At 46.0% G+C, this 144,179-nt stretch overlaps 1 protein-coding gene across 1 annotated transcript; it reads left to right on the top strand.

The window, feature by feature from the left end:
* The first annotated feature begins 34,134 nt into the window (after window positions 1-34,134).
* Window positions 34,135-141,761, top strand: LOC146857262 (uncharacterized). The gene is made up of 4 exons (XM_085647773.1): window positions 34,135-34,186; window positions 74,923-75,013; window positions 100,608-101,369; window positions 137,642-141,761. The coding sequence occupies exons 2-4, from the start codon at window positions 74,953-74,955 to the stop codon at window positions 139,237-139,239; spliced, it is 2,421 nt and encodes an 806-aa protein (XP_085503899.1). The 5' UTR covers window positions 34,135-34,186; window positions 74,923-74,952; the 3' UTR covers window positions 139,240-141,761.
* Window positions 141,762-144,179: the final 2,418 nt, after the last annotated feature.

Raw genomic sequence — 144,179 nt, 5'->3', positions numbered from 1 at the left:
AATTGTGATTTAGGTTTGAGACCCGAGTGATTAGTGCGTTCGAGAGTATCCCTATTTTCAAAGAATCTCCTCAATCTCACTTTCCTAAAAAAGGCACGCAGATCTTTTTCTAGCTGAAACTTGTCAATTGATGCTGATGGGACAAAGCTAAAACCCTTACTCAAAATACTAATTTCTATTTCATTAAGGGACTTATTGGATAGATTGATTACTGGTGCTCTGTCTGTCGCCAATACCTCTGGCTCCTGGTGCGCATGTATTCCTGTTGTTGAGGAGGACCCCTGTTCATCTGGCCTCTCCCCGGATTCCCATTGTAACGTGACCCTCTCCTCGGGCGCGAGTCTAAAAAAGGCACGTAATCCCTAGTGTTACCCCTATTCATAGGTTCATCTCTTGACATGCTGTCATCTTCACTACTCGAGCCGGAGGTTTCAGAAAAGGTGACCTGTTTTCTGCCCCCTCTATTATATACTTGTCTATTTGGTGGTTTTTCCCAAGCCATGTCATTCCTCTGTTGGAAATAGTTCTCCCTGAGGTATGGGTAAACCCTTTCCTGAGAGAACCGATCCATGTCCTTTCTCAGTTTATTAGTTTTTTTGTTCAACAGATAATCTCTGTATCCTTCCACGTCTCTATTAATATCTTCTAACTTTTTCTTAGCTTCTTCTAATGCAGAACAGTTGTTTAACTCTAGCTCCAGTTTATCAATGGCCTCTTTTTCAATTATGATGAATTCCTGGGCCGTCTCAATGATCAGAAGCATCCAATCACGGCTGCATCTATTTGATATCATAGCCCATGTCTCCAAAAATTTTTTATTTTCTATAAACAGGCCCGGTTCGTTACGAACCTGTAACCCAATAGGTATTGTACCCGATTTCACATATTCAATTAAAAATTCGGCATGGGCCTCAGTGCGTATTAATTTCTTTTTCAAATTCAGCAGCTTACCCCAGTTTTCACCTTTCCCCGATATAACGGTAATTTTATTCCCGTTTTTTGTGTTAATAATTTTATTTAGTTGGTCATCACTAAAACCAAATGTTCTGAATTGGTCCATATGTGGGCAGAAAGCTCTCACTTGGACTCGTAGAATAAAGAAGAGTATATCAACGCAGACTCTCCAGCACCAGGGGCTGTCCTATATGTTTCAAAAGAGGAGAGAGGGACCCCAAAGACAAAGGAGAGGGGTACCAAATGTGACCTTAGTCAAAAAACAGAACCTCCTTGTCATCCATGACAAGGAGGTTCTGTTTTTTGACTAAGGTCACATTTGGTACCCCTCTCCTTTGTCTTTGGGGTCATAATCTCACGTTAGCCAGTTAGCGCTAGCCGGCGATAATTATCCGAGCGCCAAGTGCGCTCAGCGATAATTATCGCCGGTTGTTGTTGATATGCCCCTTAATCTCTAAAAGTCCAGCATTTAACTCTCTTTTTCCGGAGGCTCAGCCAGGACAGTGGCATACATATCATTAGAAGTTGGAGTTGGTACTCTGGTAGCATTTCTACTTGTACGTGGAAAATATACTCTCATGTGAGGCACTCGCCGATGCATACATTACTGCAAGCACTGCCAATCCCTGTGCTTGCACACATGTACCCTCCCCTGCTGCTCTCATTTCAGGTATAGACGAGACCTGCACCTGTCTCTTTAAACCATCAGTATATGGAGGAGGTTTAGAATTAAAAAACATAATTTTAAGAAGCTATCAACCTCATCTGAATCCCGTTCTTGGCTCTGCTTTTCTTTGCCACTCTCACCAGTTTTTGTTGTCTGCTGTTTCTTTAACTATCACAGTGAAAACTCTCACTTCCTCTACGATATACTCTAGCCAGAACTTTCTCTGAATGTCCCACTTGCTTTCCAACTACGGTCTAAATAAACTCAACCTGTTTTTTTCATCCTCTTTCTTTCTTTTTCTGTATCCATCTGATCCTATTTATTTACTGACTCAAATGGTGTATGTCTAGGTAGTGGATTTCCCTCTCATTTATTGTCTGCCTCAGGAAGTCTAGCTTTCTAATTTTAAAGGTTCCCTCTAAAGCAATGATCTCCCAACCTTATAACACCAGGCCTCTTTGGGCAAACTATTTTCACATCTGATGTTGATGTGCATGAGGTGATTCAATTTTTGGGAGCCCAGAAATTGTAAAAGGTGTTGAGTATCGGCTTTTTCTACTATACTGCACAGTGTGGAGTGTACTGGGGCATGAGGGGTAAAGTAGTCGGCCTTTTCTCTTTCCACCTCAGTCCAGATTTCTGCAGCTCTTTTTCACTGCTGACTCCTGCATTGTTCCTTGCATGCCCACACAGTCACCTGCCTTCTCCCTTCCCACTAACTCCTGCAAGTTTTCCTCCCATTTTATTGCCACCATGCTAGCCCTCTGGACTCTTGCAGCATAACCTCCCTCCAAGATATACTGTTCAACTCAAGTTCATCTTGAGAGTGTTACCTTGCAAGAGTTCCTTTTCACTATTCAAATGAGCAAAATCGCCCCCTAACATGAATAGGGATCACTCACCCTGAAAAGTGTCATTGAATTGTAAAAATATGTTCTTGTCATTAATTGAAATTGGATCACCCTTCAAAACTTCCCCATGTTGCCGGACTTGCAATTTCAAGACTGAGAATCATGCAGCACTTTATGAGGTCTCCTGCAGCTTTCTTAGCCCCAGGCTCCCCACTCTTCCTCTGTGCTCACTCAGTTCAGGTTCATGCAGAACCCACTTCCTTCAAGGATTTAGGAGCCCTCCCTGGCTCCAGACTGATGCATTTCTAATCTGGTAGATTTTATTATTACCCTATCTGCTGTGGCTCTTGAAGAACATCACTTCTTTAGGTTTCCAGCAGTGTACCATCACTTGAGGCTCCTGCAGTTCACCCTTCACACCCTGTCAGCGCCATCTGAGTTCCATTCATCCCCTTCTCTGCTGCAGCAGCAATGCTTCTTTACTCTAGAACAGTGATTTTTAATCTGTGGCCGTGAACCCCTGGGGGTCACTGATTCCTACTCATGGAGTCTGCTACTATCTACATTAGAAAAGTAAATAATGTTAATAGATTGATACATGCTGTGTGACCAGTGCTGCTGCACTGGGCCCAACCTCAGGGGTGCTTCACTTCAAAATATCATCTGGGTTGAAGGCACATGCTGCAGAGTTCTTTGTGTGACCGCTGAAACCCCCGCTCCCACGACCACCACCCGCACCAACCACCTGCTCGTCTGGACCAACATCACAGATGACGACACCATCAAGATCATTAACACCATCCACTCCGGATCCTCGGAAGACACCTGCCCACACCACATCTTCAACAAAGCAAGCAGCACCATCGCACCCCATCTCCGGAAAACCATCAACATCTCCTTCGAGACAGCAACCTTCCCGGAGAGCTGGAAGCATGCAGAGATCAACGCCTTACTCAAGAAACCCAAGGCGGACCCCAAGTACCTCAAGAACTTCCGACCCATCTCCCTGCTCCCGTTCCCGGCAAAGGTCATCGAAAAAGCCGTCAACAAACAACTGACCAGCTTCCTCGAGGAGAACAGCATCCTGGACCCGTCCCAGTCTGGGTTCCGCAGCAACCGCAGCACCGAAACTGCCCTCATCGCTGCCACCGATGACATCAGGACCCAGCTCGACAATGGAGAAACCGCAGCCCTCATCCTCGTGGACTTGTCAGCCGCCTTCGACACGGTCTGCCACCGCACACTATGAACACTCTTCTATGACGCCGGAATCCAACAGAAGGCCCTGGACTGGACCACCTCCTTCCTCTCCGGCAGAACACAGAGCGTCCCACTTTCTCCCTTCCCCTCCGAAACCACCGAGATCATCTGCGGCGTACCCCAGGGCACATCCCTCAGCCCAACGCTGTTCAACATCTACATGGCACCAGTCATCCACGTCGCACGACACCACGACCTCAACATCATCTCCTACGCCGATGACACCCAGCTGATCCTCTCCCTCACCAAAGACCCCCACACTGCCAAAACCAACCTCCACGAAGGAATGAAGGCCGTTGCCGACTGGATGAGAAACAGCCGACTGAAGCTGAACTCGGACAAGACGGAGGTCCTCATCCTCGGATCCACCCCCTCGGCCTGGGACGACTCCTGGTGGCTGACGGCACTAGAAGCACCCCCCACACCCACCGACCACACACGCAACCTAGGGTTCATCCTCCACTCCACCCTTTCCATGACGAAGCAGGTCAACGCCGTCTCCTCCTCCGGCATCAACTCCCTCTGCATGCTTTGCAGGATCTTCAAGTGGATCCCCACCGAAACTAGAAGGACGGTCACCCAGGCCCTCGTCAGCAGTAGACTGGACTACGGAAACGCACTCTATGCAGTAGCCCTGGCCAAACTCCTGAAACGACTCCAACCACATCCGCAGCCACATCACACCCCACCTGTGACACCTGCACTGGCTCCCCATCAACAAGAGGATAACCTTCAAACTCCTCACCCATGCACACAAGGCTCTCCACAACACCGGACCAGCGTACCTCAACAGCCGATTCAGCCTCTACACCCTCACCCGCCAGCTCCGCTCCGCAGAACGCGCCCTAGCCACCGTCCCCCGCATCCGAAGAGTAACCGGCGTCGGCAGATCATTCTCCCACCTCGCCGCCAAGACATGGAACACCCTCCCCATCCGCCTGCGGCAGACCGAAGACCTCCTAACCTTCAGGAGACTCCTCAAGACCTGGCTCTTCGAACAATAGCAGCTCCCACCCCCCCTAGCGCCTTGAGACCCTCACGGGTATGTAGTGTGCTTTATAAATGCCGTGATTGATTGATTGACCTACAATTTTAAGGCGATGATTCAAATGTCAGGTTAACTGTGGTGATTGATATACTTCCTGAAGAGGTCTGAACTTTATTTATTGAAAATTTTGAATCATCCCAAGCAAAAAGGGTAAATGTGCCTACTGCACAACACAATGTTTACCATGCAGATCACATATTTGTATTGATAATTTTATTATAGACATCCTTTTATTACTTGTCTAAATTGCAATCTATCTAATATAGCACAGTAACCAGCATCAAACAGCTGCCTATCTAATATAGCACAGTAACCAGCATCAAACAGCTGCACGCAAAAGTCAAGCCATTGGTTCAGAAAATAATTTTTTTATCCCTCAGCCTTTTGTAATTCTGAGAATGCTAAAAGGGTAACATCACAAATTAAAATGATGGACAGAGTGTTGAAACTTTTCAAATACTCACCCCCAGTTCCATATCTGTGTTTAATCCATATTCAAATTATTCTTGACCCAACTCCCCACAGGAACTGTCCAGCCTGAGACTGGGTTTAGGATATCACCCCTCATCAGCCAGTCTAGCTTGAATCCACTGGTGCAGCGAGCAAGGGACCCACATCTTGGCATACCCATAGCCACTTAAGGCGCACATAGCAACATCACAAAATAAAATGATGGACAGCATGTTGAAAATTTTCAAACACTCACCCCCAGTCACAGATCTGGGTTTAATCTATCATTATTTTGCTCCCCACATCACCCCAGTTTGGATTTAGCCATACGCAAACCAGTCTTGGCCCTGCTCCCCATGGAAATAGTCCAGCCCGAACTCCCAAGCGAGGTCTTCCCTGGTTTGGAAACAAGCATCCTGGGACCGATTTTGGGGTATCACTAAAATGGGTGCCTTTGTGTAGCAATAATGTTTTATTAGGGCAGCCAACCCCAACCACTGCGTTACATTTAAAATTCAAACTCTGTGTTACTCCATGCTAAGCACTCTTAGTATTCAATGCCTACCAGTATGATCGTAAGAAACTCATACACCCTATACCCCTCATTGCCTAAAGACTGATTCACACACTTGTATAAATCATTGTCTTTGTAAATGTGTGTGTGTGTGGGTGGGTGTGTGATGTAAACTGTATATTGTAGGAGTAGCGCTATAAAAAATTCAATAAATATGAAAGAGGGGCTATGATGAGATGAATGGCACCTTTAGAGGGTGTTAGTGAGGAAACCCATGGAAAAAAATGTCACTGTATAGGTGTCCACAAACATTGCAGAACTGGGTACTGTCAAGTGCTAAAGCTGGCACTGGAGTTATAAAATATGTACACATAACAAAGCTAAATTGAACATTTTAAAATGCTCTGTAAAATATCAAGGAATTTGAAACTAGAGGCTGAAAATGAAGTTGATGTCCTTTAGCTTGATCCGCTGGAGCAACACAAGTATGTCAAACAGTAGCATGGATGCTTAGTTGTCTCAATCGAAGCACTAACAAGCTCTGACAAAAATCAGGAATACATTAAAGGCAAAAAATACAAAGTGGTAGAGTGAAGCATTGCACTTAGATTTGTCTTTTAGAAATAAACCTAATTTCAAAAAAGCTGAAACCTTCCAATTAAAATCATATTTTTATTTTTGTTTGTGAATTGAAGAAAATATTTCATAATTTGTGTATTTGACGGATACATGTTTCTGTAGTTTTGTGTAATTTTTTTTAGGTTCATATCCAAGAAATTGTTTATGCTGGGGTCCCTGGCTTCCACTAGTGAATCAGTGGGGGTCCACAGAAGTGAAAAGGTTAAGAACTGCTTCTCTAAAGTAGGGGTGGGTGGAGTTTGCAGAGTACTATTATGCAGGAATCTGCAGAGGCGCAAAAAAAACTCAGCCACGCTACGCAGAGTTCCGCGTTTGGGCAGAGTTTGCCGGCATTCTCATTCGTGTTGTGTTAGGAACACTGAGTGCATCCGTGCGCACCAAAAATCACACGGGAACATCACCAGGCCGTCCTGAAGTGTGCTCACATTCTAAATTGTGTGCGAACAGCACCGAGTGGTCCGCATGAGCGTGGCCATCTTGTTTTTCTTCTCCCTGTTATGATGCTTTGCCTAAATTTTAATCTCTTCTTAATATTTGTGATCCTCCTCCTTTATTAATTTTCCAAACCTCATTTTTTACTTTTTACCATAGTGTGCGTGTTTGTGTATTTTATGTTTTTGTGTACATTTTTTGTGTTTTTGTTACTTTTTTTACTTTATTTATTTCCCCTTCTTTCCTTATTTCATTTTTCTTTGCTTTCCCTTCCTTTCCCTTCTAAGTTTATTATTTGCCCACCCAGTGCCATGGCAGAGGGGCGGCTTCCATGCGGGCACGGCCACCGCCTAGGACCTGCTCGACTTGCTAGGCGTCGAGATCCAGTGGCTCGGTGAGTATTAATTATTTGTTGTGTTTGTGTTCTACAAATAGCATGCTCCTTATATTCAGAGGTAAATTATGTTTAGTAATATTTACACTCGTATATTATTGTGTGATCAAGTTTCTAGTTTCTGTGAGGCAGGTGCCACTACCAAATCACATTCATCAGGCGCTCACTTTGGCTGATGAATTAAGAAGCTATTGCAGACTCTTTCTTCTGTCACTATAGTGAATCACTGAGTAGCGTGTTTTCTCTGTGACTTTGTTCATGTAGCTCGTACAGTTCCAGGTTATTCAATTGAATTGACGGTAATGATGATGATGAAGTATGCATCTATGCATTGCAAAAAAGGGAGACTGAGTTGGGCCACCAAGGATGTTGAGAAATGGGAATATAATTAAATCAAAGATCATTCACTGCAATACATTAGTTCCAAATGTAGTTTTTGTGAAGTAGATTTGGAATATGGATTTAATAACAGTCGATAGACTTGAGTCTAAAGAAACTAGTTGTACGAAAGGTGATCTGTTTTAGCGACTGCGTTTGCTTTTCATTAAACATTTTGTGGAGATTACTAACAGAATCACTAATCTATTTTTATTTATCTTCTTATTTCTTTCATCAGCACCCAAGGGCAAGAAGAGGGACAATTCGGAGGGTCTGGGGCAAGTTGGTCAGCCGACTCCGACCATCAGCGTCGCAGCAGAGGGCTCTGCTGATCCCAGTAAGTCCTTTTATGCTTGTTGTGGACTTCTTAGGGTAGAACTGTAGAACTTGGGGTATTTATTGGTCTATTGGAATGTTGAAGCTATCTATCATGATTCGTGAAGATTCAGATAGCAGGAACAAGTAAGCTAATATTTGAAATAAAAATAACCAGGTATGTTGTTCAGAAGGGTTTCCTTTCCCTGCTTATGAATACCTTTAACACAGTTTAGTTGACGAGACAGTAGCTATGGTCATCATTTACCCCCCCCCATATAGTGTGCTGCAGACCAGTTCACTTATAGTTACAGTACACCAGCAGTTTCCAAAGACAGTGCAGCAAGGCTGGAAAAAAGTATGAGGTCCCACTCCCATTGTAGTTGCCACCCAACGTCATATGTTTTGCATTGACCATTATTCTACACCTGGCTTGTCTAACTTTATGAACCAACCAATCTAATGCCCAGAGTGATATTTGGAAGATACTGATGTGCTAACTGTGCTGTAGTGCCACATTGCTCTTGTATTTGGGGTTGCATATCTGGGATCTAAATTATGTGGAATGTTTTCTGCGGATCCCCTTGAATCCATTTGACCGGGTCTATGATTTCATTTAGCTTAGTGTTTATCTTTGTCCCGAGAGAGGAACTACTCCAGTCTATCTGTTAATGTTTTATTCTAACCACACAAAACATCTGTGATGCCGGCTCCAGTGCCACCGCAGGAGGAGACGGCGACCGGTCAGTAGCAGGGGGAGAAGTGGCAGCAGGGACGGACACTGGTAAGTCACAAATTTCTAGCAATTACTATGTTCACTAGCTATTGCCATGGAGTGGCTCATCGTCATCAAAAAGCTTTCCCAGCCATAGCAGTGGTTGAGTTATTATTATGAACTCTTCTATCTGCAGTGCAGCACAATCGCACAAAATGAGCTTTGATGACTTGAGGGAGACATGAAAGAATGGAAGGTCATTTTAAAGAAAAGGAAATGGTTTATAAGTGAAAGGGTGGGTGGGCCATACTTGGCTTGTGCCACAATGAATCATGCGATACCCATGTGAAGTGATTCCAGAACATATAAATAATGGTTTCTCATAACAGAATAATTTACACTTGTTCAGATTGTTCCCTTTTGGATTGAACCGTGACTGAATAAGCCAAAAATGATTAATCGACAATCAGTGTAGTGGTCCTTCTATTATATATTTAAAAAAAACTCTACCCAACCTATCTAATCCCTCTACCATACACCCTGCAGTAGAGAAAATCAAGTTTACTTTCCTTGGTTACTGCTTAGCAAATTAATTTGTTGGAAATGGGTTGTGGCAGTCGAGGCCACAGAGGAAAGTGGGAGTAAGTACATGATTTAATATCAAGTTTGGCATATGGGATACACAGTTAAGAATGTGCCAAATACAATCTATGCAATATGTTACCTGTAGTTCTGTTCATTATATTCATTTTCCTCAACATCTACTAACGGCAGATAGGATAATATAGTAATAGCCGCATTTCATTCATGACGTGTGTGACTGATGTAGTATCGTATTTATTATTCATCATCCTATTTGGAGACAGGGCGGAAAGAGAAATACATTTGGTAAAAAGCAGGGCCAGTGGTATTAAAAATAGATGATTGTCAACTACAGCTGCAGACAGTAGCAAACTAGCAGAGGTGCTGGCTAGCAATGGGCATGGCTTAATTAATTCAGCACCACACACAACTTGTACTCCATAATAATGCATAATCCCATACTCATCAACAAGAATTCATTTATTTTTCAACTCTGTTTATAGTTGCTTTAAAAGCCTTTAGAAAAAAATCCAATCATTCTTTTTTTTAATCCTGTGATGTTATTCTCTGCCTGCTATTTTTCTGTCACACAGTCAGTGCTTTTTTATGTTTGGCAACATGTGTGGGTAAAAGAAAACATAAACATGGCCTTCTGATTCTCCTAATCATAATCACATCAAATAAATTCTAATGGCCCTTGGGGACCAGCAATGTACTGCTGCTGAACGATCCAGTTATTAAAAACAATTCTTTGCACAGAGCATTATTTACAATTTGTATTTTTTGTTTTTCTCAAAATAGCTTCTCCTGAAGGTCCCACCGGACCACCCGACAGGCAGGCGAGAGTGACCCTTTGCCAGGGCAGAGGCTTGAGCATATCCATCAGGAAAACCGGCTACTGGTGGTCCTGGAAGCGGAGGAAGAAATAAACGCACAGCTGCCGGGCCCCAGTGCAGCTGGTCCCCCTCACTCTCCCGGCCATCCCATCGCTGGCGCCACCGCCAGTCAACTACTGCCACCCTCCACCAGAATAGCAACATATCATTGCTGTGCCGCATCCTCAAGCGGCTAGATACTATTGAGGGCCAGCTCACCTCGATGGATCAGAGCATAGACCAGCTCTGGGCTGATCTCCATAAGCCCCTCTGTTAGCCTTTTTTTTTAAATGTGTTTTGGTGGGAAGGATTTGTTGTTTGTTGGGGCTGATGGAAATGGAGGGAAGGTAGTTGGGCGTGAGACTGGAGAGACTTTCTTGAACATTTTGAGTTTTGGGCCTTAGGTCAGTTTTGATTAGGAGAGGGGTGGGAATGTTGTTTGGATGGAGAGGATGGGTTGCTTTGTAAATAAATAAAGATGGAAACTATTTTTTATAATCTAAATTTATGGCTGAAGTAGTTTATTTTACTTTTACTTTGCACTGCTGCCTTTAAGTAGTTATACGCAGCCTGTTTACGTGCTTGTAACTTAAGAGATAGCGTAGCACTTAGTTATAGAGTCTAGTCGTATACTTCTCTAACTACCTTGACCATTATGGGGAATGCTGCCATGATGAGATGGCCTAAATTGTGTTAAAGTTCTGAACCATCTAGATAAAAAACAGTAGCAGTTCATTTATTACTTACTAAGTTAAATTACATCTATACTAGTTGTCTTACCTGAATATAGATGCAGCAATAACAGGGTAGGTATCACAAAAACTTCACAAGCGAGGTCCCACTTCCAGTTCCACCCAGCTAATCTTCAACTGTAGGACTGATCTGAAGGATTGATTGATTGATTGATTGATTGATTATACACCGTAGGCAACTAAATGGAAGTAGAAAGACTAAGTAAGTGGGTCATATATTTATCAAAGATTTCCAAAGATTTGACACCACCTAGGTAGTACTACGTGATGACACAATAAGAATATCTGATTATGCTAAAATAGAAAAAGTAGCAACACCGGAAAGTTTTGGCTAATGTGGAGCTAGCAGTAATTTTTGTGAAAACCTAAAGTTATCAAAAATGGACTCAAAGTCTGGAGACAACAAGTTTAGGTTAGGCATTTATGGTTAGGCAGCACAAGACCTGAATGATGATGATGCTGACGACTGATGATCTTCATTCTACATCTAAAAACATTTATCATTTTTTTGCGTGAGTTGGTCATGGGCGGGTGTGGGCTACTGCTTAGAAGATTCTACAGTTAGTTGGTGTTGCTTTCACCACATCCGCCCCACCAAGTGGGTGGTCCATTGGCAGTGCAATTTAAGCCACACCTCAATAAATCACACAGCTCGGGGGAAGTGAGTTAGGGGTTCAATGAATGGGTGGATAATGGGATTTGGGGAAAGGTTTGGCAAAGTAACACTATAACACAAGGTCAACATTCATTTGGGCAATAAGCAGCAGCACATCGTTCACAATTAATCTGTTGTTAGAAGGAAACAAAGGAATGAGTATGACAGAGTACAGATACATGCATTGCAAACCGTCCTTCTGCCCCGTTACCCAATTTACCATGTATCTAAATGTCCTATCTTCTAGGTTAGGGAGTGAACCCACCCACCCACTTCGATTAGTTAATATGTTAAAAGAAAAATGATACTGTATTGCAAAAATTGGGTGGTGAGTCTGCATTCTCCTCTGGAATGTCCACTCTTTAGGGCCTGTCTGCACTAGTTCGGTAGGTAAGCAGGAGTGTTGTTGAGCTCAGCTAGATTTCACCTTTTGTTTGTGAAGGAGACTAGAAGAAGGCCTGTGGATTGTAAAAGAGAAACTGTATTTAGAATCTAGGAGGAGGGCAGAAGGAAGTTAATCTTCATGAGGAGTGTATAAAGAAGACTCAGAGGCAGTGCCAAATAAACAAAGGGGGGACTCAGATTATCACTTTTGCAACAAGTCCAACACACACACAGAGAGTAGCATTTTACAAACGCACCACTCTCTATTCCACACAGCTGGGTACTAGGCCTCAGACTCTTGGTTTACCTTTGAACTCAAGTTGATACTATAATCAATCACTTCTTGCTTCTAGCTATTGATGATGTAGCCCTGCAGCTTGCAGTCACGCCCTGAGTTATTCCATGATACTTCTTCTGACTCCTCCTGACTCCTAGTAATGCCGTCTTAGACCAGTCATCATCATCATCATTAATCACGATGACCCTAGCAAGACAGACGTGGAGTGCAGTGCACTGCTGTTGAACAAGTAGAGAATGAAACAGAATTGCATTATTTTTTGCATAGGTTTCTGTTTGATAACTAAAGTGACTATTCTGGTGTCTGAAGAACCAGAAAAAAGGAGAACCAGCCCTGCAATTAATTATATCTGCCTGCGTGTGAAAGAGCTGATCATCACCTACAGGGAAATAAAGTAGTGCCCATCACTCAAGCCCTAAACAATGCAAATAAAAAATAATCTCAAGAAATTTCCCATTTTACAATTCAACGCACATACTCCCTAAGTGTCTGTCACTGTCACCACATGAATCATCAATCCACTTAAATCATCCCTCACGCAATCAGTCACTCACCATTGCAATAGCTGGAATAACCACATCCAATTCCAGCACGGGTAGTTCAGATAGGTATTCAATAATCTTTGATGCAGGCAACACATTGGAATTTGGTTTTGGCAGGCAGTCTTGTAGAATAATAAATAATTTTATGGGGCAGCACTTCTAGTGCTAAGTAATGCAAACAGAAATGCATGAGGCAATAGGCATGTGAGGGAGGCAGGCACTGTCTCCATTGTCATGAAGGAATAGTGGAGGCTTCTTCAATGCACACTGGCCCAACTGTAATCCGGCAATATATATGTGACTAATAAAAAAGGTGGGGCAGCATAAATCTGACACAAAAATAATAATGTTCCTCTAGATAATAGTTTTGCAAAGAAAGAACTAAGTTTGACGAGAAGACTTTAAAGGTTCTAGGGGGGCACTGGCATACTTAGTCTGGGAAGTAGAGTTCATCCACAAACTCAGGTGGTTCACCCAGGATTTGTTCAGCTAACACATTTGATTCAATTTCAGACCAATCACCCTCTTCCTCCTCCTGTGCTGCTGTTTCAGGAACAGTGTAATTGTGTGGTATAAAATGTTGCTTCATTTTGATCATAGTGAATCTCTCAACATTTTGAGGTGAGAGAACGGCTCTTCTCAATGTGACGAAAGCACCAGCTGCAATAAACACATGGTGAGCAGACACACTGGTGACAGGACAAGCCAGATACTTTATTGCCAGCCTGCTAAGCTCTTCCCATACCCATACATCAATGGATTTTGATCCACATAGACCTCTTTTGGATCACCAAGATACTCCTGAAAAATCCTGTAGATGGTCATTGGTGCTGCCACTTGCTCTACCTGTTTTGCGATCGCCTCTGCACTGGACTTGAGTCCTGCCAATGAAACAATACAATGCAGAGGTTGGGCTTGGTCCTTCTTTTGCTGTTGTTGCCGGTGTTCTGATTGATCGTGCTGCTGGCTTCTATGAGCCAAGACTGACCTATCTGGAAGTTGAAGGCAGCACCCTTGAATTGTGGGGTGGGTCTCAAAGTTCCAGCCATTCTTCTTCCAAGTGTCTGGCTTGCTCTACAACCCACCTCTTGTATTTTAACACACCCCCTTCAGAAAAAGTGATGAAAGTGGGCAGACTTTTTTTGTACCCTGGATCAAGTAGTGTGGCACATATTCTTTGGACTTGATGATGTCATGTTGCAGCCTTTTATTAGAAGCCAAGCCCAGGACTCGGCACTCAACCAAGGCATGTACTTCTGTGTTTTCATTCACACCTGCAGGGGCGAACCATTCAAACACCTTCTTTACCTGGTCTTGTAGGAGATGCTACAACAGTATACCTTGGCCCATCGTACTGTCCCCCTTGCTAATTTCCTATGTGAAAACCTCCCAATGAGAGTAGCATCTGTGTCAGGCATTTAACTAGGGCCCATTTGTCCGCATCCATGGTCATCACTTTCCCAACTGCATACCTTCCATGTTGAATGACATAGTCATTGATCTGTTTGTACTGCTCAAACAGATGTTGCAGCATGTAAAAGGTCGAGTTGACACCTCTTGAATCAGGGTTTTAAGTGGTGCTCTATTATTACAGTGAATAATCTGCAGCCGCCTCCGGGCTGTAAAAGAATGGCTGAAATGAGTGCAGATTGTTTTGCAGGTGGTCAGTATGTTGCTGACTATGTCTTTCTTTTTGAGGAAGTCTTGCACCACCAGGTTGATGCAATGGGTCAAACACAGGAACCTGAAATAGCCTCTGTCTGACATGGCCTTGACTATGTTACTGCCATTGTCCGTGGCAACAAATCCAATTCTAAGACCTCTGAGTCGCAGCCATTCATACACCTTGCTGTTGAATTCCTCCAAGATGTTTACAACTGTATGTGATTTCTCCATCACATGCCGCCGAATGCTCTTAGAACTTATAACTTAAAACTTTCTTCACGGCCAACACCTGAAAATATCTTTTGCATTACCCCTGCAAAAGAGATCCAGTGTGCAGTGATGCACATGTAATCAGTTACCTGACAAATTGTCCACATGTCTGTTGTCAGGTGAACAACGCTTTGCTGCAAAGCTTGTCCAGCCAACTGTGGCACATCGTGATGCAGCACTGGAGCAGCCACTCTGTTGAAATAGGTCCTACTTGGTACCTTAACATTTTGGGCAGATGGCTTCCAAAAATTCAAAAAATCCCTCTCCTTCCACAAAAGAAAAGGGGAGGAGGTCCAGTGCTAACATTTGTGCCAGCTTCCCATTGTACAAAAGTGTGGTTGGTTGGTTTTGCTTGTAGGGCCGCTCCTGCCTAAACATGCCTGTAATAGTAGCCTGGATTTTCTTCTTTTCTTGGGGCACTGATACAGGCGTCTTTTGAGAAGTAGATGCTAGTGGTAGACTCAATGTGCATTGTGGTGGTGGGGCAGTCACTGCATGCTGCGGTGTCTTCATCATCTCACTCGGAGTCCTCTTGTGCCATTGTGAAGTCACTGAGGTGCGTGAATCTGCTGACACACTGCAGGGGACAGAGCTTCTGTGCATAAAGAAGATGTCACCCTCTTCTTCTTCGTCATCATCATCACCTTTCCCCGTGATTGAACTTGTAACTGATGTTCCCTGGCTCTCCCCACCACCATGACCACTTTCAGCAATTTTTTAAGGTGCTCCTCCCACTTGATTGTGTGATGTTTTCTCATATGGGTCGGCTGGCCTTCATTACCAGGCTTACCTTGACAAGCATTTGTGTGGCAAATGGTGCATACTACAATGTTCTCCCCCTCTTTGATCACTGTAAAAAAGTCCCAAACTCGGGAGGAGTACTTTTTTACCCGGCCTCTGCCAATTCCTGAAGGCACACTGGAGGTAGGTGGGCATGTCGTTGATTGCCTCTCTGCTTCTCCTGAGGCAGGGGTTGGTGCAGGTCTCAGCTAGGGCTTTGGAAATATGGGAGCTGGTGGCGTTGCAACCTGTGCCACATCCCTCAGAGCTGGTTGAATACCAATGGCAGATTCCTCTGTGTCACCTTCCACCATGACTACCTCGCCGTCGTCCTCCTCTTCAGCCCCTTCCTTAGGTCTAAGTCTTTCTGGAACTTTTCTTTTCCCTTGACTCATCTGTTGTCTCCTGGTCTCTGTCAGGATACACTCCATGTCCCTATCATCATCTTCAGAAGTTGTGCTTGGAGAAAATGGTGCTGTAGTACAATTTCTTTTCCTTTCTGGAGATGTGGAAGACAATTATTCTAAAAGAGGAGGCTCAACTTCTTGCTCTGAAGGAAGCTCAACCTCCTGTTCTGCTCCAACATCAGACACATCCATTGCAGGTTGTGGCTGCTGTCTGCTTTGCTGTGTTTCCTATAACAATTGTGTACTACTTTGTGAAAGGAACAAATCCAATTGAACATCACTACTCGTCTGCCTCGACATGATTGCACTGGCTGACTCACTGAAAGACATGGTCCTGGGCTTAGGTTGGGGAGGTGGTGCTGTTAATGCAGGAGTGCTGCTCTCAGCTTGCTTGCCGGAGGTTGGTGAGGCAGGCAAAATTTTCTGAAAAAGGTTTTAATCGGCACGCCAGTGGTGGAAATCTGCTTCTTCTGCTCCATACTAGCCACCTTCTTGGCAGCACCTTTCTTTGGGGTCGTTTTGAAACTATATGCAAAACAAGATATCCATGGGTCTATTAATGCACAAAAATATTTTTGGTGCATTTGAAGAACACTAGACCTCTAGAAACTGTAACACTAAACCTTTTTACAGACACAAACTATCTTTTAAGAAGGACAGATTCCCATCACTCACCAATGGTGACATGCTTCATCATCTGGGTCTCCTCCTAGTGGCACACTAGTGTCACTAAGGGCTGCAACCCTTACAAAGGGAAAAGGGAGCTCGAGGATGTTTTTGTAGTTTAATTAAAGCACTATAACGCTCTATAGTAGATCCTACAGATGTTAAGAGAGGGTTTATGTAGGAGTGATGGGTGCAGTTCATATGAGTGAAAAATAGTGAGTGAAAATTGAGCGGTTGAGAGAAAAAATATTTTTAATTAGTATCCCTCCCTGCTCAAATTAATTCTTCAGGACCACAACAATTATTGCTATTGCATAAGTGAACAAAGTGACATAAATTAAGATATAGTAGAGAACGGTTGGAACAAATACAACATAGTCACCTGTTTTTAGGGATATACAAATCCTCTGCAAATTACGAAAAATGCTGATGGCATCCGTATTGCACGAGGAAAAGACCTTGCCTCACCTGGCAACGGCTCAGGAAAAGGAGGCACCGCTCTATCCGTCGGTACCTCTGATGGTCTTGGAGCTGTATGGGGAGGTGAAGCTGTCATTTGGCAGTGGCACTTCACTTCACAACAAGCTTAGAGATGCCCGTGTTGCGTAGTCAGTCACGCGTCACATAGTTCACAGGCCTTCTGTATGGCAGTACTGTGGGTGATGTCTCTTCTATTGTGAACCTAAAAGCAAACAAGCGAGAAAAACATCCATGAGACATGGCATTGTTGCATTTCAAGTAGTAGTACAAACAAACAATATAATTTAGTGTGGTTGCTTAAGTTATTATAAATAATCAACAATAGTATACAGTGTTCATTAGTAAAATGGAAAAATACACCAACAGACTTTCATGGTGTACACTCAGGAAGAGCAACAACAACAATAAAACAATACAGCTGTAAATGTTTGCTTTATGTGCAAAGCATCACGTGGAATGTGGCACACAGGGGGGTGCAGCTGACAAATGAAAACAGAACAATCCTTACACATTGATTGCTGTTATGCACCTATAGCAGACATGGGGTTGATTCATTGATGCCAGATGTTATGAAAATGGTTTAAAAAAACCCATTCTAAAAATAAAATAAATACATGTAAAAAACATAATTGAAAAAATAATAATAACAAAAATGATAACTACAATTGACAAAAACATTGTTTATGATTAAGTGCCATTATCCTCAATCATATAATTCATTTTAATTTATTAAACTACTATGTCATTGCTCAACCATCCATGCAAGCATATGGCAACAGGCCACATTGGCTGGACACACAAAATGGCTGCCTGCCATTGCCATTGCCATTGGTCATGACCAACAACAACACAGAGAAAAGAGGCATTGGTAACAAAGAGAAGACATGCAGGCCTATGGCAAAAGCACACTGGCTACCTACGTAAAATGGCCACCACCCACATGGTCAAATAGCAAGCAAGGAAACATAGGGAGCAAAGAGAAAATGTGCAGGGCTATGGCAAAAGCACACTGGCTGGCTACACACTGGCTGCCAGCCACATGATCAGAAGAAAAACAACAACCAGCAAGGAGACATGGCCACAAACTGAGAAGATATGTAAGCCTATGGGGAAAGCAATCTGGCAAGCTACAAAAAATGTCTGTCAGCCAAATATTCAGACAACAAGAACAACTAGCAATGAGGCATGGTCACAAACAAAGAAGACATGCAGGCCTATGGCAAAAGCACACTGGATGTCTACGCAAAAATGCCACCAGCCACATGGCCAAACAGCAAGCAAGGAGGCATGGGGAACAAAGAGACTATTTGCAGGCCTATGGCAAAAGCAACTGGCTGGCCACACAAAATGGCTGCCAGCCACTTGTCAGAACAGCAACAATCTGCAAGGAGGCATTGTCACAAACGGAGAAGACATGCAGGCCTATGGGGAAAGCACACTGGCTGGCTGCACAAAATGGCCGCCAGCTACATGGTCAGACAACAACAACAAGCAAGGAGGCATGGTCACAAACAGAGAAGACATGCAGGCCTATAGCAAAATCAAACTGGATACCTACACAAAATGATCACCAGCCATACGGTCAAACAGCAAGCAAAGAGGCATGGTGAACAAAGAAAAGATATGCAGACCTATGGCAAAAGCACACTGGCTGGCTACACAAAATGGTTGGCAGCCACATGGTCAGAATAACAACAACCAGCAAGAAGGCATGGTCACAAACAGAGAGAACATGCAGGCCTCTGGGAAAAGTACACTATCTGTCTACACAAAATGACCACCAGCCACATGGTCAGACATCAACAACAACCAGCAAGGAGGCATGCTCACAAACAGAGAAGATATGCAGGCCTATAGCGAAAGCACACTGGCCGGCTACACAAAATGGCCGCCAGCCACACGGTCACAACAAAAACAACCAGCAAGAAAGCATGGCCACAAACAGAGAAGAAATGCAGGCCTGTGGGGAAAGCATACTTGCTGGCTACATAAAATGGTTGCCAGCCACATTGTCAGTACAACAACAAGCAGCATGCCAGGAAAGCAGAGAACACATTCAGGCCTAGGGTGGACACTGACTATATAAAATGGCCCTTGGCCACATGGCATAATGAACAACAAAGGCAAATGTCGGCATATGCCAAACACACATATACACACACAGTGGCCAGTCAAAAGAGGCATGGTAACACAGAGAACACAGCATTAATCCAGCAATGCCAAGAACGAAAATTAACAGGGTTAAAATGTTCACAACAACAAACCTTCCTCCAAAGGCATTAGCCCACCTAAACACTGTTTGCAGGGGAAAAAACGTGAAATACCACAAAAACACTTTTTGTATTTTAATCCAATGCCATTCATTGCCTAAATGATGTTTCATTTCTATAGACACCACAGAAACAGTTGTTTCATGCACCCATGAATAGTACAGAGCCTACTGACTCGAAGGCCCATCGGGATACAAGGTCACATAATGAATTAAATCAATCAATATTGCAACCCTATTAAAAAACATGCAGAAGAAAATATACAGTTCATGCACAAAAGCCCCCTACTAAAACTGCAGGCCACCCACCACATTAAATGTTAAAAATCTAATAAAAGTACAAATAGATCAAGGGGCATGCCCCCAGTCAAACAAACAACACCCTTATACACCAGTTTTTCATCTTACTTGTGATATCTAAAAAACAAAGTCCTTAAATCCAATGGTATATATGCAGCAGACAAAGAGAGTAATCCTTTCAGCTCCTAATCCCAACAAAAAGTGACCAAGAGAGGAACAAAGCACTGGGAGGTTCCTGCTGGACAGGAACAGGAAGTTGGAGTCTCTGGGGCATTTGCTTCTGGTTGTGAAAAAAAACTGTTTTTGTTTAAACTTCTTCTAACACAAAAAAACAACTTCAACGGCAAGTTTGAGGAGAAAATCCACTCCAAACGCCTCTCGCCTGCTTTTTCAAGCAGAAAAGCTGCTCAATCGCTTTGTTTGCAATCACAATCAGCTCTAAGAATGTTAGATTGGTGCCATGACAGCTGGAAGCTGTGAGAGTGAGCATGAAGTCTTGCGGGGGCTCTCTAATGGTTTGCGAAGTTTTGCACACACTCTTAAGCAGCACAAGAGTCTTGGCACTCATGGTAGAGAGCCAAAAGAAAACTTGAGGTCACGAACGGAATAAAAAACTCTGCTTCACGCCCGAACGGAGGAATTCAGGAATTTCGCATTCCTTTGCGAAGCAAGGAATGCTCAAATTCCGCAAACTCCATGAGCAGAGCGGAGTTTACCGCCCGGGCTTACTCTAAAGCACTGCTCAAATGTTGCTATGTAGGTTTTCCCCTCTATAACCAAAAATGCCTATCAAAGGAAGCCCAAAATATTAACATCATAATGACACTGACATGACTACCAAAAGGATTGCATCTGTCAAGCTTCTGTTAGTCTTCTTTCTACAGGCAGTTGTGGTGGTTTTCAGGCCATGCTTGTTTTGCGACTAAGAGAGTTATTTATTTTTCACTTTTTTTGATATGGGACCGTGCCCTACAGTTTGAAGACCTCTGTTCTAAATGAATGTGCAAATCCTTGTAATCGGAATTGTATTCATGCCAACCAGGAATCCAGGAAAACTGGAAAAGCCCAAGATCTTTCACAGTCAAATCTTCTGAAGATCTTTGGTTCCTCAAAAGCAGGTATGCTATGGGTCTTTAGGCTTTTTCAACAGAGCACCCATTATTCTCATTCAAATGTATAAAAAACAAAATAGACAAACAGACAACAACCAATCACAGCTCACCTTTGACAGGAACCAAATAATAATAGCGTGTCACTGTGGTGACGTTTTACCAATTCCAGCGCTACCTTAATGTCAGTTAGACAATTGCATTATGGCTGTTTCCATTAATGGGGAAAAAGTATACAACATTTTCTTCACTGAACACACACAAATAAAGAAAATAAATCTTGCCTGCTCAACATGAATAGGAGGAAAGCAGCAGTTTAAACAAAAATAAATCTCACAATCTATAGAAATAAGACCAGTACCTCGGCTACACTTGTCAAACCCAATTGACATTAAAGCAGACTCCCGTCCATCGGCAATAGATTTCAAGCTAGTCTACTTTATTCATGTGCACAGAAGAAAAAAATAACGCCAAACTAAATTTAACGTGCAAATCTTCCAAACGGAAACATAAGAAATCCCGTTCTGTATGAATGCAGTGCTTCACAAAACATAATAACTTTTCCGCAGACAAGTTCATCAATAATATCTTGAGATCCTGGATTTTGACTAATCCAATTACCAAATCAACCATTAATAAATCAAAAAGTCTTTGACACAGATCAAAAATAATGTAATTACATCAAAATCACAGTGACTAAACCTAGAATGAACATTACAAAACCACATGCAACATAACAATCCATCACTCAATACATCAATAACACTCTCAACCTCAAGAATCATTCCACTCTATTCATATTTACAATCCTCTTTGCTCGGAAACAGCACTGCATGTCAGGAGCTCAACAAATAATCCACTAAGAAACTCCATAGTGGAAAATGGTAAGTAAGAAGTGGTGGATTTTCCACTGCAACAAAAACAAAAGACAGGGCAAAAAGAAATCCATACAGCAGATAGGAGGCTCTCTCATTTGCAACCACCCTCTGCTACTAAACCTTTTGTGGGTGCAGGAACCCCCAAATTCTTATATCTCAAAAGATACCTCAAGAGCATGTCCACCAGTGGTTGGGACTGGGTTAGAAACCTCAAATCATGAGGCAATGTGTACTGAGATAAGACACCACAAGGTATATCAAAAATACAGTCTATTAAGTAAGGAAAGACTCAAGAAGTGAGTCCTAGGACAGAATTAGAAAATTTGAAATGATTTATTACACACATTCAAGAGGTGTAGTACAACAATTGTAAATGCAAATGCAGAAGGCCATTGCTATGAAGGCTCTTGGAAATAAAGCAATGCAGTATAAAGAGCAAAATCAGAAAAATCTTAAGTCCCAAATCACTAGTAAAACCGATAAGACATTGGACATCATCCCAAGAAGCATCTAAAAAGCCTCATTAAGGTTCGGGCTCACCCCCAAAATCAAAGGTTTATTTAGTAATACTTCCCATAGTACATAACTAAAAATATAGCAAAATCATCATGATGTGAGCAAAAGAGTTATAATTTCAGTAGATCTGAGCACGGTTCTATTAAACGTCATATTGCCTTACCATCTAAGCACTTTACCAAACCTGAATATCGATTCAACCCATCTAAGCTAATGTCATATGGGGACAACAGTACAAACTAGTTACAAAACAACACTGAACTATTGTGAATGAATATATACACTCAGCTAGCAGAAGTGACTTTGAGTGATCGCATCATTACTGAGCCCTTGTTGGAAAGTTTTCTTTGAGAACTGCAAGAGCAATGCCATTGGAAATTAACTAACGTGACTACCTTTAATAGACAAAGAATGTGGAGGTAGACATATTCATCTTGAACAAGATGGGCTGTGGCCTAACTGAGGCCCAGTTAATACAAGCCAGGAAAAGCCACTTTAGCAAGTCACTGCAAATTATTTTCAAAGGATATATATCAAATAAGTTTACACATGTAACTTGAGCATTAAACCATATTTTGGACAATGTTAATAATGTACAAGTTAAGGAAAGCACCAAACACTCACACAGTTCTTTGTCCGAACAGGCTTAAGGTTTATGAAGTGTGTACCAAAGCCCTTGACATTTCGATTTACTACTCTACAATATTCTGCTAAATAGATATTGCCTCTCCTTCTTGCAGGCAGGTCTCCGTAAAATATGGAAATCCCTCACGACAGCCACAGAATGCTTTGTTGACAAGCAGATGTTAAAGAATAGGGAATTGAAAATGAATGACACAAATATGTATTTATGAGTTGTTCATGTTGTACTCCTAGCGCACCATTAAGGGGTAGTATGCACTACCCTTTTATTACCACCATAATTGAAACGTGTAATTCCAAAAATGCCTATATCTGACTTTTCTTATCCCCATTTGCCAAACTCTAGTCACTCTTAGGCTCCCATCAAATGTGGGGGAAAGGAAAGAAGTATTTGCAGGGCCTGGTAAATACTTACACTACAGAGTGAATTATAGGGTCACACTTCCGAACAACAGGGGCTTCTGATGAAACTTCGCAGGCTGTTATCACTTATTTACCTGCTCTGATAACTACCAACTACTCTGGGTTCAAACTCAAAAATGTGGGATACCATGTAGAAATCTTTGCATATCTCTCCAAAGATAATTACTGGACATTTTTCCTTGGTTGAATTTTAGTAGGTATGACCTCATAAAATTTCCCAAGAGAAAATTGTTGGGGTGAGGTGTTTAATGCACCTATTAATAATAAGTTGGGTGATAAACTCTACATTACTTGGAATTCTGATACCTGAAGAAACAAGGGTTTGTGCAGAAAATAAAATGTTTTGGCTCGTTTGTCATCATGCCTAATTGAGTGTGCCCATCACACAAAATAACAGAAAACCTGTGAGAAAGTGAAGACTTAGGGGCCCATATCACATTTGAAAAGGGAGCCCAATCACTCTTAGGGCTCGCTTAGGCAGCACATGCGTTGTCTCTCGTGACATGCTGTATCTTCCTTATGGATTTCAGCACGCTCATCTGTTTTCTTTTGTTCCTTTGTGTGCCATTTGAAATTCCTTTTTTTGCGGGTGAAGAGTTTCCATTTGTCACTCCTTTTGATGTTTTGGTCAAGTCCTGGAGAATAGTCCTGTTAAATTGATCAATTGACTATTGCCCATATATGGTAGTTTCGACACCCTACTTTTTCTTTTGCCTTGGCCTGTTTGGCTTTCCGAACATGCTCAGTCGAAGACTGCACATCATGTCCTTATCATGTTTACCACTGTCTTTGGTTTCCCAAGAACTTTTACAGCTAGAGGCTATGTTGTTTTTCATCCTATAACATTTTGGGTTTCATGAGGTCAAATGTCCAAACCTTAAATAATATACTTACTGTTGGACGTGGCCCTTCTGGCAGGTTCACCCCTGAACTTTTTGCTTTTTATTGTGACCTGGTGTTAGTCGTTTTAGGCCTCTAGGCGCTTTCACACTGTGTCCCAGTGGAAAGCGCGTGCGCTCTGAGTACATGTAGTGAGACTGACCTGCCCTCCCATAGGAATGAATGGGGAATGTGTGTGTCCCTGGTAGTTCCTGATGCGTGGGGAGTGCAGGTGCGAGTTTGGTATGTACGGACTCGTGTGATAAAATGCTGCGCGATGATGTGTGCGGCATGCATGTATCTAGTGTGGAAGTGCCACTTCTAGAAGTGGGCACTTCTGTGTGCAGTGTGAAATGAGTGCCTTGTCTGGCGATTGGCTGGCTGAGGTCATGTGACTGGCTAGGGAATCCCCAGAGTCAGGAGGAGTCACCCAGTGGTGAATAGGGAGATCAGCAGCTAGATGGGTGGGAGGAGTACACCTGGGTCCTGAATAGGGCTGGGCTTTCCCCACACAATGCTGGCTCCGCCCCCTGTGGTGCGACTGATGACCCTGGCCTGTCCTTTGAAGAGGGAGAGGGGCTGAGCAAAACAAAGTGCTCAAGAACCAGTTGCATCTGGTTCGCCCTTCCCCTGCACCTTTGGAAACAAAGGAACCTGTGTATAAAAAGGGGCTGTGTCCCCTTACAAAATGTTCTTGTGCTTAACTTGAAACAACCAGGGGCGTGCTGCTGCTGGGGCCCAGGGGAAGGCTTGCCTCCCTGGGCCCTGCCCAGCCCCTGGATGCCCTGGATACTGGAGGACCTTTTCTTTGCTGGGAGCTTTGCTGCTCCATTTCTTTGTGCCAGGATGTCTGGGACCTTTTTCTCCCCTTTGACTTTGCCAAAGGCTTGCTACAGCCTTCTGGCACCCTGGGAGCGCTGTGTCGCTTTGTTTTGCCCCGTAGGAGCGCTGGAGCTCCGCAGCGATGCGCTGCTGTCTGTGGGATTCCCCAGGGGATTCCCCCGAAATGCTGCCGGAGCGGGTGCCCACCCCGCTTCATCTTTGTTCTGGTTTGCGGGTGCCACCCCGCTTGTTATTTAAGGGAGCAGGTGCCCACCCTGCTTTGTGTCCCAATTCGGAGGGAGCCTACCCCTCATGGCGCCCGTTTGATTTGGTGGCCGTGATGCGTCCCTGGCGGGAGCTCACCCTGCTTACTTGTGCCATCGCGGGTGCCCACCCCGCATCTGAGCCGTGATGGAGTCACCGCCGCGGCCCGAGCCGTGCATTGGATTCCCTCCGGGCCGCTACCCAGCGTGACCCGGAAGGCAGGGACTCCGTGGGCGGGGCTTCCGGGTCGAGGGAAGCCCCGCGAGAGGAGAGTCCGCGCCGGCGTTAAGTAAGAAGACGGAGAGGACGGGAGCCTACCCCGCCTCCCCGAGTGCCCCTGCAGAGTCCCGGGTCCCAGGAGGGGGCCCGGGTAAAGTAGAAGACGCCGCAGAGGGGAGAAGCCGCCTCCCAGGCAACCGGTGAGTGCGGGCGTCCCCCTCCTCTGCTACATGCGGAGTTTTCTTTATTACAGAGCCGAGAAGGCTCCAGCAAAGGGCACATTATTGTTGAAGGGCTCAGAGGAGCCGTGTTTTCCCCAGTGTAGCTTGTAGAGTCCAGAGGGACTCCAACGGGACTGCCAAATGTGTTTTAGGGCCCGAGCGAGGCTCTAGCACCTTGGGGGCATGGTGGTTCTCAGAGCCTAGGTGGCTCCAACGTTTTGAACACAATTTCAAGGGCACAGATGTGCCAGGCCCCTGCTTCAGCGTGGTATTTCGCCCCAACGGGGGCATTATTATTTTAGAGCCGGAGAGCTCCAACGCTGGGGGTATACCTACTTTAAAAAGAGCCTAGAGGGCTCCAAGGATTGGCGCAGTTTGTTTTGAAGGGCTAATGAGAGCCCCTGCCGCTATTTGCCTACCACAGCTGCGCAGCACTTAGTGCCAGCTGCAGCGTTTAGGCCCTGCCTTGTCCCCAGCAAGTAGTGGGCAGCTGCTACGTTTAGGTTCTGGCGCAACCTGGACTCTAATGTGATTTTGGTGCTAGGAAATGTACAGTGTAGTATGTTTTGCGCACCCTGTGTTCATGCTTTTGGTGCTAGGAAATGTACTGTATATAGCATGTTTTGCGCACCCTGTGTCTTATACCTCTAAATGTGGTATTTTCTGCCTAGGAGGTTGTTTTACCTTTTTAGGTGATGGTAGGGAGAATGTACTTCCCTGTGCGATATACGCCCCTATATTAGCTATACTTAGGTGGTTAGGCCTAATGCTAGACGGATGAGAAATTGCATAAATGTCTTTATGCCCCTGTGATGGATGCAGGATAGGTATACCTGATGCTAGTGTGATGACGCTGAGGTCATTATTGCGCCAGTAGTTACTGGTTGTGCTCTACAGTATACTTTGTGTTTCCATTGGTATATGTCTACATTTACTATTGGTGATAAGTGCTATGTTCTAAAAGTGCTAATTCCTGACAGTGGTCTATGTGGCCCTGTCCCCTGTACATATAATCCCTTGTAAAATTCTGCCCCGTGCCAGTTGGCACAGTGTAAATTGTGTGAATATTATCTAATGTGTTTTGGTATAATACAAAGGCTATTTTCATATAATACCTTGTGTGGAGTTTCTTTTGTGGTGGGCCTTGGGTGTTGTTGCTGGGTGCGCGCGCAAACGCTTTACACATTGCCTCAGAGATAAGCCTGACTGCTCGTGCCAAGCTACCAAGGGGGTGAGCAGGGGTTATCTTTGGTGTGTACCTTCCTTGCCCTGACTAGAGTGGTGGTTTCTGCCTGAATTTGGCTCAAGCCTTAGCCAACCAGAAATCTCATTTCTAACACTTACTTAATACTAGTGTAGTTTAAGAAGATGACAAACAGTAGGATCAACCTATTTTCATTGTGCTTTTAACAGCATCATTACTTAGATATGATCAAAGAGGTAAACATGCTGTCAATGCTCCATTTTATGAAAATGGGAGCAGCTTTAGGTTGTGCACTCTCAACTTTTGATGTTTTTTTTTAGGTTTCAATCATTGATAAAATAAACCCAATATCAAGGGATACCTCCTTGTGCCCTCCAAACCCGGCATATAATGTGAGGTTACTTAACAATATATCCTGCTAGTAGACAGTGCAAACAACCTCCCACCTGAGCATGACCACAGCACCAGTTCAGTATCAGCCCAGCACCACTCCAGCACCAGTCAGCGTCACTCAACACCACTTCAGCAGCACCACTGCAGCAGCACCTGAGCGTCACTCAGAAGCACCTGAGCACCACCACAACACAAGCACAGCACCTCCTCACCATCACTCAGCCCAAGCACTGGACCACCACAGACCCAGTGCAGCACCACCTCAGCACCAGCACAGCACCACCTTAGCACCATCGCACCACCTCAGCACCAGCACAACACCACCTCTGCACCAGTACATCACTACCTTAGCATCAGTGCAGCACCACCACCTCAGCATAAGCACAGCACCAGCACAGCATCACTCAGAGCCACCAGAGCATCTCTCAGTACCACCCCAGCATCTCATCAGCATCACTCAACACCACAACCGCACCACCTCAGCATCAGCACAGCACCACATTCGCATCGGTGCACCACCACCACAGCATCAGTGCAGCCCCACTACAGCATCAGCGCAGCACCACCCCAGCACCACCCCAGCACCAGCACCTCACCACCTTATCTGCAAATCAGCACATACACAGCACCACTTCAGCATTAGCACAGCACCACCTCCTCATCTGTGCATCACCACCAGTGCAGTACCAACTTAGCATCAACACCACATCAGACACCAGTGCAGCACCCCCTCAGCATTAGCGCAGCACCACCTCAACATTGGCACAACACCATCTCAGCATTAGCACAGCACCACCTCTGCATCAGTGCACCACCACCAGGGCAGCCCCACCTAAGCAGCAACTCAGCACCACTTCAGCATCAGTGCAACACCACCTCAGTATCAGCACAGCACCACTTCAGCACAGCACCAACTCAGCATCACTTAGCACCACCTGAGTCCCAGCACAGCACCACCACCTCAGTATCAGCACAGTACCATCTGAGCAACACCACAGCTCCACCACAGCAGCAGCACAGCACCATCTCAGCATCAGCACAACCTCATCAGTGCACTACCACCAGTGCAGCACCAACTAAGCATCAGTGCAGTGCCACCTCAGAACCATCCTCATCAATGCACCACCACCAGTGCAGCACTAACTCAACATCACTCAGCACTATCAAAGTATGACTCAGCACCACCTCAGCATCACTCAGCACCACTTCAGTATGACTTTGCACAACCTCTGCACAAGCATCACCACCTCAGCAACACCTCAGTATCACTCAGCACCACCTCACCACCAGTGCTGCACCACCTCAGCACAGAAACACCGCAAAACCACCTCAGCATAAGCCCAGTACCGCCTCAGCACCAGCACAGCACCACCTCAGCAGCAACTCAGCACCATTTCAGCATTAGTGCAGCACCACCTCAGCACCAGTGCAGCATCAATCAGCACCATCAAAGCACAACTCAGCACCCTCCTCAGTATCACTCAGCACCACTTTAGTATCACTTAGCACCACCTGAGTACCACCTCTACACATGCAGCAACACCTCACCACCACCTCAGTATCGCTCAGCACCACCTCACCACCAGGGGAGCATCACCTCAGCAACGCAACAGCACAGCACCACCTCAGCATAAGCGCAGCACCACCTCAGCATCAGCACAGCACCACCTCCTCATCAGTGCACAATCACCAGTGCAGCACCAACTCAGTCCAAGCTCAGCCCTACCACAACATCAGCACAGCACCACCTCATCACCAGTGCAGCACTACCTCAGCAACAACTTAGCACCAATGCAGCACCACTTTAGCATTAGTGCAGCATCACCTCAGTACCAGCAGAACATCACCTCAGTGCCAGTGCAGCACCAACTCAGCATCACTGAGCACCACTTGAGCACCACAAAAGTATCACTCAGCACTACCTCAGAATCACTAAGCTCCACCTGAGCACCAGCACAGCCCCACCACCTCAGCATGATTCAGCATCAGCACCGTACCACCTGAGCACAACCATAGCACCACAATAGCATCAGCACAGCACCATTTCAGCATCAGCACAACCTCCTCATCAGTGTACCACCACCAGTGCAGCACCAACTCAGCCTCAGTGCAGCACCACCTCAGCACCACCCCAGCACCACCTTAACATCAGCTCAGAACCATTTCAGCATCAGCACCACCTCTGCATCAGTGCACCAGGACCACTGCAGCCCCACCTCAGCACCAATGCAGCCCTTCCTCAGCAGCAACTCAGCACCAATGCAGCACCACTTCAGCATCATTGCAGCACCACCTCAGCATCAGTGCAGCATCACCTGGGCACAGCACCACCTCAGCATCAATCAGCACCACCTGAGCACCAGCACAGAACCACCACCTCAGCCTGACTCAGCAACACCACGGCATTACTCAGGACCACCTCAGCATGACTCAGACCCACCACAGCATAACTCAGCACCACCTCAGCATCAGCACATCACCACTTGAGCACTACCACAGCATCACCTCTGCATCCGCACTGCACCATCTCAGCATCAACACAGCATCACCTTCTTATCAGTACACTACCTCCAGTGCAGCATCAACTCAGCATCAGCTAGCACCACCTCGGCACCAATGCAGCATCACCTCAGCACCAGTGCTGCACGACCACAACATCAGAACATCACCATCTAAGCATCAGTACAGCAGCACCTCTGCAACAGTGCACCGCCACCAGGCAGCCCTACCTCAACACCAGAGCACCCCCACCTCATCAATAACTCAGCACCAATGCAGCATCACTTCAGCATCAGCGTAGCACCACCTCAGAATCTGTGCAGCATCACCTCAGCACACCATCACCTTAGCATCACTCAACATCACCTGAGCACCAGCTTAGCAACACCTGAGCACCAGCTCAGCACCACCACCAACTCAGAATGACTCAGTACCACCACAGCATCACTCAGCACCTGCACAGCATCATTCAATAAAACAACAGCATCACTCAGCACCACCACAGCACCAGCACGGCATCTTCTCAGCATCACTCATCAGCACCACAGCACCACCTCTGCATCAGTGCACCATCACCATTGCAGCACCAACTCAGCACCAGTGCAGTCCCACCACAGCATCAGTGCAACACCACCTCAGCAGCAACTCAGCAGCAACTCAGCACCACTTAAGCATTATCGCAGCACCACCTCAGCACCAGTGCAGAATCACCTCAGCACCAGCACCAACTGAGCATCACTCGGCACCATCAAAGCATGACTCAGCACCACCTCAGCATCACTCAGCGCCACGTCAATATCACTTAGCACCACCTCTCCACAAGCACACCACTACCTCAGTATCACTCAGCTCCACCTCAGCACAGCATCAGTGCAGTACCACCTCAGCCTCGGCACAGCACCACCTCAGCATCAGCACAGCACTACCTGAGTAGCACCACCACATCATCAGCGCACCACCACCAGTGCAGCAGCAACTAGGCACCAACGGTGCCCTACCATAGCATCAGCACAGCACCACCTCGTCATCAGTGCAGCACTACTTCAGCAGCAACTCAGCACCAATGCAGCACCACTTCAACATTAGTGCAGCACCACCTCAGCAGAACATCACCTCAGTGCCAGCGCAGCAGCAACTCAGCATCACTCAGCACCACCTGAGCACCACAAAAGCATCACTCAGCACAACCTCAGCATCACACAGCACCACCTGAGCACCACCTCCACAAAACCTCACCACCACCACAGCACCACCTCAGCACCAGTGCTACCAGTGAAGCAGCAACTCAGCATCAGCACAGCACCACCTCAGCACCAGCACAGCACCTCCTCGACATGAGCACAGTGCCACCTCAGCATCAGCACAGAACCACTTCTATATCAGTACACCACCACCAGAGCAGCCCCACCTCAGCCCCTGCGCAACCCCACCTCAGCAGCAATTCAACACCAACACAGCACCAGTTTAGCATCAAAACAATACCACCTCAGCATCAGCGCAGCATCACTTCAGCACAGTACCAGTTCAGCATCACTCAGCACCACCTGAGCACCAGTGCAGCACCACCACCTTAGAATCACTCAGCCTCACCTGAGGACCATCACAGAACCACCTCAGCATCTGAACAGCAAAATCTCAGCATCATCATAGCACCATCTCCTCATCAGTGCACCACCACTAGCGCAGCACCACCTCAGTTACCAGAGCAGCATCACCCCACCACCAGTGCAGCACCACCTCAACATTAGTAAAGCACCGTCTTAGCATCAGCAACACCTCTGTAGTGCACCACCACCAGCACGGCCCCACCTCAGCACCAGTGCAACCCCACCTCAACACCAGGGTAGCCCCACCTCAGCAGCAATTTAGCACCAATACAGAACCAATTCTGCATCAGCGCAGCACCACCTCAACATCAGTACAGCATCCCCCCAGCCCAGCACCAACTCAGCACCAACTCAGCATCAGCTGAGCACCAGGTCAGCACCACCTGAGCACCAGTTCAGCACAACCTGAGCACCAGTGCAACACCACCACATCAGCATGGCTCAGCACCACAGGATCACTCAGCACCATCTCACCATCACACAGCACAACCTCAGTATCACTGAGTATCACCTCGCACCAATTTCACATCAGCATCACTCAGCACCACCTGAGTAAGATTCAGCATCACCTGAGTATCACCTCCGCACCAGCACACCACCACCTCAGCATCACTTGGCAGCACCTCAGTCTGCCCTCAGAATCTGGCATCTGTTGATTCTCCCCTAGTGTCCATCAGCTGCTTGTATTATAATTCATGCACTATTTCCTAACTCACTCTCCCCGTTGTTTATGCCCCCCATAACAAAGAAAAGCTATGACAAACAAGCAATAGAGTAGGCAGGAAGAAGTTGCTAGCTTTGCTAGGACAAAAAAAATGAAAGACATTTTTTATGTTAGTTTTTTTTAATAGGGTCATTTAGCTGTACACAGTGTCTTCTTGGTTATAATGAAGGTAACAAAAATGCTTATAACACTTTTTTTATCATAACTTTTCAGCATGCTGCACAGCTGCCACCATGCTCTACAACATAGATTAAAGACATTGGCAAAGCCAATACCTCTGGATAAACACTTATATCAATGCTTGTTACCTTCTGCCACTGCCTAAAAGGACTGCAAATCAAATCCTGTAGACTCCCTCGGGTGTCAGTGAAGAGTTTTGCACTACACAAGCTGTTTTACCGGCAACAACTACTTCAAACAATAGCCCCAAAACCAAAAGATTGATGAACAACGCTGCTGAAAGGATGGACCCTGGAATTGTAAAAAAGGCCATTCAAGTGCATGCTGAGAAGGGCCGGAAGTCATAGGGCACTAATACAAGGATGGAATTTGGCCCCCTGCCTGCTGTTTGACTTGCAAAATACATCAAAAATTAGTGTTCAGCAGGACTGTTCAGCGGGACTATGACGGCCTCTGGGCTCCGGTGCCACTGCACCTGCTGAACTACTGAAAACTACGTTGTTCTCTAGCAGTACTAGGGCATTACTGTGTTGTCTGGTAACAGGAATCACCCTCATGGAGCAACCACAGAGAAGTTCCATGGTACAAAAAGCTCGCCGCACTGCAAAACTAATTTTTAATCATCGTAATCTGTCACAAAATTACATCTCATCTGCACTAGAAACTGGTAATCAGTCATTACCAGAACAACACAGTCCTGTAAGTAAACGGGTTTAGTTGTGAGTCTAGGGGTCTTAATCTGGTAACACAAGATCAAAAACTAACGGTGTGTACAGTGGCAAAATTTTTCATCGAACGTTGGGGCATATTATCAAGCACTGCGTTAAAATTATCGCCGCTTTAAGCGGCGATAATGGGCTTGATAATATGCCGCAGAGAATTCCCATAGAAGCCCATGTTGACGACCAGAACATGGGTATGTTAACGCCGTTTGTTGATAATATGCCCCTTTACTTTTTTTTCAAAAAATCGGAAAATAAGCGAAACTCTTCATTTTGCATCTGAACTGGTCGTTCGCATGAAGACTGAAACTTTCACATTTTTACATATTTTTGGATAGAGGCGGTTGTCCCCAGGCCATTGCCCTGCCCTAGCCATGTGTCCTATTCTAGAGTTTCGGTCTGACCTATTTCTATACCCCTGCCCTGTGCCACGCACGTTAAGGCGTGTTAAGCAACTATTATGTCCTAGTCCCAGGCATCAACCACCTGTCCTCGCGGGCTGCCCGGCTCTAATCGCAAATACTGCCCTAGTGCAGCGCCTTTTCCTAACCCTTGCTTTGATAAGAGGCTGCTTTGCCGCTGCCCCGTTCCCTGTTCCAGATGCATTTACCGCTTCTTGAGGTACCCTGCCCCACTTGTATACCCATTACCTGCAATAGCCCCAGGCCCAGCCCTGATGTCTTCTTATAAAGCTTCATATTATGCCTCGGGAAGGCCACACGCTGCCATATCCGATTTCCCTTCTCTAGTCCTCATATGTATCCCGTGCTAGACCAGGACCCGGCCCTGGTTCCGGGTAATCGGCTGATCGCCCTCATCCCACTGTTGCCTTCTTCTTGTGATCTATGTTTAGGGCAGACATTTGTACGATTTAAACTTAACAGGGCCCGTGGGGGGAACCAAGGGGCCACAATCTCGACACTCTCCACTGCACCCCTCTACCTTGAACTACGACCGTAAACTCACTGGGATGTTTAGCATTGCGCCAAATATGCGCTCAATCTGGAGGTGGAGGGAGATGTTGCACTTTCTCCGACCCGTGTCCACCTCCGTAAATAAGAACCCATCCCACTGTGCACCCCAAGTCCCCCCGCCCCCTCCTCTCACCGCTGGGTGCAGCTGAAGCACGCATAATTTGCAACGTTAACATCTAAAACATGCGCAAAATATTCAGTCAGTGGCCTCAGGGCGCGAGAACCATACAATGTTCCAGAGATGTCTATTCGGGGCGAGGCAGGCTCTGACGCTGATTGGCTGCCTTGGTTTCTTCCTGCACATCACCTTTAATAGCCACATCCGACCTGTGCAGCCACAGAGAGGAGCCGGCGAAAGGCAGAGACAGGTAAGGGGAGGGACAGGGAGGGAGATCGGGAGGCATGGGGCTGAGGTGAGATGCACTAGAGAGAGAAGTGAGGTGAGGAGCCGAGGGTCCACCAGGAATGGTAGGTGTCTGAGGAAGGTTGTGAGGGTGAGACCCAGAGGCGAGAATGTTGAACGGCACAGAGAGATGTGTGGGGCACCCTCAGTGAGAACTAAGTAGGGACATTCAGAGAGGTATGTATGGGAATGGCGCAGAGAAACTCCTGTAAGACATGTGCTGAGGACACCAGACAGAAACCAAGACAGATATTCCAGAGGGAGAGCTCTGCGAAAGATGTGAGAAAAGGAATCTCTGAGAGACATGTTGGGCGACCCAATGAGATGTGCAAGGTGGATAACAAGTAAATATTTTAGTGGCAGACTGAGGGAAACATGAGAGAAAGATCTAGAGAGAGGTGTGAGACCCCAAGGAAAATGACCACAACATAACGAGGGTAAGTATATGTAGTTAAGTATAGAATTACTATGTGCGTTGACAATACACGTATCTTCATGGTACATAGATCTGCAGTTCAATAGTAACCCAATACTTACCTATAGTTACCTTTTGCAATATTGTGGTGGCCAGTATTTTGACCGCTCCATTTTTTTATCCTCTGTGTCGTGACATAGAACTCTCCAAACCGTGACTGCGATCAATGAGTCTTGGGTGTGTGGTTGTACTACCGTCATCTGTCTCTTAAACGGTGTTTGACTTAGAATTTGTTTACGTATGCTTTCACCATTAATTCCTTGGGCACATGAACTACAATATTAAATACACATACAGGAATTATTTCAAATATAGGGAAAAGAAGCAGGGAGAGAAAAAGAAAGAAGAAAAGCACAAAAAGCTGAATAAACAGAGAATCATCTGGAAGCTTATGAGTATATTTTCCATAGGGTTTATGAGTGCTGGTCGCAATTTTGTTCTCTCGTAGTCCAGCTTTAGATCACATGTTCACCTATATGTCTTATGAAGTCTCAGAAAAGTCACTGGAAATGTGATTGAGAGTTTGTGATAATCCCGGATTTGTAGCTCCAAGGAAGCATTTCAGGGCTGGACTTTATTCGTTAGAGTCTTTCCACTCTGGTCCAGCTTTTGATCAGAGCCTTGTGGTGGCCCCAGAAATGTCACCGAAAAGGCAAAAAATGCTCTCAGCTTCGGTCTCTAGCAGTTCTTTGATGAGGCTGTGCTTGGTTGTTTTCCCTCCTAATGTTTGGTAGTGTGGACAGGGCAGCAAGAAAGAAACAAGTCTTCTGTCTGACCACAAGTGCAGCCTGCCGAGGCTGAAAGGCGTCTTTTCATCAGCAATGGCATGGCTGGGAGGGCTCTAATTTCTATCGAAGGAGAGCAATCTCCTCTCCCATAGATTGGTCATGGTTGTCAGATGTGCCTTCGCATGCTGTGCTATGTTAAAGAGGCCAGCGGGCGGGACTTCTCCAGAGCTCTGTGCTTGGGTTATGGTTGAAGAAAAAAAATAGACTGTTGTTCTTCTTCTTTTAACCTCTGTGTGAAATTATTTAGTCATTTATTGATTTTGTAATCAGCTGGTATAGGATAGGTGAACATTTTGTTGTTCAGAGGAGTCTTTCAAGAAGGTAGTTCTTGTTTAAGCATAAACCCTTCAGGCCAATGAGAAAGTTCTTGACTTTGGAGGGCCTCGATCTGATGCCGAGTTCTTGGATCCAACCTTCGGGATGACTTTGTGTGCTCTGAGGGACCCTGTCCCTTTTAAGAGGGGATCGGTAGCACCAGTGCTTACTGAATAGGAGGAAGACACTTATCGAAGAGACCAGTCTTCAGATGATCTTTGTGAAATGGCAAGTGTGGTTGATTTCTCATGGCAGGGCATTGGGGCTGACAATGCCCGGATCATGCTGTCTCCTTCGGAATTGCAACTACATTTGTCTTGTGAGAGCAGGTTGGCCTTACTAGGTCTTAGGTTTCAATGGAGGTGTAGTTGAGGAACGGGAAGTGGCCATACTTTGGGCTGTGTTCTGCCTATGACTTGAAACAGGCGCTGGAAGTCTGAACTTTATTCCCTGTGCCACTGGGGACCAGTGCTAGTCTTTAAGAGCAGGGATGATGCGATCTGGTTTCTTTAGATTGTGACATCAGATAGCCTTTGCACTGTGGGTGCTGTCAATGGAGAGTGCAGACGAGACTTTTTAATGCATGGGTAAAGCGGGCAGTTATGAGTGGGAGGTTCAGAGAGAGACTCACTGAAACGGATGAGTGGGGGGTATTGAGATTTGTGTTGAGATACAGTGACATATATGGTGGGTAGGGAAGGTGATATTTGTGTGAGGCATAAACAAGGAGATATGCAACTGATTGTACCTGTTTGCATTGGCAGATGGGTACTTTATTGGTTTGAAGTTTACGCTCTGGGAGAAAGTACCTGAAACTTCCGTAACTGTTTAGAAGGTCTCCTCTCTCCTCCGGGTGGTTTCTTTCACTTGAAAGAAAACTCACCTTTGAGTATTAGTAGGACAGCATGATCCCCAGACTTCCGATTGCGCATTCACATTCGCAAAGTGTATGTTTTGCAGACCCCGTGTGTAAAATGGGCATGGTTTGCCAGCCAAATAGAGGTCTCTACAACATGTAGCCCAAGTGAATTCCCTCACTCCTTCCTGTGGTACCCCCAATAACTTGTTTCATAAGTGTTTGAATGTGTCATTCGTTCTTTCATATATGTCCTGTGATAACCATCACAGAGCTTTCTCGGTCTCCCCCGACTATCTCTCTTTGTCACCACTCATTTATCTGTCTCCATCTCTATCACCCTCAGCTTGTCAACATGTATTTGCTTGGGACAAGGAAGGCTATTCACCTGTCCAGGAAACGGTACGAAAGTACCAGAAACACGGAAACCATATAGGTGTATTATTTAAGCCCCATGGGGTGCGGAAGCTGGTTTGTCCCTGTAGTCAAACAGATTGCAAGGGTCCCGACACTGCCATATACCTATGTAGTACCGCACTCCCCGGCTCACAAGCAATTGCATGTGCATGCCATTCTTGTTTATGAAGTCATAGAATCGTACCAGGATAGTAACCTTTCTTTTTCTCCTGATTCATGCCCTGGACCAATTTTGGCAGTAAGAATAGGGCAGAAACATGTTGACAAGCTGAGGGTCATAGGACCATTGTACTCCTTGATTCATCCTCTCATATTTATCATAAGTACAATTATTTTTATAGTGTCCATCCACCCCCTCTAAAAAAGAGATACCTGGGCGTGGATGCGTAATTTTCAATATTAACCCCTGGTCACTATATAAATAGGAGCATACATACACAAAGAGGTCCCTGGAATAGGGTCGAGACATCCTGGCTTTTAGCAGGCAGGATGAACCCGATGATGAAGCATATCACTATCAGTGTGAGTGAGGGTTGTATACGGAAAGAAAAGCTTGTTCCTCCAACGAATCTCAAGACACCCAACAACATTATTTGGTTTCTTTGGGTTTCTTCTGCATTGGCAGACGGGTACATTTTTGGTTTGAAGACTCTTGCTGTCCCCCATCTCTGCCTTTGCAGCTCTTCGCAAGGATTTCCAGAAGAAATCCTGCCTCATAAACACTCAGGCAGAGTTTCTGCAAACCCTTTTGACCAGCACCTTTGCACTGCGCACAGTGCAAAAAAACACAGGCTCAGTTGCGTTGCAGGTGAAGCGCTGCAGTGCGACCGGGTACATAAACATCGAGTGGACACACAAACTATCCCTTCTAGATGAAAAAACAAAAATAAATATTGTTTTCTTGAAAATATTCAACATTTCGTATTGAGCATATCGCTGTTGAAAGCAAAGGATATGGTGAGTTAAAAAGTCAGTAGTTTAAAGTGGACCAAAACGCTGCCTTTTGACGAATCACAAATTGATGATAGGGCAGTGCTTTCACATAATTTAGGTATTTCTGGTTATTAGAGCACGCCTGAGAATGCAAGGGTGGGAAATATAACTAAAAAAGAATTTCCAGCACGAGAAAATATATATAGATATTTGTGCTGAGGAGCGCACAGCCTGATAATGTAAGGGTGAATACTGCATGCCACAGACTTATAGGGACAGGAGGTGTTGAGGAATGTATGGAGTGGATCAGGTACGGGGGTAGGAGGTAAGTGTCTGAGTCCTGGAGCGGTCAGTGGTTGCTGGGTGGTGTCTGGAGTTGGCACCTTCCTTTACCACTGGAAATATACAATGAACCTATAGAAGAACCACCATTTTGAGCATGCACTCGCTCTATCCTTCTCTCCGCAACATTCGCCCAGCACACAACTATGGTCCATGCAATACTGCAAGTTTTTTGCTGTTCGCATTGTGGTGCCTGTGTTTCCAGGCACCGCCATGGGAATAGCAAAGAACCACCAACTGGATTATGAGTTGAGCAATTCCAACTCGTAATATGGTCGGAGATTCTTGGGTGGTTTTGCACAGGTTTGTCATAGCAGAGGAGACGCTGTGCCAGCTCCCCTGCCCCAAACTCGTAATCAGGCCCTATGTAAAGATCAGGTTGCTGCAAGCTCTCTATAATCAAAGATAAACATACAAAGAGTGAAGACCTCCATCTAGAAACCATTAAGCTTCTCATGAAATCACCTTATTTTCATTTATTCAAATTGGATGAAAAATCTTCAGCTGTCTATTGTGGTATGTTTCATCAGGGGGTTCTACATCTATCACTGTACTGCACCATGGAGTACTATTGGTCACTTGTACAATCTGCTAGTACAGATGTACCTAATTTCTCTATGCACGCATACGTTTGATAGGTCTAATTTTGTGATTTACCTGTAGTTAGCAGAGTTTTTTCATTAACTGTGCTTACACAGTCACATTATTTTTATTGTGGTGCATTAATTGTGGCAGATTAGAGTTGCACTGCTTCACGCCTGCAATATGTTTCCACCAGGTCTTGAATTTTGATGATCAATTGCATCCTTTTTTGTCATCAGCAGATGGTAAAAAATCAAACTTCGTAAGCAAAAATGTTGGTAACTACAGATTCTTGGGCAAGGACAACATTTACATGGAACACACATAGTACTCATTGCTCTCGTGTAAACTATGTGTACTACCTGTAAATAAAACGACATGACTTCGCAGTGCACTATCTCTTAGTTATGTACGGGGTGATGCCCCTTATATTGACAATTTTGTCCCTCTTTTCGTTAAAATGGAACACCTATATTAAAATTAGGTTTGGGTGAGCTAAGATACTTTCACTGGTGTCTCCCTACTAAAGGATTAAAAATAGGAAATTCAACAAACCCTGAATCTCTTTATTGTTGACATGGATGCTTCGTATATATTGCCCCTATGGGGTCAAGGACCTTCTTCATGACTTCTATGTATCTCACATCAAATATTGTGAAATAGTCCCTGGTTCATATTATATGCAAGTGCATTCAATAAAGCCTCTTATTTTTCAATCGGGAAACAGCAGTGGATAAATCCCTTCTTCAGAACGGGGCCAAAACAGTACAAGCTTCCTTCCTTCAGAGAACAGGTACAGCTAAGACAATAGTAGTGCAAACATTTCCTATCTCAGCATATGAACAAATTAGGCAGCAGGACTACAAGCATGCAAGCTTTGTTTTCTCACAAAACTGGTACTGCATGGCAGTAGCAAAGCAGCTTTACCTCTCTGATAAAAGTCTGCAAGTGCAATCTTCCATTCCCTGAGGAACAGATTCAGTAGGGCAGACTGCTACAAGCTTCCATTGCTCACAGAACATGAACAGGTAAGACATGAGTGGCATTTAGGTTACAGTCTGATCTCTTGAGTGGATATGTAACTCACTGAGAAGACTGTATAGGTCGATAAGTGAGTGAATAAGCAAGTAGTGACAGGTGATCCTCCATGTCAGCAATCCTGCACGCCCTTCTGCTGTCACTCAGAAACCTGCTATTTGAGTTTGCAAAGTATATAGAAGTAGCCGTTACCAAGACAGGACAGTATTTTTGGGGGCATCCCAGTCACTGCCTAAGTAACTATGTTTTAAACAGGCATACAAGTGTCAACCTTTTGGAAAGGTTTTGAGTGCATTTACCAAGCACTGTGGAGAAACAGCATTTACAACGCTGTCATTACATTGCATGCTATTACAACACTGTCGTTACAACAAACGCATTGTTAGTACGCGATGTAATGACTTAGTAAGTCATTACAACAACTTCCAGTAGGGGGCACTCAGGTATTAGAAATTAATTTCAACAGCTTTCCTACTGTTGCGCAAACTGGTGTAGGAATAGTAAATAATACTATTCCTAAGTCTAGCGTGCCCTCTACAGTAAGTTGTTGTAAAGACTTGCGATGTAATACATCGCGTGCTAACAACGCGGTTGTTTTAACAACCGCGTTGTAATGGCACGCAATGTCTTACATCGCGTTGTAATGTGCCATTTTCGCACTGTGCAGTCTCAGTCTTGGTGCTGATCCTCTTCAAAATGTTGAGGACCGCCACTGTCCAGGGGTATCAAACAAGATCCAGTGCTCACAAGCATTGCCCCAATCTATAGCCTAGTTTGAGGGTACAGCAGCTACCCTCGACTATGGGTGGTGACAGACTTTGAGTGTCTATCAGCATCAAAAATATAGAAGAACCTTATGTCGGCACCAGAGTTAGTTCCACATGGGAGAACACTGTATGGTGCAGGTGAAGTCGAAGAGGGTCATGGGCCCAGCTTTTTTAGCCATGTGAGCATTTTCGTACCTAAAGCGCTTTGTGGACAAGGGCTGTTCCTTGCCCTGTCTGTCCAAGGCTCTAAGCTCCTCGCAATATCTGGAGACGTGCATAGAAGCACCAATTAATACTGTTTTCATGCTTCATTTCCATAACCATTGTGCATCATCCTATATAACAAGAGCAAGACCTCTGACCCTCGATCTGAGATTTGCTCTTCCACCGCAGCTCCACTGTGCTGTGCTCTGCCTCTGATCCCTCGCAGGCAAGGTTCAAGACCGCATCGTGCCTGGTGCCCGTTGCTACGCTTCCCTTTTGTTGTACTGGTAATATTTTTTCTCATCCCTTCTCCTCGCATTGTACTGATAATTGTTTCTCATATCTTTTCTCCTCGCTTTGCACCCGTTTTGTTGTACTGATAATTGTTTCACATATCTTATCTCCTCCCTTTGTGCCCATTTTGCTGCACTGGTAATTGTTTTCATTCCCCCGTCCCCGTGGACACTTCTGTCCCCATGACCCCTCCCCCTGACTGCTCCCACCTCCCAGCTGCACGTCTCTCCCCCCTCCCTTACTTAATGGCGGCCGAATCCTGGATCTCCGACCATCCACCGCTATGACACCACCACCCTCCTCGTACTCAACACCAGAAGACCCAACGGGCCTCGCCGAACACGACCCAAGGTCAGTTCTCCTGCCTCCACTGCCGCCAGCCCTTCACCACCAACCCGGCCTACAAAATCCTCGAAGCCAGAACCGGCGACACCCTAAGATGCTTCCTCCTCAATGTGTGCTCCGTACACAAACACGCCATGGAAATCTGGGACCTACTCGGCTCTCTCTCGCCTGACATCACCTTCTTCACGGAGACCTGGACCAACGTCTCCTCCTCCCCCAACATCAACAACGACATCCCAGACGGATACAAGATCCAGAGGAAGGACCGCCCAAACCACCTGGGAGGGAGCCTCGCCATCGCCCACAAGAGCACTCTCCGTCTCACCACCTCCAGCGAAACCTTCCTCGCCACCAAACACCTGCACTTCCAGATACAGACCAGCCCCAACGCCACACTTTGAGGGACCCTTGTCTACAGGCCCCCGGCCCCTGGACACCCTTCGCCACCACCATCACCGACTTCGTCGCACCCCACGCCATCACCTCAATGAACTACATACTCATTGGAGACCTGAACTTCCACCTCAACAACCCCAGCGACCGCCACTCTACCATCCTCCGGGACAACCTCGCTGACATCGGACTTAAACAACTCATCACCACACCAACCTACAGAGCAGTACACACCCTTGACCCCATCTTCGCGGCAGGAAACAGCACTCACTTTGGCCACACAAAGCAACAGCCAGGGACCGACAACCACTACGTACACTTCACAGTCAACAAAGCCAAGGCGCCCAAACCAGCCCCACGCCCACCACGAAGGAACTGGAGCAAGGTTACCAATGAGCAACTTAACTCCACCCTCACCCGAGACAACCACACCTGGACAACCAATGCAAACAACGCAGCCAGAGGACTCCACACTTGGATCTCCAACTGCACAGACAAGCTCGCCCTGCTACGCAACCCCGACAAGCAACGCCCTTGGAAAGCCGCCTCATTCACCACCGATCTCCAAGAAGCCAGGCGCACCTGCAGACGCATGGAGAAGAACTGGAGAAACACCAAGACAACAGAAAACTACTCCACCTACAAGGACGCCATGACAGACTACCACAACCACATCAGAACCACCAAGGGGAATTTTATCCACAACAAAATCCTCGCCAACTCCACCAACTCCAAGGAGTTTTTCAGCGTCATTCAGGAATTTACCATCCCACGCAGCGAAGCCACAGACATCACCCTATCCCAAGACCTCTGCAACAAACTTGGAACCTATTTCCACCCCAAGATCATAAATCTCTATGACAACTTAGCCAACCAGCCACCAGATGCCAGAGCTGAACCCCCGACTCCAGAGACACCAGCCAGCCCACCATCTCCAACTGGACACTGATCACGACTGAAGACACCATCTCAGCCATGAAAGGCATCCACCCAGGGGCCCCCACCAACCCCTGCCCCCCTCAAATCTACCACAGAGCCGCGTCCGCCATCGCACCTGAACTACAACACACCATCAACACCACCTTCAGAACAGGCACCTTCCCAGATGACTGGAAATGCGCAGACGTCAGGCCCCTGCTCAAAAAGCCCACAGCGGACCCAACCGACCTCAAGAACTACCGTCCCATCTCGCTGCAGAGGAAACAGTCATCAGGGAATTTAGATGATTCAGCGAAGAGAACACCGTAGTTGACCCGTCCCAATCTGGATTCCAAAGCAACTACAGCACCGAGACCGCCCTACTTTTTGCCACAGACGACATCCGCACCCTTCTGGACCAAGGCCACTCCGCAGCCCTCATTCTACTTGACCTATCGGCGGCCTTCGACACCGTCTTCCACTGCACACTAATCGCCAGACTACACAACACCGGCATATATGGAACAGCCCTGGACTGGATCCGATCATTCCTCAACGGAAGAAGCCAAAGGATCAGACTACCACCCTTCCTCTCTGTTCCCACGAAAATCACCTGCAGATTCCCACAAGGATCATCACTGAGCCCGACCCTCTTCAACATCTACATGGCGCCCCTCACAGCCATCGTCTGACAACATGGCCTCAACATAGTATCCTGCGCTGACGACACCCAGCTCATCCTCTCCCTCACCAAAGACCTCACCAATGCCAAACCCAACTTCCAGAAACTAATGTAAGACGTCACAGTCTGGATGACCAACAGCTGCCTGAACCTCAACACTGAGAAGACAGAAGTTCTCATCCTTGGAACCATCCCCTCGGCATGGGACAACTCCTGGTGGCTGACTGCCCTCGGTAGCCCACCTTCCTCCTCAGACCACGGCAAAAACCTCGGCATCGTACTCAACTCATCACTCACCATGAACCAACAGGTCAATGCCATCACCTCCAGCTGCTTCAACACACTGCGCATCCTCCACAAGACCTTCAAATGGATCCCCCCTGAGTCAAGGAAGACAGTCACTCATGCACTCATCACCAGCAGACTGGACTATGGAAACACACTCTACGCTGGCATCCACAGGTCCCTACTCCGTGAACTCCAGACAATACAGAACACCGCCGCCAGACTCGTCCTAGGTATCCCACGGCACGAACACATCAGCCAAAACCTACAATGACTTCACTGGCTCCCCGTAGAGAGAAGAGTCACCTTCAAAATCCTCACTCACGCCTACAAATGCTTACAAAACAATGGACCCAAATACCTCAACGACAGAATCAACTTTCATGTACCCAAAAGAAACCTCCGATCCACCAACCTCGCACTGGCCCAAACCCCATACATCCACAGAGCCAGAGTAGGCGGAAGATCCTTCTCTCACATTGCAGCGAAGACCTGGAACGAGCTACTGTCAGACATCAGATGCGCCCCCACCCTGAACACCTTCAGGAGGACCCTCAAGACCTGGCTCTTCAGCTAAACAGATCTGCGGATCCCCCCCCAGCGCCTTGAGACCCTCACTGGTGATTAGCACTCACAATCCCCTGATTGATTGATTATAACCACCCCCAAACTGCAGCAGGTCTCATGTCTCATGTCATGTCTCATGTCTCATGTGTGAGGCCTTGTGCAGCACCTCTGTTTTAAGGGTAAAAAGAGCTTAAATATATGCAAGTATATAAATAGACATGGTCAGATTCCACAGATCCTTGCACTATTTGTGCGCATGCTCTTGTTCCTCGCACCATTTGCGCATGTACCCTAGCCGAATACATCCTTTGTGGAAATTAAGCGAGTTTCGCCTAGGACTATTAAGGATATCAGGCATATGTATACTGTTATAAAAACATGTGCATTTTTTCTGGCTGGAAACAAGTTAACACTAACTCTGGGCAACTCCGCTAAGTGCAAAAAAACCTCCGCCGCACTACGCAGAGCTCCGCCATCGGCAGAGTATGATAGAAAAATGCGGTTCGCGGTGATTGCACAGTGCCGGATGCTTGTCCGCACTGTGCAATCATTGCAAACGGCCCCATGCACAGCGCAAGCTTTCCTTTTCTGCCGTTTGAGTCAATTTTTACTCGAGCAGCAGCTGTCTGAACGCGAACAGGCAGTTTCTCAACACGAGCGGTTGCAAGCATACGAGAACACTCGCAATGAGAAACCTGACCACCCGCGTTGAGAAATCTCACCGGGAGGTTGATTTTCCACGCTCGTGCTCACCAACTTGATGTTGACGATCGCGAACACGGAAAAATCTTGCAGAGCGGTTGATTTTCCTCGCTCACGCTCGCCAACTTGAAGTTGATGAACACGAACGAGGACAAATCTCGCCGGGAGGTTGATTTTCCTCTCTCTTGCTCGCCAACTTGATGTTGGCGAACGCGAGCGAGGAAACAAACTACGTTCCGCTACGCGGGCCAGAGTTTTTCAGATCTCGGCACTCTCCGCGTTACGCAGAGTGCAAACAACACCGCAAAGTCTGCGAGCTGAGCGGAGTTTACCACCAAGGCCTAGTTAACACCTTCACATCTGCAAGTTATCAACCACCAGGGGGAGTCTCAGGTTTATCCATCCCTACTCACCACTGACAACCAAAACATTGGGTGGCTGTCTCCATCAATCAGTGGCATGGCCCTCAAGGTTCACAGAGGAGGTTCACTTGTTGCAGAAGGGGAAGGGACCTGGTTGAGGAGATCTGAAGGAAAGTTAACTTAGGGAGACATATATAAAGGCTATTTTCCACAATGCGCACAGGTCAGAGAAGGGCTAAGATTGAACGAAATAAGAACTACCAAATCTGTGCTAGTCTGCTATTCTTGCCAAAAATAAGGAAGCCCTACCCGGGCTGTTTTCGCTATTTTCGGAATTCCTTCTCATGTTTAATGTTTGATATCTGTGTGTGGTGGATCCAGGTGAGACGTGCTGTTGGAAAGCATGAACTTAGACAACTAAGTATCACGTCTGTGCTGTGTGGGATGTATAAGGGGTGCTGTTGAATGATTGTGAGTGTTAGATTTTGAGAAAGGTGTTGTTAAGAGCTGTATCAATATCCTAAATTTGGGGAATCTGGGCAGTGCTGGGTGATTCAGAGTTGCCCTATCTAATGTTTTCTGTTGGATGATTGTATTTTTGTTAGTAGAATATACTGCTGGTAAGTGCTGTTTTGAGCCACATCTTAGCTAGGGGTGTGTACTATCTTTTGGCATGAGTGTGCTATTTATATAAACCAAATTACTGGGCCATGCACAGTTCACAGAATTTCTGTTGTCCTTTGCCTGATAGTGTAATTTTCACTCACTCGAGACCTGGTTCAAGTAGAAAATATCTCACAGAAGCAGTGAAATTGCAAGTGTGCTCTGGCTGCATGTGCTGCACTAGCAACATACATTGCATGAGTTTAGAAACTGCAGGTATAATATTCTGAACTGGTATACCACGTCTTTTGTACACGAGGGCATAACTTATGTACAAATGTAATTCAGGCAAACATGCATGCCTACTATAAATAGAGGCCACGATACTGGTGAAAATTGCACCTTTTATACATAACAAAAGTACATTTTGCACCTCCATAGCCAGCTGCATGAGGGGTGACATGGGGAGATGGGAGAGCTAGGAAGATATTTGAAAGGATTGCACTACTGAATATCGAACCCTCCATAATATTGTGGTGATAGAATTTCAAGCACCAAATTTCGAGGGACAAAGGGGCATATTTACAAGGGCATAGCGCCACTGGAAAATCACCTTTTCCAATGTTCCGATGGCGCAATGCCCTGCTCAATATTTGCGTGGCTTAACGCCGTTTTGTAAATATCTTCCCCTTTCACGCGGCTATCTCCGTGAAAGGGGCATGCAATCGGGGTTGCTGTGGGTATCCCGCCACAGCACCAATTGCTTTTTGACTCTGCCGCAGTGTTTTGCAGCAAGTCCATCATATCCTGAGGAGAGGTCAACTTAAATCTTTATTAAAGGAAGCAAATACTTATTTCTAGCTTCTCTCAGTGCTGGACACAGGTGTAAAACGTGAAAGATATTCTGATCTCCATGATGACAGAGTTTAGAAGCAGGGTATATTTGTGGATTCTTATTCCTACTTACCAAAACACTATTTAGAGGGATATTTCCTGTACGTAGACATATAATAAGACGTCTTATGCCTTGGGGGATTCAGAAGGAAAGGTAGGGCTTAGCCCACCCCTGGGAAAAGTCTGTACTCTATGTTTTATACATGTTTTAAGTAGCACAATAACCCTCATCAAGTGTATAACTTAATTGGGTAGACTGTTCTAAAGAAGAGCCATAGCTGTCTTTACTGCCAACCCTTCAACAATGCAGCATTACACTCAAAGTACTTCAAGGCGTTATTACATTTCTCCCAAAAACTGAATAAACTGAGGAGTCTTGCTTCCTTTCTACCCTCAGGAGGGATCTCAGAGATCTAGTAGCAGCATGCAGTAGTTTATATCCCCGCCTAATTATACTCACCAGAGACTGCACCTCATGAATATTGAGTCAGAATTTCCGCAAATCCCTGTGACTTGCTTCATTGCACTCTGCACAGCACAAAGAATTGGTCAGGCTGCATTACAGGTGCAGCACTACAATGCGACCTTGTCAATAAGGCACCTCGCTCTTTATTTCCATTAGATAATGTTTTTTTATTCAAATGAGGACACAAGCTTTTATTTCTTGATGCAAATAGAAACAAAACTGAAACATGTTTCTGTTGAAGACATTCATTTTGTCTTGATGAACATGTTCATGTAAAAACAAATGATAAAGTCTGTTAAAATGTAGGTAGCTGAAACTGGGCCAAATGCCCCATCGTGGGACAAAGAACAAAAAATGCATGACAGTGGAACAAAGCATTCTGACAAATCAAAGTACTGCTGATGGTTTCTTGAAAGAGACATGAGGATCGAAGGGCATGTCCTGCAGTTACAGAAGCATTTTTATGAAGAGGAAACAGGCAGAGATATTCATGCTGAGGAATGTGGAACATGATGAATTAAGGGTAAGGGTGAGGATACTGGGTGCAGCAGTTTCAGTGGGGCAGGTGGGGAATGTATGGGGTGGATCAACAGCTAGGGTGTAGCAGATAGTTGTCAGTATACCGGGTCTGGCAGTGGTTGCTTGGCAGAGTTTTTAACTGGTCATGTCCTTTACCGATATCACTCATTAGTTAGGAAACAAGCAAAACGTATTTACTTACACAGCGTTTTTGAACGGATACACTTATAGTGCATTTTAATTCTCCTTTATAAAAACAACCTTCATAATGAATGCTGTTTCATCTTCTGACAGCAATTAGTTTCTGACCTTAAAATAAGGCATTGTTTTCATTTATATTAATCATGAAATACTTAAAATCCATTTAAAACTTCCTTAATTATTCTAAAATAGAAGCATCATTTTCCAAAGTAATTAACATAACTTGTTTATTATTTGTATTTTCTTTTTTAAATTAAAAAAATGAAAATCATATTAGTAGAAAAGTATCTAAACCTGAGTGCATTAAAAGTAATCAATGTAATTTAGGAAAAAACATATAATTAAATTACTCTGCACACCTTGTCCCTATACGTTTAATAAACCACACTTAGGTGTCGATTCCGATCCGTTAAAACCCGGGTACGAACCGTCGGACGGAGCGTTTTCTCCGTCTGACTCGTACCCGGGAAAAACACCTTACAAACCCGCAAGTACGATTCGTCCTGAAATACAATTTCCGTACGATTCGTAAAACCACCGACCGACAAAAAAATACCTACAATTCCGATCCGGGCCACCGCGTACGTGACGTCCAGATGGAGTCAGGCAGCGTTTCACGAACCAGCAAGTACGATCCGTGCCTACGTCACTCCGCACGGATAATATTTTATGGCAGCCAAAAACTGCCGGGAAATCAGGACGACGTGCAGAAGGAGCACCTGTACGCGACGGACAGCCATGGACCCCATCCTACGTGTCATCCCGGCCCTCATAGCTCATGACCTGGTGCACAGGAACCGACACAGACGCCGCAGAAGGTCAGAAAACACCCAGGGGCAAAGGGGGTGGGGCAGGGGCAGGAAACATAACCCCCACCCAAGTTGAAAATTATACATGCCCTGTACATACCTGACCTCCAGGGCCTGGTCACTTCGGGGGGTGGGGGCGTGTCCACCAAGGCCTGCGTCCCACGGAAGTGGACGCGACCCGTCACAACAACAATTGTGGTATGCACCGTACCCACGCCTTAACAGCGTGGGTACGGGCCGTACCATGCCTACCCCTACGTCACCCCAACAATGGCGGTACAGCCCGTACCAACGTACTAAAGGCCTGGGTACGGCCTGTCCCACCATTGTTGGGGTGACGTACGGGTAGGCGTGGTGCGACCCATACCCACGCTCTGAAGGCCTGAGTACGGGCCGTACCCCTACGGCACCCCAACATTGGGGGTACGGCCCGTACCCAGGCCTTCAGAGCGTGGGTACGGGTTGCACCACGCCTACCCGTACGTCACCCCAACAATGGTGGGACGGCTCATACCCACGTTCTAAAGGCCTGGGTACGGGCCTTACCCCAATGTTGGGGTGCCGTAGGGGTACGGCCCGTACCCAGGCCCTCAGAGCGTGGGTACGGGTCGCACCACGCCTACCCGTACGTCACCCATACAATGGTGGGACAGCCCGTACCCAGGCCTCTAGAACATGGGAATGGGCCGTACCACCATTTGTTGGGGTGACGTACGGGTAGGCGTGGTGCGACCCGTACCCATGCTCTGAAGGCCTGGGTACGGGCCGTACCCCTACGGCACCCCAACATTGGGGGTACGGCCCGTACCCAGGCCTTCAGAGCGTGGGTACGGGTCGTACCACACCAGTGGACAGAGACATAGGGGTGTGTGCCTATCACTCCCAGCAGTGCCCAGACTTATGAGGGGTGGGTGCCTACCACTCCCAGCAGTGGACAGACATAGGAGGGGTGTGTGCCTATCACTCCCAGCAGTGCCCAGACATATGAGGGGTGGGTGCCTATCACTCCCAGCAGTGCCCAGACATGTGAGGGGTGGGTGCCCATCACTCCCAGCAGTGGACAGACATAGGAGGGGTGGGTGCCTATCACTCCCAGCAGTGCCCAGACATAGGAGGGGTGGGTGCAGAGGCCTCCCAGCAGTGCCCAGACATAGGAGGGGTGGGTGCAGAGGCCTCCCAGCAGTGCCCAGACATAGGAGGGGTGGGTGCCCATTACTCCCAGCAGTGGACAGAGACATGTGAGGGGTGGGTGCCTATCACTCCCAGCAGTGGACAGAGACATGTGAGGGGTGGTTGCCCATCACACCCAGCAGTGGACAGACATAGGAGGGGTGGGTGCCTATCACTCCCAGCAGTGCCCAGACATATGAGGGGTGTGTGCCTATCACTCCCAGCAGTGCCCAGACATATGAGGGGTGTGTGCCTATCACTCCCAGCAGTGCCCAGACATATGAGGGTGGGTGCCTATCACTCCCAGCAGTGGACAGAGACATGGGGGTGTGTGCCTATCACTCCCAGCAGTGTCCAGACATATGAGGGGTGGGTGCCTATCACTCCTAGCAGTGCCCAGACATAGGAGGGGTGGGTGCAGAGGCCTCCCAGCAGTGCCCAGACATATGAGGGGTGGGTGCAGAGGCCTCCCAGCAGTGGGCAGAGACATGGGGGTATGTACACCATCCTACAATGAGCAAAACTCAATGGGTGCATGAAGGCATCCACAATGTGCGACTATATTGAGAGTGCCATGACAACACATCACTGACAGCAGTGTCCCACTCCCATGAGGGTGGATGTCCATCCCCCACTGCATGACACACCACATGTGGGTGTGATGACAAATTACACATGCATTACCACCCCTGGCGCTGGCAGCACAATACACACACTGAGATCATGCAACAAGACTGTATACTCATGTTCCACCCTACTAAACTAAGAGATGCAAAGGGAACACACACTGTCACGCACATTCCAGGACTGATAGGAATGTACAGGTGCTGGGGCAGCCAACAAGTTGTTGCCTCCCATGGAAGGAAAAGGGTGGAGTACCCACAGATACAATGCCCACAATTGTCAGTCAGGTACCCAAAGACCCTGCAGAACACGTAACACATGTGTGCGAGGCTGGGAGTACACACATGCATAGTGCGTAAAAGGGAACATGTCCACATGAAGTCATGTCAATATACTCCATACACAAGTATAGTGACCACCAAGGATGCCACAAACGATGCAGGTGGAAACATTGCTGAGCATGCATGGCCAAAGTTGAAGGGATCCTTCACACACCAAGGAAATTTAGACACAGGTCAGCACAACAATTGGGAAACACCCTGCAGGAAAGATATCAGGTGCCACAGAGGAAGGAACACACCTTGGGACAATGTCACCATACAGTAAGAGCTTACATGACCAAAGATTATTTGCAGAGACCTTGTGATGGCACGCAGATACCAGGGTCCACCCCATGAGCAGCACACTACAACATTTCCCAGACACCTAACACATTATCACCACCCCAAATCATGGAGCAGCAGCACCAACAGCAATACCAGAAAAGCATTAGTGTGCAAATGAAAAACAAAATGCTTTATTCAGCAGAAAATAATATTGCCATAGAAATGTACACTATATACATGGCCCATAGGCCAGGCCATGTGCGAAGTCCTGGGGGGGGACACTTTGGGACGCGTCTCCCCTAGCTTGCCTGCACAGTTCACAGTTCCATTTCATCCACAGAAGGGGGGGCATCATGTAGGGGGGAAGGACCAGGCACCGCAGGGACAGGAGGGGCAAGGGTAGGTGTTGTGGGTGCAGGGACGGACGACTCCACCACAGGGGGTGGGGCAGCGCCAAAGGTGGTGGTTAGGATGGCGCTGCACACGGTCGCAAGGTCTTCCAGTGTCTCCCCTGCACCTGAAGGAACCACAGGCCCCAAGGGGGGGGGGTCGGAGGGATGGTTTGCAGTGCTACTGGGGGAGGGTGTGGACAGGGGGGGGGGACTCCACTACCCTGCCCGGTTTATCCCTCAAACGCTTGCGGGGTGCTGTCACACTGGGGCTGAGGGACAGACTGGCCATGAAGGACTCTTTGTCCGACTGTTGGGCTGGAGAGCTAAGGGGAGTTGTTTTGGAGGAAGTGGGTCATGAGGACTGCGGACTCCCACTGTGACTGCGTGGCTGCTGTTTGCCCCCGACCCAGTGGCTGTGCCTACTCCCCCCTGTGTGTGCGTGACAGGAGGTGTGCGCTTGGCCTTCCCTGGTGGTGTGCTGCCTGTGTCTGTTGGGGTGCGTGCATGGGGACGTCTGGGTGTGCTTGGGACAGGCATGGGAGTGGGAAGTGTGTGTGGTGCAGGGGTAGGGGGGATGGAGCGCTGCAGGAGACCCACTGCTGCCGTCAATGATGAGTCCATGGACCTCAGCAACATCCGTTGGTCAGACATCGCTGCTGACATGCCCTCCATGTACGACACCATCTGTGTCAGCAGTCTGGTGTGGCCATGGAGGACATTAAGCAGCGATGTCTGACCAACCTGCAACTGCCGCAGAATGTCCACAGACACGGCATTGACGGCAGCAGGGGAGACAGGGGCAGGGGGTGCGGTGCCTGGCATGAAGGAGACATGTTGTCGCCTATCACGGACAGAAGGGTCCCGAGCAAGTGGGAGGCCGGTGATGGGAATGGAGGGGGTGGCGAGAGATGGAGTGCTGCTTTCAGCTCTGGGAGCAGCCTCCGCCCCCTCTGGGAGCTCAGCCTCGGACCCGTCAGCGTCATAGTCGGTGGTGGGACTGGACAGGTCCTCCGCCTCACTCCCCTCACCCTCTGTGGCACTTGCTGCGCCAGACTCCCCAGCACTGGTGGCACCGGTGCTGGATCCCTCCTCCACGTCCGTGCCAGTGTCTCCCTCGGTTTCCCCCGACGATGCTGTGGGCAAGGTGAAGAGACAGGAAATAATCAGACACCTGTATACATATGACACATGAGTCGAAACTACATAGGTCACAGTGCATAGCATGAAAAGCAACATGAGTAACATCTACAATACTACGCACATATGTAGGCCCTGCACCACACAGTTGGTTGACCCACCATGCCACTGAGAAACAATGGAGAGCATGACACAACAGCAAATAACTTGATATCAAATTATACAGAGGAGCTAGTGTCTGGGGACAGTCGAGCACAGCATCTGGACCACACACCGTTGCCAAAAAAAGGATGAGCAGGAACCATGTCTTTTAACTTTTGGCACATGCTGCAAAGCAAAAACATTAAACCATGCACAACATGACTGGGACAATACTTGTTGAGTGTCTGTTCAGACAATCATCACACACAGGCCAGACCTGGCAAGGAGACATAAGGTTTGGACATGTAGGCCTTGCCCGCACAAACCCCCCCCTACCTGAGACAATGTGATTGAGACAGAGGAAGTACTTACACCTCTTACTCGGGGATTAAAAAAATGGCCTTCAAGAAATCCTGATTGTACACAAACTACCCCTTGTGCGCCTGACCACACATATTATTGACAAACAACCATCATCAGATAGTTTTACCGAGACACACAGGCACTGGCCACTGTGAGTATGCACAAGCAAAATTGGGTCATCCTGTAAAGTGGACACATGTAGCACACTTTACGTAAATACAAATGAGGCCAGGGTACAATGCCACAGAGCCCAACCTATGCTGAAGACACAGAGAATGTCCACATTGTTGGATGACACACATGATACCTAGGAAAAGTTGCCCCAGGGGACTGTAGTGGCCACACTCCTCCATGGTCCTGGATGGATATGACTGCAACAGGAGCGACCGTCCCTGCACTATGCATATCTCCCACTCATGAACATCATGTCTGAGGGCACAACATTGGTCATGCATGCTGTAAGGCAGTTCATGTTAAGAAACACTCCTATGTCGGGACTCAGCATCAGTGCCAACTATCATGGACCCCCCAATGACTGAACTGGACAGGGCACAGGCAAGGTCCCAACACATGTCACACACCACCCCCACACATGATGCTGCAAGCATTGGGCACTTGGATTAACTGCCAGCCTAGATAACTTTGTGCAAGAGTGACTACACACAGACCAGGGAACACATGTCAAGGAGGGGAAGGGAGGAAGAACAGCACCGGTTGACTTGGGGGAACAGGATATGCACTGCACATATAAACCCTGGCAGTGTATCCATGCGACTGAGCACTTCCAAAAGCTGGTGACACACATCAAACACACATGTACCTACCCCCTTCCTACTGCTGCTTCTCCTGTAAGCGCCTATCCATCTCTGGGAAGACCACCGCTAGGACGCTTCATTAGGTGGGTCAGTCGGCAACGCCTGCCGTGGGGGCGTGGTGGTGAGTACCCCAGCAGGACCCGGGCGATCCTCCTGGTCCAGCACCGGATATCCTGCCAGCGTTTCCTCACCTGGGCCAGGCACCGCTTGCGACCCTCCACCAACCTCACGGCCCTGATGGCCTGCTTCCAAATCTCCCACTTGGCATAGGCGCCTACCTGTGAGGATGACAAAGTGAGACAACATCAATACACCAGCTACATGTCACAGAGACACACATTCGAACAATTTGGCTGGTTTGAACAGGGCATAGTATGCAGCCAACTCATTGCACCTTTGTCATGGGAACATTATCCTCTGGGGAACGCCAAATGCACTACGTGACATTGAAAGTACACAGGTGGCATGAGGGGTGCGACACAATCAATGATCATGGCTCACACTGTGCATCACAAGCAACACTAGGATTATGTACAGCACCTCAAAGCAGTCACATGCCCAGGCCACTGACGCAACTCCAGCAGAGTACACAGACACACACAGGCACAGGACAATCACCTGCCATTGGCAACTGCGGGTACAAACCTCACTCTGCACATGTGCCACTTGACTGGGGGGTGTCACAGGTGTGGGGCTAGCTCAGCACATCAGACACACAGCACTGCTCCCTGCTCACATCAGATGGGTAGGGTATATGCATCCTCCATGCAGCTGTATTACAACACTCCACATAGACACTCACCCACATGACAGGGGACTTACACACACACCAATGTCCAGAGGACGAACACATCATTTGGACACTCTCACCACAGGTACCCTCAACTCACACACATCTGTGGGTACAGTCAGCTGTCACACTAGGGGGACCACAGAATCACATCAGGACTGTAAAAACAACATTCCCAAGAGGATTAGCCAGGCTGAATGTGGCATGCACCATGCAGTGATTGTCACAGTAAGCACTATGCAAGTGAGGAGTGCAGACATGAACTACATCATGCTCTGCATGGGAGACATGAGGCATTCCCCCCCCCCCGGGACCCACTCTAAACAACATTGCATGTCTGTCACACCTGGACACAATGCCAGAAGTGACAGTCACAAAAAAGGGGCACAGTCTAAGCTAGTGGAGTCAGGACTCACCTGCTCCCCTGGTCTCCCATACAGGCTGGGGTACTGTGGGAGGATTACATCCAGCAATTCCACATTCTCCTCCAGGGTAAATGGCTGGGCCCTCTCCACAGACCTGGACATGGTGTCAGAGGAATCACAAGAAGCAGCAGTGGTGTGGAATGAAAGGTTGTGCAGGCAAATGCTCTCTCATGGGTCCTGGCTGCCTTCTATCTGCCTTGCTGGGCTGTTTCATTTACAGGAGTACAGAGTGATTGGTCAATCTCATTTGCATCCTACGTTTCCTCCAATCCCTTTAAACCTACCCCAGTGAGGGCCTTTGCATGGTTCAAAATTTGAGCATGATGTCAAGTCAACAACCACTTTGCAACATAGTATATTGTCTCCAACCGACTTTTGCTGGCCACCTGATGAAAAATGTTGAAATGGAAACTCGGTCTCCATGACAACCAGCATGCATTTAGGCCCTTATACTTGTCCCTCATGTGTCCCCTATGTAATTTCACTATCCACACACAGGTACGGTGCGTTCCACACATACCCCTAGGGCACCACTACTCCAGTGATATGGTCCGTACACGCATGTGTAGGGTCCGTATCACTATGGTAGTGTTGCCGTAGGTGTACGCCACAGGGATACGGTCCGTACACGCGTGTTTAGGGTTCGTATCACTATGGTAGTGTTGCCGTAGGCGTACGCCATAGGGATACGGTCCATACACGCGTGTGTTGGGTCCGTTTCACTATGGTAGTGTTGCCGTAGGCGTTCGCCATAGGGATACGGTCCGTACACGCGTGTGTAGGGTCCGTATCACTATGCTACTGTTGCCGTAGGCGGATGCCATAGGGATACGGTCCATACACGCGTGTGTAGGGTCTGTATCACCATGGCTACAGCAACACTACCATAGTGATACGGACCCTACACACGCGTGTACGGACCGTATCCCTATGGCGTACGCCTACGGCAACACTAGCATAGTGATACGGACCCTACACATGTGTGTACGGACCGTATCCCTATGGCGTATGCCTACGGCAACACTACCATTGTGAAACGGACCCTACACACGCGTGTACGGACCGCATCCCTATGGCGTACGCCTACGGCAACACTACCATTGTGAAACGGACCCTACACACGCATGTACGGACCGCATCCCTATGGCGTACGCCTACGGCAACACTACCATAGTGATACGGACCCTACACACGCGTGTACGGACAGTATCACTGTGGCGTACGCCTACGGCAACACTACCATAGGGATACGGACCATACACACGCCCTCAGAGTGTGTGTACGGTGCGTTTCACACCTTACACTGGTGACAGGCGGCACACAGAAAGGAATGGAGCTGTCATACTTGCCCAAGGCTGGACATCAAGTCATTGTCAGTGCAGTCCTACATGTCTCGGGCCTAGGTGTGTCAGGCTGTTGTGGCACATATCTCCTCATGTTTGAACCCAACAGATGTGTGATGAGCTGTGTACACATGTCATGTGTGATGGTGCACTATGTGCCACACATCCCCTTCACACCTTTTACATGTGTGCATGTAGTACAGACTTGTCGAGCACTGCATCACTGGCATGGCACAGTCACCAACACCCGCAACTGTCCCCTGATGCCAGGTACATGGATAATTACACCAGACATGTAACTACCGGCGTGGCACGATGTGACTATGTCATGTGCGTGTCATGTGTTCCCATGAGCTTGCTGTTGGTGTTCCGTCAAATGCATCTGCAGTTGCTGCATCCAACATGTGTCTGTGTGTAGATGGACATGGCACACAATTACGCACACCATGCCACATGTGGAATCAGATGTAACGTGTGTATGTATGCATCGAACATGGACTTGCGAGACAAGGACATATCTGCGTAGTCTCAATGTATGTGTGATCAGTCTTGACATGTACCCCTTCATGGCAAGGTGTGTGGTCTGTCCTTTTTTCAAGGACATGTGACCTGTGCCTCTAGTGTTCCGCAACCTGTCTGTATGATAAACATCCTTCTTCTGCACATATGTGGATGTCTGTCACTCCTGTAATGCGTCTGCCTGTTCACTTACACTGGCCCACAGCTAGTTTCATGCCATGTCATGTTGACCTTGAGAATCCACGTTTGTAGCTGGCTCTTGGTAGGAGTGTCACCTGGCTGGCATACGTGTCCAGGATATATTGCACAGACCTGATTCTGTACGTAGCATATGTGTCTTGGCTGTTAAACATGTGCTCAGTACATTGACATTGTTGTTGTACTGTACTCACTCTTCGTTATCCCTTCAAAATTACTGCAGGGCTCCGCCTGTCCCCCGACCAATGCCAGACTTGGCTGCCCTGAGGGAACGTGACTGTATACGCCGCTACCGCTTCTCACAACCGTTGATTGAGAACTTGACCGTAAAGCTGGCACCACACCTCCAACTGCTACACAGGTATCCTACTGCACTGACACCCAAGATGAAGGTGATGGCAGCCCTACATTTTTTTGCCACCGGTACGCTTCAATTGACCATAGCTGATGTTGGTGGCATGCCCCAGACCATGTTCAGCCGTGTCCTGTATGATGTTTTAGAGGCCATGTTGGTTCACCTGGATGAATTCATACATTTTCCAACTCGTGAGCAGTTGACAGGTGTCAAGGGTGAGTTCTATGCCCTGGGAGGGACGCCCCATGGTCCATTGATGGGACACATGTGGCTTTGGTACCACCACAGGCACAGGAGTTAGCCTATAGGAACCGTAAACATTACCACTCCTTTAATGCCCTTGTGGTGTGTCTTGCTAACATGCTGATATCCCATGTCTGTGCTCGTTTTCCAGGATCAGCACACGATGCCTACATCATGAGGCGTAGCAGGGTGCCTGAAATGATGCTGCAGCTGCGCAACGAACGAGCATGTCTTGTTGGTGGGTAGACTCTGTTAGTCCTGTATTTAGCGGTATCTTTGTATCTTACAGCTTCTCTTGACCCACTTCTGTCCATGATGTTTCCAGGTAGGGGACTCTGGCTATCCCAACATGCCATGGCTGATAACGCCTCTCCGCAACCCCAGAACGGCTGCCGATCACCGGGACAACAACGCCCATGGCCAGACCAGGCGAGTGATTGAGAGGACTTTTGGCCTCCTGAAGAGCCGATTCCAGTGCCTCCACAAAACCGGCGGGTCCCTCCCATATGCACCGGTGAAGGTCTGCAAAATCTTCCTTGTGTGCTGCATGCTGCACAACATGGCAGTGGAGAAAGCTGTGCCACTCATCCTGGATCTGGATGAGCAGGAACATCCACCCGTGGAGGATGAAGGGCTTGGTCACGAGGCAAGTGATGTGGAGGAGGAGGAGGAGGAGGAGGAGGAGGAGGACATCCGGAGTCAGCTCATACGCAACTTCTTCTCATAATGGTGAGTTCCAGTGTCTGAGTGTGCACGCATTGAGCCTTGTGTGGCATGTGTTGCAATGTGTGGGTCCACCTGCATGTATGCTAAATGACTCAGAGGTGTGTTTGGATGTGCCACTCGAGTGATGATGTCATTAAACAAATTGTAGCTGAGACACTCTATTTTCACCTAGCATGTTGACAACCTTATACGTGTCGAGTACATACCCATGCATGCGGATGAGCATCTTTTGTCTGACTTCTATTGTGTCTCTCATACCCAGGTATTTGCGCATGCTGTCTGCTGGTGGCATCGTTGTGCTCCTGCTATTCCTCATGAGTACAGCAACGTGTGCTGAATCAGCGTTACATGCACGGACATGGTGAAGAGTCTCCTTTGGGTAAGGATTGCAGCACGGCTTTTTGGGTGTGGTAGCTGTTTACGATGTGTGTGCACTGCTCCTGTGCATGTTTTGTTACTATGCATACATGTCGACTCACCATGGGGCACTTAACATGTAGCAGGATTCACATGAATTGATAGTCACACTTGGTGACAGTCATCTGTAATGGGATTGTGGATTGTGATGAAGGCATCAATGTGTGTAACACTGCCCTCGGAAACATACGGGATGCACCGGGTTGACATAGTGTGGGACAGCCCCATAAGATGCTCAATGGTGAATAGCAGCCTCTCCGTGAGCAGCAGGGGGTGTTTGGCTCAACCCCGTCACTTGTGTGCCAGTTCAATGGATTTCCAGCATCTGTGGTGCAAAGGGGGGTGCCAGTGTAGGTCCCACATGTTCATCCACATGACCTGTGCGCATGTTCATATTGATGCTTTTGCCTTCGTGCAAGCCTGAATAATAAAGGTGTCCCTCAGCCTCCAAGGTGCCTCATCTTTGTCAATGCAGGTCTCTTGCCACTGTGCATGTGGCATCTCTGGCATAGTTATCAGAGATTGTGCATATGAGTTTATGTGTAGATTAGCAAGATACAGGCTGTTTGTCAGGGATTTGAATCTGTATTGTGCATGAAGTCCATGGCTGTGTATGTATTTTTGCATCTCTGTCCCCACAATGGGCACTCAACACCTGCTGAGGGTTTGTTTCCTGTGCGCAGCTCGCACTTCAGTTTCCTGATCCGGTGTCAGTCATCTTTGCTGATTGTGCATCCATTGTCTCTGTGTGTGCCATGTTGAACCAGACACTCCTTCCTTAACATACAACTTTTGCAGTAGTCCTTTCTGACATCCTTGTCTTTGTGTGCAACTTGTGGCATGGTTTTCAGGATATGCCACCTGCTGCTGCAGGCCCTGCAGCAAGGGCACACAAAGTTTCAAGATTTGGCCACACACACGCCTCTAAGATGCTCCTCCCTTCCTCCCTCCACCCATTGATTTGGGTGTCATCAGCTTGTGTGTGACACAGTTGCGGCCACGCGGTGGCAAAGGCTGGACCGTCTGCACATGCTACGTGCTCATTGCACGAGCCTCATGTCCTTGCATGAGCCACATCACGCTACAGTATGATGTTGCAGCCACCCTCCAAGCAATGTCCATCCAAAACATCTGTTGCCTGCACTCAGGCATGCACTAAGCGCCCACACAACACCTTTGCATAATGAGTGTGCAACTCCAACTGCCTACACAGCGCTGGCACGCCTTCCAGGCCCTGTCACACTAACCAGGTCATGTCCCTCCTACTCCCCACCGGCTATGTACCCCAACAAGGCCATGGGAGTGGGACTCCAGGCCTCTGCATGTAGTATGGTGTCATTGTCGGACACATGGCACAGGTATCATGTCTCAGCGTGTCAGTCTACAATGTGTCCAGGATCCCCCTCTACACCATCACATGCGCACAGCATCTCATCATCATCTCGTGTGCCATTGACAGCCAGGTGCTCCTCAGCCTCCCCAAAGACGCAGACCTTGCCAGTTCTCATATTCAATAATGCATGAGATCCATTGGCAGATAGCTGAACATCAGCCACCTGAGGCTGGACTTGTACAGGACTGAGGTGATCATCTGTGGATTGTCCCCTTACAGCTGGGTCAACTGCTTGTGTCCCACCCGTAAGAGCCCTGCACAAGCACCCAGTGGGCACGCACACAAGCTGGTGTGCATCATGGATTGCTTGCTCACATGTGCTATGCTGATCACCAGCATCTGTCCCTCAGGCTGCAGCACACTCTGCATTATGCACATGATCCCCAGATCGATCCACCTCAAGGCAAGACAGACCATCCCCCAGGTCCACTATGACATCCGTGTCGAATCCTACCCTGCCCTCTACGGAGCAAGTACATTACGACTCCCATGAAACTTGTCCACATCCAGGGTGCATCTGCACAGCTCTGCTTCAACATCTGGTGCCCCAGCCACATCACGGTCCAGCAGAGATAGCTGTAATGGATCACTGTCTGCTGCAGGATGACCTTCACAATCCACACCCACACTCAGGAGGCAGGCCACGACCACGACCCCAAAACAACCTTGTGGCACTGTCATCCAAGACCCCATTGTGCCATCTCTGTGCATCCAACCTTGGCCTGGCCACCATTCTCCACATCCACCTTACTCCAGCATGCAGGACATAGTTCTCCCACCTGGCTAAACATACCTGGGACTCCCTCCCCAGGAAACTCCACATGAGCCCTGACCTCTGCGCATTAATGATGCTCTTCAAAATAGGTCTATCCGCACAGTTGTGCAAGCCCCCCCTCAGCAGGTTGAGCCCATCACGGGTGAGTATAGTGCTCCATGTCTGTATTGAATGATACATTGTGACCCATGTGTGTCCTGTGCCAGACTCAGATCCCAGGGTATGGATGGTTGGAGTTACTTCAACACTCAGGCATAGTTTGACATTACAACACACATATGTTGTGGAATAACGCAAAATGACGGCAACATCTCATGATTTTGAGTATTTTTATTTGTGGTGGGGTACGTGTTTTGGTGGATGAAAAGAGGTGCTCGCCAGGTGTCTAGAATCCAAAGTTAACAGGGGGAGTTGGTATCCTTGGCATTGGAAGTCATCAGAGTCCATGCCACAGTCTTGGTCATCATTGGTCAGACTGTGACCAGCAAGTCCATGTGGCAGAGAATGTCATTGAATGAGGTGCTGCTGTTGCGCCAGAGGGCCAGGTGCCAGGCCAAGTGACCTGGGAGATGTTGATGGTCCGCTGACTCTCACGGTCTTTTCCGTGGACGACCCACCTTCCTCCGGGGACCCTCAGATGCAGGCCTTGACGATGTTTGTGATGCTCCGTCGGACGAATCCTCCTCCTCCTCATCCCTCCCTGTGGCTGGTGGTGATCTTCGCCTGGTGGCATAGGGAGGGTTGCCCATGTTGTCAGCAATCCGACGGAGTGAACGGCTCATGTCCGCCACGAGCTCAGCCAGTCTTGCCTCCATCCATCCTTGCTGTTGTCGTTGACTGGCATGTTGCTCAGCCTGCAGGTTCTTCATCTCCTCGAGGGTCCCCTTGATGTCTGTGAGGGTCGACACTACCTGGCTGATGCCCCTGGTGTCACGCCGGTATGTGTCCAGGATGTGGCGTACATGTGCCATACAGGTTCCCTCAGCTGGCTGGTCAGGTTCTCGCCTCCGCCGTCCTCCACTCCCACCACCCCTGCCCACACGAGCCGGGCCTGCCGTTGTGGGCACATCGGGTCTACGGGACCCCTGAGGGATGGCATTTGCGGGGTCGCCTGCCTCCTCCTGGGTGCCCGGAGAACCTTGTCCCTCCTGGTCAGACTGGCTGTGTTGTTCAGTGCGAGCAGGGCTCCTGGGTGTTTCCTGGGATGTGGCAGGAATGGGGTGGTGGTTGCCACAGTTGTACCTGATGCAGGTGCTGCAGGGGGCCAGGTTGGTCGGGGTCATCCACGGAGTGGTGAGAGTCGTCGCTGCCGGTGGGATCTTCCTGACGCCGAGCCTGGGCCTGTGATTCTTCCCCCCCAGTGTTGGGGGGAGATCCATGACATTGCCCTGTGTGTGAGAGAGAGACAATGTTAATGGTGTTTCATGCGACATCCATGTTTCATACATATTCAAGTTGGCACAGTTCCTCCAGGTAGTTGGATATGCCTGGCATTCCTCTCAATGTACACTTGTGGATGGGTATGTTGCGGGGGACAGTTTGATGTGTTCTCCTGAGTCTTTCGCCTGTGGCAGTAATTGTAGCCTGCTTATTTGGCAATGGATTGGTCTTGTTGTGTCACATGTCCATTGTGGGAGTGGCAAAATCCGTTGCCTGCCCCGGGGGTGTGTGCTTGTGTAAGGGGTGGGGGGGTGTGACCGGGCATGCTGTTGGGTGTGGTGTGATTTGTCATTCGGTCTACCAGGTGATGTGTCTATCCCCTCATGGTGCATGCTGGCATGACAGTGAATGGGAGTTCCTGTGCTAGGTAGGTGGCATGAGGAGTTGGTGTTTGAGTGTACAGTGGTCACAGGAGGGCCTTGTGCTGTCTACAGCAGGGCCAAGTGTCATCTACCTTGTCTGTACCTGCCAAGTCCCTGTGCATTGAACAGGGTGCATGGGTATGTCCCCAGGCCACAGCTTTCCACACTTTTCCTGTTGGTTACACACTTTTTGTAGATGCATAATTTTGGGACACAGTAAGGCACTGTAGCGAGCGAGCGTAGCGAGTGAGGCAGAACCGCCTGATGGTTTGAACTGGAAGTGGGCAAATGGTGGATTTTCAAGACAATTAGAGAAAGCAGGAAGGTTACTAAAGCATTTGTGAATCAGTTCTAACAAACACAGTGAGTGGCAAAACTGGGTGTAAGGTTAGGTTTGTGCCTGAAGCAAGGATCTACTCATGCACACATTGACACATGCCCCAGTGATTTACGACACAAAAAGGGCTGGTTCACGCACTGCCAAACCTTGAAACCATGCACTAAGTCCACCTGCTGACGAGCGAGCAAGCCCAAACCACCCAAGGGGGATTTGGTCTCCCTCTGTCTCCCTCTCTCTTTCTCCCTCGGTCTCCCTCTCAGTCTCTGTCTGTCTGTCTCAGTCTCTGTCTGTCCCTGTCTCTGCCTCTGTCTGTCACCCTCTGTCTCCCTCTCTGTCTCCCTCTGTCTCCAGCCCTCTGTCTCCCTCACTCCCTCCCTCCCTCTGTCACCCTCCTCCCTCTGTCTGTCTCCCTCTCTCTTTCTGTCTCCCTCTCTGTCTCCCTCCCTCTGTCTGTTACCCTCTGTCACCTCACCCCAGCTTCCTGGGCACACACACTTTGCAGGTCTTTCAAAGGCCATTTGCTTGTTCATGAGGCTTAGTTTTGAATCGCCCGGCCCCCATAGAGCAGAGTGTCTCTGAGTCTGCGCTGCTGCGGCGGTGTGCGCTGACACTCTTTCAAAGGAATGCCTTTTCATTAGCTGCTGTTATGTGCAAAATGGCCGTTCATACCGATGTCATCCTGCGACATGCCCACCATTTGCAGGCGACACAGTACTGTGTCGGGACACACTGTTTGGAAAGCTCTGCCCTAGGCCATATGGGATGAGGGCATTGGTGTCTGCTTCTGAGTTGCACAATGTGTTTTGTGAGGCCCACCCTCCCAGCATCACGGACATCCAGTCTTGTGTTGGTGTTTTGTGTAGCCTGTGACTTGGCATGGCCTTGCTTAGTGAGTGGGGCATGGACACGTTAGTGGCATGTGCATGTTTTTTGAGTGTGGTTGTGTCCGGTGAGGGCTTTGGGGTAGTTGCGTGCATTATTTGTAGTTGGGTTGTGGATGCGGTTCCCCCCATGTAACGTGAGTTGTTTGTGTACTCACCAGGCTCTGTGACTCCTTCAAGTCCATGTACTCCCACCGGCGGAAGCGTGGCCATCACCTTCTCCTCCCAGGGATGGTAATGTACTGGTCTGCGGGGGCGCCACCTCCGGTGATGTTGGTCTGGGCGTGCTCTTCATTCATTTTTCTCTTGACCGCCCTCCGCAGATCGTACCACCTGGCTTGGCATTCATGCCTGGTCCTTCTGATGGGCGCAACAGCATTGACCCGATCGACGATCCTCTGCCACATGGCTGATTTCTCCGCTATGCTGGTCTGTCTGACCAATGTTCCAAAGAGCTGTGGCTCGACTCTGATGACTTCGTTGACAAGGATCTCCAGCTCCTCCCTTGTGAACTTTGGATTCTTGTCTGTGGGCATGGTGTGGGATGTGGGTGTGGATGGTTGTGGGTGTGTGGGTGTGAATGTGACGGTGTGGGTGTGAATGTGATGAGGAGGTGTTTGTGAAGGTGGTTGTGTGAAGGTGTGCAAGTGTAAGGTGTAGTCAAGGTTCAAGTATGGTGCAGTGGTTTGTCTGTGGGGTCTGGCAGCAGTGGGTCTGTTGCAAAGGCTCATGGTTTGTGTGTGTGGGCCCTTTTTATTGGTCCATTTGTGGGTGTGGCTGTGTTTGAATTTTGGGTGGGTGTGTTATAAGAGGTGGTTGTGGTTTGGGCCTCTGTTTACCTGTTTGGATGTTGCAGATCAGTGTATTCGATGTATTTGGGCTTGTTGGATGTGTTTTGTGGTGTTGTGCGACTCAAATTGACTCTCCTTGTGGTGTTTTACAGTGTCCTGGTTCAGTACGAGTGCTTTTCGCGTCTGTAAGGTGCGTACATCTGCCATGTTGTTGTACAGTGCTCACATTTGCAATGGTGTAGTACGATTCGTACATGCGCGATGCTGGGTGAGGGTGCTGGTGGAGGGGCCTGGGGTAGGGTGAGTACAGGCACGGGGATGGGGTACGGTGTTGGGGTGCGGTGCGTACAGGCACGGGCATGGTGTAGGGGCCTGGGGGTACAAGGCGTACAAACGGGGGACCGGGGGTACGGCGCGTACATACGGGGGGCTGGGGGTACGGCGCGTACATAGGGGGCCTGGGGGTACGGCACACACAAAGGGGGCCTGGGGGTACAGCGCGTACATACGGGGGGCTGGGGGTACGGCGCGTACATATGGGGGACCTGGGGTACGGCATGTACATAGGGGGGCTGGGGGCACGGTGCATACATAGGGGGCTGGGGGTATGTCACGTACATACGGGGGGCTGGGTGTATGGCGGGTACATAGGGGGGCTGGGGGTACGGCGCATACATACGGGGGACCAGGGTACGGCGTGTACATAGGGGGGGCTGGGGGCACGGCGCGTACATACGTGGGCTGGGGGTATGTCACGTACATACGGGGTGGGGCTGGGGGTACGTCGCGTACATACGAGGGGGGGCTGGGGATACATCGCGTACATACGGGGGCTGGAGGTACGGCATGTACATATGGGGGCTGGGGGTACGTCGCGTACATAGGGGGGTGGCTGGAGATATGGCACGTACATACCGGGGGGGCTGGGGGTACGGCGCGTACATACGGGGGGTGTTCAGCGCGTATGCGGGCACATGTTTAGACGTGTACATGAGTGCTATAGAAGTTCGCTCCGTACGGTGTTTTTTCCATACGGTTGTACAGTCGGACGGACGGGGCAGATCGTACTTGCGCGCTCGGACTTCATTTTTACGAATTGTACGTAAAAGTGTACGGGGACGTGTCAGGGACTTTTTCCGATCCGAGGACGTGTCGGGGAATTTTCCCAATGCGATTCGTATGTAGTTTTTCAAATACGAATCGTACTTGCCAGTTTGTACGGGACTTGTACGATTCGTATGTAAAAAAATACGGATACGATTCGTACGGGGAATATTTTTAACGGATCGGAATCGGCCCCTAAGTTGTAAAAACATAATTCAATTATTATTCAGAAATAGATTTGATATTTAAAAAAAAGTATACAATAAAGTAATGTTACATTTTTAAAAAGTTATAAAGTTAATCTCTTTAAGCAAATTAATTAAGCAAAATTTATCAAAATGAAATTACTTTCAAACCTATCTCCTTATAACTTTAATAACACACTCCTAATTTTAAAATGTATATTCTCAAAACACAAATAAATATAAAACACAGTTTATTAATTATTCACAAATAGAACAAATATTTAAAAAAAGTATAGAATAAAGTCTAATTTTAAAAAATAACGTATTAAATCCATGCCATCTAAATGAACATGTAATGTTACAAAAATGCATGGTACATGATTGCTGTTGAAAATGATTCGGAGTAAAGGTAACATACCTTCATTTAACACTGAAAGGGCGGAGAAAACCTGATGTGCAACCACCATTTTGTACCTGTAATAAGTATGCCATTCATTCAACACAATTCTGAAATATTCCTCACACACAGCACACAACATACACGCCATTTGGCGAGCTGGAATCCAGTGGGAAACCGGTACCAAGATGAACAGGGTCAAGACATATTTGCATATCTCTGGGTCTGAACTGGGATGGCAAAGTGTGCTAAAGAACGATGATGGATTCAACCCAGATATGTGACTGGGGGTGAGTGTCTGAAAAGTTTTAGCGCTCCGACCATCATCTCCTAGTGTTTGCGCAGAGAATGACAATAGCCTGGTGTTTTTTTCTTGGCACACCTTTTTTTAGGAGAATTTAGCAAACTTGGGAAGGATTCTCATTTGTAATTAACCCCTCTACCCCCAAAAATACTCACTGCAGTGAAAAGAAAAGCTAAGCACAAGGGTCTTTGAATAAAGCTGCCCATCAAAGTTTCAAGCTTGAGCGTTGTAGTAATACAAACCATGCCAGCGTCCTAGTGCTACCAGTAAGCATTCGGCTTTTGGAAAGATCAAAGCATGTATTATTCTACGATGAAAGTATGAATGGGAGTGAAGGCTTCATACCATTGTTGTTGGATAAAGAAAGCGTGTGCCTTTGTATCGTTTGCCTGCAGCCCACCTTAGAACACACTAAGGATATGCTGTTGCGGATCCTAATTAAAATCAAGGATTTCCCACCATACTTCACACATGTTTTGGGATGTGAGGTTTTGTCTCGGCTTTGGTATTTGCACAGACTGCCCTTAAAATAACCAGTGAAAGACTGTGCGACTCCAGAACAATCCCTGACAGAAGAACCTTTTGTACGACACAGCGGGAATTTATGGTGAGGCTGAATTGCACTTCTGGGGCTACAGACCATGTTACTAGAATAAAAATATAAATGCATCTTTCTATTTAAGGTGCTTAATTAAACACTGAACATTGTATAGAAAACAGTAATTAAGTAGCTTCGTATGCATTATGTATGTAAGTTGCAGTATGCTGGAAAGCACATGGACTGCTAGGGAGAAATCAACGATGGAGCAGGAATAATGGGCGGAGAGTGGGTGGTTTAGGTGAGGGACTGCAAAGAGATAACCTCCAAGAATGCATGCAAAAAGATGCACTCCTATGGAGTGCGTGAGCACCCGGACAGCAGTGGAGAAAGCAATGATGGAGCAGAAACTGTGGGCAGAAGGTGAGATATCTAGGGGGGGGGACTGCAGAGAGATAAACTCAAAGAGTCAGTTCATGTAAAAAAAATGCACTCGTATGGAGCATGTGATAGGAGATGAAAAAAGAGTACCTTCAGAGTGGTAGCCAGTGGAAGGCCACTGACCAGTAGCCATTTGCCATTGACCAGAAGCAGTACTTGTGCCAACTAGACTGACGTTGGAATCAACGAATGTTAAGTTCAGGTAAGTACTAGGTGGGTTCCAAGGCCCTTTTAAGACTTTTTTAATACAAATGAATTTGCAAGGATAGCGCAAGTGCGGTGCAGGCGAAACCTAATTACGGAACAGCCTCCCACAGGATTGTGCTTGAAACTGAAAAGACACTCACTTCTACCGTGACTGATTGATAATGTGATGTGGTCTCCCTAATCTCTTATGCCACGTTTAGTGAGTCAAAAGAAATAAACGATAGAGCAGAAGAGACCTGACTCAGACATTTTCTCAGTCTCTGACAAAGGTGGAAGTTTAACTTCTATATTGAGCTGGGAGAGATGTTATCATCTTGCCACCTCCTGTCCTACACTGATTTTAATTGGTGATGGATGCTTTTTCGATGCCCGCCCTTGAAATTCCTATGTAGCACTCGTTTTGTGCTGCTATAGGGCATGCACAGTGGAGTCTGCTGTGGATCATGGATTGTGCTTGTGTGAAAAGACATTTCTAAATTACACCCTCACATGCGCAATCCATTGAACGATCTACAGAGTGACATGTTTACTCTGTAGAGTGATTACGTTTAAAGAAACATCTCTCCCTGCCACGCACTTCGGAAGTAAGGGCTCAGCACACACTGGCATAGAGTGAGTTTGCTCTTTAAAACACGTTCTAAAGAGAGCTGTTGTCAAGAAGCAATGTTGCTGGCAGCCTTCTTTTAAGCTTCCAGTGCACTAAATGCATGGCCAGTGTGGCAGCTCACACCATATCCCTAAGGATAATCAGCCCCTGTCCACAGATTGCTGGTAGCCATTCACCAGAACTCAGAAATAACCTCTGCCCCACAAGAAGTACTGCATCCTATGAATGGACTTTTAGCAGACAAAAAAAGAAAGGTGGCTGCTTCCTCCTGTCTGAAATCCCATAAGGTGTGATTTTCATTAACGGCAAACCATTAGGGTGTGAGTACACAAGCCTTTTCCTGCTGCTGTCAGACAAGAGTGAGAATTTATGGGGACATGCCCCTGATTGGCTGTCAATTACATGCAGCAAAGCCCCTGACTGTTTATGGCAGAACAAATGGCCAGAGGAAATCCCTTAGGCAAAGTCAGACAATCCTGATCCTCTTGCAAAGGGTGAAGCTTTCCAACTTCACGTGATTTTCTTAGCAAAGGTTTAACTTCACACACCCTTAACAATCATACATGAAAGAAGACGCTTGCAAGTGATTCTGCTTTTGCTATCGACCATTGCATACCTATCCATATTCTCAGTATAAAATAGTGAGTGGCTAAGCCAGTCAACACCACCGTCCATCAGAGCACCAGTTGTCGACATGGATGGACCACTATCCAGTCAGATACCCCAACTGCAGAGTGGTGGGATCACTGACTGTGCCACCCCAAGGAGACAGAAGAAGTATGATAGACAAGACCCATTATGCCATGGCTGGTAGTGGAGAGCCAGCCCCAGCTGGTCAGCCAGCTGGTGTGGTGAGCATTCATGGATCGCTCACTGCACACCAAATGTTCAGCGAATGTATTGACCTGGCCACTTTAGCCCCTTGGTGGAAGACTTGGGTAGGACATTAAAATAACTACTTTAGGGCCACCAGGAAGATGGATGGCACCATCAAGATGTCACTCCTTCTCCACTTTTCGGATGAAGAAACATACAAAGTATTTGAGCACCTATGGTGGCCTGGCATAGTATCAAAGAACAGTCATCAAATATATTGCTCTTCCATGGATCCAAAGCAACAGCTACCATCTACCGGGTTCAGAGTGTAACCACTATTGTCTGGGATCCACTCAATTACAATGCAAAACCTGACTAGAGATGATACACCTGGTTTTGACCACTTACTTACAACCCTGATGAAGTCCGTTTTGGACCAAATGTGTGACAAGGCTGATTTCATGTTTACATCTACAAAAAGAATAGAAATAAATCAAGATTTATTCATCAAGATTCCGTGACTCCTGTGTATTCCTAAATACACTTCTATAATTACGGGTTGGACAATTTATATATTTGTTCTATATTAATTATGTTGTCTGGCCATCATCAATGATAGAAATGTGAAGTTTCTAAAAAAGATTAATAGCATTATCAATGATAACACATGTCTAGATAATAGACATTCCTCTCCTGTTGAAGTCAGATATACAACATGTACTCAAACCCTGCCCCCTGCTAAAGACTTTAAGACTTTGTGTGTGCCATCAGGCTGTTCGAGGATTGTGTCTTGAACTAATGGTGGAGGGGATGTAGTCAGCCACCCAGCGCAATGTAGCAATCCGCTGTATGCACACAATCCAATGGGCAGGCGTGGCTGAGGGTATAAGTAAAGGGGGCGTGAACTGCTCAGGGTTCAGTCCCAGTATCCCACCAACCTGTGCTGTGTTGGTTCTTGGGGCAGGGCACATTCACTCCAGAACAGACTGCTCTACACCCACGTTAATCTCTTTTCTCACAGTGATCAGTATATTTGAAATTCAAACAATGGGCCTCATTATGACGGTGGTCAGCTGAGCATCTGAATGCGATAGCTGCGGGATGGACATCGCTCGACATGTAGTCGACATATTATGATACGACTGCTGCGTAGGACATCATAAACATGCAGTTTACTATTGCGGCTTGTGCTAAATCACAGAAAAGGGTTACAGCACAAGCCATAGTAGCAAAGGGCATTTGTGCAAACATCCATGCACCATGTGCCAGGTACCATGTTGTGCCTGGCAGACAGTGCAGGAATGTTTGGGGAGGGCACCACATGTGCCCCCCTGTCCACACAGCAAAGGCCCACGGGGGATGAGACCCTGCTAAAGTCCCCCAAAGGTACTTCCTGACAGCCTTTCCATGGTGGTGGTACTGCCATGAAAAGGCAACAGGCTGTGGGAAATGGGCATCTTAATCCCTATATAGGTGCCAGCGCAGGCACCACTTTCATTGTAGGGATTTCGGTCTGACCGCTTCCCCGACAGGCTCCTTGAGCCTGTCAGAGGCAGTGTTCCTTCCTCCGACCACTGCGGTCCAACTGACCGCATCATAATGCAGCAGTCAGACCTCTATCATGGATGTCGGTGGGACCACCACCCACGGCCTGTCGGTGGTGGTCCCATCGACAACATAATAAGGCCCATTGTTCTACATTCCATGGTAGCTGGATCAGTGTAGAGCTCTTCTGAGCAGTATAAAAACTGGGTTTCTCAGCCAGTACATGGAATAATCATGATGATCTGTATAGACTTAGCCAGTACCTTCCTGAGAGTGGGTCTGCCTTCTGCCATTCCACTGCAGCTAGATCCAAACAGGAGTAAATTCTTTCCTGGGGTCAGATTTGCTAGCCTGAAGCCCCTGTTTATGGGGAAAGAGCACCATTCAGTAGAAGGTCTGCGTCATCTTCTGCCCACGATACACCTGACAGACGTCAGAAAATCCGAAACCGCCCAAAACCATTGAACTATAATGAACAACTGATCAAGTTGGTATAAAAGCAGGTTGGTTGATGCTGCTGATTTAACTCCACCTGAACCAACAATTCACTAGTGCCTTGCACTGTTAGCCACTTGGGGATATTGTTCCTGCACCTTCTTTATTTTCAAGAAAACCTCGCTGACCTCCTTGACCCATACCACAGATATTCTAATTAGGCTGCAATTGAGCCAGGTCTATGAACACAGACTGATTCACTATTTGCATGTCCTAGGAGATATACATACACTCATCCACTGAGGTCTATCACTTGTGGCGATTACTCGCCGTTGAAAGACATTCAACACCTCCTTCTTCTTTTATACCATGTGCAGATCCAAAGGGAGGAAGTCTTAAAACTAACACCAAGCAGGAAGAAAATTGTACCGTGATTTTAGATGTACAGTATAACCGTCTCTGGGTCTCTAATACCAACCACATAGTGGCAAAACCTCACAGGACCCTGGGAGCAAAACAAATCTGTCAAAAGAATGGTATATTCCAAAGTATGAGCCCAGTGTCCATGCAGGTCTCCTATTAACTCAGAGGCTTTATACAGAATGGATAAAGTAGGAAATTACTCAGGGCACCACCTTCCAAGGGGCCCCTGGGAATACGAGCATCCTCTCTATTTTACTCTGTCCATGCTATTTGTTATCTAAACCTCTCTGCCTAACTCTATCTCTGATTCTGTCTCTCTCCACAGAGCCATCTTAAGGATGTTTGGGGTCCAGGCAAAAGAATATTTCAACTGTTTTTAAATGACCCTGTTAAAGTTTAACATATAATGCAGTAGTGTTCGTCATCATGTGGACTCAAATTACCAGCAAATGGGTAATAAAATGCAGAGTTACTCCATACAGGGACCTCCAATATATGTTTGCCCAGGGCCTCCAAAATCCTAAAGATGGCACTGTGTTAACTTGTAATATATTGTGTCTGGTATTAACCTTCACACAACCTCCCTTGAGTTACACACTTACTGCTCGATCACACCTCCCACTGAAGACCATTGCAAAATTAGAATACAGAGTTTTGGGTCAATGTGGAAAAAATGGTCTTTCCTGGCAGCACCTGCTAGGTGCACCATATAGCCAGCATGATCACACCAAAAAAACAGAGAAAGCCCAGCAGCACAACTACTTAATGTTCCTCGCCCAAATGTATCTTTCTACGTTTTAAGGAAGTTGGCTTATGGGAAGAAAGGGGCACTGCTCTAATTGTATTTACTTGTTTTATGGTCCATTTTCATATTAGCACAGGGGTGTTTCTGTCACCACATTTGTTGTCCTCTCCCTATTAAGAGAGTTGCAGGTGAGGGCATCCCGTAGTAGTTACAGACTGCAAACCACAATAATTAGATTTAGAATCCTAAGTATTCCCATTGGCTAAAACAAGGTCAGCATATGTTTCAGGATTTTAATGTCTATTACAGATTTTTTTTTAAAATCCATATAACTGTTTTTTATACCGCCATTCTGACCTTAGCACAGAAAAATTACATTGTAGGTCTTCAAAGTGGTATACCAGCGTACAGCACCAAATTAGAGGGACACTAAAGAAGTACTTAAGTTATAATGTCATAACTGTTTGCACAGTAAAGTGTTTTGTAACCTGTTAAATTCAAATGCTGATTCATTTTAAAATACACATGAAATAACACCTTAAAGGACAAATTCTCTTGTTCCCCCCTAAAAATATAACAGTGCGACATTGTATGCAGTAGTGGAGTGGGACCAGCCCTATAGTGTACTGAGTGAGTACAGTCAGTGAGTATGACCCTCTCCAGGAGAATTTAGTGCGGCAAATTATACACAAGTAATTATTCTCCGCACAATTTCTTGTTGACCCATATGGGCAGACTAGCACAGATTGTATGTCGGGAATTTCCAGGTACCTTATCAAAGAATAAAAAAGTCATGTGTTCTTGAAAAGATTGAAAAGCACAGTTTTAAAATGTGAAAAGTTTATCATTGGCACCTGACAAGCCATTAGTGTGTTAATGTGTTCAACTTACTCCTTTTTTTCCTCTGCTCTTTGGTCTCTGGGGAGCGGATGTTGAGGTGGAGTTGGTCAAAATTGGTGTGCACCCTGAATATCGAACCCACAATATCAGTGGAAAGAATATTGAGGACAAAATATTGAAAAGAAATATCAAAAAGAAAGGGGCTGATTACGACTTTGGCGCAGTTGTGCCAGCTCTCTGTTGACACACCTGTGCCAAAGCCGCGCAAGGATCACCCGCCATGTTACGAGTTGAACTCATGTACGGCAGACAGTCTTTTGCCTTTCCCATGGCGGTGCTTTGAAAAGAGGCACCACAATGGGAATGGCAAAAAAGGTCCAGCGTGGCATGGACAGTGAAGTCCATGCCGTGCTGGAACTTTGACAGAATTCAGACAGTGCGGCACATGTTGTGCCCACCCGAATGTATCCCCATGGTGGGGGGGACATGGGGGCCGTGTAGATCCCCCTTGTTCCTCCACTGCCAGCCTTTTCATGGTGGGGCTCCCGCAATGAAATGGGTGGCGGTGGTGGACTGCACCAGTCCCGCTCAGCATGTTACATTTTGGCACAGCTCTGCCACTGCCAAGGAATGACAGCTCACTGGGCCAGCCGGTGTTCCTCCGCCACACTGACTTTTAACGTCGTAATGCAGCAGGCGGACCACCGCCACTGCGAGTCTGGTGGTCTTATGACCACCAGATTGGCTCATAGTAAGTGTTGATTTCCTATACCTAAATCCACATATTTGTTCCTACGCTGTACATATATCAACAAAGTACATACAGGTGGAGTTAGGAATAGTAATTCTATGCTTTCCTACATGCACTTACTATTCTATATTTTGTTTCTCACTATTCAGTCCTGGATATTCTTGTATCTCAATATTGTTGGTATTGATATTCAGTAGTAGGACTATCAAAATGAGATCTATGAATAATAGCAAGCCTGCTTAGCCTTATCATCTTTATTGACTGCTTTATTATAAATAAGGGAATCATTCTGTGGGAGCTAGGGTGTTCCTGTACTAACACTACTGGTCAATAATTAAGGGGATGATCTTGCTGTTCACAGGTGTGAAACTAAAGTCAACCTGTGGATGAAATGAAGGCACTCCTGGGACTTGCGTTGTTGCTCGCATTCTTTGGACAAACATATTCTGGTGGTGAGTATCAGATCTTTTTATGTCTGTTTTTCAACCTCTTTGGGAAATGACCATAAGAGAGTCAAAGAAACTGCTTTGGAGATGCTTAGTGGTAGAGTTAGCAGAGATGCCACACAACAGTCCAACCCTGAGTGATCAACAGGACTGCGGACTGTGTCCATCTCTTGCTGCAGTGCAAGGAAACAAGAACCATTGTATCCAGCCCATGCAACTATGCAGGAAGGAGGAGACCATTATATCTACCATATGCTGCAATGCAGTATTACCCAGATCATCATTTATCCCACCCCTGCTGTGGAGCAGGAGCCCCATGATAATTATGTCCAATTCATGTGCAGTTCAGTATTTGTGACATTATTATATCCACATCCAGCAGCAGTATTTTAACCCTGGAATCATTATTTCTGCCAGTTTGTGAAGTGTATGAACTTCAAGGTCATTATACGTATCCACATTTGCAGTGAAAGAACTCGGTGATTTTAGGTCCAATCCATTCTAGAACACAGGGACCGTTGGGTATTATTCCAACCTCTCCACAGTACCAGTACAATGAAATCATTAAGCTCCTCTTTTGGAACACTACAGGAACCCCGTCATTCTTCTGTTCATTGCGTTCTGAAGTGCAAGAAAGTGGGATTTATATGTGAATTGAATATTCTGTGCCTAAATCCTGACATAAGTATGTCATTCCCAGGCTACACTGTGGGTAGTCTAAGGTCATAACTCCCAGCACCCTGCTGTGATTCATGACCAACAGCTCATTGTGCATTAAAGTTGCAGGACATGAGATATTTGATGTTATGTTATGTTATTTCCAAATTCTAAGTCGATCATGTCTTGTGTTGTTTTTGATCGTTGTAGTACTGGGAATCTTCCCATGCCCAGCAGAGGCACTAATACTGAAAAAGATTCAGTACTAAACAATTACTTTTCATGGTAGTACCTCTTTATATATTAAATATATCCCATACAGTTAACTACACTCTCTCCTCAATATTTATATTGAGGTGCTATGACTACAGATGGGTATACTTTGGGAAATTGTGTTTCCTCACAATTTGTACTAGCCCTTGGTGATACTAAACCATCTTGCGCAGGAAAATTGTGAGGGAAAATAATTCATGGCACAAAGTAATACATTTTTTAGGGCCACACAGATCCTCAGACAAATAACTTCATATTAAACCAAACTATTATATCTTCAGTGCAATAGAGTTTGAGATGTAATTCTTGGATTCTTTCAGAGCATCAGTTAAAAGGTTGACCAGCCCTAAAATCAATCACTGGTGATTTTAGGTCTGGTGATTTTAGTCTCTTTTAAACACTCTTCATATATCACCTTTATTAGTTGGACCACCATATTTGAATTGGCTTACATTTAGCAGTTTAAGTTTGATATCATGATTCCTTAAGCAGAATTTGATTTTCTAAATCTATCAATGATCAATACTAGTTATGTACTAAATTAAACGTCCACCAGCAAAGTTGAAAATAATTTCCAAGTTTTGCGTGTCATGAAATTAGAAAGCATGTGAACTTGATACAACTTTTGCTATGCTTGAAATTTCTTCTAAAATGCATTTTTACAAGAGCTGTCGCTTTAAAAATGTGGATGTTAATTCTTACATGAAATATGAATTTCTGTAGTTATTTTGGCATGAAGGCTTTTTCGCTCACCTTTCTGAACTTTTCCAACTTTACATTGGTTGCAAAGATCCCAAATTCATTAAGTTAAAGGTGGCAAAGTTGATATCCTAAATATTGCAAATGAGTCCTCTGTCTTTATTACTGCTTGCCTCATACTGTAAACTAGTGATTGACTTCACTATTACATGGGTTAAATCTACCAGCCTAGACTTGTGTGGTTGTTCTTCCTATCGTCTCCATCTTTTATATTTCTAATTCAGGTAAGTTTATATTGTCATCAAGTTCTCCAGCAATTTTAATAATGTCTCTTCAAGAGTATTGACAATATGTTGAATGTTACCTAGTCAACTACCAATCCTTCATTCTGAGAACTGGAAATTGTTTCCTAGAATGATAACAGATCAGCTTGTCACTTCAGTTTTCACAAAACTGTTAAAGCTTCTGTATATTACATCTTCTTAAGCTGCTTCTCTGTAAGTCCCAATGAGACTTGCTTGAGTGGCTATGACAGAATTCTTACCAGAAAAGTATTGCAATACAGAAATATTGCAGAAAATATATTGAGTTAAAAATATTGACCTTGCATGCTTACTGTGTAAAGTACAATAATATCAACTTACAAAATATTGTGTACCCAAGTATCAACATTACACAGGGAAGGAGATGTAATTAAATGTAGTTTACATCATGATAATTAAAAATAAAATTATACATTTATAAAAATATACTATAAAAATATTACCATTATTATAAAACAAAAATAAATTCATACAAATATACATAACTAAAATGAAAATAGAAAAATCTAGTACATATGTTAATGATACACTTGTAATATGAAATCTAATATAAATCATATCCAAAAATACAATATAATTATGTACAGTTATTGATTCTGTACAAAAATAAAAACAAGCTATATAATTATTGCACCATTGAAAATAGATTTTAATATATAATAATGCAGAACAAAACTAAAGTACATTAAAACAATTTAAATAAACAAAGCATTATTAAACAACAATATAATACCTTAAAATATAAACATTTGATATAAATAAATTAAACATATCCATTAAAAATGGAACTAAAAACCGAAATCCAATTCAAACATATTGCAAAGTAATATTCCAATACCCTATTAAAAGCATAATGTCCCAAACATCAGGAAAAGTACTTCAATATTGAGGGAAAAAGCAATGATTAGTTTTTTTTTAAATCCAATCTAATTGATGTTAAAAAGGACACATATATTAGGGGGGGTCAAAAAAACTATTTTTAGTTCAATTCAACAAAAGTTGTGGAAATTACAGATATTGAATGGTCATATTTGCTGAAATAATCCGGTCTATCCATTAGGGAAAGTGCATACATTGGGGTTAGATTTATTAGTCTAATTCCACTCTAATAAGTACTAGAGATAGTGCATAGATTGGGGATGTGTGTGATGGAGGGGCTTGTGAGTTAGACTTAATATTTTAACACAAGTTGGGAAAGTGCACACACTGACAGGTGGGTCATATTTATTATTTTTACTCCGATTCAACCAATATTGGGAAAAAAAGATAAAACATACGTAATAAAGAAAACAAATAAATAATATTACGTTTAAAAAAAGTAAATCTACTTTTTAAAAATTATACAAATTCACAAAATATGTAATACAATTAATTCAACTTACATTGAAATTAACAGTGCACCTGAAAATCACCCATAAAACGCAAAAACACTAAAACAATTCTATCATGATTTATATATCAATTATTTACATTACAATCTATTTCCTTTTACAATGAAACAATATAAATATATATTTCATAGAAAAATCAATTTAAAAAACTCAATTAAACCCACAACATACCATACAACTCAATAAAATCAACTGATTTAAAACATGCTATGAAGTAATAATTATCTGTTATAAATCTATTACCAATTCCAATAGCAAAATTTAAAAATAAAAATAAACATAATTAACCTCTTCGGTGCTCAGGACAGCCCCCGGCCGTCCGACGTCTTGGTGGGCGTGTGCGGAGGACGGCAGGGGGCCCCGCCCTCTCATTAATTCCTCCGCACAGCGGGAGAATTCGCGCAGCACCGAAGGGGTTAATATATTAATCGATTAATATACACTATCTGTTAAAACACTCACCCAAACCGATAATAAACCCCACAAGAAAATGACAACTTTAATGATTAAATACAAAATGTATAACCACAATATACAAATAAATAACAATTAAAACATTTTAAAGGATAAAAGACTCTACCCACTCAATAATCCAATAAACCCAATGACCTGAAAAAATGCCACATTAAACTGAAAATATTTGACATTTAAAAATCTAATTAACATTAAAAAGTAAAATAAACTTAAAATTAAATTACCTTTAACTATCTGGAAACGTTTGCAGTGGGAGGGAGGCACGCACCTCATCTCCCCATAGTCAATACAGCCTTGGGGTGGGTTTCCCAGGGCTTATAATTAATGAATGCAATACGGTTGACCTTTTCTTTGCCACTATGTAGTTTTAGTTAGCATTTCCAGAGATAGAAATTCCTTGGATTTTTGACCCTGAAAAAATTTGACAAAATGTCAACAAAACTTTCCAGACTCATTCTTCCTTCTTCATTGGCGAAAGATGGAACGTTTAGCGGTGACTATTCAAGGGAGTGCAAACAAAAAATGGAGGGGGGAGTCCCAAAACAGGTTTTGACCTTAATGCATTTTACATAACGGCTGAACAGATTGTAATTTCACTGCACTGTACAATAGACTATGCAGATGATCCCTTTTGCCATTGCAAGCAATGTTATGATGTAGTTATGTAGTTAAAAGGGCAACAAAGTAGTACCACAGTACTACTAAAAATAGCAAGGAACCCCAAAACATAAACTTGATTGCATATGTCAAGTTCCAGTTTTACTACATGAACAACTGAAAGACCCATTTATGGTCATATGCTGATGGAAACCAATAAACAAATACATACCACATTGAATACATCTTAATCTCCATAAGTTTTATTTGCATGCTCTCTGGCTCACAAAATAAAATTAAGTACAACAAGCCAAACAAAAAAACATCTTCCTTATGCATTCCTGTGCAACAAAATGGAAAAGTGACATAGCAGTGAGCTACACATACTACTAGATAGATGGAGGACATAATAATTGGCCACCAGGAAAAAATAAAATAATCTCAATTTTTATAACAACAGCAATGATAAGCTTTCATTCAATATAGGCTTCTTATGTAGCACAATACTACTAAAAGTAGCACGGTAAACAAAAAATAAACTAGACTACATCCATAAGGTTTTAGAATTTCTACATGGACAATTAAAAGACACATTTATGGTCACATGATTGTGTAAACCAATAAACAAATACATATGAAAAGAAAGAAGTCTCATTAAATATGATTGCCACTCTGGAGTTTTGGTTAGGATTCCCAGAGATAGAAGTTCCTTGCATTTTTGCTCCCTAATACCTTTCCATCCGTTTTGATGAATCACCACAAAACTTTCCAGACCGATACCATTGTCTATATTTTGTGATGATGTAAATTTTTGTGGTGAATCATTAAGGGAGTGCAAAGATAAAATGGGGGTCCCAAAACATGTTCCACTAGTGCATTTTCCATTAACTATTGTATTCAATGTAGCGTGAAAACGGCTGAACAGATTTAAATGAAATATAGCAGGATTATTTATTATGGTGTGCAGAAGATCCTTTTTGGGCAGCTAAGTAGAATAAGTATTTTTTAAGTTACAAGGCCTTCTTTAGATCTCGGCTGATGGGTTACTGATGGGTTACTCCGTCACAACAGTGAAGGATATCCCGTCCTCCAAAATATAAATCCCATAGGATATGAAGGGATTTATATTTCAGCTGTCGGGATATCCGTCACCATTGTGATGGAGTAACCTGTCCGCCAAGATCCAAATCAGACCCAATATCAAAGCAATATCTGTGACCACGGTACTTTTATAGAATTTTGTGAAAATTCGCAAAACCATTGCAGTACAAGGCAATGACAAGTCATTATCTGATTTATTTATAACTGCCTTTACAAACATTAAAGGCAGCCAGGTTGTTTTAAGGCCTCTTTGCCAGTATTATAGTTTATGGCCTTAGGTCTAGGTAAGTTTTGGTTTTATATAATTTTCCACTTTAGTAAGGTTGTATTAGGTAGAGAAAAATAATTATACGTGTCTCTATTTAAAAAAAATGTTACAGAGTACGGAGGTACTACCTAGAAAATACTGCAATACTTAAAAAAAATGTTTAAAAAAATCTTTAGGAAATTGAAAACCACTGTAATACACTATATTCCAGAAATATATAATGTAGCAAAGTGTAGTTAAACTTTTTAACATATTTAATTCTGTAAAAATGTGTATAGAGCACCACGATAATTACTGGTGTGCAGAAGATCCTTTTTGGGCAGCTAAGTAGAATAAGTATTTTTTAAGTTACAAGGCCTTCTTTAGATCTCGGCTGATGGGTTACTGATGGGTTACTCCGTCACAACAGTGAAGGATATCCCGTCCTCCAAAATATAAATCCCATAGGATATGAAGGGATTTATATTTCAGCTGTCGGGATATCCGTCACCATTGTGATGGAGTAACCTGTCCGCCAAGATCCAAATCAGACCCAATATCAAAGCAATATCTGTGACCACGGTACTTTTATAGAATTTTGTGAAATTTCGCAAAACCATTGCAGTACAAGGCAATGACAAGTCATTATCTGATTTATTTATAACTGCCTTTACAAACGTTAAAGGCAGCCAGGTTGTTTTAAGGCCTCTTTGCCAGTATTATAGCTTATGGCCTTAGGTCTAGGTAAGTTTTGGTTTTATATAATTTTTCACTTTAGTAAAGTTGTATTAGGTAGAGAAAAATAATTATACGTTTCTCTATTTAAAAAAAATGTTACAGAGTACGGAGGTACTACCTAGAAAATACTGCAATTCTTAAAAAAAATGTTTAAAAAAATCTTTAGGAAATTGAAAACCACTGTAATACACTATATTGCAGAAATATATAATGTAGCAAAGTGTAGTTAAACTTTTTAACATATTTAATTCTGTAAAAATGTGTATAGAGCACCACGATAATTACTGAAAAATACCATACAAGTGCAGCACAAGTAAAAAAAAAAAATCAAAAAGAAATGTTTCCTAAAAATACCGTACTTGCTAGGTACTAGCGCAGTACTCCATAAACTTATTCTAAAATATATAAAACATATCAATACATTTCCCTACCTATTGCTACTCTATAAAAGAGGTAATATGTACGGAGTACAGTAAAATGTATTACTTACCTATATCTAAGGCCCTAAAACTGAACACAGCCAAAGTGTAGTTAAAAACAAAATGGTTGCCTTTTCATTTTCTAAAAACAGCCATTACCCAATTATATACAGGATTGTCATTGCCATGTACCATTGTATACTGCAAAGATACAGCGGTATACAGTGGCCCAAAATATAACTAAGACCTAGCTGTACTATTGAATGGCGGCACTCTTGCGTCACATGTGGTGTCGCATGGGCAATGCAATAATTGTCAGATTTATGAAGCAACGCAAGGCCCCATGCATGGCCCTGCAGAGATTGGAAAATCTGAAGAAACACAAGGCAGCACAATTTGCTGTTTTCCATTACTCTGTATACCATAATCTGCAAAATTTCACTTAAATATCCATGCTAGTCCACTGTACGACACTACACAGTACACCGCCCCATTCTACAGTATTCCAGTACATGCCATTCCAGTGTATACCACTCCATTCAACGCCACTCCACTCCACTCAACGCCTCCAGACATTTTGTCACAAATCCATGACTACAAGTGATTCTAGCTATGGACTTGCATCAAAATCCATAGGTGGATATATGTGAATTCATGAATACAACACCCTCTTATATGCAAAGTAATCAAGGAACTATATTACATTGAATTCAATTACTGCTGCTTATAAACCAACAGCAAATGTAATTTCTGATAGTTTATAAATAGAAAAATAAATTTTGAGTCAGGTATGCTTTATAAAAGTAACACAAACTAAATAAAAAGATTCTAAATGTAAGATAAAACTATACTTATAGGTGTTCCAGTTATATTTCTACTTAAAACAATATACTTAGCTTGTTTTATTGAGAATGGACTGCTATAACAGACTATTATGATATACAAACAAAGATTCACAGGATAATATTAAAATGTAATTACATGGTAGAACACCCCTAAAGCCCAGCCAGACTTAAACCAGTGGTGGGTCATTTTATGGAATTTCTCATTTAGGAAACAATCGCCCGCACCTTTCACAGAGAAGGTTGGAGATTCCCATGTAGCATGCTCTTTACAGTGAATGTCCAGAGTGTTAGATCAAGCAAGAGCCACGGTTGTAATCTGTTAAACTTAGAGTAAAGCATTGGGAACTAGTAAACAATGAAGTCTTGGAAACATGGTCAAGTATCTGAGGCTTCGAGCCAGGTTGGTACCGGAGTACTGCTTTCTGTTTTGGAGGGCATGTTAATTGGATTTTGTCAGCTTCTGGAGATTAGGTGTGCTCCAGATTACCTAGATATATACAGTAACTTCCACTAGCATAATTATCATAAGTATGTGTTATGTGGAATTTATCGAACCTGGCAACTACCAGATGCAATAAAATCTGCATCCCCAGATAAATTTGGGCAAGTCAAATCCATCCAAACCATTTAATAAAAGAATATCAAGATGTATATGTGGTAAGCACCAAAATCCACGTCATGCCCTGTTTTTGAGGGCACAATCGTCCTAAAAGATAAATCCCAATTGCAGCGCTGTCAGATTGTGTTGGATGTGATAATTATTGCCTCCAAAAACCTGTTGTTAGACCTGGCACCATTGGCGTGGGTCACCCTTCCATTTTTGTCTGTGCCTCAATGTGTTTTTGTGTTGGTGTTAGCTGCTCAGGGCACTGTGCCACTGCCATCCAGTGCCACAGTGCAAGTGCTCCCTATGGTAAAATGTATTATGTGAATTGACTTCCATGTTTGGTTTATTTGGTTTACTATCAGTCCCTAGTAGAGTGCACCAGGGGTGCCAAGGGCTTGTATATCCAAATGCTGCTAGTGGGCTTGCAGCACTGGTTGTGCCACCCACCGAAGCAGCGGGGTAAAATGTGTCTTGGGTCTGCCACTGCAGAACCTGCGCGCGGTCTGGTACCGTCGCGCTGACTGAGCAAGTGTCCCCACTTACCAGTCTCTAAACCTTCCCTTAACTACATGTTAGTCACCCCTCTGGTAGGCCTAAGCGCAGGGTGCTTTGTAGGCATAAGGTAGGACATGCCTGATGTGTGTGGCATGTCTTAATAGTGAATTACAGCCATTTTCGTTTTTCACTATTGAAGGCTACCTGCTCTCCATAGGCCAGAATGGGCTGCTGGGATCGCTACACGCTGTGACCCCAGTGGACTCAGAGAGCATGGTAGAAAGTCATGTTTAGTATGCCTGAACTCGGGATAATAAAGTACATCTTTTAGTAAAGGTTATTTTAATGTCCTGGGTTTGCAAATGCTACTTTTAGAAAGTTAGCCTTTGCGTGCCTAACCATCTCAGTCCGCCTCTGCTGTGTGTGTGTGTTCTGCCTAGCAACAGTACAGGAGCAGGGCTGGGGGATTCCAGGAGACAGGTTGGCTGCCAGGTGGTGGGTAGAGAGATTACACCAGGATGGGTGGGAGGAGTGCACCCTGACTCTTGAATAGACCTGTGCTCTGCCACCACAAAGCCGGCGCCGCCCCCTGCGGAGCGGCTGATGTCTCTGCCCTGCTGCTGAAAGGAACAAGCCGGGTCACCACAACAGAGTGCTCCAAAACTGGACTGAGCCAGGCCCAGGCCCCCTGGCGCTAAAGAACAAAAGAATCCCTGTATAAAAGTAGGAGCCTGGCTCCTAAGAAATCAGATCCAGATTGAACCACGAAGGAACTCTGCCTGACTAGAAGGACCTGGAAGAAGCTGAAGGAGGAGTAACTTTCCCTGACCTGAGGGACTGGCCTGCAGTAGGTGCCTTGCTAAGGAAGGAGAGGAAAAAGACTGAAAGAGACTTTTGCACTTTGTTCTTCAACTATCTCCAAGGGCTTGGAAGAAGAGCTTGCCCCCTGAACTGAACCCCAGGACCAGTGGGTTCACCGTGTCTCCGCTCGTCTGAGAATTCGAGCCGTGTGCTTTCTCCCGCCGGAGTGCCCTGCGCACCTTCGCATCCCTCCTAGGGCCGTGACACCCAGAAGCCTGGCCGCCTCCACTCGCCGAGAGCCCCGCTCTACCTGAGTCGCTCTGGACCCATCGAGTCTGGCCGTCCCGCTTCCCTGTCACCTGCCTGCTACTGGAGCGCGCTTGGTGCCCTTTCGCCCTCCCGCCGGATTTCTAGTGGGGAAGTGAAATCCAGCCTCGGACGGCCGCCCGTACGTCGTAACGTATCCGGCCGCCCCGCTTCACCTCCCAGCCTGAGTCTGACCGTGCCGCCCTCCGCAGTGACCTCCCGCACAGTCCGTGTCGGAGGCCCTGGGCCGCACCTGTCTACCGAGAGCCGCCCGCTGAATTCTAGATCCGGAAGACCCACGAGGTGCAGAACCTGCATCTCTCCTGAAGACTCGTCCAAGCACATCGCACGTTCCCAGGTACAGTGAACTCTCTATCGGACTCGGGGTCCGCAACGTTCTGATTTCCCCGTATCACTGTACCCTGGGTGCACTGCGCATCATCGTGACTGGACCGACTCAACCGAGCCCTGTGAAGCGCTCGTGATCGAATAAGTTACCCAAGACAAGAACAGTGCCTAAATATCATCTTGTGGCTTCCATTTCGCAACCGTTATTGATGGTCTTGTACATGCCTGCGTAACAAAGAATCTTTTATATAAAGCATCCGTATTTTTGATACAGCTTACGCCTGGTGTCCGTTTGTGGGGGATCATTGTGGTTTACTGTGTGTGACCATAAATGCTTAACTGACTAGCGCCCTGAAGTTTAGCCCTGACTGCTCGCGCCACACTACCTATAGGGTGAGCAGGGGTTGTTCTGCAGGGGTAACTCTCTCGCCCTGAATGGAAGAAGGGACCACTGCTTGTCACAAGTGCCTACCTGTGCCAACCAGAGGTTCCCCATTCTAACATTGGTGGCAGCGGTGGGATTTCGAATTTGCATTTATGATTTACATACAGTGAATTATTGATCACCACGTAGAGCAGACCTATAACGCAGCCACAGATTGATTGACAGTTGTTGCTAGAGAAGAATCTCCACCTTAAGAAACCATGCCTAGCTCAGTCAACGGAGGCGGAGCGCCCTCTGTATTCTCTGGAGTGGACGACATCGATTGGGAGCCCGAGGCACTGATGAAGCACACCAATGATGTCCTGAAAGGATATCTCTCCAAATACAGAATCAAGCAGAGTGGACTTGGCAACAAGGATCAGTACGTAAAGGCGCTGAGGGCCTGGTACGAGTCAAAGTTCCCAGAGAATACACCGGAGGGGATACCCCCAGAAGGTGTTTTTGAGCCTAGCAGAGGCCTGTCGCCCGAGGAGATGGCCGACAGGAGTGCTGCCCGAGCACACGAGGTGGAGATGGCAAAACTGCAAATGGAGCTGGAAAGGCAAAAACTGGCCATGGAGCATGAGGTAAAAATGAGGGAGTTGGATCTCAAGGCCAGGAGTTTAGACAACTCACCCTCTGGTGGCAGCAATTCAACAGAGTCAAGGGTGCACATTCCGAAAGATGTAGTCAAAGAATATTATAAGCAGGATGATATTGGGCAGTGGTTTAGGGCCTATGAAGTAGCCATGTCCTCCCACCGGGTCCCCGAGAAGGATTGGGGAGCGGGGTTGTGGGGAAGGTTCCTAAGTGAGGGGCGGGACACACTGCTAGACCTCCCCTCTGATGTCCACACATCCTATCCACACATGAAGGAGGCTCTTATGACAAGGTATGGGTTAACTCCTGAATTGTACAGACAGAGATTTAGGGATTGCACCAAGAAACCTGGTACCACTTATGTAGAATATGTGACCTTTTTTTGCAGAGCGCTGGATGGTTGGGTGAAGGGTAGCAAAGTGAATGATTACCAAGGGCTGTTTGATTTGATTGCATGGGAGCACTTGTCGGATAATTGTTTTCCTGAGCTACGCCAACACCTGATCGATAGCAAGCTGTCCAACCCGAGGAAGCTTGCTGAGGAGGCGGACCGCTGGATCAGCACCAGGGTCCACAAGGGTCCCGTGGGAGGCCCCGCCAAAGGTGTTCAGGGTCCCCAGCAGAAGAGTGGGGGGGACAAGGGTAAACAGAGGGAGTTCTACAAAGGGCCCCAAAGTAATGCCCAAGGGAACCAAGGGAAAGGTTCTCAGCCACCCCCACCCCCGAAGCAGGCCGGGGCCCCGACAGGTAACCCTGTTCAAAGAGGGCCCCTCCGATGTTACAAGTGTAACAACCTGGGGCACATTTCCGTGGATCCCAAGTGCCCCCTGTATGGTAAACCAGCACCCTCTGGTGCTCCACCCCCCAAGCAGGTGAATAGTGTAGCCTTGGGGAGGGAGATAGATGTCCAAGGGGCGGGGGATCCCGTACAGATGACCCTAGTCTCATTAGGAGACAGTGAGATGGTCGCTGAGGCCCAGCTGCCCCCCAATACTCAAAAGTACGGGCAGTGGGTGACCATAAATGGCAAGAGGGTGGGGGCTCTTAGAGATACAGGAGCCAGTGTGACTGCTGTCAAGCAGCACCTGGTATCTCAAGAGCAGGTTGTCCCGCACGCATTCTGCCGTGTTGTCAACGCTGACAACCCAGAGAGTCAGTGTCCGATGGCTCAGGTTCCCTTTGAGTGGGGGGGGGTCTCTGGTACTCTGCAAGTGGCTGTGAGAGAGGCCATGCCTGTTGATTGTCTCCTAGGTAACGATTTGGAGAGCTCCCCTTGGGAAAAGGTGGAGAAGACAACTCACCTGCGGATGGTGGGCTTGCCTGATTGGGCGTGCGTGACCACCCGGTCGATGGCAGCCAGTAGGGGTGTTGAAGGAACCCTGGAGCCTGAGGGAGAGGCCCAGGAACCGGCCTTAGAGAGAGGGCGAGGGAGGCACGGGAATCCGGCTCCTGAAGTTCCCACGGCCCAGGAGGAAGCAGACCTTGAGGGGGATGCCCTGGAGCCTACCGGGGAACAGATAGCCGAACTGGGGGACCTGCCTGAGCTGACCCATTGGCAGCAAGAAGGAGGCCCCACCAGGGAGGAATTCTGCAGGGAGCAGAAAGAGTGCCCCTCTCTAGAGGGTATGCGGCAGCAGGCTGCAGCCCAGGCCAATGGTGATCAGTCCGGAACTCACTTGATCTACTGGGAGAACGACCTCCTATACTCCGAGCCTAAGGTTGCTGAACCTGGGTCAGCCCGTGCGCTGGTGGTACCCCAGAAGTTCAGAGCCTTCCTACTGGGGCTGGCTCACGACGTACCGTTAGCAGGACATTTGGGGCAGGACAAGACCTTTGAAAGGCTTGTCACCCACTTTTATTGGCCCCAAATGCGCAGGAGTTCTGACACTCACTGCAGGACATGCCAGACTTGCCAGGCAAGTGGCAAGAGTGGAAGGAAGCTGAGAGCTCCACTCCAACCGTTCCCTGTGGTCAGTACCCCATTCCAGCGGGTGGGGATTGACATTGTGGGGCCACTGGACCCCAAGACAGCCATGGGCAACAGGTTTATCCTGGTCTTGGTGGACCATGCCACCCGGTACCCTGAAGCCATCCCTCTGAGGACAGTGACGGCCCCCGTGGTGGGACGGGCACTGATGGGAATTTTCTCACGAGTAGGGTTCCCTCTAGAGGTGGTGTCTGACAGGGGGACCAACTTCATATCGAAATATATGAAGTCCCTTTGGCAAGAGTGTGGTGTAACCTACAAGTTCACCACACCTTACCATCCCCAAGGAAACGGGTTGGTTGAGCGCTTCAACCGAACCCTGAAGGGCATGATTATGGGTCTCGAGGAACCCATGAGGCGTAAGTGGGACGTCCTCTTACCATGCCTTCTCTTTGCGTACCGCGAGGTGCCTCAAAAGTCTCTAGGGTTCAGTCCCTTTGAGCTTTTGTACGGCCACCCAGTACGAGGACCTCTTAGTCTGGTCAAGGAAGGCTGGGAGCAATCTCCCAGGACACCTCCCCAGAATGTATACAGTTACATGCTGGCCTTCCGGAACCAGACTAGGCGTTTCAGGCAACTTGCTGAGGCAAACCTGGAAGCCAGCCAGGAGGAAATGAAGCGGTGGTACGACCAGAATGCCACTCTGGTTGAGCTTCAACCTGGCCAAAAAGTGTGGGTCCTGGCCCCTGTGGAGCCTTGTGCACTCCAGGACAAGTGGACAGGACCCTTTGAGATTGTGGAGCGCAAGAGTTCTGTCACCTACTTGGTGGACTTGCGGTCTCCTAGGAACCCCTTAAGGGTCCTACATGTCAATCGACTGAAGCCCCACTTGGAGAGGTCCGAAGTGGGCATGCTCTTGGCCACCGATGATGGGACGGAAGAGGAGTCCGAGCCTCTTCCTGACCTCTTGGTAGCCTCAGAGCGAGACGGGTCAGTGGATGGAGTAAACCTCTCCCCCACCCTGACCCCGGAACAACAGGGTGACTGCCGCCAGCTGCTGGGGCAGTTTCCTGACCTGTTCTCCCTGGTTCCCGGTATCACAAATTGGTGCGTCCATGACGTGGATACGGGAGACAGCTTACCTGTGAAGCACAAGGCCTACCGGGTAACTGACAGGGTCAGGGCCTGCATCAAAGAGGAGGTCTCGAAGATGCTTGCCCTAGGGGTGGTTGAGTCCTCCAGCAGTCCTTGGGCCAGCCCAGTGGTCTTGGTCCCAAAGGCTGCAACGCCGGGTGCCACGCCCGAACTCCGGTTCTGTGTGGACTACCGAGGACTCAACTCAGTCACGAAGACTGACGCGCACCCCATCCCCAGAGCTGATGAGCTCATCGATCGGTTAGGGGCTGCACGGTACCTCAGCACGTTTGACTTAACGTCTGGGTACTGGCAGATCGCCTTGACTGATGGGGCCAAAGAGAGGTCCGCATTCTCTACGCCAGATGGGCATTACCAGTTCCGGGTGATGCCCTTTGGGATGAAGAATGCCCCTGCCACCTTCCAGAGGTTGGTCAACCAGGTGTTGGCTGGGCTGACCGAGTTCAGCGCCGCCTACCTGGATGACATCGCAGTGTTCAGCGGCACATGGGAAGAACACCTGCAACATCTCTGGGAAGTGTTGATGGCGCTGCGCAAGGCAGGCCTCACGATCAAGGCAAGCAAGTGTCAGATCGGGCAGGGTTCAGTGGTGTACTTGGGACACCAAGTGGGGAGCGGCCAGTTGGCGCCCCTCCAACCCAAAGTTGAAACCATCCTGGCTTGGGAGCCCCCAAAGACCCAGACGGAGGTGAGGGCCTTTTTAGGACTCACCGGGTACTACAGGAGGTTTGTCAAGGGGTATGGCAGCATCGTTGCCCCCTTGACAGAGCTGACTTCGAAGAAGCAGCCCAGAAAAGTGATATGGACTGACACCTGTCAGAAAGCCTTCGACACCCTGAAAACTGCCATGTGCACGGCGCCCGTGCTCTTGGCTCCTGACTTCTCCAAAGAGTTCCTGGTGCAGACGGATGCATCAGAGCATGGTGTAGGGGCTGTTCTCTCACAGATCACTGAGGAGGGATTTGACCAACCCGTAGCCTTTATTAGCAGGAGGCTACTTCCCCGGGAACAAAGGTGGAGTGCGATAGAACGAGAAGCATTTGCTGTGGTCTGGGCGCTGAAGAAGCTAAGACCCTACTTGTTTGGGTCTCACTTCCGGGTTCAGACCGACCACAGGCCCCTCAGATGGTTGATGCAAATGAGGGGTGAGAACCCAAAACTGTTGAGGTGGTCCATCTCCCTACAGGGTATGGACTTTACGGTGGAGCATCGCCCTGGCACAGATCACGCCAATGCTGACGGTCTGTCCAGGTTTTTCCGCCTTAGTGATGCAGAACTCCCTGGGGTAGGGTAGTTCTCCCCACTTTTCAGCTGGAGGGGACACGTGTTAGACCTGGCACCATTGGCGTGGGTCACCCTTCCATTTTTGTCTGTGCCTCAATGTGTTTTTGTGTTGGTGTTAGCTGCTCAGGGCACTGTGCCACTGCCATCCAGTGCCACAGTGCAAGTGCTCCCTATGGTAAAATGTATTATGTGAATTGACTTCCATGTTTGGTTTATTTGGTTTACTATCAGTCCCTAGTAGAGTGCACCAGGGGTGCCAAGGGCTTGTATATCCAAATGCTGCTAGTGGGCTTGCAGCACTGGTTGTGCCACCCACCGAAGCAGCGGGGTAAAATGTGTCTTGGGTCTGCCACTGCAGAACCTGCGCGCGGTCTGGTACCGTCGCGCTGACTGAGCAAGTGTCCCCACTTACCAGTCTCTAAACCTTCCCTTAACTACATGTTAGTCACCCCTCTGGTAGGCCTAAGCGCAGGGTGCTTTGTAGGCATAAGGTAGGACATGCCTGATGTGTGTGGCATGTCTTAATAGTGAATTACAGCCATTTTCGTTTTTCACTATTGAAGGCTACCTGCTCTCCATAGGCCAGAATGGGCTGCTGGGATCGCTACACGCTGTGACCCCAGTGGACTCAGAGAGCATGGTAGAAAGTCATGTTTAGTATGCCTGAACTCGGGATAATAAAGTACATCTTTTAGTAAAGGTTATTTTAATGTCCTGGGTTTGCAAATGCTACTTTTAGAAAGTTAGCCTTTGCGTGCCTAACCATCTCAGTCCGCCTCTGCTGTGTGTGTGTGTTCTGCCTAGCAACAGTACAGGAGCAGGGCTGGGGGATTCCAGGAGACAGGTTGGCTGCCAGGTGGTGGGTAGAGAGATTACACCAGGATGGGTGGGAGGAGTGCACCCTGACTCTTGAATAGACCTGTGCTCTGCCACCACAAAGCCGGCGCCGCCCCCTGCGGAGCGGCTGATGTCTCTGCCCAGCTGCTGAAAGGAACAAGCCGGGTCACCACAACAGAGTGCTCCAAAACTGGACTGAGCCAGGCCCAGGCCCCCTGGCGCTAAAGAACAAAAGAATCCCTGTATAAAAGTAGGAGCCTGGCTCCTAAGAAATCAGATCCAGATTGAACCACGAAGGAACTCTGCCTGACTAGAAGGACCTGGAAGAAGCTGAAGGAGGAGTAACTTTCCCTGACCTGAGGGACTGGCCTGCAGTAGGTGCCTTGCTAAGGAAGGAGAGGAAAAAGACTGAAAGAGACTTTTGCACTTTGTTCTTCAACTATCTCCAAGGGCTTGGAAGAAGAGCTTGCCCCCTGAACTGAACCCCAGGACCAGTGGGTTCACCGTGTCTCCGCTCGTCTGAGAATTCGAGCCGTGTGCTTTCTCCCGCCGGAGTGCCCTGCGCACCTTCGCATCCCTCCTAGGGCCGTGACACCCAGAAGCCTGGCCGCCTCCACTCGCCGAGAGCCCCGCTCTACCTGAGTCGCTCTGGACCCATCGAGTCTGGCCGTCCCGCTTCCCTGTCACCTGCCTGCTACTGGAGCGCGCTTGGTGCCCTTTCGCCCTCCCGCCGGATTTCTAGTGGGGAAGTGAAATCCAGCCTCGGACGGCCGCCCGTACGTCGTAACGTATCCGGCCGCCCCGCTTCACCTCCCAGCCTGAGTCTGACCGTGCCGCCCTCCGCAGTGACCTCCCGCACAGTCCGTGTCGGAGGCCCTGGGCCGCACCTGTCTACCGAGAGCCGCCCGCTGAATTCTAGATCCGGAAGACCCACGAGGTGCAGAACCTGCATCTCTCCTGAAGACTCGTCCAAGCACATCGCACGTTCCCAGGTACAGTGAACTCTCTATCGGACTCGGGGTCCGCAACGTTCTGATTTCCCCGTATCACTGTACCCTGGGTGCACTGCGCATCATCGTGACTGGACCGACTCAACCGAGCCCTGTGAAGCGCTCGTGATCGAATAAGTTACCCAAGACAAGAACAGTGCCTAAATATCATCTTGTGGCTTCCATTTCGCAACCGTTATTGATGGTCTTGTACATGCCTGCGTAACAAAGAATCTTTTATATAAAGCATCCGTATTTTTGATACAGCTTACGCCTGGTGTCCGTTTGTGGGGGATCATTGTGGTTTACTGTGTGTGACCATAAATGCTTAACTGACTAGCGCCCTGAAGTTTAGCCCTGACTGCTCGCGCCACACTACCTATAGGGTGAGCAGGGGTTGTTCTGCAGGGGTAACTCTCTCGCCCTGAATGGAAGAAGGGACCACTGCTTGTCACAAGTGCCTACCTGTGCCAACCAGAGGTTCCCCATTCTAACACCTGTCATATATTTCTTGAGGCTGTCCGGAGATTGGAGCCACTTCTGATGCCATTGCTGAGAAAATGCCTATTAAAACAGTGAGGACAGGACCTGGGTGTAAATATTGAAAGATGACTACACAGAGATAAAGTGGCAAGACAGCTTTCCAGATAAGTACAAGGCATGCAGAGTGCAAACACTGCATTTGTCACTTCAGTTGTTTGCCTAGGTATCGAGGTCTATACATATGGGCCCCGGAGCTAAATTCAAAATGGTCCTTTGAAAGAAAGTGGTGAAAATTTTATACGGAATAATTGAAGGTAAACTGTAGACAATACACTGCTGAGAAAGAAGGTAACAGGACTCTAGTTGAGAGGATGAATTTGCCAGCCCTAGTCTTACTGACTTCAACAAGTTTCTGTTCTCAGTGACTGAAGAACTTTAGTTTCTAACTAAAAGAAGCCTTCTGAAGGCCTGAAAGCACAAAGACCCTCATAACAGAACCAGACGCCAGTCACACACCAGTCACGCTGTTGTGTGCAGTTGGTGTGGCAAAAAGAGTTCAACATTGGGCAAAATGACCTCTTCTACCAGTGGTCTGTAAAAGCAAAACCTGTACTGTGACCTGAACTGAGCAAGGGCTGACAAATCAAATATTATAAACTTGCCATGGTGGCATAGTATGTCTGTGGTTTGCTGCTCTATGGGTTTGAGGAATAAATTACTACGAGATAATTGAGTTAAAGTGTGCCCAAGAGAAAAGTATTGGAAGATATTTCACTATAAAGAGAACGTGCACCCTTGCATCTATCGTTAGTGCATTAGAAGTCAGAAAAAAGAGCAAATTATTTGGCAACGAGGCTGGCATTTGAGGATCGGTAGGAGTGATTTGTTTTAAATCAACTAAACATTTTATCAGTGACAGTTGGTCGTTTGGCTAGGTGAGGAAAAAGAAAATATGAGATGCCACATGTGCATCAGGAAGAAACTTTGAAATAAGTTGTGGTGGTCTCGCCAAGACTACTGGGGCCCCAGGTCCACTGCGCAACCGCCAGGGAACGATTCCTTGGCAGATGCGGTGGTCCCAGGGTGGCCCAACCACCCTATTCATGATAGGGCACTCGGGAAACTGCCACCATGAGTCTGGCGGTCTGTGGACCACCAGACTCAGAATAAAGCCTAAAGTCTCTTCAAAATTCAAAAGGTTTATTCATTAACACGAAGAAGGGTTTAACCTTTAGTTAATCAGATATCAGTGCATTGAGAAGTATATTTTGAAAGTGATTGTTTTCAAAAATGAATTTAGAAACATTCATGTCTCCTCCCACCCTGACAACAATGCCAATGGTGAACTAAGGGGCAAGTTAGTTGTTAAGTTGAACCCTCTGGGTGTCCTGGGTCATTATTATAGATGGGCAACTTTTAGTTTATTAAATGAAACACAATAGAAGGTTGTTTACCTTGTGTATACTGAACACATATATTTCAGGGTGCGCTTACATGTGAAATGAAGAAAAGGGAGGGAAAGTGAAATAAAATAATTGCCTAGGATCACACAATTTGGTCAAGTGGGGAAGCCGGGATTGATCGTGGGTTTTTTGCTTTTACATCTATTTTATTCAAATTCACTAATGAAGTTATTTCTGTTTTTACACTTCACTCTCCCGCGGTAGTGATAGCAAGTATAGAAGGCTGGTAGAGGCATAGCAATTCCAATACTGTATAACACAGTATTGCCTAATCTCTGACCCCTCTGGAGACTGGGAGATTTATTTAGAGGGCAGTATGGAATGAAACCCTAAAAATAACTTCATGACTCACTGACCACACCTTGTACATGCTGCTTCCCCAATGCCCAATTACCTCCCACCCCTCTGGCATCAATGCGAACCTCGAGCACACCACAAACCATATTTTGTGGCCCCAGGGAAAATGTTTGTGAAGACCGATGATATAGCTCAGTGAGTTAGAAACCTGCATCATGGTGCTGCATGCCAGCTGCAGTGCATAAGTGGTGAACCTTGCTAGTTTTTCTCAATCTTTGATTGCGATAAAGTTCCACTGGATAGAACTAAAAATGTATTATTAATATTTTAAGCAGGGTGAATAGTGTAATTACTCCCATAGCCAGATGTAACTAACCTTTTTACAGTGTATGCATACCTCGAACCTGGCCTATCCGCTACGGGGGGCAAATTCTTACACTCTGGTCTACCCCCCAACCTCTCCAAAACCACCGCTAAATACTTCAAGCACTCCACCCTGAAAAGCCACCCTTAGTCATTGATCTCTGACCTTCGCTATAGCGCGAACAACGGCATAGTAATCAGTGACCTCATTTTCTACTCTAGAAGGACTTCTGCAGGGCGCAAAACCTTTGCCCTCCTCCTCAATGTATGCACAACAAAGAACATCCCATACAGCACTAAGCTAACAATAACACCATCCCCTACACTGCGAGCTGACCTCACCATCACTCTTTACAAAAATGGCATTATCCTGATCCAAGCCTCAGCCAAAAACTTGGACAAATTTGCAGACCTTTTCACCCTCCTTAGAAACCACGTGCATGACTCAGGCAGGGTAACCATTTCGCGCCCCGATGAGCCCCCATCTAGCCTACCCAGCGTAACTAGCCATTCACAAACGCCCCTATGGACATCCAACACAGACCCCCCTATCCACTCCAACACAGCACCCGACCTTGCCTCCAGAATCACCCCTAGACCTCTGGTCCCCCTCCTACTATCCCCCATGTAGACTATGTCACTGGTATGCCCCCTATGACCTATGATACAAGTCGTGCTTGCCCTCCCAGTCCTCAACCCAACCCGCAGAGGAGCCCCAGCTTTGATCCAATGACCTACAACACGGCCGTACTAGTCCTCCCCTCGTATCTCCTTTACATGCAGACAGAACTGCTCCTGAACCAATGCCCCCCGCCCTCTATCGCCTCCACCTGATAGGGACATGGCCTCTCTGTTTTCCAGAGTGGCAAAACGTACCCAGAAAATGCACATCTCTATCTTGGAATTAACGAACCTCCTCCTCCTCACTGAACTCTCCGTCGCCAACCTCACGTCCCTGCCTATCTCCACGCCCCCACACTTGACAGAGCACCCTAAACAGCCTCTTCCTCTAGTCTTGAGACAGCTTTGTCCCTGTAAACAGCCATGCCACCTCTCAGAGGAAGAAAGCCTCGCTCTGGCCCTCTCCTACACTGCTTCACCAACTCTAAGTCCACTAGACCTCACTGAAATTGAAATCCTGGCCATCTTCCGAGATTACAACCCCACCACAGATACCCCTCTTCCCTTTGACGGGAATGCTGAACATCCCATCCGCTCGGTCACTATCAACCCCAACAGGCCAGCCGCCCTCCGTAGCAGAGCTGTGGTCATGAGCAATCTAGCACCTGTCCACCAGTCTGCCCAGACTCCCGAAATTCCGCCCAAATCCTACCTGTCTGGTCTTTTAATCAATTGCCGATCGGCAGCTAAGCACGCTGCAGATATTGCTGATCTCATCCTCTGCAAAAACTTCAACTTAGCAGTCCTAACAGAATCATGGCTCAATAAATCCTCATCTCCATGCCTGGACCTCCTAGTCCCTCCTAACTACAACATCGCAATGCTGGACAGACAATGTAACAAGAAAGGAGGAGGCATCGCCTGCATCTACCGCTCTAACCTCCTTGTCACGAACTTCTGGCGGACACCACCGAATCCTGCGAATACCTCGCTCTCGCTATTTGCAGCAACTCCACCCTAGTATGCAACCTTCACATCTTTTACCACCCCCCAGGCAGGAATGACTCTTTCACCGACCACCTCATGGAAATCCTCACAGCTAAGATTCCCACCAACTCCAAAGATATTTTCTTAGGCGATTTTAACTTACACTGGAATGATCCCAAGGATCCACATGTCAACGCCATCAAAGACCTCCTGGCAGATCAAGCCCTGACCCAAGCCTGCTCACTACCAGCTCACTCAAAAGGGGCCACCCTTGACTGGATCATTTCCAAAGAATCAACTGTCAAGCGTATCTCTATTGACCCATGCGATTGGTCTGACCATCACGCCATCACCTTCCATCTACCTGGCACCCAAAAGACAAAAGCACCGCAACCAACGATTCCTAAACGCTGGATCAGAGACACCAAGAACTTGGACCGAAGTGAACTTGTGGCCCGATGTAAATCCGACCTCCCCCCCCTTCGCATATCACAACAGTCAGTGACCTCAATGATCACTACTCTGTGACCATCTCAAACATCCTGGATGATCTAGCCCCACTAAAACTGAAAAGAACCCAAATCAAAGACAGAAACCCCTGGTTCACAGGATCCCTTAATAACGAGAGGAGAGCCCTCCGGCAAGCTGAAAGATCCTGGAGGCAACACCCCTCTATCGCACATCTAAAACTCCTCCGCCAGGCCAGAAATGCCTACAACAGGAACATACTCTACTCAAAAAAAGACTTCTTCAGAACGGAAGGTGAGAAAGCCGAGAACAGACCCCACAAGCTCTTCGAATTGGTTAAACACCAATCTAATAAACTGGCCAAATCATCAAAAGAAACCCCCAGATCTCTTATATCCTCAGAAGAATTCTCCTCTTTCTTCACAGACAAAATCTTGGCCCTTGGAAACAAATTCAGCGCCATCACACACCCTCAACCCCTTCCTGACCCGCCTCCTCCCATAGCGACGCACCCACAGGCTCCTCCCAAAAATCACGCTCACTGGTCTGTCTTCAAAGACTACGACGAAGACTCCATCTCTAAAATCCTTTCTACCTTAAAACCGAACAACCATTTCAATGACCCACTCCCTGCCAACTGCCTAGCGGTCGTCGCCCAATCCATTATTTCCAGCTGGATTACAATAATCAACGCCTCCCTCCAGCAGGGAACGATGCCAGACTATCTAAAAGCCGGCCAAGTCCTCCCCATCTTGAAAAAGCTGTCGCTGGATCCAGGCTCCCCCGACAACTTCAGACCCATCTCCAACATTCCCCTCTTAGCCAAAGTGCTGGAGAAATTTGTGCAACAGCAGCTAAGTAATCACATCAACAACTTCCACCTCCTTGATGACTTTCAATCTGGATTTAGATCAGGGCACAGCACCGAAACCACCATGCTCCACATTGTGGATGATGCCCTCCAAGCCCTCGACCAAGGTAAATCTTGTTTCCTAATCCTCCTGGACCTATCCTCGGCCTTCGACACAGTCAACCATGAAAAATTACTCGAACGCCTCAAACTCAGAATGAGATTAGATGGCACTGTTGTAGATTGGTTTAGGTCCTTCCTCCAGAACCGGTCACAGAGATTCCTGATCAACGGCAACCTTTCATCACCATCCCCGGTCACAGTTGGAGTCCCTCAAGGATCAACCCTGTCCCCCACCCTTTTCAACCTCTACCTAGAACCGCTTACCGAAGTATTGCATGCAGCTAATATCTCCTATCATATGTACGCTGATGACACCCAGATCTGCATCAAAACCTCTTCTCTCGAAAAGATTCTCTCCCTGAACGAAGCCCTGAAACTCACCGTCCAATGGCTCGCATCCAATCAACTCAAACTCAATGCAAAGAAAACAGAATTTCTCCTGATCTCCCCTCCCAATGCCAACCTAGAGATTCAATCATGGATTAAGGCTATCACAGCCTTAAATTGCCCACCGACCATTGTGAACTCGGCTAAATCCCTGGGAATTTACCTTGACACCAACCTTAACATGCGGGACCACATAAACTCTATGGCTAAAACAGCCAGATTCCATCTGAGCTACCTTAGGAAATTGAAACCCTTCCTTGATGCTCCCGACCTAAAAATGGCAGTCCAAGCACTCGTCATCTCTAGACTGGAATACGGCTGCTCAACACTCTCGGGTTTACCCAAGATCTCCCTGGCACCTCTTAAAGCCTGCCTCAATGCGGCCGCCAGACTACTTACCGGCACAAGTAAATACGATCATATTTCCCCACACCTGAAAGCTCTCAACTGGCTTCCCCTGGAAGCAAGAATACAGCTCAAACTAGCATGCATCACGCACAAAGCTTTGCATTCTAACTCCCCTGCATATCTGACACAGAAACTCGTGATCTCCGGAGGAACCAGAAACTCCCGATCCGCCAGCGATTTCCTGCTCCAACCTGCACGCTTTCGAAAAATTTTTTTTTTACAATCGAGCCTTCTCAGGGGCTGCTCCAAGAATATGGAACTCTCTCCCACCCGACATCAGAAGAATCCCCTCACTGACTCACTTCAAAAAGGATGCCAAAACTTTCCTTATGGGCAAATTTCTTGTCTAATATTGCCTCCACTACTTTTATGGCGTGACCTATAACGGCCCACTTCCTCCCTTCTGACTACCGGGTCACCCGAAACATCAGAAACTTGGGACCTGGTCAGAATAATTGAAAACGTACTCTGTAAATATGGTATCTCGCTTTAAGTAATTGGTTATGTAAACTGTAACTACATGCTCCTCTTTACCCTATGTCTTCCTGCACCATACTGCTACTCGAGCTGTAATTGGTCGATTCTAAATCTGTCTGTATATTGCTTTGCTCTCCTGTAAAGTGCTCTGATACCCTAACGGGTCAAGTTTGTGCTCTATAAAACACATAAGATAAAATAAATAAAATAAAATATGTATGGGGCTTCGAAGCTCAATACCTGTCTGGAAGTCACCCTCAAATGTTAGTGAAATGACAAACTAAATTACAGTGTTTCTTTGAGGCCATCGACATTAAGGTGTGAACACTCCAGCTAGCCCACAAACAGGATGAGACTGGAACAAAAGGAGTGCTGATGGCCCCATAATGAGGCATTTGTGTGAAACCCAGGAGGAGCTGAGAGCATGAAGCCTCCCTCACCCCCTGCATGCTGCTGAACTGTACATAAAGAATACGGCACTGGATGTGTGTTGGGTTGGTAAACTGCACTGGAAGGAGTCCGCACAATTTATTGAGGTTTGCCAGGATCCCAGATCCAGCTGAATAATAGGATCCGGATCCAGCCCCCTCATTTCTAGTGTTTCCCTCAAGAGATGCATGTAAAGACAATCTAAACAGAGTTCATTTACTTAGTGGTCATCCTGAAAATCTGGCATGGATGCGACCCGTGGCAAAGATGTATTACATTCTGTAGATTAAGGATGAAACCGTTTTCCAGTTGTGTAGTCAACACGATGATATGGACACAGATGTTTAGATGGATACTACAAATGTAGAAGTGTGCTATTTTAGCAAATTCCTTTTTAGACTATACATCTTTTTACTGATGTGTAATTGTAGGATATCATTAGGTACATTGTATGAGTGCAAACACGGAATAAATTTACATAAACAATACAACTGTTACTGTTTACTCTAAAATCAACTATATTGTAATAGAACTAGTGTGATAAGTATTCATTTATAGAACTACATTTTTGACTCGCACGACTTCCAGCATGTAGCACTTCAGAAAAATATTTAAGGTGGTTACCATTTGATTCCTGTTCGTTGTATTGAACATGTGATATCTCTGTGTCCAGATGTTAATATTAGCGGCCTTTCTTTCCTCCCCAGATGCAGCAACATCATTTTACTGCTCCCCAAACGCCTTGTCACAACCCTACGGCACATCACCTGGCCGTACGTACGTGTCCTGTGTCTGCAAAGCAGGGTACTGCGGAAACGGCATCAGCTGCTACCCTATAGCTACCGGCACCACGGACAAGTGCTGCGTCCCCGGGAGCACCACGTGGAATACTGCGGCCAAGAAGTGCCTCGACGTCAATGAATGCAGCAGTCCCACCACGAACAAGTGCGCCCCTACGACGTCCTGCACAAATGTCCAAACTAATTACGTGTGTTCATCGAGCCGCACGCTCCCGTGCACCCCCGATACTTCTCCCTGTGACGACAACACCGACTGCGTTAAGATAGATGGAACTAACTCATGTGAGGACCCCTGTGACAGCGCCTACCATCAGACGATAAATGGACCCTCTCGCCTCTCCAGTACCACCTCCACTGGCTTATTCCAAACGGATCGGTATCTATTCGGCTGGTACCGGTTCACGGGAGTTTCGGGAGTGAGGATGCAAGAAGGCTGCATTGGACCAGTGAGGTGTGGCTCGGCGCTGCCCTACACTCTCAAAAATGGAAGCCACCCGTCCTTGGGATCTGGGATCCAGACCGTGAAGCTGCTTGTGAACTCCTTGTCGTCCTGCAGTGAGAGCAGCTCCATCCAGATCAAGGCCTGTCCGGATACAAGCGGGAGCACCAACAACGGGTTCTACGTCTACAAGTACTTGGGGCTATTTTCCTTCGACGTTTACTGCACCGGTAAGAGGAGCACAGAGTGGATGAATGAATCAGTGAATGAAGCAACAAATGGGTGTTTTGTCTTTATGCCTATTACCACAAGTGAGTGACGTCTGGACGCTCCGAAGGAGAGATGAAAGAGAAAATGCTGGCGCTTGGCAAACCACCCACTTGAATGATGGCTGTCAACCATGCCATAACGAATATATGTTATTTAGTCAAAGAATGCGAAAATTCAGATTTTAATGTGGAAATCAACATGTAGAAAACTTTGAAGACTATGAGCTGTAGCCATGGTACTCCTGGGTATTGTGGAAATTTACGAGAGAGAAATATTTCACGACGCTTCAGAAACTAACACCCAGTAAACTCAGGGCTAGATTTATCACGCTTTCCCGCTGCAAGCCGCCGCGCTGCATAAAAGGGAAAGGCCAGGAATACACAGGGGCAGATTTACAAGCACATTGCGCCACTTTTGCGTCACTTTTAACATGGAAAAAGTGACGCAAAAGTGGCGCAAGGGGCTTGTAAATCTGCCCCACAGTGTTTATGATTATACAGCGCATTCCTGTCCTTTCCTAGCACTGGCGGACTTTTGGCTGCCTATCGCCAACACAGGCAACCTTGCGTCATGTTGCAAGGGTGCCTGCGTTGTCAACAGGATTGTTTTTGTACCGGAAGGGACACCTTCCTGCACAAAAACAATCCTGAGAGGCATTTTCCTTTTTCTTTATGTGCTGCAGAATGCAGCACACATAGAAGGAGGAAAAAACGAGGAGAAATAAAGACATTTGTCCTCGTTATGCCTGGGGAGGAGTAGCATGTTGATGCATTCCCAGGTCTAACACTAATGATAAGTCTGAAAATGCACCAAGATCCATGATTGGATGCATGGGACCACCGACTCCCCACCCATGGAATGCCTCCCTGCCGCAGAGTAACGCAAAGCACCGATTTATGCTGCTTTGCGTTACTTTAGATTTCTCAAGCTGTGCTGGGTCACACAAGGTGACTTTGCATGGCTTGATATATCTCACTAAGGTTTTGGTTTGCCCTCAAGCCACCTTGCGTAGTCAGCAATATGACTTTGAAGGAGATTTGCGTTTTTATTAACAGATGAAATAGGCCATTAAAATGAAGCTAAACAGAGAAAACCAGAAGTGGCTAGCACCATCTCTCATACATCATACCCAAGTAGGATTTGTTCCGGGGCGTTCCTCTAGGAACCATCTTCGCACTCTTGCCCACACACTATGGTATGCCAAGAATCTTCCGGATGACGCTTTGGCCTTGTCGCTTGACGCGGAAAAGGCGTTTGATCGAATTGAATGGGATTATCTTTTTAGGGTGTTACAAAAATTCGGCCTGGGAGATCAATTCATAAACAAAATACGCTTGTTGTACAAAGATCCTTCGGCACAGGTAAATTGTGGGGGCTTTATCTCAGATCCATTTTCTATCAATCGAGGTACTCGTCAGGGTTGCCCCCTCTCCCCGTTACTCTTTCTTCTAGCCATGGAACCGTTGGCTGCCTCCTTAAGACAATGTACTTATATTAAGGGCATTTCTCTTCCGACAGGAGAATCCAAAATGTATCTCTACGCAGATGATATTCTCCTTACACTCACAGATCTCTCCATCTCTTTACCATCTGTGTTAAAAATAATAGATGACTTCTCCTCCATTTCTGGGTACAAAATTAATTGGAACAAAAGCGAAGCACTGCCCATCTCGAATGGGACCACAATAGCGGCCATTCAAGGTTTTCCTTTTCAATGGAAATCTTCTCATCTCAAGTATTTGGGCATACTAGTGAACAAAGGCCTAGAGAGTATGGTTACGGATAATCTCAATCCCCTCATCGCTCAAATGCAACGTGATTTTGAAAAATGGAAGGCACTGGGTCTCTCAATGTGGGGAAGGGTTCAAGCCGTGAAAATGGTTACTCTTTCCCGTTTTCTTTATGTCCTCGGGATGCTTCCTATTCAAATCCCTTTAACCATGCTACGTTCAATTGATTCTAAGATAAAATCCTTTATATGGAACTCTGCCAAACCCCGTGTCTCAGCTTCAAAACTAAAGGCTCATCGCTCCTATGGAGGAATAGGTCTACCCTCAGTGGAGCATTATGCTTTGGCATTACAGCTTTCTCAAATGTCATATATGCTTTCACATTCATCGGATACACCACAGTGGGTACATCTTGAACGCCACCTTTCATTAACAAACGCAGGTCTTTCTGTTTTATACGGCTCGGAATTTCGTCCCCGAGACTCCACCACTAATCCTATTTTGTCGGCTATGCGTGCTGCTTGGCAAAGGGCACACCGCTTACTGGGCTCACATCCTCGTCTTCATAGAAAAGCCCCATTATGGAATAATTCTGCAATTCGTATTAATAGACAATCAATATCTTGGCCTATTTGGGAAATAGCAGGTGTTTCCACCTTAGATCAACTTTTTTCAAACGGAGATATTAAATCATTTGCCCAACTGCAGGAAGAATTCCATTTGCCTGATATACAAGTCTCAAAATACAACCAGTTACGACAATCCTTACGGCGGAGTCTAGGACCTCCACCATGGCTCTTGCCTGACTCACCAATTGTAACATATCTCCACACTTGGGGTAAGATGAAAGGAGCTACATCTGGCTTTTACCAAACTCTCACTTCGCATCTTTTTTCTCAACCCTTATCGCAAACTTTACGTACTAAATGGCAAACCTTATTATCAGTCTCTTATACTGATAATGAATGGTCTGACATTCTTAACAATCTCAACAAGGGTGCACGTGAAGCACGATTGAAATTTTGCTTATTCAAGATCTTACATGATTGGCACTGGTCACCAACAAAACTGCATAAAGCTGGCTTGCTTCCCCATTCAAACTGCTGGAGATGTGATAGTACGTCTTGTAACATTTCTCATATCATTTGCGGATGTCCAGTGATCCAACCCTTTTGGAATTATATAGGTAAAACCTTACATTCCACGATGCCTCTACAAACTCCACTTTCGCATGCTACCATTCTTCTGCATGATACACGTCAATCACAATCACTCTCTAAACCACAAGCCCGACTCTTACACACAGCCTTAGCTACAGCCAAAATTTGTATAAAACGGCAATGGAAGTCACCTCAACCACCATCACAAGAAATATGGATGGTGGCCATGATTCAAACAGCTTCCTACGAACGTATTATATACAACATACAGGATCAATCTGATCTCTTTCTTCGAGTATGGTCACCTTTTCTAGCTTTAAATACCGATGCTAATATTAATGACCCATCTACACAGTAATTTAATTCTTATCCCTTTTCATTCTCATTCATCATTCATTATTGGTGGTTAATAAATCTTAATACATATTGTGTCTACCTATTTGTTGTTGTTTTTAATACCTACTCACCAGAACACTTACATATCATTCTGTATCTTTTAATATATATATTTATACATCAAGTGAAATTATTATCCCTTATATTCATCTTTTCTCTATTCTTATTGGTTTTCTAGGGTGTCTTCTTTTCTCAGGAACATATTTATATAGCTTTATATAGCATTATGTCTTATATTTGTGTACATTTTCATTTATCGTTTTCTTTTGTGTTCCCTTCTTTGCCTTCCCTTTCTCTCTCCTCCCCCCTTCCCGTAATTCCATCTTTTATGGCCTCAATATAAAGTCAAATATTTGTTTTTGCATGGATCTGTTTATGTATTTATTAAATTATATAATATGATTAATTATTCAGAAAGTTTTATTATATGCTTATATATAACAATTTTCTTATATATTTATTGTATGATAATGCAAACAGTTATTATACTATATGTATTCTTTTGTAAATTTCAATAAAAAATTGAACCACAAAAAAAGAAGTGGCTAGCAACTTTTAGAGCTCTAATAAGACTCAAACTCGTCAAACAGTTATTTTGAGGATTACGGGACGTTTCTAAGAGGTAAACTTCACAACTTCTCACACCTGAATTAGCACCAAGTAAATTTATGCTCTCATTTATGGGATTTTGGCGTAGGGCAGCACAGCAAGGTACCTTGATACGCTGCCCTACACCAAAGTGAAAGAGCAGAAATGCACTGTATTTATGCAATACGGTGCATTTGTGTTCCTTATCCCTTCACTGGCTCCATTTCAGCAGCCTAGAGCCAACGTAGGCACCCTTGCATCATGATGCGAAGGTGCCTCCGTAGCATGCAGGATTGTTTTTGTGCAGGAAGGGCAACTTCCTGAGCAAAATTGATCCCAAGAGGCATTTTTCTGTTTATATGTGTGCTGCAGAATGCAAACATAGAAAGAGGAAAAAACGAGGAGACATAAAGATTCTTCTACTTGTTACATCTCACCTCAGGAGGATTATGGATTTGGCACTTCCCCACGTTTACATGATTTCATAAATCTGGGGCAGCGTCAAAATCCATGGGTGCTGTGCGGCAAAACCCACTGCAACATCTATGGAATGCTTCCCGCGTGCAGAGTAAGGCGATGCAGTGAAAAGTGCTGCGTTGCCTTACTCAAGATTTAGGAGGCCTCTCAAAGTCACACAGTGTGACTTTTCATGGCTCATTTAATCTGGTTGAGAGCCCTGCATCACTCGTGCACCTCTTTACATGGTGCAAAAGTGATACAAGTTTCTCATAAATAAGCCCCTCAATATTCAGTCAGCATTCCGACTTCAAAGAAGAACAGCACTTCTATTGTCAGGTAAGGTTAAAAAGGCCATTCATATTGAAGATAAACAAGGGAAACCAGAAGGGGCTTGCAACTTCCAGATCACTGTAAGACGTAAGCCTGCAAGCACTAGAGGGGCGGTATAAATGGTTATTAAGTCAGGACCACTGTTCAAAGTCAAAGGAACAGAACTTCAATAGCAGGGTATACAAGAAAAAACCACTATACACCTCTGAGGCTGCTGTGAGCGTCTCCAGGGTGTCCCGTTCTACGGCTCCTTTACCAAGGTGGTGATCTTGAGATGCCTATGTGACTCTGGCCTGGTGGGCTGCAATGATCATGTGGCTTCTGAGTTGCTTGGCCACCGAGGTGGTCTCCAGGCAAAACTTCAGTTAACTTGGTCTTGTGCAGGCGTTACTGGAAGTCAGTTCCCCTCTATGCTCGATTGTTCAGCTACCCTTATCATGGGCACTGAGAACAGCAAAGACTCTCCATGGTCAAAGGCTTATCCCCTGCATGAAGAATTAAAGCAACAGAAGGTCGCATCCTCGGCAAACATCTCTTTTAACATTGGTGTTCACACTGGTGTTGCCGAAGTTTGGGTAGATAACAGCCATCAACACAGGAAAACGCAGCCATGTGAGTTTCTCCAAACCAGTGGAAACCGATGCGGATGGTTATTTCTCCTTCCAGCCACTAGATGAGGGAGGGGTGGTAGCCTGGAACTAGGGAACTATGGGTTAGGGAGATTGTCATGCTAGATTGGACAAAGGTTATCATTCAGGGAGATGCACCATCTTGTGCAGCCATGTTCTAGGACACCATCTATTCAGGTTGAACTCAAATGAAACAAAGAAATACCGACACACACACACACACACAGAGGTATGTATACGTGGATGTACATACACTGATATACACCCCATGAATATCCTACACATGGAAAAAGGCAAGGATTTTGGATATTGGGGACTGTATGGAACTATACGGGAGAGGATAGCCCCAGGTCCAGCTCCTGAACCATGTCCCTGTATGGTTAGAAGTCTTTGACATTGCACACCAAAAGGTTCCATACAGAGCCGGGCCTTTATATCCTTTGCCCTTCCATTTGGACCGAGGCCCTATCACAGTGACTAATATTGGCTCCTATGTCTGCATTACTTTTCCTGTAGTTGAGCTATAGGTTGAAAGGCAGACTTTTTATTCTTATTCCATTTGGTACGCCAGCTGTACCCCTGTTTCACATATAGTGTGCCGCCCACTTCGATTAAAATTGCAGTGTTTAGTGATGCTGTGTTGTACATAAAAGTTTCTTTTGTTGGTTTGGCGTTACACTGCCATGGCCATCCATAGGAACATAATCGGTTACAATGGTGATGTGACATGTAATATCACCATTGGTGTAGTTTGTAATATTATCTTTGCCTTCCTGTCCCTGCAGTGGGGGCCAAGCTAGCACTTATTCTTGTTTGAACCATAACTGGTACATTTCAATCATATTTAGAGTTAAAGTTGCAGTTGCATAGATTCACAGGGAATGTCCAGCAGGCTGGCTCACCACCAGAAGAATAATGATCAGAATACACCAACCATCAGTCACCTTTTGGCTGGTGGGTGGGGGCATTTGAGGGTAAGCTAAACCTCTACCTTGGTTGTACCCTACTGGTGAATGTCATAAACACATTGAGCACTTTCAGTGGACTTACAGATACTCATATCCACCAACTGACACAGTTCACACCTGGTAAAGTGAAAAAGGGGCAAGATGGCGCTGTTCTCCCAAGCATGCAAGGATTTTTCTTCCTACAGTGTTGTCAGTGATTTGATACACTTCCCACAGTGCAGTTTCTAGAGGGTCCATCATCCTGGACAATACACTCGCAGCATCAGTCTTGATGAGAAGAGTTTTGTGAGGGGGACGTTCATTTTTGTAGGGGCTTCAATGGATATACTGTTGTTTTTATAGGATTAGTCATTATCGACTTTTGTGGGAGGTCAGAGAAAGGGGTATAATTAGTGAACTGCTCTCTCCTATAATAAATCATGAATGCAGATATATGGCTACACTTTAAGATGAGGTGTTAGATCTAGTCAAGTAAGAAAAGAGGTACAAAAGACACTGCTTTCTAATCAACACATTTCTGGTCTACCAAAAGAACTTAAGAAATTCCAATATTTTCAGGTTAATTTGTAAAATTGACATCCAGCCAGTACAATGTGATTTTTAGATGTTCAGAAATGCCTGCAAAATGACATTAATATCTACAACTAACCTCCCTCCATAGAGCCACATCTCCTACCACCTGTAAAACCTCCACTCGCTCTCCTTACACAAACGTCCACAGTTCAGGTTACTCACTCACTCACAAATGCAAAGCACTCCACAATGTAGGCCCCACCTACCTGAATGACTACATCGGCTTCCACATCCCATCCAGACTCCTGTGCTCTGCAAACCGAGTTGTCTTCACGGTCCCCTGTTTCCAAAGAGTCTGAGGCTCGTACCCGGCTCCGAAAGCCTGGAACGCACTCCCCCTCACATTAGGGCTGCCAGCTCAGACCAAAAAATGGAACACTTGGCTCTTCCCATAGGTCACAGGAAGGGGAGCCAGCAATCTACCCATTCACAACAGTGCCAAAATACCCTCGCAGGTGAGATGTACTCTTTACAAGTTAACATAACATACCATACCATACTATACCATACCATACTTTACCATAACATAACATAAAATAACATAAAATAACATAGGAAAACATAGGTGTTACTGTAATCTTTATTCTCCTTGAGATCTCAGCTATAGTAGATGAAGAGTAGAGGTGTGTAAAATCTCAGTTTTATGTCATCTGTTTCAAAAAATTTGTGAAAACTTTGCAAATTACACTTTTGCAGTGAAATATGTAACTTGCATGCCTTTTTTAACCCTCATACTCACCACAAATAAAAAGATACTGGCATGAGAGTTTTTTGAGCAGAAAATCTCTCTCATCAAGATATTTTCTGAGAGAATCAGTCACATGCTTGTATCTGGCCAGACTTTTTTTTACGAGAGGTGTGCCCTTCGAGTAGGTAAAGTTAAGCAAAATCACATACTGCAAAATTTCATGAATTTTGCGTAACACAAAATTAATGAATTGACCGATTTCACTAGTGTGTGTACAATTTCTGTTAGGCCTAATGAAGAGAGGATTAAGACTATTAGAAGGGGCTCCATAAAATCATTTTTTGCTAATGTCACTTATTAATTACCGTTTATTACTGTTATAAGAACATATGAAATACTACCAACTGATCAAGAGAAGCCATGCTTAAGTTCGCTTTTCAGGTCCTTTGTACACTGTGGAATGTTAGGACAATATTTCCCAAGACCTGGTATGAAAAAAGTTGGCAAGAGTTCAAGCGAAAAAGTTTGAAAGAAGTTTGTACAAGTGTTCTAGAAAGAATGCAATTTCTGTGATATGTATTTGGCTTACAAAAAATGTGCTTGTCATTTAAAACATGCTTTCTATAGCAGTTTTAATGGTGAATGTGAATTGCTAATTCTATATAACCAACCTATTTGATGTGAGCACCTCTATATCCAGACTATGAGCCTGATTCACAAGTGTAAATATGCACATATATATTTACTAAGGTGTTTATTTACTCCTACGCCTCGGTGTAACTCTCCACTTTGTTGCTATTTACTATTTCAGAATGATTATTTACACTTCGAGCCTCCTACTTTAGAATCTACAAGCAATAAAGTTACTAATAGTAACCACTCACTTGTTGGTGAATGTTATGCTACTGAGGTGTAGAGCTCCCCATGACAAAGTAAAGAGAAATTATTAAAGCTTAAACAATGATTTTAACATACAATATAAATGTAAATGTAAATTAATTTAAATGATTTATTATTGACATGTAAATGATAAAAGACAATTTTTCAGAACACTTAAATTAAATTTGCATTAAATAATAAAATCATTTAAATATATTAATATAGTTTATAAATATGTATATATTTTTGTAAACAATGATCTCACTAAAATTTTTCTAAATCTATTTTTATTGAACACACAACAGATTGTAAAGTATCTATTACACCAGAGCAGTCGCACATCCATATAGGTTAAGCAATAGGCCAGTTTCCATTTCCCATTATTAACCCCAAGTCATCCCCTTAGTCTCATTCTTGTGATCATCGATAGTAGCTACTCCCGAGGTGACTCCGCTTAGTAGGGTGGAGGGGGCAATGCACAGTCCATTTACCCCAGATCTGTTCCCATTTTTTGGAGCAGCCCCTACCTTCGTAGACAAATTTCTAAGCAACCACGCACCACTCCATATCTTTCTCCCACTTCCCAATGGTTGGTGCTATTTGTGCTCCCCTCCCCCAAACTCAAGCAATGTTTCATTTCGCAATTGTCATCCCCATAGTCACCCAGATTTGTTCTTCTTGGATCTGATCCGTTGCCCCCTCAAATATATTAAGGAGACACCACTTTGGTGTGGGTAGTAGGTCCACCCCACATACCGCCTGCATAATGCGCATAACCGCCTCCCAATAAAGCCTCACCACTGGACATTCCCATAGTATGTGGTAAAAGGTACCCTCCTGTCCACATAATCTGCAACACCTAGAGTCCAGTCCTCTGCCGATTTTGACTAATGTACTACTGCAGAGGTAGGATCTATGGAGTACTCTGAGCTGGATTAAACTGAGTTTTGATGATATAGCCACTAACCCTGGGCGTAGTTCGCGAAGAAGCGCTACGCGAAGCTACGCAAAGTGCACTTAGCACTACGTGAGCTACGCGTAGCACTTCGCGAACTGCGTAGTACCCTGTTCGCACTGTGCCAGATGCCGTTTTCAATGATTGGCACAGTGCGGACAAGCATCCGGCCCTGTGCAATCATTGAAAACGGCATCTTGCACAGTGCGAGCTGTAGTTTTCTGCCGCTCAAGTAGATTTTTACTCGAGCGGCAGCTTTCTCAACGCAAACTGGTAGTTTCTCATCGCGAGCGGTTGCGAGCATACGCGACCACTCGCAATGAGAAACCTGATCTCCCCGCGTTGAGAATCTCGCCAGGAGGTTTATTTTCCACGTTCGCGATCGCCAACTTGATGTTGCTGATCGCGAACGAGGAAAAAGTCTTGCTGGGATGTCATTTTGCTTGCTCGCGGTCGCCAACTTGACGTTGAGGACTGCGAGCAAGCAAAAAATGACCTCTGCACTACGCAACGCTACGCGTGTTTGCACTGTGCTACGTGCAATTTGCGTAGTGCGAAGTAGTGCAGACTTCGCAAACTACGCGAGCGTAGCGTAGTGCTTTGCCCAGGCTTAATAGCCACTTCTTTATTGGAAGCGAGGGCCTCCTGCCATTCTTCGTCCTCCAGTTCCCCTAGGCCAATTTGCCAATGTTCTTGGAGACGCAGCAGGGGGTCATGAGAGTTATTGACTAGTTTTTGATAGGTCAGAGAGATCGCTCGGTGAGCCATAAGGTCGGTTAGTAGTCTGTCCTCTAATGGGGATGCTTCCGGGAGGCTGATCCCCTGTGGAATAGGCATCATTAAGGCATGTCTTATTTGTAGATACCTGAATGTTTCGCTGGTGGCCAGATTCTATTCTCGCTGAAGGTCTGCAAATGGGGCAACCTCTCCCCTAGACCATAGATCCCCCACTCTTGAGATTCACGAGGTCCCATTTTTCAAAGCCTGGGCACCCACGTAACATACCCAGCCTTTCTGCATCCCAAAGTGGTGCAGCCTGGGTAACTCTTTTTTGCCACCCCAACTTCTTGTGTACTAAATGCCACAGCTTGAGGGTGTATTCAGTTGGACATGTGAGATGGCGGTGCTTGGGGTTAGTATATAGTGCATGTGTGTATCCCCGGGACCCAGAAGGAATCTATCCATTCTGTAGGCCGGTTTATTATGTACCTGGTGTACCCATTGGTTGACGACTGCTAGTTGAGCTGCCCAGTAATATGGCTGGATATCTGGCAATGCGATTAAGCCACCATACCACCCTCTTACCTGCTTCGGCATAGTGATTCATGATGGCTCCCCATCCCAAAGCAGGGTTCTTACCTCACTGTCTATAAGCCCCGAATTAGGACCTCTGAACAGTGTGCAGTGCATTTTGTAAGGCGCATAGAAATCACAGGAGTGGCATCTTCTTTAATAAGGCCACTTGTCCAAGTAGCGACAATGATCTCCAGTACCAGACATCTCCTTGCAGTCGCTTTAAAGGGGACTGAAGGTTATGTGTGTAGAACAAATCTGGGTCAGTCGTTACAAATATGCCAAGGTAACGGAAACCTTCTGTCACCACTGTCGCCTCACACTCTGATGGCAGGATCAGGGTTGGGTTGTGTAATATGTACATTGTGGACTAGGTTCAGTTTATAGTGTAAGCGGAGTACTTGCCGAAGTTAGTAAAACATATTTAGGATTCTGGCAATGGAGCAATGTGGTGCAGCGACGTATATTAATATATTGTCAGCATATAGGGAATTCTTATCTTCTCATCCTTCAGACTAACTGAGTCCCCGAATCAGAGGGTCAGCCTGGCCCAGGTCGCCAGAGGCTCAAGAAGTAAGGCAAATAGTAGCTGCGACAGGAGACAACCTGCAGTGTTCCACATCTGAGGGTGAATGGTCTTGAGATTCATCCATTCACCACCACCTGCATCAAGGGCTCCATGTATGGGAGCCAAATCCATGTAAAAAATTTGGACTGAACCCCAGTCGCTCTAAGGTTGCAAATAAGTATGACCATTGGACAGTGTCGAAGGCCATACATGCGTCCTGGGAGAGCACCACTGTGTCCTCTCTATAATATACACCCTGCCAAGTAGTCCATAGAGTCCTCACAGGTTGAGCACCGTATTTCTACCCGGCATAAAGCCGGACTGGTCCAGATGTACCAATTTAGAGATGTGTTGAATTAGTCCGGATGCCAGTAGCTTAGCCAGTATCTTGGCCTCAGCAATGAGTAGCAAAATGTGCCTGTATAAGGCGCATTTCTCTGCTGGTTTACCCGGTTTGTGAATTACTATGATTGAGGCCAGTCACTGTTCTTCAGTTAGGCAGCCTGCTTGTCAACTCTCCAAGTACACTGAGAGCAGGTGGGGTGCCACGCAGGAGGCAGTCAACTTATTGTGCTCTTTTGTGAGGTTGTTTGGCCCCATTGCCTTTCCTGATGGAATGCTATGGAGAGCAGTGGCTATTTCCTCGGCCGTGGGGTCGTTCACCCGGGATGTCGAGTCTACCTGGGAGAGTATTGGGAGGGGGAGATCTGTCAATAGCTCCTTAGAGTCATCAGCTGTGGCCATGAAGTTGGGGGAGTACAGGCGTGAATAATGAGCAGCAAAGGCCTCAGCAATGTCCTGTGGCTCCCTCACAGTCTCTCCTCTCTCTGTGGAAATTATGGGGACCCATCGGCTCACACGTTCACGCCTCTCAAGCCAGGCCAGCAATTTTTCAGCCTTTTCTCCAATTTCATGAATTTTATATTGTGTCGCTGACTATTTGGTCCTTGCCACCTCCATCACAGGGTCTCTATATTCTTGTTTTTTAAGGTCTAGGGCATGCCTAAAGGCTTCCATGTTATCTACCTTCAACTTAGCTTCCCAGTCGAATATGTCGCTTTCCAGCATCTCTATCGCCACTCTCTTATCCTTATCTTATCCCACTGTGAAGGAAAGCCCCTGTCCCTTAATCTCTTTATTGAAGTGCTCCCAAGGAACCTGCAAGGGTATCACTGATGCCTCGTTTTTCTTGAAGTAAAGTTCTGTGGTGTGTATCTGCTCAGCTCATATCTGTGGGTTTTTTAAGTACCAGGCGTGCAGTGTAATGGGCCGCCAGGCGCATGGTGCACCCTTTGAATAACAGGCCGATAGAGGGGAGTGATCTGAGATTCTTTGTGCCAGATGGCGCACATCTCTGAAATTGGGAACAAGGTCGGCCATGGCGAGGACATAATCTATTCACAAGTGGCTATTGTGTGTCCTGAATAAAATGTGTACTGTTGCGCCTGAGGGTTGCTAGTATGCCAAACAGCGGTGAGCCCCAGGGCCATAAGGAAATCTGCTAAACAAGAGTGGCCGTGCAGTGGGCACCTTGAGGGGCAGCAATCCTTTAGATCACATAATGTCATATTTATATCTCCTCCTATCAGGAGCTCTCTGGTTAGTCTAGAAGGAACTTGCTCAGGTCCGGTATGGCAATACTATGTAGCGCTGGCAGCCTATAAACCAACACAATATTTACAGTCTTCCCCTCTCATATACCAGTGATTGCCGCATATCAGCCCAGTTCATCCGTAAAAGACCGTTCCACAGTTAAGGGGAATTGTTTCCTTTAAAGTATTCCCAGTCGCCTCGACCCAGTGGTGAAGCCTAAGTGCAATGCTAGCTTATAGACCCATCTGTCCAGTGCTTTGCAGGAGTTTCCTACTAAGTGTGTCTCTTGTAGGAGGACCACATCCGGTGAGTATTGAAGTACCATCCCTTGTTTCATTTTATCTCCTAGGCCATTGACGTTCCAGGATAGGCGTTGCATCGTGGGGCTATTCATGATGTCAGTCATGTATCAGCAGTGGGGTGTGCTCTTCTTTCCCCGCATAAAGAGTGAGCCTGTAGGTGGAACTTGAGGTCGATATCATAGTTGTTTCTTAGTTTCTCTTCTCTCTACGGTGTATGAAACTGTTTGTTGCCCTTCCTCGTAGGACAAGCCAAAGAGATTGAGTATGACAACTGTCCCCTCCCGTCTCTTTCAGTCCCTACTGTTAGAACTTTAAAACTGTTCCCTCAAACTGGGAAAAAATTAACCTCCCTTCCTGCTTCCCTGCCAGGCAGACATAAAACTACCCGCCTCCCCAACTCTGCAGAGCACCTGTCGTCCCAACCCGACCTGAACTATGGGGACAATGGTCCAGCCTTGCTTGTTCCGTATCCGAATATTATAGCATCAGTGGTATCAATAACATGTAGGTCACCAAGATGCCATGGCGGAGCAATCTTGACAGTCCCCTTCAAGGCTAAGGCTGTGTACTGTTCTAAACTCTTCGCGTGAGTTCAGTGCAGCGTTGGACTTTTAAGTCTTTGGAAGATGCCGCCTAGAGTTTCCAGCTAATGCCATTGCCATTAGCACGGATGCGTGATCATCAATCAAGGCTCCGCCTTTGAGGTTAGTGGGTTGTCAGTTGATTCTCACACATCTGGGTCGGTGCCTCCTGCATTTAACTCCATGTTCTTTAATGGTTTCCCTTGTTCACATGTCTCTTCTTGCTTTCTTGTCCAGTTTGGTTTGGTGGGAGCTACAAACTCCCTTCCATCCTGTCATTATGCACAGTTTGCAGCGAGGTGATGGGGCAGTTCAACAACTGCGAGCAACTCACCCAGGTAGGCACCACCGCCTGCCTGTGGATGTTCTGTTGCTCCATGCAGCCTGATGTTTTTCCCCCAGGGAAGTTGCCACTTCTCTGTGGTCCTCTACCCTCACTGAAGCACCAGCTTGCCGCAAGTACTCCAACTCTTCACCCCACTAGGTCACGGTTTCTGAGGTGGGGGGTGGTAGTTGTTCACCTCCGGTGGGGTTTTCTTGTTTAGTTTGTGCACAGCATTATTTCGCAGTCCGCTGTGATGGTCAATCCGGTTTTTACTGTGCCAGCGTGTGGTCTCTCTTTCTTCCGTTCTACTCAGTGCCCTTCTTTAATATCACCATGGTTCTACCCCAGGCTGGTCCTGATGCAAGCCCATGTCCAGTGCGGGCTGCTTTGCTGGCTCTAGCGGGGCCCTCCACCCCCTTTGTCTCCCCAGTGGTCGGAGATTTTGCGTGCTCGCCTTTTATTGTATGGCATTGAGCCTATCGAGTTCGGCCCATCTCTGCGTGCTGTGCCGGGTAGATCATCGGGGCCACTCCAGGGAGACTCCAGAGTTTTGCCTCGTGCTCTGGGAGGCCTGCACTCCTGTTCCCCAGTGCCACAGGCCTCCTCAGCTTCCCGGTTGTCTACTGTTTGAACCGGCAGCTGTAATGCTGCTTTGCTGCTAGGGGCCTCCCGAACCCTCGGTAGCAGTGATTCCACGCTCCTTTGCCCCCCGCACTGCCGGGCTCCCTGGCTATTCTGCTATAGCCAGCTCTCTCCCTCTTTATTCGGACACATTCCTGTCTGCCAGGACCTGGTTGCCGCTGCTTGCAGTTGGAGGTTAGGCACCTTGTTCCTGTGCAGCCAAGAGGGCGACATTCCGTATTCTCTGCACTGCTAACAGTGTCACACTGCCTTTGGGAGCACAAGTCACTTTAGCTCCTGGATACAGGCCTCGATTCACCTCCCACTCGGTCGGTGTCACTGACACCTCGGACGTCGCTGGATGGTACCGGTAGGCTTTTGCCCATTAGCGACCCCTCATGTGACGGCACTATGCATGGATAATGTGACAGATCTACTGGGATTTTAGCAGTGGGCCGTGTGAGCATTCTTAGTTATCAGCCATATTGCTCATCCATCGGCCATGCCCCTCCCTCATTAACGTTTAAATTCTTTTTAATATTCAGTAAACTAGTTAAAAGTTATATATTCAATTAGTTTAATCGAAGTTGTTTTTTAAAAAAAAGTTTAAAAAATGTTTTAATGTTTATTAGATTGCTTACATTTTTTTATCAAAAAATGTATATAATTTGTAAATCTTAAAATATGCACACACATTCATGTATGGGCATGGTAGTGTGTAATTTAAATGTTAAAATCATTTCATTTATTTATTTGGACCATTTTATAAATGACAATTGTCTTACTCTTTTGTTAGTGTGTGTTTTGTATTATCATGCCCCTCCCAAACCCCTCATCACATTTTTCTAAACCCCTCCCTGTTAGTGGTAGTTATTCCTCACTTTCCCACCACTCATAAAGGCCCCTCTCACATTTACCAGCATCTTCGCTACTGTGGCAGAAATCTCTTCACAGAAAAGACAGAAAAGGCAGAGGTCTCCAGATGTAGGGTTATGAATTGTATTTTGTAGTATGCGGGTAGCCCTATGTGTTTTATTGCACACCCCTGTACTTCAATAACAACAGTATGGGCCCTATTACGATGTCGGGAAGAGTTTCCTCTGCCCAACATGGCCTCGGCCAAGGGACTGACCAACACCCAGTCGGCGGTCCCAACCAACCTATTAGGATGTGACCGTACACTGTTCAGTCACATGCCTGTACTTTAAAATGGGAGCATTTATTCCAGCCGGAATATATGCTCTCATTGTAAAATAGGAGGTGCAGTTCATCCCTGTACCCCATGGCAGGCACCTCAAGATGCCTGCCACCATGTGTAGGGATCAACAGGGTGCCCCCTCGGGCTTCAGCCAGAGGCCGTGCACCCCTGGGGCCCTGCTGAGGACCCTAAAGTCAACTTCTAACAGTCTTTCTGTGTCAGAAAAGCCAACATGGTAATCCCTCGGGCGGAAAGAGTTGCCCTTGGGATTACTGAAAGCATTCCGACTGGGGGACAGGTTCCATGACCCCATTGGAAGCCAGTCTGAATGACCAGTTGCATTCCTTCCCAACCACCCAGCTGATTACGATGCGGTCGGAAACGGCCCCTAGGTCTCTGTAATGACATCATGTGATGGAATGTCATATTAGTTGCTAGGATGTGATTTGCATAGTAGAAGGTTCCAAATCAGTTACAGGCTAGTGATTGATGTGGCGTCTCTGGAAAGTATTGTGGGGGGCACGAGCTCCAAGCTCAACAATCTACCAACAGACACAGTAACTTTAATGTCAAGCCCACTGACTGAGTGTTTGAAAAACAAAGTACTTTTAATTACACATTAGTACTCAACATTGCACAGTTTAGTTGCAAATACACAGTGGTACCCCAGATTATGCGTCCTTTGTTAGTGCAATACCACATTCCTCCTCTCTGTCCTTTATCCCACCTGGGTGACCCTTTCTAAGATTGTCCCATAGAGATGAATAATTAAGGATCAAGTCTCCCACAAATCAAATATGCAGTCATTTTACTGTTCATTCTTGTTCTACTCACTGCTGTCATGGTGAGCAGAAAGACAGTCTTTTGTCCTCATACTCACTTCAGTGTATTTTCAATGGATCAGCCCGACAGGAGCCTGCTGTAATCACATACAGCTTCTGCAGGGAGGTGGGGCACAGCTCGCATATTCACCAAGCGCGGGCGTCCTGGACTATTAGATGTTTCCTAATGGGCTCTGCTGCTGCTGAGTGGGTGTCCCTGATAGTCGCAGTCTACTTGCAGGCTCACAAAGACATATGGTAAAGCATTTGTGGCCCAAACTACACTGATGCACATGGCAAGGCAGTTTCAGTCCATCCTGGGCAAGTACACACAGTCAGACAATTGAAGACACCCCCCACTCCCTGGGCCAGTACACAGGGCATTTGCAACCCACACCAGCACCAATATACATGGCAAGGCAGATGCAGCCTGCCATAGACCAATTGATATAGTCTTTTGTGGTTCTTATTAGGAACTGCAGAGAGAGACTGCAAGCCCCTCTGCTGCACGGTTCACTTCAGGCTTCACTCTTTCAGGCAGTCTGATTTCTCTGGGTGTTCCTCAGGCCAAAGCCCCTCTGCAGCAAGGTTCACTTCAGGCTTCACTCTTTCAGGCAGTCTGATTTCTCTGGGTGTTCCTCAGGCCAAAGCACCGCTGCAGCAAGGTTCACTTCAGGCTTCACTCTTTCAGGCAGTCTGATTTCTCTGGGTGTTCCCTAGGCCAAAAACATGATGGGCTTCTCCTACAAAGTCTCTCCTCCTGTAAGGGCAGACAGATTCTTTCCCTCTTTCAAATGGAAGGCAGCTTCGAGGTAATAGGCAGAATCTCTGCTTCCCTGGCAGAAAGTGCAGGCTTCAGGTAATGACACCTCACCTCTGGCAGATTAGCTGTTTGGCAGACACCAGCCCTGATCACACAGCAGTCTGTTAGTACTTTATGGAACACTCCCTTCCATGGTCATGAAAAACATGGAACTGCAACCAAGTTGGATTTTTCGGGTCCCACCTTTATTGACAGTTTCTAGTTTGGGTACGTGGATCCGCTCTCTGAAGCTTCAGAAATGATTTGCCCTCCAGATACTGCTTTCACGCAAAGTGATGTAGGTAGCATTTGGGCTGTGTCTAAATCGAACACTGATAATATAGTCACAATAATGTGAGGTTTCTATACCTGGCTGTTATCAGCCTCTCTGAAGCAGTAATCAGTGAGAGGCAAAAGAGCAGGTTGGGGTTAGAATCTTACTCACCTTGAAAAACAGAAACTGCAATCCAAATGACAGTGCTTAGGAAGAACCAATCAGCAACCCCTTACTAATAAAATCTTAATGCAGTGTCAAATGATAGCCCTGTGTCCATCTCTGAGCTTCTGTGTCTGTATCTCTACTCTCCAGACACACAAGTTCAGACAATACACTTCCACTTTCTGGGGAAGCTATTATTATCCTTCATCTTGTGTCATGCTAAACCAGGGGCGTCCAAAATGGATCCCGCTGACTTCAGTACACAGACTCATACACAGGGAGTCCACAGAGAGGCCTGCTACCAAACCAGAACCACGCACATAATATTTACTTTTCAAATAACAGTAGAACTTTACAGATGAGGGGCGCTGGAAAACTTTCCTCTATGAAGGATCAGTCCAAGCTTTTTGCCTTCCTCCTCCTATTCTCCTGTCCTTATTTTTGTTGCCATTAGGACTCTGAGTACTTTACCACTGCTAACCAGTGCTAAAGAACACATGCTCTCTTCTCTAAATGTTATGTAACTGGTTTACACCTGTTTGGCATATTTAGTTGTTAGAAATTGGGTTTCTGGTGAAGTACCGGGGATTTTAGGACCCCAGCGGTGCCAGGGATAGCACCCTATGACTTCACGTTATCCTATTGCTGTAGTATTATAAAAGACGCTCTCATGGTAATGCAACAAAGAAACTGGCAGAAGAAGCTGAAATATGAAAAAGACATCTTTATTAAACATTAAATGAGTGAGACTACGTCGCACAGAAGCCTTAGCAACTGAATGAGGCAGTCTGCAGAACGAAAACCAGTGTTCTCTTTTATAATGCATATTATGCTCTGGGCAACACCGCCCTTCTCTTGCAGTTGGTCATTCACATATTTTACTTCAAAGAACAAGCAGAGTCATGATTGCAATCTCACATTTCAGTTCAGCCAGCCCGCAATTATTTACCGAGCAAGGCTCAGATCCCACATCTGACCCCAATAAACATGAGCATCTCCTGTTTTAAGAAACAGGCCATAAAGCAGGAACAAGCAGGTGCGAAAGTGATTAGCCGGAGGCTTGTGTGCGATGAAAGGACTTTATGGTGTGTCAAGCCCTGATGCTAATCACAGGTGGCCGGAGGAAGGGGAGCTCGTGAGACCGGACTGACCTGGGGCAGCGGAGACCAGCTGCCCAGGTCATGGAGAAGTCAAGCAGAAAGTACATTTATTCTAAAGGCCCGTACTTGCTTATGTGTTTGTCTATGTGAGGGCAACTTATTAAGATGGCCACCGCTCCAAGATGGAACCCACGGAGTCAATGTAGAATAACGTATACATAGTGCATTTGGCAATGGGACGTTATGCAAAGCGCTTGTAAATACCGCATTGACCAATCGCGGTTTGCTAATACATGAATAAACAGGGGTAGGGCCCTGTCTCCTACGTGGTCCCAAATACCAAAGTACGACAGACCCTCCTTTTGCCCTTACATAGGCAATCACTATACTCATACTGATCTTAGTCCAGGTCTATATTCACCAGATCATCAAGATGTTGCTGATGGAGCAAAATCCTAGTACTTGGACTCTCTCTCTGGACAGGTCTCCTTGAACACGAAGAAGCACAAAGGCCACATATGGCAGGCCAAAATAAGGAATACCTCTATCTAGTGATGTTCACTACTAACTAGTGTCGATGCAGAAGCTGTATAGAGGAGTTGCTTACGAATTCTAATCTTTTAACCTGCTCATGTTCAGGAAAAGAGTGCAAAGGAACAGTAGTGGAAAAAAGACATAGGTTGAGAAGCGGGTGCAGAAGTCAATTGGGTAGAGAAAAACAATCCCACCCATAAATGACAACGTCATGTTTAAAACCCACTAGAAAACACGTTATTAAGAATATTTAGACAACGGGAGAAAGTAGCGACCACTATTACAAATGAAATATTTAGTAACATTTTAGGGTTCCTATACATTTTGTATGTTCAGGTGAAACAGTGGTGACCCTCATCAATGCTCTGAGGTGAAAAGGGGGCACCTTTCCACAGAAAATGGATTTTATTCTGCTTATACTAGACAATGCCAGCAAAACAAACATCTTCTAACACCTAGTCTATACAATCACACGGAAACCTCTTGTGAAACCACCTATGCCCAGAGTCCGTTCAAAAAGCCTCTCTGGCAGGCTTCTATTGTCCATCAAATCTTCTTCTGTTGTTTTCTTTTGCATGGGCCTCTTCATTCAAGCCTTTCATGAAAAAAAGAAAGTACTGCTCAGTTGGAGTGCCCTCCTGGCAAACACTCACAGCTCACGGTCTCAATGTTTCAAGGCAGTGCACCTGTGTCTTTCCTCTGCTGCAGACACTACAAATAATATGCTCTTCATTGGTCATGGGCACAGATCATCTTGTGCAGACCCGGGACCATTCTCAGGATCCAACACTCATCATTCGGTGTCAGAGGACGCTCAGGCTGCTCTTTCATGGGCACTGGAATGTAGTGCCTTCTGTCATTCTTGGATCCGCCGGTGCACTGCACTTCCATTGAAGCAAAGGAACAGAGGGGGTATGTGTGGCCAAAAACTCAAGCCAAGGGGCTCAAGGGACTGCACACTGTCAGAGGTTACCAGCACATGACAGGCGCTCTTGTGTACTGAAATTCCGGTTCTGTGGCAAAACCAGCTCCTCCATCTTTTCTGATGTTGAACGCCTTATGACGAAGCAAGCGTGATGCTTTAACCAGTTCGTTGTATAACAAGGGGACTGTAAACAGGTGGCCTGCGGTCCTTCAAAGGAGTGGCCACACGCCATGGGACAATTTTGGTCCAGAATACACTGTCTTTCTTAGGAAGCAATACAAATAAAAAAGGCAGTAGGCAAAACAGTGCCTCTAAGCTTTTCAATTGGGTTTCCGTGTGAGAGCCTTCATCATCTAAGGGTAGATAACTACACGAGAATTCTATCTAAAATGGATGTCTTCACATATGGTGGCATTGTCTAATAGGGCAAACACACATTTTTTTTCCTGAATGATTACATATAAGTGTTTCTAAATTCCTTATCTAGGACATTTCAATAGAGAAATCACATGGTACAGATTATCATAGGCATGTAGAAACCTTTCACATCAGGTGCACTAGGCAATACACAGGCTAATAGTCAGATTTAAAAACAAAAGACAAGAACTAGAGGGTCCTGATATTTGCATGATTAGAAACTTCTGATCCCACCGAAAATTAAAGCAGCAGGAACAAAAGGGTAAAATCTACATTAAAAATAGACATTGAAAATCCGTCATGTTCAAAAGGGTAAACGTAAGATATCTCCTATTGGTAAGGAAAACTTGTCTTACTATAATATTGAGTCAGTTAGCCAGTCTATCGCTATCCTGACAGTCAGGCTGGAAAACATTGCAGCAGGCCTAAGGAAAATTCTTGGAAACCAGTCTGGTCATGCAAAAGGGAATTGTACATAATATGGGGGTTCCTGGTGCATCACTGCAGTCTGGAAGTATGTACCTGAACAATACACCTACAATAATAAATGGGCTGACTGATGAAAGGAATACGGAAAAGGGAATTGGAACTAGGACACAACTAAAATCCCCAATCACTAAGCATAATGCGACATTGGGCAGGGAAGAAACAAAAGCAATAAAAAATAAAAATCTATAGGAAGGACAAGAATTTACTTGGGTGGTAGTCAGGCATGTGACATCACCAAGAGTACGGGTGATACACAAAAGGCCAAAGTCACATACGTTTTAACTCTACCGCTGGCGACTACACCATATACGGTAATCTTAGGTAATGTTCCAGTTCCTTCTGCAGGGAAAAATGAGAACCTAGTTTCCTTTCAAGAAGCAAAGGCCATATGCTACTTAGGAGAAAGGACAGCATTACCTAATGTAATATAGAAATTAGGCCACCTTTAGTCACAGATCTATAATTTCATCCTTAGGTCCAATCAAGGATACATAAATGTAGGGCTGCCTGTTCCATTAAGGGAAGGGCAGTAACGTGACAGGTCACAGGTGACAGGTGACACACTTTGATCCTGTAGATCTCTTTTAGTTTTCTGTAATATCATTATAGCCAATTTAGACATGCACTGGTAAAGTGCTGCCTCTCATGTTCACAGCATGAAAATATCATTAGCTGTGGAATTTAGTAACCAGAACAAGTTCAACCAACTGTTGCGTAGCGATGGGCATCGTCATGACCATCCCCATACAACGAAAACATGCAAAAAATAATAAAAACGCACAAAACATCAAGCCATCAGATATACTTGCTGTATATCAAGCACAAAAAAGCATAGACAAAACAATAGCATATGTAAAAAGCGGTGACACACAACACCATGTCATGTACTTTATGCACTGTAAAACTGCAGCCCAAAACCCAATATTTGGGCCTGTTTAATTTGTCAGGTTTTAAAATACTTACCCTCCTTTTTGACAGTTGATCACCAGGCAATGGAAATCTGCTGTCAAACATAACTCTACTGTTTCTCTTCTAATATACAGGACCAGCAAGAACAATTCATGATAGAACCAGATACACAAAAATAGATTGCATTACTTAACTGTTACCCTCTTGTCAGTCCTTTCAACATCCAGCCACTTAAGTTTTACATTTCTAGAAATAAAAAATCGTTACACTGACACTCCATAGTAATTTGGCACCTACAATTTCCACTGTGAAAAAGAAGTTTTAATTGGCAATGCATTCTCACGTAGGCATGTAGCCTTAAAGAAATTTTAGAACAAGGCTGCATCTTGTTTTCTGTCTAAGACTTAATGCAACACTTCGTTTTCTGTTAAATAAGAGCAACTATAGCAGGCATCATTCTATTTTCTTTTATAGAGCACCAATGTATCAGCAAAGCATTTAACATGATGTTTGGACTTTCAAAGAAAACCCCTTTTCCCGGTGGAATTAAGTTCTTTAGTTTTAGTGATGCTATGGAGAAACCAGAAACCCCACCTTTAGAGGCCCGTGTAGCAAGGTCATTCTGCATTCCACAGAGGCAAGGCCCTAATTTAAAAGGTCATAAAAGTCAACGTGGCAGCCTACTCATTGTTTACACTAAAGATAGCATCTCAGCAGCCTGACCGAATTGCTCTGCAGCTCCCAACCCCCAGCTTCTGACACTCTGAATTCGTCAAAGCCAGAAGGCCTTCCTAATCCCTCCTAACTTGCAATAATTCGCTCTATGTTGAAAAATAATTTCTCCTTTTTAGGCGCTAAAAAAATTATCCCTATTCCCAGATTGTTAAACTACATGTACTGTGAATAATTCACAAAACTTAATAACACACATACCAGTTTTTGAGAATAAATGCTTGTTGTAATCCTATGCAATGGTATACATTTCATCAACCTTAAGTGAATTGTATTCACAATGAGTTTTGATATTTTCTTCATCATTTAGTCATTTGCCTTTATTCGAGCTCTGTTAGTCCCTTTTATATTAGCATATGAAACTCAGTGCCTCCCGCCAGGTAATCACAATATTTTCACCCCTACTGCTAGAACCTGCAATCTCATCTTTCCTCTCCTAATTACTCAAACCAGTACCATATTCCTCTTTATTCCCTTCGTCAATACAACCTTCCTCATGCTACTCTTCATGTCTTTATTACTCCCCGTTCATCATCTCTCTTCCCTCCACGGCATTCTATTTTCCCAATCGTTCCTCTCCTTCCTACGCATTACCCAGTTCCTATAACCGTAGTTCTACATTTCTCCACCCCTCTATCATTACTGACTTCATCACGTACCTGCTCACAAACATCCTCTTTTTCCTTCATCAAAAAACAATTCTCCATTTCTCTTTCTCTATGTGGGTGCTAACTCCATTAAGGCCGTTTTGTAGTAACATCAAATAGTTGCGGGTTGCGACACCATATTTTATTTAATTTCCCCAAGTTTTTAAGAAAAAAGGTCTTGTTTGGCATAGCGTGTTCAGTAGTATCGTGACAGACACAGCTAAAGTTAGAACCTTCAACCCTGATATTAAAACAAGCCTTTGTACTGGCACATTGACTCATTGAATCATAAGAAGGCCCAACCTGTAACTATATATCAAAACCTAAACGTATGCATTTACTGAAGCCTGAGACACTTTAAACAGCACTCTGAATGAAAGAAAATGCAATTGAAACAGTCTTTTTTACCCAAATTCGACTTTGATATTTTAAGCATTAAAAAATGAATATCCTACAATTTTCTTGCGTAATATGCATTACCAGAATGTCTATTACATAACCCATGAGTCAGGCATTGGAAATAATAACTTATACTGTATAAAAATGAGCTTGTTTGCGCCTGCGCCAAGGGAAAATTGTACGCGCGAATGCTTGTCATTTTAGTGATGCAACACAACTTAAATCAAATTTTAATGCTAGGAGGTCATATCATGAGTATTAAGCTTTATAAATATCAAAAAACGATTTTGAAAAGCACTTATTTTTTAAAATAATTTTTCCCATGATTAATAATTTTCTTTTTTTAAAAATCCCAATTATTCGTTTTTGTGATAATTCCATGTATAAAAAACAAGCTGCATCCCTTGCCTATCATTTTGGACACATTTAACTCACAAGCCTAAGCGCATAAGCCCAATTTGAAACGCGTCACATCTTTGCGCCACTTTCATTTAATAAGACGGTTCTGCCAAATTTCACCCGTGTTCAACTGGGAAGGTGCTGGCTGAATGAACATTTCTATCAAATATACTGCAGCTGAAAAGTTTGCCTGTGAACATCTAATATAATGCATCTAAGGAAAATGCTGTAAATTTATTTACTTTTGCAAAAATAGATAATTTCGTTTTTGGGGCCTGATTTATATCTATCGAATGTGTTTCTAATCTTATCCTTTAAGCATTTAACGGCAGTTTTGTATATGTGCACAATTGCTCATTCTATAAATTAAAGAGCACCATATAGCTATCTTAGCACATCAAATGGTTCATTTCTGGATTCCTTTTCTAAGTTTGTACTTGATATTAATTAACCAACAATTTACTTAACAGACTGGAAACATCAGAGGACCCACAAACACATATTGAGCTCATTTCAGACACAAACAGAAAGGGGTTAAACAGACAATACAGCGCGCTTTAGCCATTTTTCATAAATAGCGCCGTCGCAATTTACTCACAGAAGTTGCGCTAATGATAAAAAAAACACAGACATTTAAAAACACAGTTGACTTATAAATCAGTACGCATGACAGAAAGAAAGAACAGCTCACAGACTATACTTGAAACAAACCATTTGCAAATACTGTTGTAGGTCATATTTACAAGCAACGCTTTTCAATAGTGTTCCAAAAGGCTGCATGAACAGCCCCACAGACAGATGCATGTCCAAGAAGTAGTGAATGCGCTCAATTCACTAGCTCTGCCTAGCAGAACACCACACAAAATCGTTGTGCATATTTTCATTCGTGAAACTGCGCAGAACGAAGGATCCTTGTTTTATATTATGTCATATTTTAATTCCCTGGGGATACAAAATCACCAAGGAAGAAATATGTTTCTAAATCTAACCTATTTAGATATTTCCCACACTATGGTACCTTTCAAAACAAAAAGCAACACATTTTTCCATGTGAGCTTACAAACAGGCATGCCAAAAATACTGCGGAAAACGCAAGTATTATAATCAAAACCAAATGGAGAAATATCTCCTCATTACCTGCCTACACAAATTGCAATTCGCATATCCAAACTTATACAAACCAAAAGCTACATTTCCAAATTTGCTAAGATCAGGCATCTTATAGCTCACTAATCTAGCTCCAAACTTCAAGGGTTTATCTCTACCAATAAACTCGCAAATATGCGAGACCCTCGGTTTTGGTAATTGCAATGACCAAATCAGAAACCAAGAAACCAACGCCTCGGCTTTGGTAATTGCGATAACCAAATTAAAGACCCAAAGAACCAAAGGACTGGGAGCGACCCACTTATACTTAATTCTTATTCTTAATAATCAAAAAGGTTATCCAAATTCTAACTGTCAAGTTCTTCATAACAAAACGTCTTTTATAATACTCACGCCAAAAAGGGTTCTAATCGGGAGTGACATCTTTTGGAGAGTCAAAGTCAGAAAGATCAGAGATATACTGGGCTGCAGAGACAAAGAATCCCCCAGAACCTCGGTGCTCAGAGTAGTACCTGCTTAGTGGATTTCTGTCCTGTTCTTCCCAGTAGATTTCTGTCCTCTGACAAGATCGCTCCTCCAGATAGTCACTTGTATTGATGCCACGCTGTCGGGCGCCAACTGAAGTACCGGGGATTTTAGGACCCCAGCGGTGCCAGGGATAGCACCCTATGACTTCACGTTATCCTATTGCTGTAGTATTATAAAAGACGCTCTCATGGTAATGCAACAAAGAAACTGGCAGAAGAAGCTGAAATATGAAAAAGACATCTTTATTAAACATTAAATGAGTGAGACTACGTCGCACAGAAACCTTAGCAACTGAATGAGGCAGTCTGCAGAACGAAAACCAGTGTTCTCTTTTATAATGCATATTATGCTCTGGGCAACACCGCCCTTCTCTTGCAGTTGGTCATTCACATATTTTACTTCAAAGAACAAGCAGAGTCATGATTGCAATCTCACATTTCAGTTCAGCCAGCCCGCAATTATTTACCGAGCAAGGCTCAGATCCCACATCTGACCCCAATAAACATGAGCATCTCCTGTTTTAAGAAACAGGCCATAAAGCAGGAACAAGCAGGTGCGAAAGTGATTAGCCGGAGGCTTGTGTGCGATGAAAGGACTTTATGGTGTGTCAAGCCCTGATGCTAATCACAGGTGGCCGGAGGAAGGGGAGCTCGTGAGACCGGACTGACCTGGGGCAGCGGAGACCAGCTGCCCAGGTCATGGAGAAGTCAAGCAGAAAGTACATGTATTCTAAAGGCCCGTACTTGCTTATGTGTTTGTCTATGTGAGGGCAACTTATTAAGATGGCCACCGCTCCAAGATGGAACCCACGGAGTCAATGTAGAATAACGTATACATAGTGCATTTGGCAATGGGACGTTATGCAAAGCGCTTGTAAATACCGCATTGACCAATCGCGGTTTGCTAATACATGAATAAACAGGGGTAGGGCCCTGTCTCCTACGTGGTCCCAAATACCAAAGTACGACACTGGTTGGCTAGGCTATGCACCTAAGCCAGGCAGAACCCCCCACTCTAGTCAGGGAAAGGGAGTTACACGCTGAAGATAACCCTTGCTCACCCCTTTGGTACCTTGGCAGAGCAGTCAGGCTTTTCCCAGAGGTAATGTGTAATGTGTTTGCACAACACTCACACAGCAGCAACACCCTGGGCACACCACAAAGGAAACTCCACACAAGGTTATATAAAAAAAGCCTTTGTATTATCCATAAAAACACATTAGAACATAATCACATATATCACTGTGCCACTCAGCAACCATCATGACTTTACAGGGATTACATAAATCACTTAGCCAATCGGGCAATTGTCATAAACATTTAGAGTCACTAGTAGCCACTGGCAGGATTGTGCTTAGCACAAAGCGTAATGGCATAAACATCAGTTAGTACAGCTCAGTAGCTGCTGGTAGGAACTGTACTTAGCATAACACATTAGGCCTACATATAATCAGAAGTGCACAGTAGTAAACTACCCGTAGAGTGCACACATTAGAATATCAACATTATGGTACATGGGGTGCCAACCTTGGCAATATAACCCAACACATATGTAAGCCTCAGGGTATAGCTTGCAAGATATGACACAGGAATAATAAGCACATAAATGCCCCCTCCTGACACTATATTTGGCAGCCTGATACTGTTAGACAAAATGATGACTCAAAACAACGGAGCACGGGCTGCAAACCAAGGTATTGTAAGTACCATCAGAATCACCCACGTAGTGCCAGCGTTATACACATCCTCACATCACACGGCCCCTTAACATGACACTTGTTACCCTAAGAGTGTTGGCCGGCCTGTGAGGCAGCTGCCCGTAATGCACCGACGGCAGCTGCCATGGGGTAGCACAGCGCAGCTGTGGAGGAGACCTTGTTGAGTTCCCTTCTGGTGATCAGGCAACCAGGCTCACATGTGATCTGAGCCAGTCGGAGCTGCTAGACCCCACGGGGTCGAACAGTATGGCGTCAGTAATCTCCTTCCTTGTGGGTTTAGGCCCCTGTGGAGCAGGGGCGTGCCTCCGGACACCCGGTGGTGAGAAACAAGCAGCGCAAGTCAGCCAGAGAGGTGGGGGCGGAGCTTTCCTCCGTCACATGTAGAGCACCCAGCACCGCTCCGGAGCAGGCATTCCTTTTGGTCTTTCCTGATGGTTGTTGGGGCAATGGCCGAGACTCCGGCAGAGACTTTGGTTGCCCAGCAACGCTAGGAGATTTCCTTCATGCTGGCTCCGGCCTGCTACCCCTGACGGTCATAGTGCTGGCTGAGGAATAGGCCCTGCCCTCGAGGACTAGCAAGTATACGCCTCTCAAACGGGGAGGCCAGCACAAGTGCCACACACGCTTGGCGGTTTAGGTTGAGGAAGTAAAGGACACAGTGCGGCTCACCATGCACTTCACTTGCCACAGCGCTCCTGCAGACGGTCTCCTTCCTTTCTTGAAATGCACAGCGCTCGTGAGTGCAAAAACTACGAAGTGCTCCACATGCTCCAGAGCAGTGGGAGCCATCACCTGGGGCTCAGGCCACAGAGGAGAGGACAACGCCACCCACGCAGCAGGGCAGAAAGCGCTCTTCCCCCAAGTCAGCCTTGTGCAAGCCCACTCCTTGTGCAGCCGAACTAGAAAGCAGAAAATCTAAACCACTCACCACACACCAGGATGAATCACCCAGGGCAAGCCACACAGCCCAGGGGGATGACTGGGGGCCCGAGCAGGAAGCAGACTCAGGCCAGCACACCGGCAAAGTCCAGATGGTGGTTCCCTGGCAGCATATCCATCCCCCTGGTCCCAACAGTCTCTTCTAGTTCCAGTTCAGTTCCAAGTAAGCTCAAAAACATGGGGTCACAGCTAACCCCGGGCGTAGCACTACGCTTCGCCCACGTAGTGTACGTAGCGCTGCCTGCTTCGCACTTTCCGAAGTAGGCGAAGCAGGGCAGCGCTACGCACACGCCGAGGGCGAAGCGTAGCTGCTTGCCACCCGCCACCCACCTCCCGCCCGCCCTTCTTTTAAATAATATGAGCAATGAAAAATAAAGTAAAGTAAGTCGACTTACCCGTAAGCGCTGCGTCTCCGGGGCTCCCTCTTTCTGTTTCTAATTTCTTCTGGCAAATGCGCATGCGCGGACACCCGCGCATGCGCATTTCTCGCGAGAAATGCGCATGCGCGGGCGTCCGCGCATGCGCATTTGCCAGAAGAAATTAGAAACTGAAAGAGGGAGCCCCGGAGACGCCGCGCTTACGGGTAAGTCGACTTACTTTACTTTATTTTTCATTGCTTATATTATTTAAAAGAATGGCGGGTGGGAGGTGGGTGGCACGTAGTGGGGCTACGCGAAGCGCGTAGTGTGCGTAGATTTGGGCACACTACGTGCTGCTTCACGTAGCCCCACTACGCCCACTACGCCCACCCTTAGTCACAGCCCCTTCTCTTATAGTCCACAAAATCTTTGTTCTCTGCTGGCCCAGGGGTCTAAGCCCAGTCCAAACCAGTTCTGGCAGCACTTAAAAAGTATCATTAAAGTGCAAAACACTCTCCATTGTAAGTGTAAGCATTGTCCAAAACACACTACAGGGGGCGGAGCCATCATTGTGGAAGGCAGGCACAGCCCTATTCAGGTGCAGGTGGTACTCCTCCCACCACTCCATATGCTGACCAGGCCTATTCAGCCTAGCGCTGACTTATCCAGACTCTCTGGAACCACTGTACATCCCCAGCCCCTGTCACTCCAAAGCCAGACAGTCAATACACATCCTAGCAGAGAACCGCAGACACATAGCACACAGAAATGCCTACTTCTAAAAGTGGCATTTCTAAAATAGTAATAATAGACCTGCTTTCACCAACAAGCAGGATTTATCACTACTATTTCAAACATACCAAACTTGATTACGCTACCCCTCTCAGATCAGGAATTACCACTGAAGCACATAGCAGGTAATCCCATATGCATTCCTATGAGAGGGCAGCCTCACAGCAGTGCGAAACCAAGTAGGCTGTTTGTTTCTAAAAGATCATGCCACACATTTTAGGCACATGTCCTACCTTTTACCTACACTGCACCCTGCCCATTGAGCTAGCTAGGTCCTACCGTAGGGGTGACTGAAATGTAGTAAAAGGGGAGTCACAGACGTGGAACCACTTTATGAGCCATGTCACAGTGGCAGTAAATTGCGCACGCAGGCCCTGCAGTGGTGGAGGCCTGAGACAGATTTTAAAGTCTACTTTGGTGGGTGGCACAAGCAGCACTGCAAGCCCACCAGTCACATTTAATTTACTGGCCCTCGGTATATATGATACCACTGTACAAGGGACTTACAGGTAAATTAAGTATGCCAAACAGGTGTAGTCCAATCTTATCAAGTTTACCATAGAGAGCAAATGCACTTTAGCACTGAACAGCAGTGTTAAATTGCCCAGAGTCGTAAAACCACCAACAACAGGTCAGAAGCAAGTACAGAAGGAAGGCAAAAGGTTCTGGGATGACCCTGCAAAAAGGGCCAAGTCCAACATTAGTTTACTTGTAAGTTCCTTGTAAAGTGGTATACCATATACCCAGGGCCTGTAATGTATATGCTACTAGTGGGCCTTCAGCACTTGTTGAGCCTCCCACACAAGTAGGCTTTCAAACCTGTCTCATGCCTGCCATTGCAGGGACTGTGTGGGCAGTCTACTGCCACTTCAACTTGACATTTAAAACGACTTGCCAAGCCTTAAACTTCCCTTTTGGTATACACAGGTCACCCCTAAAATAGGACCTAGATAGCCCTAAGGGCAGGGTGCTATGTAAGTAAAAGGTAGGGCATGTACTTTTTAAGTTTTACATGTCCTGTTAGTGAAAAACAGCTAAGTTCATTTTTCACTACTGTTAAGCCTACTCCTCTCATAGGCAAGCATTGGGAATTCCTTAAAAAACGTTTAATCTGTAATCCCTGATTAAAAAGGAGTAGCAACATCTTGTTTCATACCTTTGGAATGGTAATGATAAATCCTCTTTAAAGGTAAAATTAGATTTAACATTGCTATTTTAGAAATGCCACTTTTAGAAAGTGGACATTTCCCTGCCTTTAACTTGCTCTGTGTGCCGACATCAGGTCTCCAATACATGTCTGTACTGGGTGACAGCTACACATTGTGCATTTCCTCTAGACAGCTGCAAACACAGGAAGGGTGGTTGTGACAGAGGACTCTTATGCATTCACCTGCATTCTGATAGCCTTCCTGGGCAGGCAGGGACAGTGGGAGCTGACACTTAAATCTGAACAGGCAGGGTCCTGTGTCCCACACAAAGGGCTGATTACCCGCCACCTCCCCCCACCACACACTCACACACAGATATACTGGCAGACAGGGCTGGGGTGAAAGAGGACCTGTGAAGAGGAGCTGCTTTGAAATTCACATTTTGGTATACGTACAAGTACTGGGGCTCTAACCCTACTGAATCAGTACACTAGAGGACCTGTGAAGAACTCTGACAGGAGTAAGGACTGCTGTGCTACAATGATTGCCACTCTGCTGGACTGACTGTTCTAAGGAACTGCTTATCTACAGTGCTGAGCTGCCCCTGCTGTCTGTTGATGTCTGTCCTGCTGAAGACAAAGGACTGAACCCATCTCACACTAGCCCAGTGACTCCACGGCTTGCTGGCTTTTCTCCTGTTTTCTGAAGTCTCAGGGTCATCAAATACTTTTTACAACTTTCCGGGTGCTGCTGTACTCTGCCATCTGTGAGTACTACTAGGGTGACCAACCGTCCGTAAATTTAACGGACAGTCCGTAATTTCGGCCGTCTGTCCGTTGTCCGTGAAGGATTCTTTAACGGACGCCATTTGTCCGTAATTTTAACCGGGCACCGGTCGCACCACCCTAAAGCCAGGCACAGCTTCCACCCACCTCCCTTCTTGACTCTGATGCTGTACCAAAGCTCAGATACCCAGCAGCATTGGAGAGGCACAGCGGGATGGCAACCCTCACACCTTGATGAGCTGTTAAGAGGTGCTTGAAGGTGACTGAGAGGGAGGGGCTGCAGCTTCTGGCGCAGGGGCATCTATTCAGATGCAAACAGCCCTGAATGCGTCATGTCTCTGCAATTTAGAGGGGCCTCACACATTCCCTTCCTGCCCAGGGCCCCAAAAATCGTAGAACCCGCCCTGATTACACCGAGGCAGCACGTGGTTCTCTTCACAGAGCTTAATTACTGTCACTAAATTGTAAGCAAACCTCAGTTTTTCAAACATGCAGTCTATAATGTGATAAAATAAAGAAATGTCACAAACGCACCCACACTGATTAACAAAGTATGGAGGACAATCAGTTAAATCAGTTCTCTTGGAGTATCTCCTTTAAGTACTGTACATCACAGTAGGGGATGGCAAAACTAACATTTTGGAAAGAAAGCCAGTATTCTAGTTGTCTTGCCTAGGAGGGGGTGAGGAGCCCTACCCCACCCTGGAAGTGACCAAGATGATACTAGAATACTGCATGCCCACCCCTGTGCCCACCCTGGTGGATCCTGTTCCCCCTCCTGTGATGGCTCCTGCCCCCACCCCCCCAGTGATGGCTCCTGCCCCCCCCTGCACCCCCGCCTGTGATGGCTCCTGTCCCCCCCCTGTGGTGGATCCGGTCTCCGCCCTGGGTGGCTTCTGTCCCAGTCCTGGAATGGCTCCTGCAGTGAGGGTGAAGTTCTTGATGGGCCTCTTATCAAAAAGGCTCAGCTTAAAATTGATATGAAAAGGTGGGCGAGTGAGTAAGTGAAGGGATGGGTGGATGGCTCGATGAATTAGTGAAAGGGAGAATGGATGAACGAAAGATTGAATAGATGGATAATGAGAGAGGATGGATGGATTGATGAGTGAGTGGAAGGATGGATGAGAGAAAAGGTAAATAGCTGGATGTATGGGTGGAAGGGTAGCTGGGTGGGTAAAAGGGTGGATGGATGAGTGAAAGGATGGATGAGTGAAAATGTGAATGATGAGTGAGTGGGTGGATGGATGAGTGAAATGATGGCTTGATGAATTGATAAGTGCAAGGGTGAATGGATGGAGGGATGAGTGAAAGGGTGGATGTAAGGATGGATGAGTGAGAGAAAGGGAGGGTAGATGGACAAACGGATGAATAAATGAGTGAAGGAGTGAAAGGATAGATGGATGAGAGAAAGGATGGATGAGAGATAGGGTCAATGGATGGATTCATGAGAGGATAAGTAGATGGATGGGCGGGTGGGTAGATGGATGGAAGGAAGGATGGCTAAGTGAAAGGGTCGATGGAGAGATCAAGGGAGGATGGATGGATGACTGAAAGGGTGGATGGGTGGAAGGATGAGTGACTGGGTGGATGGATGAGTAAGTGAAAAGATGGCTGGATGGGTGAAAGGGTAAATGGCTGAATGGATGAGTGAATGGATGGGTAGAAGAGTGGATGGATGAGTGTACAGATGGATAGGGCGAAAGGGTGGATGGATGGATGATGGATGAGTGAAAGGATGGATCAAGGGATGGATGAGTGAAATTATAGATGGAAGGATACATGATGGATAGGTTTGCAAATGGTTGAATATGTTTGGATATGGCTGGGCCTACTTATATACTATTGCATGACCTCCTCTGATGTGTCTGTAAAACGTACCTATTGTCCTGAAGTTTTGTCCTGAATTTTGACCTCCTGTCCTGAATTTGTGTCCTGAATTTTGACCCTTTGTCCTGAATTTTTACACTCACCGTCCTGAATTTGCACCAATGCCAGTTGGTCACCCTAAGTACTACCCTTGCCTCAGGTTCCTCTTCAGTTCTGGGCCTCAGCAGTAGGTTCTGCAGCTGTTTTGCTGCAAAATTGATGCATCATCGCTACTGGTCATATTGGAACTGACTCAGTGCCCTTCGACGCCGATGCAGTGAAGATGAGAAGACATACCTGAGCGGCTTGCCGACGACTCGGAACCTGACTGCGAGGTTCAACAACGATTCAGTACCAATCTGAGGTCCCGACTGGGAGGCTTGACTTCAACGCATCGACCTGACTTTGTGATTCGGAACTGATGCATCGGTCTCTCTATGACGATTCTTTGCTCCATCCATGGTAATTTGTCCGCGGGACATGTTTGAGGCCTGTAGCTGGCCGGCCTGTATTTTGGATTTACCCCATCTAGCTCGACTTCAAGTAACCTTTTAGAGCTATTGACTTCTAAGCACTATTTTTGGATTGTTCTTTAAAAATTCATATCTTGACTTCTACTTATTGGATTTTTGCTGTTTTGGTCTTATTTTACTCAGCAAAATATCCTCTATTGTTCTAAACTTGTGTGGAGTCTTTTTTCAGTATATAGGCTGTGTTACTGTGTATGCGTGTGTTTCACAAATACTGTAGACATTACCTCTTAAGATAAGCCTGCCTGCTCTGTGCCAAACTACCACAGGTTATGTTTTAGTGTGTATCTAGCTTTCCTTGATTATAGTGGTGGTTCCTGTTTGGACAGGGTGCATACCACTGCCAACTAGAATCCCCAGTTCTAACAAGGGGCTGTTAGACCATATTGTTCCTAACATCGATTAAAAAGGTCTGGCCCACTATATGATATCAAAAAATAAAAGTATGCTGCCACCTCCACCTTAAGTACTAAACCTCGGAGAGGGACACTAGTCCGCGGTCCACTATGAAGGTATGCTTGATGCACCACTCCAGGTCATAGGACAGGTCCTGAACTGGACATAGCCGAGGACAGAACTGGGCATTTGAGCACATGGTAGCGTACCTGGGCCAAAATAAAACTCTGGGTGGTGGATACACACATCACACACATAGGCACTCCGGCAGTAGTACATGCCCGCATATTGGAAGACATTCAGTTATCAGTTGAGAGGGGTCGGAGCCCCACATAAATAATAAACACAATCCTTGTCACGGTGCTCCACAATTGTCACTAAATAGATATGTGCTTAACCCACTGGTGGCTATGTACAAAAGTAGTCCAGCTTAGCAGAGGCAATGTGTAAAGTATTTAGGGGGCACTCAAACAGTGATAGAGTGAATATATAAGAGAAGTCCAAAGCCAAATTAGAATTTTAGAGTACATTTCAATGAATTAAATGACACCAGAATGACAAATATCTAATCAGTAGAAAGAGAGATGTGAGTTTTAAAAAATGTTGATGAAAATACCACAATAGAGAACATAGTGGCACTTGCGGTTATCTAGGCCTGGATAAAGTCACAAGTTTAGGCAAAACATGACGCAGTGTAGGTCGGATACGGGGACCAGGTTCATGCAGGTCTCATTGGAGCCCCTCATTGGGGGTTGTCACGGACAGTCGCCGTTGACACAAAGTGTAGGTCCCATTAGAGCTTTTCCTTGGTGCCATCGTGGGCAGACATTTCTCAGCATGAAGAGGTCACTTCATTTTCACGAGGCGCCCCAAACATCGGTACCTTCAATTAGAGTTCAGAAGGAGTACACTTTGATGTCAGTGAAGGGTCCAGGACCTGGGAGGCATCTCTTGGGGTTAGCACTCGCACCAGCAGAGGCCAGCAGCAGGACTCAGGCAGGTCCAGTTGGTGCTGGTTAGCTGGGCAGTTGCAGGGAGGCCTGTGGAAGTGGGTTTTGTCGCTTAGCTCAAATAAGAGGTCAGCCAGCCGACACTTTGAGTTATCATCTGTGCCCAGCATAGTAATGACCCTAATCTGTTTGGAAATCAATGCTCATGAAATTAAATATCCAGTTTAAAATGTTATTCAGTGCAAAGAATATTCATTCTTCTGCTGCAGACATTGATGGGTGACAGGATGTTGAAGACTATGGTCTAAGTATGTGTCAGTGCCCACAATATCATAGGCTGTTATCCATATGCTATTGTTAACCACAATTTTAAAATTGAGATTCGCCATGTTCGTCAGTGGCCACAATATTACAGTCTCAAATGTGGCTGCAATTCAGTGTCCTTTCTATTAAAGGCACTGCTCCAAATACATTTTGGCTTTCAGTTCCTCACAGTCATTGATATCTCCATACAGAAGTGTTGCTAATAGTTGAAAAAATTGAAAAATCTAAAATTGTTTGTGATCCAGATTTGGATGAGGAATGCAGAGAAATCAAATTTGTTTATTATCTGAAATGCTTGACAGTCAACATTAGTTTATTATTCATCTTCTGTTTTTCTTCTAGATCCAGATATTACTCCTCAAACTGCAATCCAGACTCCGCCAACCACCACAACCACAACCACCACCACCACACCAACAACAACCCCCACCACCACACCAACAACAACCACCACCACCACACCAACAACCACCACCACCACACCAGCAACAACAACCACCACCACACCAGAGACTTCCACACCTGAGACTACCACACCGGAGACCACCATACTAGAGACTTCCACACCCGAGACTACCACCCCCAAGACTACCACACCCGAGACTTCCACACCGGAGACTTCCACACCGGAGACTACCACACCTGAGACTACCACACCAGAGACTACTAACCCTGAGACTTCCACACCTGAGACTACCACACCAGAGAATACCACACCTGAGACTACAACACCCGAGACTACCACACCCGAGACGACCACACCTGAGGCTTCCACACCCGAGACTACCACACCCGAGACTACCACACCAGAGACTACTAACCCAGAGCCTTCCACACCCGAGACTACCACACCAGAGACTACTAACCCAGAGACTTCCACACATGAGACTACCACACCAGAGACTACCACACCTGAGACTACAACACCCGAGACTACCACACCAGAGACGACCACACCAGAGACTTCCACACCCGAGACTACCACACCAGAGACTACTAACCCAGAGACTTCCACACCTGAGACTACCACACCAGAGACTACCACACCAGAGACTACCACACCTGAGACTACAACACCCGAGACTACCACACCCGAGATGACCACACCTGAGATTACCACACCCGAGATTACCACACCCGAGACTTCCACACCAGAGAATACCACACCAGAGAATACCACACCAGAGACTTCCACACCCGAGACTTCCACACCTGAGACTTCCACACCTGAGACTTCCACACCGGAGACTACCACACCTGAGACTACCACACCTGAGACACCAACACCCGAGATTTCCACACCCGAGACTACCACACCGGAGACTTTCCCAATGAAGACTTCCACACCGGAGAATACCACACCAGAGACTTCCACAACCGAGACGTCCACACCGGAGACTACCACACCACAGTCTACTACACGCAAAACTTCCACACCCGAGACCACAACAATACCAGGACCCACTGTAACAAAAACCCAAACTATAACCAAAACTAAAACCATAACAACAACTGAAACGAGAAATGTAAATGGGAAGTTGATCACTACAATCACCATACAGGAGACCACTACAACTACCAACATCATAAAAATAATGACCAGGCTGGTCACAAGAACAACGACTATCAGCTCCTGGTCCTGTTTCACCACAATCATAAACATAAACACATCTGTGACTGTGGACACCCGAAATTCATCAGACCATTCATTGAATGAGACACAACATGATTACAAAGAGGGACGGGACGTGCCTGCTCTACATTTTGTTCAAACGCCAGTCGCAACAACTACAACTACAGAGACAACCACAGCTCCAGTAGAGGATGGCACAAAAACAATCACAACAACTACCACAGTCACTAAGCAATCGCAAACTATAGTGACCTATCCAGACTCTCCATACTCTGCGTCCACAACAACAGACCCCTATTTCAACTGAGTGATTTTTCATATAAATGTTTAAGCCTACATTTACTTCAATTTCTTAGACGAATATGTAATACTACATCACACAGTCCATGTTTTTACGCTATCCCCCAAGAACCAAAACAAAACAACAAGTGCATAGCCACTTTAGTCAGCTGATGTGCATTTGCCCCCTTACAATAAAACATATGAAGTTCTGCACACTGGCCTACCATTAAAGACTCCCCAACCAAATTCAGTCCCCTGACTGCTGAATCAAGGGCTGCAGACTGTTCAGATCAGCCAGCTGTGCTGCAAGAAGTTTGGGAGCGTCTTATGTTATACCAAATGCTCTGATTTACTTGGTAAGCCAGCACATTGACGAGAGTAAGTTCGTTGGTTTGCAGTGGAGAGTTTAGAAGCGTGTTCCTCGTGAAGTAAATGTCCAAAAGGGTAAGCAGTGGTTTGGGAACCTCTGGGATGGGTGCAATCACAGACATCACCCCTTCCTCCTGTGCTGATCAAGATGGTCAATGTATGTAAATATTGCATGGCTAGAAGGGCACATCCTTGACCTGCACCAGTGACATTTGCCAAATGCCCTCAAGTGGGTTCTAAGTCTTGGCCACAAAGATGCATGGAGCTGAGATTGCCACTCATGACATATTAAAAATAGAAATAATTCACACATTCAAGCCATACGCACATATGCACTCAGAAACGTGGTGCTTTTTACAGAATTGGGAACCAGAGTGGGAGCTTGCTCTTGGTTTAGGTTCATTTGGTCTGTGCAGACTAGAGCAGAGTAATTGTTATGTATTACTTCACGCAGTCATAGCCTGGTGATCCACGTCGATAATCCACAAAGCACTTTTATGTCTGATAATTCCATAAACACTATAGGGATTATATTTGTGCCCACTGGAACTATATATGTCTGCTCATTATTGCCAACAATACCAAGCAATTGAAGGAAGCCATCTTGAAGTCCAAAAACACTGGGGGAAGCACAGAATGTATGAAATATATATTAAAACTGCATTTGAATTCAATATGTATAGGTTTGAGGGACCTTTGTTAGTTCCCTTGGCTTCAGCCACAGTGCTGCTGACTCATATTTACCTGTGTCAATCAATATGTAGGAAGCCAGACCCTTCTGTACATATCACACAGGAAGCTTAAGATAGACACATATCTAACATTCCTGTGACAAGCCTCCTCTCATAGTACCCACCACTCGTGCATTCCATTAACAGAAAGTGCCAGTTAACCCCCCTCTGTAAAACCCAGTGAGAAACTGATTCCATCAAAAACAAATCCCTGTTAAAGTCCGTTCCAAGAAAAAACGCAATTCTGTTTCATGAAAACACCTCATTCTACATGTTTCCTAACAGCAAAAACGTTCCATCAAGAAGAAACTCCGGCCACAAACCATCTTCCATCATCAAAAACAATAGATCCACAACACCCACCAGCAATATGTTTCCTTCAACACCAAGATACCGTATATTCCAGGTCAAAAACATCTTCCATTGACAAGCATCTCCCACTACAGACCCTATCAATAAACGTTTCTCGAACATTAAAAAAAAAATCCACTAGCTCTCTTAACAAATAGATCTGATACTGTAATTCCCACCAAAAAGCATAATTCTTAAACAATATACTCCCTACAAATATCTGCCATAAATAGCTTTTGAAAACAAAAATCTGCCTAGACAATCCATGCTAATAAACATCTTTACCCGCACTGCTAAAAATCTCAGCCAGCAAAACGCACATGGGTTCGACTAGAAAACACTGCCACAAAGAACATCTTTCTTCAAGTAGAAATTCACTCAACCTCCTGATCAATGAATACTTTCCTTCAACAAAATCGTATTCCCGCGGCACTTCAAATCCATATTTCTATTAAACCCCCCCCCCCCCCCCACAATCTCTGCCGAAAGTTACCCCCTTCACAAGAAATGCCCTTTGTTTGAGCACTTGCAGACACACGTGACATTGCCACAGTAAGAGTCACGTGAAACTATCACTGCATAAGGCTCCTGGAGAGAAAAATGAATTGTCCTTTTCTGAGACACCTGTAGATTCACATGAAATATTTACTGTCTGAGACACTTCAAGTCACATAAAACACTCATTGCTCGAGACACCTGCAGAGTCACAGTCAGAGACACATACAGTCACCGGAAATGTCCACAGTCACCGGAAATGCCCACTGCACGAGGCTCAAAGATAGACACATGAAATGTGCATTGTCGGTGACACCTGAGAGCAGACTAAACATTCATCTCTGCAGAGCCACTTGGAGGGCTGCTTGAAGGACCCTCGACTGCGACGCAGGAAAGCACGCGGGACTCCTCCCTCGGACTTTAACATGGCTGGAACACTGGCTGGAATCTTCCACAACTTCATTCCTGGGACGTTCGAGATCTTTTGCCTTCTGTTGGGCTCGCATCATACATGAAGGGCTGCGGTCTCTTTTTTGGCCGCATCATACATGAAGGGCTGCGGTCTCCTTCTTGGCCGTCAATAAACAGCTCATATTACTTATTTCTGTGGTGCCTTTGGTGATTGTAAGCCTTTGGAATGATGTAAGACTATAGTGATTAAATGTTAAATGCATTTTTCCTTATATCGAAGTTTAACAACCTTTTCTGTTTTCCTCTTACAATTACTGTTATGAATTAGCGATGTCCAATACATCTGAAAAAAATTGTTGTAAGCAAAGATGCATTTTGAAACTGTTTGTTTCCATGTGCCTCTCATGGTGTTATGTGCAAATACAAAGATAGCCTAGCATAACATCACATGTTAAGGTATGGCAAGTTTTGTAGCGCAAGTCACCGGTTCTATAGGACATCGGTGCTGTCATGATAGTGATGCAGGCTAGAAGGTTCTCTGCCACTCCTGGCACTGCTCATCGATTTAGATTGCAGAATCATGTGCTAAAACGTTAAATCAATCACTCTGTGAAATTCAAGGCTGAAATTGTCCTAATATAAAATTAAACTCAATTTTCTTCCTTGCAAAGGCTGCAAAAATCATTACATTGTTCTTTAACGCATGCACATGAATAAGCCGTCACATGTAAGTCTATGAGCTTTCTCAAAACAAGTGTTTTTGGTGGAAAGACTGATACCTGTTCTTTACATTCTAGGATTTGTGTTTTCCCTTCCCTCAATATAGGAATGGGATTATAAATCCCAGCATACGAAGTGCTGATGGAGACAATCTCAGGCTTGGTGGAAGGAGCCACACAAGACAGGATCACGTGGCAGCTACAACTCTCCTCCATGCACCTTCCTCTGCTTCACCTAAAAGATGGCCTTCTCTTGTCCACCTATCCCTTGAAGGACTCTAGACACTTATCCACACTTTAGCAGGAGGCATAATCAGCTAAGCCACAAGTCTCATCTCAGTGGCATATACCCTCTGCTTCTCCATGCATCATGATGGTCCTCCACAGCCAGTCCTAGCCAACTACACTCTGGATTCTGGGTCTTGTAGTTTTGCTTTTCGAGTTTGTAGCTGTGCAGTAACAAGCCCCAGTACAGTTGATGAAAGAAATGATGATTGATGATGGCCTACAAAGAGTCAGTTGACCATTATGGTGCTTCCACCTTAATTGCAATTATCAAGCTCAGTTCACCATCTTCGTGAGTGATACATTCACACATGTCTCACTTACTCCATGCCTACTGTTAACCCCAACGGTATTCCTTCATCCACATGTCTGAATTTAAAATCATTTAATTATACATTGTCTTTTTTGAAGTTTCTTAAATCTTGGCCTGCAGCTATTTCTTTAGAGACAATAGGCCAGATGTATAAAGAGCTTTTGTGTTGGCAAAAGGGCCTATTTGCAGAATCAGCCCATTTGTGAACACAAAGTCTTTTTGAAATGTACAAATACCTATTTGCAATTTGGTAACCTAATACAGAATCGCAAATTCTCTTTGCGATTCGGTATTAGGAAGGGGCATGTTTAGGGCGTCCCTCCCAAATACCGAATCAAATTGGTGTGTGTGAAGGCTTTGCGGTCAAAATACGGTTGTAAAATAGTCACATTTTGACACCTACTGCAAGTAGGCGGTAACCCATTTGCAAATGGGAAGGGGTCCCAAAGGACCCCCTTTTTTGTGAATGGTTGTAAAAATATTTTTTAGGAGCAGGGGGGACCACTGCCTACTCTTCAAAAATTAAAAGAAACCTTTTAATGTTTCTTTTTGAAACGCATTCTGTTTTTAGGCCACCATGCCTGTGATTTTTAGCGAATTCCAATAGGTCGCTAACCGAGACCAACCCAATTTATTTTCATGAGGTAGGTCTATTTGAGACCCACTGGAAATCGCAAAATGTGTAATACAAACATTTGTACAGGGGAGTTTGCGATTATGAAATAGCGAATTACAAAAATTGGCGATTTAGTAGTCACAATTACCTACGTACATCTGGCCCAATGTGTGAAGAATTCAGATTTATTTCCACATGCCATCAATCTCCCACTCCCATCTTCTTGACAGATGTTTTCCAAAGAGAAAACTAGACACAGCTTCACAAATGCCTGTAAATCCCCATCATGTGCCTATTTTGAAACCATTGCACCCTTCAGTCACTGCCCCCAAAAGTTGTCCTCAAATACACCTTGCTTCCCTGGTAATCGGTGCTTAATTGGTGTCAGCAGTTGCAGGTGGAAGGCGCCAGCATTCATTTTTTGGGGATCAGGACTTCATTTTCATGGACAGACTTTTACCCAGAAGAAGAGATAGACAGAAAGGGAGAAACAAGAAGGCTTAGAAAGATAAGAACATAGTAACCAATAGAGAAAGATGAAAAATAACCTGCAAGGGTTAATGCCAGAATATCCTTAGCAAAATTATCATCTGACAGAAATAGTGTGTTCTAAGTAGCCTAATCCTAATATTAATTTTAATGGGGTAATCATTTTGTAAATACCATTTCGGACAC

Source organism: Triturus cristatus, chromosome 3_2 (assembly GCF_964204655.1).
Source record: "Triturus cristatus chromosome 3_2, aTriCri1.1, whole genome shotgun sequence".
NCBI classification, from domain to species: Eukaryota; Metazoa; Chordata; class Amphibia; order Caudata; family Salamandridae; genus Triturus; species Triturus cristatus.
This window is presented reverse-complemented; position numbering and strand designations above follow the sequence as displayed.

What these genes read in the sequence shown, in the direction of transcription:
- LOC146857262 (XM_085647773.1), top strand. Translation starts at nt 74,953, where the DNA reads ATGAAGGCACTCCTGGGACTTGCGTTGTTGCTCGCATTCTTTGGACAA. An exon ending in TGGACAAACATATTCTGGTG is followed by an intron (nt 75,014 to 100,607) that starts GTGAGTATCAGA and finishes TTTCCTCCCCAG; the next exon opens with ATGCAGCAACATCATTTTAC. An exon ending in CTTCGACGTTTACTGCACCG is followed by an intron (nt 101,370 to 137,641) that starts GTAAGAGGAGCA and finishes TTTTTCTTCTAG; the next exon opens with ATCCAGATATTACTCCTCAA.